A 135,163-nucleotide genomic window follows, 5' to 3' on the forward strand; every position below is an offset into this window, starting at 1 on the left:
CCAGCGCCTCGCTCCCTTCCTGCCCTGGCTCTCCCCTCCGGCACACCCCAGCTCTGCCCTGGGGAGCGGGGCTGGATTTTGACCCTCTTTTATAAAAAAAAAAAAAAAAAAAAAAGAAGGCGAGGAAGGAAGGGAGGGGATTTCAGGCTGTTGTTTCTGCTCGGGACACGGTTAACCCCGAGGAGCTGGGAGCGTGTGGAGGTGCTTTCTTCTGCAGGATGCTGAGCTCGCTGCGTGGGCTCTGGGCGAGGAACATCGCATCCCCCGCTGCTGCCAGCGCAGTCCCAAATCCTCCTTCCGCAGGGAGGAGGCAGTCCCCAAGGAAAGCAACCTTTGCTTGAGGTCCTGCGTGTAAAGAAGCCGTGGCTCGGGGTGAATCACGCCCGGGGAAGCAGATAGGCAGCAAATTTTTGTGCTTGGCTCCACCAGGCTGGTGTAACCCTCCCCAGCCCTCTCCCCAGGTACTTGTGGTATCCCGGAGCTGGCCAGGACACCCTCCGGTGGTCAGTCCGGCTTGACTATTAGCCAGAAGCCATTAGCATCTAATGGGAAAAAAACCTCAGGAACACGGCCTCAATAAACGTTGACATATTTGAGGTCAATATAATCCTTCGGAAAATTTGCCCAGGTAATTAAAGCCAGACAAGGAGCTGCCTGTCCCAGAAACATTTACTGACTTCGACCAAAGGCTGTAACATCAAGACGGGGACGTTTATAACCGATTTATACACGGTTACTTGGCCGCATCTGGTGCAGCCAAAAAAACTGTGGATTTTTTTCTCTTTTTAGGGGATTTGCACACCCTGGGGATCCCTGTGCCTGGGTGCGGGGCAGCGAGCTTGGCCGTGGGGTTTGCTCTAGCCTGCAGCCCCTGTCTCTGGGTGCTTGTGCGGGACACATGACATGGCCACACCGCAAAATTTGCTGTTTTTGTGTTTTCTTTCCCCTCGTTGTTGTAGGAATTAACGCCTGAGCACAACATGGCTGTGGGGATGTGGCGACTGTGGGGCGAGGAGCGGGCTCTGCGGCAGCTCCTGCTGCAACGCAGCCGCCTGCTTCCCGATTTCTGAACGTCTTCGTGTGGAAAAAAAAGGGAAGTTAGCCTTTAAAAAGGGGAAATAATTCTAATTTGCAAGGCGCAGGGGGCGGCGCGGCCTGGGCCCAGCAGGCCGGCCCGCTGGCAGCCAGACCCGTTGCCATGGCGACGCCGCCCCGCCCGGCCCGCGCCCCCCTCCCGCCCTCACCAAACATGGCCGCCGCGCCGCCCTCCCCTCCCCGCGCGCCTGCGCGGAGCCGGCGGGAGGGGGGACGGAGTGCGCGGGCGCTGCCCAATAGCCGCCGGCCCCTCCCCGGCGGAGTGGGCGGGGCGAGGCGGGCGGGGGGGCGGCGCGACCAATCGGCGCTCGGCGGGGGGGCGTGGCCAAGGGGGGTGTAGGGCGTGGCTGGCGCGGAGGGCGGCACTTGGGCGGAGGGCGGGGCAGGGGCCGGAGCCGGGCGCCCCCCGCTGCCGCCGCCGCCACCGCCACCACCGCCCGCGGCTCCGCGGCTGCCGCTGCCGCCGCCCTCCCGGCCTGGCCCGGCCCGGGGCTGCGCCCCCTTCCCCGGCCGCTTTCCCTGCAGGGCCCTGAGGCCCGGAGCCGCCCCCGCGCCGCTCTGATGTCGGCTCCGCTGAAGAAGGGCCCCGGGGGGCTGATCGGGCTGATGAAGGACGCCTTCCAGCCCCACCACCACCACCTCGGCCCCCACCAGCCCGGAGCCGTGGATAAGAAGATGGTGGAGAAGTGCTGGAAGCTGATGGACAAGGTGGGGCTGGGGGATGGGGTTTGGAGGGGGTTTGGGGGGGGTTTGGGGTTTGGGGAGGGGGGTTTGGGGTGGTTTATGGGGTTTAGGGGGGTGTTTAGGGGGGTGTTTTGGGGTTTGGGGGGGGAGTGGGGTCCCTAGGGCCGTGGGAAGCGATGCTGGGGGGCTAGGGGAGGTTTTGGGGTTGGGGGGAGGTTTTTGGGGGGTTGGGGTAAGGAGGAGGCAGGGTTTGGGGCGTGGGGGGGTTATAGGGTCGTGGGGAAAGGAAGGGAAAGGTTTTGGGGGTGGGGGGGGAGGGAGCAGGGAGGGTTTGGGGTGGGGGGGTGGGAGGAGGGTTGGGGGTGGTGGGTAAAGAGGGGTTTTTTTTTGGGGGGGTGTAGGGAAAGTTGAGGTGTTTTGGGGCGGGGGGATCGCCCTGTGATGTTCCCATGGGTAGAGGCTGGCTGTGGGCCGGCCCTGGGGGGGCTGCAGGTGAATTTTGGGGTGCCCCATGGGGGTGTCGGCCTGTGCTGGGAGCCTGCTTTGTCCCCTGAGCCCCCAGGGCTGGGGCCGGGCTCAGCACAGCTCCTGCTCCTTAAAAAACCCCAAAAGCCTCGGTGGGGGGCCCTGGTGCAGCCCTGCGAGGAGCTGGGGGCCGTCTGCCTGCCCTCCCCTCCCCTCCTCCGCTGTAAAATGCCAGGAAATGGCTGTTGTGGGGGCAGGACAGCGGGACTCGGGGCCTGATGGATCACAGAGCTACGGCCTGGGGAAGGGGCTTGTCGTAGGAAACCCCAGCGAGTGCTTGGTTTGTTTGGGATCCTGGCGTTATTTATGGAGCGACCCGGGGAACGAGCATCCAGAAAGGAGCAGAAATGTAAAAACCTTCTGTTTTCCCCTCTGGGAGCAGGGCTGGGGGCATCCCTCACCCCCTCACCCCCTCACCCCACACTTCTCAGCCCTCCTCTCTCGTCCCCGCGGTGTTTATGCATGCGGCGTCTGAAGCTCCTGCAGCAAACGCCGAGGAGAGCAGCGTAGATGACTTTCTTCAAGCCGTATTAAATGGTGTTCGTGCCAAGAAATCACTTGGTGTTGGCGGCCTCGCCACAAGGCACGGCTCGTAGCTGTGCTCCCGGTGAGCTCTGGTCACCTTTCCCAGCCTGAGGATGGAGCACGGGGGGTTTGGGGCAGCACCGGGGGGCTAACGTGGGGCAGGTGGCTTGGGGAAGAGCTCAGGAGCGGGTTTCTCTTGGCAATAAGCTCCCAGATGCGACTTGTAGGAATGCAGCTCTTCGTTCCTGCCTGGACGTGATGGATGTGGATGTCAGCCCCTGTTTGACTCCGTCAGCTGGGCCGCTCGGAGCAGGCGGCCTGCAAAAAGCTCCGAGTCCCCTGGTGTGGCTGGGGGAGGCGTTCACATCGCATCTGTGGAGCCACCGTGAAATCACCGCCAGAAAAGCCGAGCCAGGGCTGCCCGTGTGCGTGCCACGGGTCCAGGTAACCTCATCCCAGTGTGCACGCACCTCCCGGCTCTGCTGCTCGGACAGCTCCAGCTGACGGAGTCAAACACGGGTTGGCAGCCACATCAGGTGAGGTTTTGGTGAATTTGGGTTGTGTTGTGCGCGCTTAGAAGACGTTTGGGTCGGAAATTTGTTTAATAGTGCAGCAAATTGCTCGGCTTTTATGCAGTGGTTGTGGAAGGAGCGATGAGAGAGGATAAACGAGCGGAAGCTGTCGGAATTGGGTTGGCTTTTCGGGCCAATTAAGTGAAATTACAGGTGCAAATTGGAAAAAAAAAAAACAACCAAACAATAACCATTAGTAGCTGATGCTTGCCTTGCAGAGCCGTGAGCTGTATCTGTGCGTTCACGACCTGGTTCCTTGGTCTGCACGATGAGCTGCTGCCCGAGCACTCGTGCCTCTCTGCTTCAGGAGCTGCCTCCTGCATTTCTATGCGAGCTGATCCTCCTCCAGATGCTCCTCAGGATCCTCTCTGATGCATCCCTGTCCTTCAGACCCCTGCAGCTCAGCTTTTTGGTGGTGCTGAGCGCCTCTCCTGCCGTGGGACGTGCTAGGGTAGCACGGGCGGCCCTCTCCATCCCCACAGCAGGACGCTGAGCTGGGTGAGGGCGATGGATTTAGCTCTGCCACAGCAGCTCAGATGCCTGTGAGCCTGCAAACCCGCAGCAGTCACTTCCTTCTGGGCTCCAACCTGGTGGCCTACAGCTTGCTTCAGCTGCTTTTGGGTTGTTTTTATCATGCTGGCTCATCTTATCACAGTCTTCAGCAAATAAAGCGGTGCTCGGTGTCAGAAAACCGATGATGTATCGGCTGTTGAAACCAGTTCGGGTGTTTTTTTTTTTTAAGGGAAGGGCTGAAGCTGTGAATCAGCTCAGCAAATGTGACCCGGGCAGCCCACCAGAGCTCGGGGAGGGGTTTGAGGCACGGGTGGCGGTCACCAAACACCCAGGGAGAGGTGCAGGGGGTGTCACAGCCTCTGCTGTTCACGGCAGAAGGAGGTGAAACACGAGTTCAGCAGGGGATGGGGAAATTTTAGGTGGCTTCCCTTCTCCTGGTGGCTCCAGATGAGGTGGGATTTCCAGAGAACGTGGCTGTCGAGCTTTTTAGGGAAGAAATGAACTTGTCCGAACCATGGGAAGGATGGGGAAATGACAACCCCAAGTTGACTGGATTGTTTTCTTTGCTTCGAAAAATGAAAAATTGTTGAAGTCAGGCTTAGGGTTCTTACCAGGTCTTCTTCTTAGAGTCTTCTTGCTGGACTCGAGGAGCTTTGGACGCGCTTCTGGTATCTCTAAAAACCCCAAAGTCTCCATAAAGCCATGTTCCTGAGAGCACAAGGCAGAAACGAGGCCAGCTTGGCTGAGCTGAGACCGCTTAAAACCACGGGTTGCTTGTGCTTGCTGCTGTCACACCTAACGAAACGCGTGCTGGCTGCTCCGTTTCCTTCCCCATTGCTGCTCCCGGGGCTGGGGACACTTCTCGGGGCACTGTCACCCTGCTGCCAGCCCCAGACCAAGCAGCGGTTCCTGTGAAGGGGCCGTGTTTAACCCCTTATCTGAGCTGGTTTGGGGCAAGTCGGTCAATCGAGAAGCTCGTTTGGTAATAAAATCAACGCTGCTCAGGCCCTGCTGCAAGCTATTTTGGGTGTCCTCGCGGGTCACGGTGTGTGAAATGTTTGGTGGAGGCTTCGAGAGCTTTGCAGGACTCGCTTCTGCTGCGAGGAAACGATGAATTGCTCCCAAGGTTGGGCCCATTGCTGATTTTTGGGGTCTGCCCCTGCAGCTGGGGCTTTGGGGGCAGCAGCCAGCCCCGTTTCTGTTACAAAGCCTGCGAGCAGGGCTGGCATGCTTGCTTCATGTGGCTTCCTCGTCCCGAGCGCTTTGAAGCCTCCAAACCCAGCGTGTAACAACCAGCCTCGCTGCAAGAAGGGGTTTTGCTCTCCAAAATGCAGCTCGGCTGGGATCTGCCTGCCCCGTGTAGGGCCCTGGCCTCACGCAGGGGATGGATGTGTTGCTTGGGGTGGCTTTTCCAGGCGAGGACTTCCCTAAAGGGCAGTCTTTTTCTTTTTTTCTGCTCAATTTTTAGCAGCCCGCTGCCCTTCCCTTCTCTATCCCCTCTCGTAGGGGCACTGCTTTAATCAGATGCTGCCAAACCCCACGAGGTTGCTTATTGCACGAGCCCCGAATGACAGAGTGAAATGCTGAACTTCTCTTTTCGCACTAAATTACTTCATTTTCCAACACCCCTTAGGTTTTTAAGGGAAGTGGGCGTTTAAGCCTGCCCTGTAGGGAACCAGTCCCTTAAATTCCTCTTGAAGGTCTCTCTCGCTGTCTTTCATGGCAGGTAATAGAAAATTTTGGCAGTGGTGGATGGTGAAGAGGCTTCTTTTACCCTCCCCGGTCATAAACTTCGTACCCTAAGCTGTTGGTGTGTCCATCAAGGACCTACATTAAGTTCAGTTTGGATCTGGATTTGCCTGTGAGGCCTGAGCAGCAATATTCTTGTGATTTACACCCTAACTGCAGGATGCACGAGTGCCTAAAAATGCAGTTATTCTGTCAGTGAACCTAACAATTCTCTTTAGATGGTGAGGCTCTGGGTTGACGTATTCAGGTTCTTTGAGAATGTGATCTGCCTGCCTTAAAAAAAAAGGAGAACTTGGGGCTGGGAAGGAAGAGAAGTTAGATATTTAGCTGTGCGCCAAGAGCAGGCAGGGCATGGTCAGCCAATAGCCCTTTACCCTAATTATTTAACCAGAAGAGCTGTGAATATGCTATGTTTTTTTAAAAAAGGCACAAATTATTGTGAAGAATTCCCTTTTTCTATGAGATTTGTCTACTGGAAGCCAGGCTGATGCGGAACAGGGAACACAAGTTCTCAAGAGCTCAATTTTTTTCCGAGCTTTCCCCTACGGTGTCCATCATGCTGTGGCTCCCTTCTCATCCTTGCCCAGATTTCCTTTGCCTTCACCCTTCCCTGATGGCCGTAATTATCCCCAAAAAGCTCTTGTTCCTCGTGGTCCTTGCACTATTGAGGTGAAATTCTGCTCGGGGGTGTGCTCAGAGCCTGCGGCAGCAAGTCCTGGGCGCACCGGTGGTCGGCTACATCCGTGCCATTACAAACCCGATATGCTCCATGTTCTTGAATTTTGTTTTTTATGATGAGGTGGGGTGAAAAGCAGCCTCGTGAACCAGTTACCTGTGTGCTGGGGGTTTTGCTCTGTGGATTTGGTAGTGGTTGGATTCCCCATCTGGACTCGAGCACCCAACACAGCTTGTTGGGAGCGAGGGTTTTGGTGTGCCGCGTTCGTAAGTAACCACAAGCTGTCTTTAAGTGACCGATTGCTGCTTGATTTTTATTTTTTTATTAAAAATGAGTGTTCTGGATTAACCGCAGGTGGTGCGTTTGTGCCAGAACCCGAAGCTGGCGCTGAAGAACAGCCCGCCCTACATCCTCGACCTGCTGCCTGACACCTACCAGCACCTCCGCACCATCCTGTCGCGCTACGAGGGGAAGATGGAGACCCTGGGAGAAAACGAGTATTTTCGGGTCTTCATGGAGAACCTGATGAAGAAAACCAAGCAGACCATCAGCCTCTTCAAGGAAGGGAAGGAGCGGATGTACGAGGAGAACTCTCAGCCTAGGTAATGGGGAAATGGTTTCAGATATCTGCGGTGTGAATTCGCTTTGGGGAGATGGCTGCTGAACGGCGTCTTGTCTGCCCCTCAAAGCAGACCTGGGATGAATTTAAGGCTAAATGTGCAGTTTGAAGTAAATTAGACTTAGCTACGTTGGAATCAGAGTGTGGAGTAAGTGTTCAGAGCCTGTGTAGCCTTGGCTGTTGTCTGGTTCAGATGTGCTTGGTTCATGTGATCCATCAAGTGTGCTGTGGAAAGGTTTTGCACATATTTTTCATTCTCCATAGAGAATGCCTCATGAGAGAGGCTGGTAAGGTTCAGAATCACCTTTCTGGCCATTTTTGGAAGCAGAAGAATACTTTGTTATCTGTACCAAAGGAATCATCTTTAGGCTTCCTGGGATTTTTTTCCTTTTTCTAGGAACTGTTTCCAACAGAGAGGGAAGAAGTAAAAGAACCTCAATTTGTGGGAAGAAGGTGTTGAGCTAAAACCCCCAAACCTTCATACATTGAAAACTTGCTTTTTAAGGGTGCGAGCAGTCTTGCAAATGCTTTTTTTTTTCAGCAGTCATATCTTAAAGGTGAAGAGTGCTCACTGAAATGGGTGGGTGGAAAAGGAGACTGCAACTGTGTTTGGAAATAAGCTTCGCTTGGTTCAAAGTAGCGTGAATTTGATGAGCACTGCTCTGTGCTCAACTGCTTTCCTTCCTTTGGCTTTAAGGAAAGCAAAGCTCGGGTGACTTAGGAGAAGGGTAAAGCTCTGGGAAACGCCGATCCAGCATCCAACGTGTTTGCCTAAACTGCTGGCAGCCGGGTGTGATGGACAGAGATACAAAGCATGCGCCTGTAATTTTAAACTCCGTTCAGGGTTTTGCAGTAGGCATCGAATTAAGAAAAAAAAAAAAAGGAGAAAAAAAAAGTGAAAACAACCCAGTAGCTGAGCGTAATTGCCCTGGGGAGAGTATGTGGTTAACGCCCTGGCAACTACTTGCTTGAATTACTTCGGGGGGGAAGAAAAAAGAAGTGCTGGCACATGTTTCTGCTATAGCATTGAACTCCCTGTAGCTTGCTCTATAATGCTGAGCTCCAGCAGCCCGTGATAGTGGGTATGGAAGTCATTGGTGGTGCTGCCTTGTTTCTCACCGCCACCGTTCAAGAATGAATCAAGATTTTATGTATCTATATAAATATCTTTCTGCCTTGCTGCCTAGCGTCGCTTTGTGAGCGTGGACTTCCTCTTCGACTTCGTTTGAGGCAGGGTTTGGGAGTGGAAATGCAGCTCGTGGTGTGGTGTCGTTGCTCCTTTCACAAGAAGTTCAGTTCTCTGTACGAGGCCTTCAGGAACTGGCTTTGGCGTGATGTGCAAACGCAAGGGGTGGACGTGTGGGGCGGGTGGTTCTTTTTCCCCTTTTTGGGGAGAATGTGGTTTCTGTAGACACAGCCGGCTCCTCACGCATCTGTTGCAAGTTTGGGTGAGTTTGGGGGCGATGGTGCTAGGTGGAATTTTATTAATTATTACAGAAGATCATGGATATAACAAGGATGGGGGGAAGACCACATGAGCCTGCTCTGTTTTGGGGACGAGGCAATATTTAGTGGAAAACGATGGAGGGTTTTGTGCCTGCGCTCAGATCCAAGTGAGCTACAGCATGAAAAGCACTTTTTACTGGGAATGCATTGATTAAACCAATTAAAATTGATCTCTGGGGCTTCTGCTGGAACTGGGCATTCTATTGGATTGTCCTTTGAGATGGTGACAGCACAGATTGTCGCTTCAGACAATGATTTTACACTGCAACAGGTTGTTCCTGGAGTATTTCAAGGAGCAGTTATCACTTAGGATTTGTATATTGCTCCCATATAACGCAGGTGATGTTACTTTCTCAAACACTGACTGTTGCCTCCAGAAATAGGCTAAGAGGGTATGTGAAACCCTTGCCTGTGAGCTTTGTTCTGGTCAGCTGTGTGTGTGTTGTGGCCATAAATAAGGAACATCCGATGAGCAAGTGGTAAGTAGCCCTGTCAGTAAGTCCAACACCTCGCCTCCTGTCCCACGTTATTTCAGGGAGAAGCAAGGAGCAATATTTCAGGAGAGTTCAATCACCCTGGAAAAACTCCTTATTCACTTTGCAGTCAAAATAATTGGAAAAAAAGGAGGGTGGGGATCCAAACCAGTGAGCTTAAACGGGCTTCCCGTGGAGGATGCTTGCTGGCAGAGGTGGCAGGGGGGCTTTGGGGAATTTCTAACCGTGCTGTTTGTGAATAAACAGCTTACCAGGGAAGCGACTGTGGTGAGACGTATAAACATAAGCATGAAATCAGAATCACATCCCAGCTAGTCTCATTCCATCTTCCTTTGCTTTTAGCTCAGCCTGGGAATCACCAGTTAGTGTTTTGGCCCAGGAGCAGGGTGTCTCAGCCTTTGGTGCTGGTAACGACTCCGGTAACTTTCTCAATTCTCTAATTTCGTTGTAGAAAAGGAAGAAGTTAGGGTAGCCTGTGGATTTGAATCATATGCTGATTCAAGAGAGACCTCTGCACCGAGGATGACACTTCTGCTTCGGCTAGGAATCTGCTCATTACAGCACTTCCAGCATCAGGCTGCTTGCTTGCGTGGGCTCCTGGAGCCTGATGACTTGAAGTGCTATTCACTTGCTTCTTCTTAAATTTAATTAAAAGAAATGGTGCTCTAAGTGCACCTCTAGATTTAAAATGTTTATAATCAAGCAAAGAAGCTTGACAGATTTCCTCACCTTGTTAGGAGTTGAAGGAAAACTTGCTTTTTTTTTTTTGGCTTGTAAGAATGAATGAGTTCAAATATCCAAAGCGTGGGAGAAACTTTCTGGAAGATTGTCAGCAGCCCGTAGAGCAAACAAATATAACTTGAATCTGGTATTCATTGGAAATATACTCATGGCAGCCTGTGTGTGTGCTTATGTGTATATAAAAAATCTGTTTTGCTCTTGATCTTATGCGAGCTTACTGCTGATGTTAGTCTGCAGTGTTTTGAAAACATGCCTTTAAAAATCTAATTTGGTGTACTGAATGATCGCTTTTTCTTGACTTTCTGACATTTTTCCCGTTGTCCTTGAAGTTTCTTTCTTCCTGTCTTCCAGATTTAGCATTCAGTTTGTTTCCTGTTGTGTATGCTGTTGTTTTCCTCCCCCGGAGGTCTCTTGCTGTAGAGAAAACGCTCTATTTTGACGTTTGCATAACCAGTGTGCAAGCTGTGCAGGTGTTTGCTGCTAGCAAACACACCAGCCATTAAAAACGAGTGAGGTCTCCTTCAGCTGTAGGATCAGGTTTGTCTCAATCACTCGAGCATCCAGCTTTTATTTTTATTATTTCTCAATCTTGGTGCATTTCCTCTTCTCAGCGATTCTGCAGCGTGTGCCTCCACGGTGGGCAAAGGCAGAAGTGGAGCAGGGCTGCGGGGCACCGTGTCCTGTAGCTGCTTGTGCTGCCCTAAGAGCTTGCAATAGCTGCAAGATGTGTGTCATAGTGTCCAGTTTTTCGGCACACTGTGGTCTGTGTGTTTTGGGTAGGCTGTGTGGGAGTGTAAGATGGATGCTGGTTGGTGCCAGCTTAAGGCAGGCTTAATTTAAAGCCCAGGAGTACAAATAAGATTGCGTTTGCATGCTGAAAGTTTCAGGGTGTATTTGCAAGGAGCAGAGGCCTGGATGTGTTCCCCTCTGATGTTGAAACTAGAGCAGAGAGGCAGAGGTGCTGAGAGCAGGGCTCGAAGAGGCTCGTGTGAGCGCTCGCGGATGTGGGTGAGTCTTTGTTCCTTCAATTTCAGCCTTGTTGCTATCGTGGGGCTGTTAGAAGTGAATGCAGCTCTCCTGTGTAATACCTTAACAGTCGCTGTGCTGAAAGCAGCCTCCTGTTGTGGCTAACATCACCGTTAGCACCCCTTCCAACACCAGCAGCACTCGATGGCTTGATTTCTTTTCCTGGGACTGTGACAGCCTCGCTGGCTCTGCAGCCCTGCGGTTTTGATGTCCAGGCCTTCCCCAGAAACTGCTGTGAGCTTGCACGACCTCCTCCTGCGATTTTAGCAAAGGGAACCTGCCTGCTTGTTGTATCAGGAGAGCTCGACAGATGCTATTCAAATTCTGCTGTGGTTCACTTGCATTTCTATTTCAAAATTAACGCTGCTGAGGGTGCTTCTAAAGCCCTGCGTGCATTTCCTGACTAATTGAGTGCATGTGGTAACTTCTTGTTTCTGTTTATAGACCGAGTAGGCAAGCAGATATGATTCAACGTGGTGACTTCCGAGTAGAGCTTTTGTTTGGTGGGGGCACTGTGCTGTTCTGCAGAGCACTGACGGTTTGGGAGCTTGTTTTGGTTGCCCTGCTTGATGGCAGCGTGCCCTCGAAAACCAGACTGTAGGTTTGGGCATCTGGTAGGCCCAAATGATAACATCTGCAGGGCTGGGGATTGGAAGCAAGGGGTATTTCAGGAGTTAAGCCTTCTTAATATTCTGTTGTATGTTTGCCACGAGCCGAAGGTAAGTCATTCAGTCAATAGCAGGTTTTCTGGAGGAGCACAAACATTTCAGAAACTGTTGGCTTGGATTCTTTATGGGTTCACAGTGCTGCACGAGGCACGTGAGACTTGTCACTTTAAAATAAATAAAAAGCCACCCAGAGGTGACATTTGTAGCCTGTGTAGCTGAAGCAGTGCAGTAAAAGGAATTCTGTAAAGGACAGTTAACAGGTCTGCACCCAAAGGAGAAAGGTGCCCGAGCTTAGCCCTGAGTAGCTTGCTGGGCTGCCTACAGTGGTAAATGGGACTTCTGTGACCCCTCTAAATATTCTGAGTTTCTTGAGTTTACTTTATAAATAATAGTAACAAAAACTGGCTGAACATGCATATCTTTTTCCTGCAGTGTGCTAGTAGTGCCACTGACTGACAGTGCTGTGGCACTACTCTGACCATGCTCAACTTGCCTGAACTCTTGATTACAGTTTAATTTAGGGACTCGGTGGTTGTCCTTTTATTGTTTCTACTACAGAAAGCTTTTACTTGTCCAGATCCCTTCCTTGCAGAGAGGAGCTGCCATGTGTCAGTTTGCCCTACTACAGAAATTACTCACAGCAGCAGCTTCCTTGCAGCTTTGTACCTAGATTATTTACACTACGTGCGGCAGGGCAGGAAAATAACTTGCTGGGAGGAGACTGGGAGAGGAATCCTCTGCTCCTTCAGAGAGGATGAATCAGGGTGGAGAACCTCCTTTTCACCATGGAATCAGCTCTACCGAGGATGTTAACACAGCCTGTTACGAGGGAAAATTCAGAAGTTATTTTCTAAATAAGGTCAGCCCCTCGCGAGCGTTTCCATGTGAGAACGCGGTTATGTAAGCGGGAGGGTGGGGGTAGGTGAAAGGCTGAGGAGAAGTCATTACTCAGGATGTAGACTGGATGTTTAGGAAATAGCACGAGTTATTTTGCTCGTTCGGCTGGCATGCTTCGGGAACCAAACTGTTAACAAAATTCATGTATCCGCAGAGGAGAAAATGGGGTTAGGCAGGGAATGTCACAAGCCCTCTCCATGTAACGTGGAAATGCAGACGGTTTTGGGGAGCTAGGCTGTGTTTAGCTGTTGTCTTTCTGACAGCAGTCTTAAAGGGATGCTGGCTCAGCAGGATTTCGTATCCTTCTCTAGCTCCAGTATGAAGACTTTACTAATTCACACAGGAAAAAGCGACCAATATTTAATGCCTACTGGAAATGACCGTGCGTATCGCTGAAGGGGAAGGAAATGCATGAAGAATGACTTGGAAAAAAAATGCTGGAATTTAAAGAGAAAAAGTTGGAGAAGACTTGTGTTATGCCGTGAACTAGGGAAGCCCTCTGGGGGAGGTTAGTGCTCTGGGTGCATATTTTGGAGAGCTAACAGACACACTTCTGTCCAGCGAAAAAGATGTGACAGAATACGAAACTCAAGTGGTGCATGCGAGTCCTCCTTCTGTCACTTCCTCCTCATGCAGCTAGGACTTTTTTTTATTAACAAAACCCATCAGGGTGAAGTCTACATCTGCATTTAAATTAGAACATCTTAAAGAAAAGAACAGGCTCCAAAGCTGCCCACAAGAAAGGTTTCCTTGCCAAGCTCCAGCATATGAACACTAACTAACTGCTTATTACCCAAGAAGAAATTCATTATCATTTAAATGTTGTTGGAGAGTGGAATGTAAATTATTTCTCTTTAATTTGGCTTTCAATTGCTGGTTTAGGTGATAATTATGGAACTCAGATAAGACTTAGCATAATTGGTGTAAATTCATAGCCATTTTAGTTCTCTTTGCATCGAATTGGACCACTATCTTGAAAATCAGTTTATGGGGAAAGGTAACCTTCCAGATCACTGCACAATAAGGAAGTAAACTTCTTATTCCTGTCAGCTTCTTTGCTTTCAGAGCTTATAGACTTGGGGAGTTGTACAGAAGGCTAACTCTGCAGACTTGCTTTTGTGGCTGAGAGTCCAAGTGCATTGTTTAGCTGGTAGTAATTATTTTTTAAAGCGTGGATAGGTTTCTCAAAGCTGGCAAAAATCTGATTCTGCTTCTTGGCAACTGTGTGGTGTTTCTTGGGCTTGCGTGCCGAGGGCCAAGACAGCACTTTTTGGGGTTCCTTTGATGGGAAGGGGACCATGGTCATGGCCCTCAGTGCGTCATGGTGGGGCCTTCTGTGGTGTGAGCTGCTGGCAGTGCCTGGTCCCATCTAACAGCAGGGCTGTGCTGCCCCCTGGTACATGTCACCCACGTGCAGGGACGATGTCACTCGCTGCCACCCATGGAGGGGACACCGGGGTTACGAGTGGGGAGGTGGCAGCAGCTCTCGGCCATCTGCTGCGGGCCCGGTGGCTGCGGCCTGGGGAGCAGGCCTGCGCTGGAGCTGGCTGTTTGTGCTGGATTATTTGTGTCCTGAAATCCATTAGTTTTGGTGTTTGGACAGGATGTGGGTTGGGGTGGGATGCTGGAGCTCACAGGCTGCCTCCAAGGAGTCTCAGGCTGCGTTGTGACAACCGAGGCCGGAGCCCAAATGCCAAGTACGGAGCCTGCCCTGGGCTGGAGATGAGGGTTTGGGGCCTCCTCCTTCCCTTCGATTGTAGCACATAGCCCCAGAAATACACACTTCTATCTCCAGTCTGAAGAGCCCAGGTACAGATACATGACCAGGAGGTTTTGCTGTGTAGCCCCCGTTATCAGGTCAGCAAATGATGCTGATAGCTTGGTGCGAGGCTGCCCTTTGTCTTGTCGATCCTCAGGGCTCTTTCAAGACCCCACTAATCAGATGTGTTGAGCTCTTTAAAAACCACTAATCAGATCAAAGTAAGTATTTTCTTTTAAGTACTTTCCATAATACATAAATCCAGGAAAACATGGATTTTCTTTACCCTCCCAACGCTGACAGACATCTAGCTCGTTAAAAATGTAAAATAGTGTTTGTGCTTTATAGCTGCAACTGGTTCTGATGGGAATGCAAAGGCGTACTGCATGCAGAGAGCGCCTTTCAGTAGTCAACTATTGCATTTCTGGCAGTGAATATAACACGTAATTGTGTTTTAAAAGAAGGGGGAGGCTTCCCAGCAGCAGCAGCACGGGCTTGGAGCAGATGCTGAGCAGGTGAGGATCTGAGATGGCATTTTCAGGCACTCCTGACGAGGTTGTGCTGCCATCGTGCCTCCCGATGCCTCGAGCTGGGTGCTGCTGTGGGGTACATGGGGTGAGGGTGCCTCACCCCACAGCCCCTGTGTTGCTGGCCCTGCTGTGCAGTTTCAGGAGGCGAGGAGCCCTTCTGTGATCAGCAGCCCCGCGCCGCCCTGTGGGGTGGCTTCTGTTGAGCTAGCAATAGTTAAATGGAATTTCGTTCGCTTCCTGTCTTGCACGTTTTGTTGAAAGTAGTTCCGTTGTTGCTATTTTTAAAGCTGATTACTGTGCAGAGAGGACTCTGAAGCTGTCTGCGTTGTACAAGTCAGCTTGGGATCACCGCGAGCGTTTCGACTCGCTGCTGATGTGAGCAGGCTGGAGGCTCGTGTTAACATGAGGAGCGCACAGAAAACTTCTTGCTGGTGTGGTTGTCGGATATCAGATCCAGTTGTGCTTTCTGGAGCCAGGTGCAGCCACCTAGCTGCTCGCATTGAGGCTAACTGCTGCTGTCTGGTGCATAGCTGGTAGCATCTGAAAAGCATGTGTCGTGTGATAACCTCCTGCCTTTGTGGTTTCTGAAACGTGCCTTTTACTTGTTGGGGGCTTGTTAAAAAAGCCGACTTTTTTGAACTCAAATATGGAAGGTGGTTGCAGGAAAAAAATACCGGCTGTTTGCAGAACCCAAAAGCTGTGGTTTTTTGTTTGCTTCAAATTATTAAGGTCAGAAGCATATACTTCCAGATACCTGTATGGTACTGAGCCTGTTTCCTAAATGTCATCTGGTAACTGTGCAATTAATTATAGGATAACCCCAGAAGTGGGAGGAGATAAAGTTCCCTACCCTCTCTTCTGATGTCTTGCAGTAGTACTTAGTGGATGGCGTTCTGCAGGGCTGAGCACACGATAGGGGATTAGAAATTCCCCGGCTGTAATTCTGGTTTCCAGCACTGTCTGTGCTTCAGCTGCCTCACCTGTAAAATAACGTAAATAACCTGTTTGTTTGTTTTTTTTGCCTCTAGGAGACTTAATATGATCTCATATTGAGAAGAATGTCCAGGTCCTGAAGGAGGTTGTATCCATCAATAGTGTTGTTGATGTGGGATTTACAGAGAAGCAGGCATTAATTGCTCTGCTATTGAAATAATTACGGTGTGTTTGCAGCTCAGCGTGGGGTGCTACTGGGCCATGAGGCTGCAAGAAGTTTTGGATTCTGACTTTTTTTTTGGGGAAAATAGAAATTTTCAGCAGTAGCAAGGAATAGTACAGCGATCGGGGTGGTTTACCTCAGTCTGAGTAATCGTCTCACTTCCAAGGCAGTCAGCTGTCCTCCTTTTACCATCTAAATGTAGCGTTTCTGGGGAAAGGAAGTGGTGTAGCGGAGTTGTCCGAGGTGCAGCTCTTAATTCTGCGAAAACAAAAACAATTAGAAACTGCGTCATCATCGCTTTTAGGAGCCCTGACTTGGAGTCAATGAGTTAGTGTGAAGTTCTCAGATCCTCCCACATCCTCTCTAATGCTTTTTTTTTTTTTCCTTAATTTTCCATGAGACTGAATGAGCGTGCTTTGCATTTTTTGAAGAAATGCTCGTAGTCATTTTTCCGTGCACTGAGATTGCATTTCTTGCTGTGAGATCAACTTTGGGTCGTGCCCTTCTAAGCAGCCAAGCTTACATGTGAAGAGCCTTCACTTAAGTTTCGAGTAGGATGGTTTTACAGTAACTCAGGCGCTCTGATTTGAGTTTTGTACCCTCTTAGTTGTCAGAATTGACTTGTACATCAACTCCGTTGTATGGAATGGGGCATTTGGGGTTTAACCAAGGCAGCTGAGCGATGTTATTTGTTTCAGGGCCACGGAGGTGTGGCTGAGTTCAAGTCCTAGCTTTCCTTGAAGAATCTGCTGCCAGCAGCCGATCCCTAGGGGTGCTGAATGTTCTTAGTGCAGACCCCGTGTTCACAGGTTTGACTGAAGCCAGCAGGAGCGCAAATACACAATCAATTTGCCAACCTGCTCTTGAATAAGGAGTGTGCACTACAACTTCAAAACCAATGAAGCATTTTGTAGTTGGCTGTCTTCTTGCAGCTCCTCGTTCCTTCTGTACAGTGCTTTTTTGTAGCCTGCTTGCAGTGAAACAGCTCCACAGCCGTGGGGTGTGTGCCAAATCGTGGCACATGGCACGGTGCTGTGCCCAGCGATCGCCCGGTTGGGGTGGTCTCCTCCTCGCTGCGTGTGAAGAGCCCTGGGGAGGAGTTGAGAGGTGCTGGAAGGAAACAAAAGCTGTGGCTGGTGGTGGCACAAGTGGCAGTGCTGGCTTCCCGTGGCCTTGAGGTAAGGATGGTGTCGGAGTCCTGCTCCAGTTGGGTGACTTGGTCACTTGAAGCCGTTTAACTAATGGCCTCGCTGCTGGAGGTGCCAACGCTGTGATTCAAGCCGTCCATCTGCCAGTAGTGGCTTTGCAAGACTGAGCCCGTACGTAGAGCAAAGCTTTTGTCCAGGAAATGGGAAAAGAAAAATCAGCTCGGGGAGGAGCAGCAGTGAGGAGGGGTGAGTGCTGGAAGCACCCGGCTGGCTCCTGCCTTCACCAAGATGCATGGAGCATGGCCGGCCAGGAACATAACACCACAACCACAGCAGCAGAGGGAGGATGGAGAGCTGAGGAATGCATCTGTGCAGCCTGGGGAGCTGATGAAGAAGCGCTGGGCACCTCAAGACACAGCCTCGAGCCCGGTGTCAAGGCAGCACGGTGTTGAGGGCAGCTGTGACTGCACGGAGTGGAAAAACGGTTGGCTTTCCGAGCTTCCCCTCATGATGTGTGGTTGGTTCAGTACCTGACGAGGTGCTGAGAGCTCTGCGTGTGTGTCAAACGGCTCTCAGGGGAGCGTAGGAAATCCCACCCAAACCGTGGCTGCTGCTCTGTCACCAGACCGAAGCCCAGCCCCGAAACACGCCGCCCGTCCTTTGAAGCTGCTGCAGGTGCTGCCTCCGGCTTATTCGCAAGCAGCGAGGGGAGCAACTGCTGTGGCTTGTGGTCCCTGGGATGGTTGAACGGTGCCAAAAACGCTTGGCTGGTGGGTGTTTGAATCCCACCCACTGCCAGGGGGCTTCAGGTGCCCAGGGCAGCAGTTCCCAGCCTGTGGCTCAGCTCTGGGCACCAGTATTGGTGGGATTTGTGCTCCTGCTTGTTCAGCTCCAAGTTTGCCAAGGGGGCAACAAGTCTGTAAGAAACAGAGGGCTGCTGCTGGCTCAAAACACTTGGGAAGCTCTGGTCATTGAGCCACTCTTTGAAAATATTGCCATATTTTCTGGAAAATGCCTATTTCTGCATGCTGGAGCAACAAGGTGAGGACAGCTGCTGGTGGTACTGAGCACACAACAGCACGTCGTGACTGATGTGCCAATAACCACGGGTGTCTGTCAGTGCAGCCTGTAAATGTCACTGTAATTGCCAGCGTTTACTTGGTGTGTCTTCGTTAACAAACGTGTAACGTGGCTCGTTAAAATAAAGGAGTGCACTTGTTGAAATATTCTCTTAGCCCAGGTTTGGCAGCTGGGTGCTGTGTGAGCAAGCTGGCTCCTGGCACGGTGTTGTGCAACGTGTTCTCTGCTTCCCTGTTGTTATTTGGAGATGCAGCTTAGCATTTACACCAAGTGATGGTCACTTCTCAAGCTAAGAAGCTCACTCCTTTCAAGAAAATAAGCCACTTTTCACCTCCTGGAGCACTGCATCGCTGCCAGCCTGCCTAACTTAAAGGGTGCCAGGCCTGCTGGTGCTGTGCAAGGTGCTTGGCACGGCCCCTTTCCTGGCTGAGGCTGCACACACACTGCCCACCAACCCTTCACGGAGATGGTTCAGAACTTAATTCCTGCAAATTGCTTCACTGTTAGTGTAGGGAAGGCATTTTTGCTGTTAGCTCAAGCCTCCCCTTTCATAAACCGAGTAAAACCAACTTCCATCCCTCTTGCTGCCTGAGTTGTGAATGCATTCAATGACTCCAACCAGCCTGCTGTCGGCTTTTCCTCCCCCCACGGCCACAACCTGTCCTCTTCTCTGTCCTTTTCTCCAAGTGAGAGCTCTCAGAAGAGGGCTGGGGGAACGGGCTGTACGGCTGGGACCTCTGCTTTGCAATTTTTCTGTTTTTTTCTTAGCCAAATGCACTGTGGGGACAGAAGGGGACCCCAACAAATGGGAACCCAACCCCTGGGCTTCTCTCTGGGCCACGCTGGGCTGCGAGCTCACCATTAAATCATCTCCAAGGGGTCAGCTGGGGCTGTGCCTCCTCGCCTGAGCCTCCGTGGTGATTGCTGCTGGGAAGAGGAATACAAAACCTGGAGTTACTCAGCCCTGCAGCGCTGTGGGGTGCTGTGTGGCTGGGTTCCCCGGTCAGGGAGCAGCTGGGGTGCGGCTGTGCTCACGTGGGGAGCTGGCACCTCGCTGTCCTCATCCAGCTCCTTGGCTCGCGTGGTGTTTCCTACACACGGGACCTTATCTGCTGCTTTGATTTGTATTTAAATAAAGTTCCTTTAAGGGCAGCTGAGGGATTCCAGTGTCGATCCATAGGACAGGCTGATAAAGGACAGGCTGATGAAGCAGGACTGGAGCTGAGGTGCGCCAGGGCTCCCCGACAGCCCCTCTCCTGTTAGCTAACACAGCCTGGTGAGCAACAAAGAAAGCTTTTTGGGGGCGTTGGAGCCAAACAACCAAATCCTGTGGCTGCTTTCCAACACGTCGCGTGTCCGTGGGAGAGCTGCCGAGTGGAGCAGCCTCCAGGAGAGCGGCCGGGTGGTTTCGTGCTTTCACTCGGGGTCATTTTCGGCATCTGCTGGCGTTGGGCACGTGGGAGGTAACACAAAGCAGGATCCCTCACTGAGAAGCTGGCACCTTCTGCGAGCACTGAGCAGCTCGCGGTGCTGAGCCACAGCACAAAGCGCGCTGGAATAAGCGAGGGTGAGAGAGGGAAGCTGCTGGCAGAGGTGATTTATGCTTTTGAGTCCCGTGTGCCTTTTATAGGGCATGGAAAGCCTCCTCTGGGCTCTGTGGGCTGGGTCAAAGCGTGGAAAAAGGGCTCGCAGCACATGGGCACATATCACAGCGAGCAAAGTCGCCTCCGGGTGGGTTTAGGCTCCGTGGAAGCCTGGCGTGGAGCTGGGGGACCCGAGCCCAGGTGTCTGGGGGAAATAGCTGCAGAAAGGCCAGGAGCAGGTTGTGGGGTAGGTGTTGCAGCTGGGACGGCGTGTCTGGCACAAGGAGGATTGAAAAATGCCCAAGATGAAGCAATTTGGGACTGCTCCAAGCAGAACAGGAGGAACTGGTGAAAGAGAGGGGCTGGGGGCTGATTTGAGCTGCTAACACCCCTGGGCTCAGCACCCTGACCCCCAGCTTTTAGGGGAGGGTCATTACCCATTTGGAAGGAAACCCCAAGCGTTGGGACCTCCCCTTTTCTCTGAGTTTTGTTTCCTTTTGGCGGGGGGGAATTTGCCTTGGAAATAGCCTGGCTGCCTCAAAGAGGTCCTGCGAGGCAGCCGTGGTGGAAAATGCCCTAAGAAACGCCGCCCTTGCTGATCAGCTCCGTGTGCTGGATGGGTGCTGGGTGAACACCCGAAAAGCAGTCCCGGGTAGGACGGGGTTTTGGGGCTGAGCTGCTTCTGGAGATGCAGTGGGTGCTTATTCTGCCTATTTCGGTCACTTTTCTAAAAGAAACTTCTCTTTCTGTGATCCTCTGCAGGCGTAACCTGACCAAGTTGTCCCTGATATTCAGCCACATGCTGGCAGAGCTCAAAGGGATTTTCCCCAGCGGCCTCTTCCAAGGGGACACGTTCCGGATCACCAAGGCAGACGCTGCCGAGTTTTGGAGGAAAGCTTTTGGGGAGAAGTAAGTCTCCGGCTGTGCTCGACGTTACGGATGTGACACCTCTAAAAGTGGTGGTTGGTGACTCAGAAGAATCGTTATTGAGGTTAATCAGAGAAATTAATGCCGGGAGAGACCCATTAGGTCATTTGGTCCCCTCGCTCGGGTGGGGTACAGGATTGTTCCTGCTTTCTGTTTTCCACTTCTTTGTCCTGTCTTGTTTTCAATGTGCAAAGTGATCCGTCCTTCACTTTTCCTAGGACACTGTGGTACTGTCACGAGGTTCCCTGGCTTATTAAGCCTAAATGTTCCTCTCCTTAATTTAATTCCTTAACTTTTAAGGGAGCTCCACGAACTATGCAAAATAATCTGCTTTCTTCTTCCGAAGGCTACCGTGCCCCCACTATTAGCTGTCCTTTCGCTCAGCCACTCAATTAAATTCTTTCATCTTCCCTCCGATTAAGCTTTCCAATCACTTCGTCATCTTTCTTCAGGTTCCTCTGAACTTTTGTCTGTCTGCATAATGGCTCTGTTAAGGTAGAATGAAGGAGAAAGTTGAGAGCAACGTGTGTGTAGGTGCAGACTGTTGAAACGTCACTTTCAGTTTTTTGTACCCAATAAAACACTGACGGAATGAGCTTCAGAGGTGTCCCCAGCAGTGCTGGGGGGTTAAAGTTGATGGAATTGGGCACTGCTCTCCAGCTGAGGCATTCCACGTGCAGGGTTTAATTAGGAGCTGTCAGAACAAAAAGCAGCGAGATATTTACTCACGGGTACCACAGTTACCTGTAGCTAGGTGTGCTCACAACAGGTTTCTACTCTGATATTTTAAAAGAAAGGAAACACTCCTTTAAGCAGGAGCCTCTGTTTGGGTTTCTGGTTATCTTACTTCTCCAGTTAATCCCTGGTTAGAGAGTTGCAGCTTTTTTGTTTTAACTGTCTAGGGCTCTACTTTTTGCTGACTCCTTCTCTGCTTAACGGAACGCTCTGAAACTCTTTCCCAGTGGTAGTGCTGCGTACAGCCCGTGGTTCGTACAAACGCTGACGTGATAGCACTGCAGAAAAAGGGGAAGGAGAAAGCAGGGAGGGACGTCAGCTCCCAGAACCGTGTATACGCAGAGAAAGCTGGCTAACGTGTGCTGGGCTGTTGATTTCCCTCAGTGCCAAGAAGCCTTTTGCTCACATTATGGGAGTAAATCTCTTGGGGCTGATGTTGTTTTTCCTCTCTTCTGTTCCCGTGAGGCGTCTGCTCACAAATAAAGCTCACGAGGTGGGTACGTGGTGGTCCTCAGACACACAGCGTTTATAGCTGGCTTGCTTTTCCCCAGGACCATCGTTCCCTGGAAGAGTTTCCGTCAAGCCCTGCACGAGGTGCACCCGATCAGCTCGGGGCTGGAAGCCATGGCCCTGAAGTCCACGATCGACTTGACGTGCAACGACTACATCTCAGTGTTTGAGTTCGATATCTTCACGCGACTGTTTCAGGTAAGGACCGAGGAGTGCAGATCACTTGAAATGTACCTTAGTGCCTCAGGTCAGACTCTTTTCCCGAGATGAACCATATTTTGCACGTTAAAATGACATTACTTATGTTGTAAAGGACTTGGTCTTCTTGCCCCTCATCCTCTGGCCAGTTTTGGTCATAGTTAGAACCAGTAAAAGCGTTTGATACTTCTGGTTGAAGAAGAAAACGTCTAAATATAAATTGCAACTGCATGCAAGGCACATCCAGCATCCTCCCGTGAATCAGTTTTTCCTTTTCAAAGGTCACTTTTAGTCTGAAGTCCTGACACAACTTCTGTTAGCCAGGAAATGCGAAGCTGAGTTTATCAGTCTGCCTTTCCTCGCGCCCTTTTCTTTCGTGTTAGATTTCTTTTCCGTGGGGGGATGTTCAGGATGGAGCACGCGGAGCATGGAAATTTGTGCTTCCTCCCTTCTGAACTGACACAGCCAGGATGTCGCAGACGCATTTTGTGCTCTGCGTGCAAGAAGTGTTTGTGTTACAGCGGGGATATTAATAGTAGGTAAAACTGTAACCCATGGGCTGTAATAGTTCTGAGCTCTAAAACGCAGCTTTTGATGGTGCAACTGGGTATTTACAAGAACAAACACTTACTTCTTTGGCTCCGGCTTGCCTTTTCCCATGTGATAGGGTGGGTTGTAATTAAGATATGTCTAGATGAAAAATTCCCATGTTCGGTGTTGCAATGCATCTGATCTCATTCAGCACTTTTTCCAGCTCTGGTACATAAAGAGCGAGTTGAGAGCCGCTGTGATTTCCGAGAGATACGTACAAGCTTCCTGGGGAGAGCTAGCACCTTAGGCAAGTTGAGAAATTTGGAAAAACTGAGTGAAATTCGGACACGCAAACACTTCTCCGAATCGAAAGCTTTCAAACTGTTGTTACGACTTTTTAGGCATCATTTTTGGGAAAATTTAACTTGCGTGTGCTGCTTTATGTACTCAAACCTCAGCCTAAGCAGCAGTCCTTGCCACACCCAGGTGAGGTTAGGTGGCTGAGGAGTAGTCACGAGCATCTTACACACGGTGAAACTGAGACAGAGAGGGGAGATCACTTTCCTGAGGCCATGTAGGAAGTTTTTGTTAGGCATCCAACTAGTCATGGTTTCTGGTCCTGTGCATAATCTTAGGCGATTCCTGTCTCCATCACTGGCTCAGGGATGAGTAATTTTCTCTGCAGAAGCAGCACGTATTGGTAGCTCTTCTCAAGCTGTCTTTTTGTGACCTCAGTGACCTCTCCCGTGGCGTTTTTTAAAGGAATTTTGGTTAACTTCTGTCCTCGGTGATATTTTTATCGCTGATGAGAGAATTTCAAACCTTAAGGCTGGTGCAGGAAAACACGGGTTCTAGTTCCTCTACAGGATTTACAGTGGGATAAGAAACCTGATGCTTTAACTGACCCCTTTTATTAAGGAATATCGCGTGTGTTGCTGCCTCTTAGAAGCATGTGGCTAATACGTTTCTTTGTTCTCTCTACAGCCATGGTCCTCTTTGCTCAGGAACTGGAATAGCCTCGCGGTGACTCACCCTGGTTATATGGCATTCCTAACCTATGATGAGGTGAAAGCCCGGCTTCAGAAATTCATTCACAAACCTGGCAGGTTGGTGCTTGGCAGCAGTGGCCCTTTTGATGGCTCCCGATAACGTCGCGGATTACTCACTGGTGGAGGAATTATTGGGCTTGGGTTTGTCTTTGTCCTCCTTCCTCCTAAATTTTAACTAACCTGGGGGCTGGCCAGGACCCTGAACGAGGCGTGCACAAGAGTGCACCTCTAGTTCTGTGCTGCTTTTAAAAATGGAAACCTTGTGCAGTCTGTTGTTTTTTTCTTAAGTTAATTTGAAAGAAATGATTATGAGGATGCCGAGTTCTCTTGCTGTGGACCCTGGGTTTCGTTTCACACTGCGCCAGGTGCTTGGGTGCTTTTCTCACTTGGTGTCAGATTGCAAAGTTCTCCTTTGGTCTGCCTGGGGGTAGAGTGAGAAAAGCTGGTGTAAATCGTCCAGCTCTTCCTCCTAGTTTTTATTTGATGTCCTAAGATAACCAGACAAAGGCTGCCTACTTGACATCGAGTCGTTTCTGCCCGTTCCAGGCTGAACTGGAATTTCTTTGTGTTTTCAGTTACATTTTCCGGTTGAGCTGCACACGACTTGGTCAGTGGGCCATCGGCTACGTCACTGCAGATGGGAACATCCTTCAGACAATCCCCCACAACAAACCCCTTTTTCAAGCACTGATCGATGGCTTCAGGGAAGGCTTGTAAGTAGCTTATCAATAACAAGTTTTTGTCCTTTGGGTGTTTTTTTCCTGTGAGTTACCCATCTTAATGCTGTGGTAAGGCCTGAAAGTCAGTTGAATGGTAAAATGCGCCCACTGGGCTCATCACACGTTGTGTCCTCAGGAGAGGCAGCGTGTTGCAGAGGTCAAGCAATCACTGTTGACATCACCGAGCCCCCTTTTGGACATCTCTCAGCTCTTCCTTTTTATTTAGACCTTGATTCAGCAAAACACTTGAAGCAAGTGAATAGTCCCATTGATGTCAGTGGAATAATTCATATGCTTAACTGCTCTGGCACTCGAGAGTACTCAGCTATCATTTGCACTGGAGATCTCCATTGTCCTTTGCAGCAGCAGACGATGAGTGTGTGCCTGCCTTTCCCTTGTCATACATTCTTCTGCAGTGGGTTCCTTAACCTGTGCTACCACAGCTGCTATTACAGGCTCAGTTTTCTTACACTGGCTGTGCCAGTTTCACTGCAGGATGATTTAAGAATGGTAAACTAGGACCGTAACCTCATGTTTAAAATGACAATTGCTCCCAGGAAGGAAAATGAGTTTCCTTTTATTTTAAAGAATGGCATGTTTGGGTTTTGCCTGGTAGGAATATTCTTCCAAAACTTGCTTAGAACTCAGAATATCCTGAATTTCCTCCTCTTGGTTCTCACCCTCACTCTTATTTCCTGCTTACAGTTATTTATTTCCCGATGGCCGGAATCAGAATCCTGACTTGACTGGCTTGTGTGAGCCCACACCTCAGGACCACATTAAAGTTACGCAGGTGAGCAAAGCCTTCTATCCCATTTTGTCACGCTCCTTGTTCTGCAAAATATTCGTTCTTCTGTGCTCTTCACCGTGGCTGTGCCCTTGAACCCTGAGTTCCCAGGCTGTTCTTGGGAAACCTAAACAAAAATCTGGTATAACTTGAAGCCCGCTTTCTTCAGAGCTTGATGGATATATCCAGCACATAAAATCCCAGTGAAGTTTTTGCAGATTTCTGTTCTCTTTTGCAGTTTGTTCTTGTGTTGGGAATTCACTTTGTCCTGCACGTCTTCTGTTGGATTTCTTGTAGCTGTGATAACTCTTGCACGTCGTTGTACAGTATCAACACTGTCTGTCTGTCTTTCTCCAAGGAACAATATGAATTGTACTGCGAGATGGGCTCCACGTTCCAGCTGTGCAAAATCTGTGCTGAAAACGACAAGGACGTGAAGATTGAACCGTGCGGCCACCTGATGTGCACGTCCTGTCTGACTGCGTGGCAGGTGAGGCGTTGGCTCTTGTGTATCTGAGTGAGGCTAGTTGCTTTTTTACAGAAGCAGTATCTCCTCTTCCCCAAACTGTTGAGTTTCCTTCAGGTATGGAGGGGAGGGAGTGTAACTGTGGCCGTGGTTCAGAAATACCAATGCCAGCTTCACCTGCCTAGGGAGAAGGTGGGCAGATGCCTGATCTGAGTGCAGGAACAGGCAAGAAGTGCAAGGACTTGCTAAAAAGCTGTTCCTCTGCTCCAGACAGAAAATCCTCCATTTTTATAGCACAGATTGCCTTTCTCTTCCCCTCGGTTGAACGAAACCTGCCAAAAAGCAGGCTTAAAACTCTCTGTATACTACCCGTGTATTTAATCTCTGCATCTCAGGGGTGGTTGTAACAGCTCTCTCCTCTTCCCTGAAGGAATCAGAAGGCCAGGGCTGCCCTTTTTGCCGCTGTGAAATCAAAGGCACGGAACCGATTGTAGTAGACCCGTTTGACCCCAGAGGAGGAGGAGGATTGTCACGGCAAGGGGCAGAAGGAACTCCCTCACCCAACTATGATGATGACGACGACGACAGAGCTGATGATTCCCTCTTCATGATGAAAGAACTCGCTGGTACCAAAGTAAGGGCGCCTGCTGGTGTGCTAGATGTGGCAGCGTGTACAGAGACCGCGTGTTCTCCATCAGAGAGGATGTGGTCTTGGTGCTTTGTGCACACAAGGGTTGTCAGACCTTAAAACAGGAGGGATTTTAATCAATACGAGGAGGGTGAGGTAAATAGGGATTCAGGTTGGGTGCTGTCAGTGCAGCTCACGCTGTTCTGTGAAGCAGGAGCGAGCACACTTTGATCAGTTGTATGTTGCCTTGAAAGATTGGGTGTTTGTCAGCCCTTAGAAGGTTGAAAAGGCTGCCTGGGTCTATGGAAATGTGAGGTCTGGGTCTGTAACACTTCTCTGCGTGCTTAGCAGTGCTGCTTTTCACTTATTAGCCATACTTCACCCATATTAGCAAAAGCTCATCCATTTTCCCCAGCGATGAACGCAGCCAACCAGGTACAGCCTTCCCAAGGTCCTGGTGAGTAACTGGGTAGAGGGCAGGGTATTTTGCTGAGCGAGTCAGTTTGTCTGTCATCTTTTTATATTTATATAAATATAAGGTCTGATAACTCGCTGCCATTCGTGACAGGCATTCTTTAAGCCTCCCTGCACATTTTTTTTCTAAATAGGCTGCTTTTTCTGGCCACAAGGAATGCTCTGCGCTGGTTACCCTATGGTCAGATTTCTCTTTAGCTTCCACCCTGTGAAATACTGTAAGCTGGAGTCCTGGGGATTATTTTTGTGTACATAACTTGGGGAAGCAAAGCACAGCTTCCTTGCTGTGACATCCTGTTGTGGTTTGCAGTGGGCTAGCACGCCATTATTTGCTGGCAATCAGTGAGTTCAAACCTGTGCAAAGGTTTTCAGAGTTATGTAGTGCTCACCTTGCTTGTGAAACAAGCTTGATAAGAAGGAGAAGAGGCACGGTTCTGCTAGGTAGAAAAAGAGGGACAAAAATGGAGGTTTTGCTGCACACTGAGGATTGCTGCAACAGCCATGACACCAGTCAAGGTACTCTGCACAGCGGTGCCTGCAGTGGTGAGTAGGATTTGCAGCAGATCACGCCCTCTCGTGTCGGAAAGAAAGGCAGCTTGCTGCTGCTCTGGGCTTGGCAAGGCGGGTTTGTTACTCCAGCAAAACAGCTTGTCCTTTATTGTGCCACTAAGTGTGCAGTTGTGGTTTTGTGCCACGGTTAAGCCAGTTAGTGATGCTCAAGGCTTGCTGCGAGACAAACGCAGCTGTGCTGTGAAATTACCTTAGATTGCTGCTGTGTGGTTGGCATCAGTGCAGTCATTTGTTACCGGCAGTGATACTGGAGCCAGCACAACCCACTGAACTTGAAAGCCTCTCCAAGGAAGAGGAGTTCTGCTGGATTTTGTCATCCTTTGATTTTCTTGGTCTTTTTTTTTTCAGGTTGAGCGTCCTCCCTCTCCCTTCTCGGTAGCCCCGCAGGCCACCCTCCCTCCCGTGCCGCCACGACTGGATCTTCTGCAGCAGCGAGTGTCCAACCCGCCTGGGGCTTCCAGCCCTGGGACCTCCTCAAAGGTAAAACACGCTCCTTGCCCTGCCAGATGGTGGGGCAGCGGGGAAGGAGAGTGCTTGGGTAAATCCTCTGCGTTCTGTGTGACATCCCTGAAGGCAAACTAGCGATTTCTCTGACCTGCTGACTGATGAATAACTTGTGTAAACGATGCGCAGTTGAAGCTTTTTGAAACGATGAGTTTCCTTTATGTGGAATCCAATCCAATGATGCTCTGAGTTGTTTTGTGTGTTTTTTTTTTTTAATTCAAGAAGGACAATCAGAAGTGCTTAGTGCCTAGCTGTAGCTGCGCGTAATTACTGTGTTGTCTCCACAAGCTTGTAGGGAAGGTGTCCCTGGAGAGCTAACTTGGCATCACTCCACATCCGTTGAGATAATTTCTAGTGAAAAAACAGATGAAACAAAAACAGACCTCGCCCTCCTGCCACCCACCTCCCACCTTTCTGTGTTCCGTGGCCGGACTCCCTTTTGTTAAGCCCTGTTTTTGCATTCTTCTGCTTCCCAGGCTGCTCCTGGCACCCTCCACAAGGATAAGCCTCTGCCCATCCCACCCACGCTCCGCGACCTGCCACCGCCACCGCCTCCGGACAGACCCCACTCCATCGGGACCGAGGCTCGGCCTCAGAGACGGCCCCTGCCCTGCACTCCAGGGGACTGTCCTTCCAGGGACAAGCCCCCCCCCGTGCCCTCCACCCGCCAGGGGGATCCGTGGCCCTCCCGGCCGATCCCGAAAGCCCCCTCCTCAGCTCTCAGCCCCGGGGACCACTGGACCGGGAGGGAACTGTCGAACAGGCACTCGCTTCCCTTCTCCTTGCCCTCTCAGATGGATTCCAGGGCTGAGAGCCATCGGCTTGGGAGCACGCTCAGCCTGGACAACCAAGTGGTGAGTAGAGCTAATGGGGGTGAAGGTTGGTTTTAAGGAATTAGGTCTTCCAAGGTGCCCTGTTCTCATCTGCATCTGAGTAGGGCCTTCCTGTGCCAAGGGAGAGATGAAGAGAACCTGGTGAATGCCAGACAAGGGAGAGTAATGGGAGGACTTTGAGCAGTCATGAGCCACAATGTTATGATCAGTGTTCACCTTTGAATTTTGAAAAACTGAGAATGTTTTGCGTTAGGAGCTGTCCTGGTGAAAAAGTGCAATTTCCTCCTCTCAGGATTCAGTCCTGTGAAACATGCGCACAGAAACAGTGGTTACTTTAACTCAGTAAAATCTGAGTTAAATTTGTGGCTGTTCCTATTAATGAGGTGTAACTTAGTAGTCCAACATACTGTTCTCTAAGAGAAATCACAGGCAGTTTTGCTTCCCTTGATCCCTGTTGCCTACCTTTTCCTTTTAAAACCTCCAGCTTTCTGAATTTCTGAATTTTTGAAAATTGAAAGTGAGTACATTTTTAGCCAGATTGTCCAGGGAATTGACACTTTTGCAGTTGTCATTCTGTCTCTGTATATATGCTTGTCTGCATCCTTTTCCTCTTTTCCCTATTAACATTTTGGCCTTTTGGCCAATTTCAGCTGAATTTCGCAAAGTCATTAGAGTCTGAAAGATAAGAGATCCTGTGGCTCTTGTGTAAACAGGCAGTAGGCAACAGGAGAAAAACTGTGCTTGTGCTGTCAGTGAGGGAAAAGTATCAAAACTTGTGGGTTTCTAAGGTGTCAGTAAATGCTTTTGAATAAATGAAGGTGCTTTGTTCCCAAGAATTGGATGACTGGCTGACATCATCCCCAGGTGGATGACCAGCAAACAGTTTTGCAACTACACTGGTCGACCTGGTGTCTGTAATTCCTTGTTTGGCCTTTTTTCTTTCAGAGCTTGAACAGCGGTCCACCAGCAACCTCAGAGTGTGAGCACCCCAAAATTAAACCCTCCTCCTCTGCCAACGCTATCTACTCCTTAGCTGCCAGGTATGTTGTTCCCTACGAGGGTTGTTGTAGGTCTCTGTGCGTGCTGGTGCCAGGGACAGAATTTGGCATAACTCTGTCAAGCCTTAGTTTCAGTCTCTGATGGATTATTTATTCAAAGCACACAGCCTAGGTGAAAGCAGATGAAATCAGCAGCCTGAAGATTTGTGGATGGTGGCGATAGGAATCAGGCTACGGTTACCTTTAGCTCGTCTGTAAATTTAATTCTGAGTTGGTCTTTGTAAATGTGCCCTGTGAAGCAGGTGATGTGTGTGATACTGTCAGCTGCCTCTTCGTAATGACCTTGTGCCAGCTTGACCTTGCAGCTGGGCAGCTACAAGCCAGGTTATTTCTCTAGGCAGTATCAATATAGCACTGCTACCTCGGCTGTGGGTTTGAAAAGCCACTTTGATGCTAATTAGATTTCCAGTAAGTGTTTTTCTGGTGTTTATATCTTGTTTCTTCTGCCTCCAGACCACTGCCTGTACCAAAACTGCCTCCTGGGGAACAGTCTGAAAGCGACGAGGACACCGAATACATGTCGCCCTCCTCGCTGCCAGTGGTGCCTCCAGGTCCTGCTGTACAAAAACCAGAGATGAAGATGCCTTTGGAAATGACTCAGAGTTTGCGGTGAGACGCTGTTTGCATGTACTGTTCTTCCTCCTCGCAGCTCTGGGGAAGCACATTTGTTTACCAGGGTGGAGATTTCGCTTGCTGTGTTGGCTGAATTCCCCCAGTGATGCTCACCAGATCTAGACTAAGGCAGCGAACTGCAGATGAAACGTGGCTGCTGCTCTGCTGCAGAATCCTTACACAGTATTAAAAGGGCTAGATAACCTCCCCCTCCTTCTGCTGGTAACAGCAGCAGCCACCGAAATGCAAAATTCTGTGAAAAAGATTGTTTTCTGGTGGTGTCAGCTAAACCCTTCAGTGCTGAGCTGCTGTCTTGCAGCAGGCATCACTAGAGCACTTAGGGGAACAAATGCTCTCTCTCAGAACAAAGGCAGAACATTTTGAAGCAGGTACCTGTGGATAATCTCGGTGACAGGGGCTGGGTGATGGCTGCCCAGTGCTGCCTGTGTGAAGGGAGATGTGTGCTCTCTCCTGCAGAGCCCTGGAGTGCGACCAGCAGGCGGATGGCTGCATGTACGAAGCGATGTACAACATTCACTCCCAAGCAGTGCCCTCTGCTTTCGAGACCCTCAACGCTTCTGGTGAGTGGGTGTGCTAAGAAAAAACACACAAAAGTCACCAAATAAACCCGGGATGCAATGCGTTGGTCCCAGTGCCAGTTGGAAGAGCATTTTAGGGTAAATTAAATGTTTCTTGCTTTTGTTGGTGAAGTAGCTAGGATGTCTGCGGAAGCGTTTGTGTCTGCGCGCTGCAGGCTGCGTGTGGGGATGTTGGTGAGCAGCCTGGCTGGAATGTGCTGTAAAAATACCCAACAGTTGTTTAAAAAATTGCTGTTTTGAAGATTTTGTTTTCTGGGCTTCGCTGCTGTAAGCAGCTGCAGCAGCTGTCAGCCCACAGCTATGGTAAGAAATTTTTATCTAGCGCTACTTTCTGGAAAGAGCTTCCACTGAACGTGGGGTTTTGGCAGCAGAGCCTCGTTCTGTGTCCTGTCAGTGCTTTTATGGACTGCAGAGGAGCAGAGGCTGCCTGGAGAGACGGATCTCTGTTCAGTCCCAGAGCTCAGACTGTGTCTCTTCCTCTAGATGAAGGGGATCTGGCTGCAGCCACTGCCAGCAATGGCCCCGAAGAATCAGAAAATGAAGAAGATGGCTACGATATCCCCAAACCACCACTACCAGTTGCTATTGCTCGTCGCACACTGTCTGATATCTCCAACGCCACGCCTGCCTTCAGCCGAATGTCTTTGGAGAATGACCCCGTGACAGGTTAGAGAACAGCTGTGCTCTGGGTGCTGTAGCGTGCACTGGTGGCTTGAAACTTGTGTCACTGACTCAGGATTTTGTGGGTAGGCTGTAAAATCAGATTTGCAAGGCTGAATTACACCGATCCTTATTTGTTCAGCTTGCTTTGCAACTTGTAATGCGTTTCCTTACTCCCTTAAATCCCAGAGCTAGTACATCACATTTAAATCACAGTTAGCAAAGCCTTTTCCCAGCTTTAAGGTTGCTCCTTAAGGCATCACGTCACACGGGGCACAGGATATAGCTTGTGCCATGAAAAAGAACTTGAGAATATTGCAGCTTCTCTCTGCTCAAGCTGAAGATGGGTGGCTGGCCGTGCACTCTTTGTGTCTCAGAGGCTTGGGTGCAGCTGTTGCCAGCAGATGGCACAAGTGGCCCGTGTGGTGCTTTGGGTTTCCTTCAGCAAGGACACGGCGGCTCAGCAAGGTCAGCTTTTCATCCCCGGGGAGCAGGGGACATCTTGTCCTCCTGGCTGGGTGATGCTGTCCAGGGGAATCCCAAAGCCTTGTCTCTCCAAAAGCCTTTCCAACCAACACTTGGCTTCTTCCCTACAACCGTTCAGGGGCACCAGAGGAAGCTCTGAAACTTCCTGGTGGGGGCTTTAGGATTCAGCACGTCGCAACCTCCGGCCGTTTGCCAAGCGAGAGGGGCGAGTCTCTCGTTCCTTCTGGAGGCTGGCAGCAGGCAGAGCCTCCTGCACCCAGGCCTGCTTGTCCCACGGAGTCTTCTGCTCACCTGCTTCACCAGTTCCCTCTTCCAAAGTTTTCTCTTCTTCAGCTCAGAGAATTTATCAGCTCAAAGAGATTTGTCAGCTTTTGCCGCTCCTCCCTGCCCTGCTCTGCGACCGTGTCTGTAGAATATGGGATGAGGGAGGGCAGAGGGAGCTCACATCCTGCTCCCAGATGAACTACGGGGCTTAATCATTGACCCCTCTTTGTTTATACAACCCTGAAATTACAGTGCTTTTGTCCTGCGTTGTAGGGTATGGAGGTCTGCTAACGAAAGATGCTGAGGAAATGCTGAAATGCTGATTGTTACTGCCCTGGGAAGCTGCTGCAGCTTTCTGAAACATTGGCTACTGGTCGCTGCCGAAGCCTGGCTAGGAAGGGATGCGTTTGGGCGGATTTGTGTTCTCACACACGTTGCCCTACAATTTAGTTTCTTAATCATTTACCAAAAGAGCTGAGCTGCTGGCTGCCCTTTCAAATGGACCTGTGGTCTCTGAAATTTGAGCCGGTTCAGGCTGAAGCAGCCATTTCAAAAGACACTTTGGGGGAGAGGAGTGGGCAGTCCTTTCTCTCAAACGTACAAAAAGCTTTTTATGTGTCAGGAGCTTGTTCTGTGACGATCAGGGAGACGAGCTGCGTTGTGGCTGCTGAGGAAGCCTCCATGAATTTGGGTCCTGAGGAGCCTTCCCCGGCGTCGTGCTCTCGGTGAAGTTTTTCAGGAAGGCCCCAGGATGACTGCTGCTGTTCTGAACGGGGCTGCGGTGCCAGTCTTAGGGATTGTTTGGACATTCCTAGGATGTGTGTGTTGTACACCACCGGTTCAGCAGTTAGAAAACTCTGCCTGGAGTACCTCGAGGAGGTTTTTCCAGCAGACAAAAATAGCTCGCTTTAAGGTGGTGTCAAAGATTCAGGCAGAGAAGTTCCCTGTCATCTGCAAAGCAGGAAAAAACATTTTCTGCAGGGATATGGGAGGTGAGGACTCCAAATTATCAGAGATTGGATTAATGCTGTAAATAATGCATTTTCTTTACAAGCCACTAATTAAATCCCTGCGGTGTTTGGTGTCCTGCTTGCGATTTTTGGCTGCTCTTCTTGTTCCCCAGGAGGTGAGGGTGGGCTCCCGCAGGAGCTCGTGTGTGGGTCTGAGATATAACTCGGTTTTTGGAGAGCTTGTGGCGGAGGAGCTGTGACTAATCCATTCCTTTTCGTGCGGGTGCTGATCAGCACCGTGCTGTGGGAGGATGGGGCTGAGTCGAGATGGTGCCACGGGTCGTGGTGGCACGGCCGAGTGCCAGTCATCAGTCTGATGTCAGTCCTGCTCCCTTCCGAGCAAGAGTCCCTGCCTTTCCTTGAAGCGACGCGTTTCTTTCTCCTTCCAGGTTTCTCGGATGGCTCTCAAGTTCCCGAAAGGCCGCCCAAGCCGCTGCCACGGAGAATCAATTCAGAGCGAAAAGCCGGGAGCTGCCAGCCGGGCGGAGCCAGCAGCGGGAGCAGCGCGTCGCTGCAGCTCTCCAGCGAGATCGAGAACCTCATGAACCAGGGCTACTCATATCAGGACATCCAGAAAGCGCTGCTCATTGCACATAACAATATCGAAATGGCCAAGAATATTCTCCGGGAGTTCGTTTCCATCTCCTCCCCTGCTCACGTGGCCACATAGCACATCACCTCCGACGCCTGCAACTTCTGCGGACCGGCTGCCCCGGGCGGCCGCGCACCCAAGGGGAAGGGGGTTCCTTTAGAGACTGCGTGCGGAGCTCAGCCCTGCCTCTTCCCGAATCAGTTATCAGGTTTTTGTGGTTCCAGATTTCAAAGCAGTGGGAGGAAATGGAAGCGGAGCGGTGTTTTTCTACAGTGTGCGTCTTGGAGTCCTTCTCCCCCCGCCTCTTGGCTGTGAGAGAACGGATTTGGGGTGCTGGTAGAGAGAGGTGGTGCCACGAGGGACCCCAGAACCGATGCCCTGGAGGCCGGGGGGAGTGTTTTGTGCTGTGAATTCCAAGTGAATGCTCTGAGAAACCGGGTCAGTGTGGTGTGTCCTGTGGTTCATGGTACTAGGTTTGGACCTGCTCGCTGCTCGGGCTTTTCGGAGCGGCCGAGCGGTCGCGGTCTGCTGGGAACAAGCAGGAGACCTTGGGAGAAACCTTCTGATTGCTTCCCGTTAGCTGTGGCGTCCCCCTCCTCCCTGTAACAATGACAGCATTTATTGCTCACCATTTAGGTCATCCCTTTGCTCCTGGAGCCGGCGTGCCTGGCTTCTGCGGGGCGCTTTGCTCGTGGCCGCGCCGGGCGTTGGATTTCTGTCGGCCGTGGCCTCTCCCCTGCAGCCTCGGATTCCAGGCTGCTAGAAGTGCTGCAAGCCCCGCGTGTCTTTGAGGGGTGGGAGAGGGAGGGAAGAATCCGAGGGAGAGCAAAGAGCTGGCTGCTGCTTCTCCTTTTCTTTCTTTTTTTTTTTTTTATTTTTTTAGCCTCGAGCGTTTGGTGCTGCAGCGCTGGGGCTCGGTGGCAGCCCTGCTGACCTCTCCTCCTCCCGGCACGCTGCACCTGCTGAACGTGGACGCGCTGCTTGCTGTGCCTGAACTGCGTGGTGGCCGTCGCAGCCTCGTGGCCCCCTCACACCAGAATCTCCTCTTTCCATTCCCGTTTCTCCGAGGAGTCCCCAGAGCTCGTGTCCGGGCGGAGCTGGGGCGCTTTGTGTTCGGAGAACAATCCCAGGGCTCGGAGAGGCAGGGCTCAGCTGCTCCTCGCACAAAACCTGAGCAGCTCCTGAGCTCCCCAAATAATAGGCTTGACGCGAGAGCAGCATGGTGCCTTTGGGGGAGCCTTGCAGTTGGGCAGGGACACGCAGCTCCCGGCCTGACAGACGGACAGCCAGCCCTCTGGGTACACGGCGAGGCTGCCAGCCTTTCAGAGCACGTCCTGCAATTATTTGCATCCCTCCAAGGGATTTTCCTTTAAAAAAAAAAAAAAAAACAGGAGCTGGGCCCAGATTTCGGGGAAGCAGCTCGCGGCTGGCGAGGAAATAAAGCCTGAAATGTTTGTGGGGTGTGCAGTAGGGGGGTTTCTCTAAACCTGCAGCTTTATAAATGGATGCAGGGGGGGGTCCAGGCGGTTGAAAAGCAGGAGCTGGCCCCTCGCTCCCCTCCTGTCCGTAACAAAACGCTCCCTGAAGCTGTAAGGGGATCCCTGCAGTGCAGCTCTCGCTGTTGCTATTTTAGGGCCGGGGCTGAAACGTGCGAGCTGGGGAGATCTCTGCCCATCCATCGAGGCAGGTTTTGGGACGCAGCCCTGCCGGTCCTTCCCCTCTCTTCCGTGCTCTCCCCGGCGCTGCCACCAGCCCCGTGTTGCTTTTGGAGCCGCTTCAGCGCCGCCTTTGCTGCGTAAACTCAGCCCGAGTGAGTGCAAGGGTGGCGTGAGACCGGGGCTGCTGCTGCCAGGGCTGTGGGAGAGCCAAATCCGGCAGCTAAAGCCTCAACTCGTGTCCTGCACAGCCCGTGAGCCCGCAGCAGCGATGCCCTGACCCCTCTCTGCGCCGTCCCCGTGGGTCTTAGCGACGAGGGAGCGCGGTTTTCGTGGCATGTATCACTGGCTGCCCTGCATGTCTCCTTTCTGTGCGCTGTTTCTCAGACTGATTTCAGCAGCCGAAGCCTTGGCTTTGCCTCCTCGACCTGGGAGCGTTTTGCTTGCCCCGCTGGCGTGCAGCGGGCTCTGCCCAGGCACTGTACAGCGTATTTTCCTTCCTGTTTTCCTTCCCGAAAGGTGAGCCTGATGCGATTTTTCTCTTTTCTTTCCCCCCCCTTCCACCTCCTCGCTCTTTATTCTGAAAGAGGTAACTTGATAACGCGACTTCAGAAAAGCAGAAGCCAAACGTCTCGTGCCTTTCCTGCCAAAAGGAGGAGCCCGAGCAGCCAGCTCCAAAAGGTGAAGGGGCAGGAGAGCCGGGCTGCTCTCACTCCTGCTGTGTCCCTGTTTTTTTTGTTTTTTTTTTTCAGCATTTCAGCTGCCGAGGTTTCCTCCTCAGCCTGGTGCCCGCAGTGTTTTGTCGGGGCTGGTGCCGAGGACAGGAGAGCTGTGGGACAGGATTGCTTTTGCTTGGAACAAAATGCGCTCTGCTCTTTACCAAAACCGCCGTTTTTCTCCCCACCTGCCATGCCAGGGCGCGAAGCAAGCAGCAAACCCTCGGGGAGGAGCTGGGGCACCTGGCAGCCACCTCGCTCGGGGTTTTGGTGTTTTAGGGTGCCCGGAGCCACCCCGATAGAGTGGGATCTGCAGCGAGACATATCCCGAGGGGCAGGTGGCTGCGGATTTGCTTCCCTGCACGCCCCTCGCTGCGCCCTGCCTCGGGGACACGTCGCCTCCTGCACTAGGCTGATCCCCTTACTGTAGCTATCCCTTGAGGCAGGGCCATCACTGTAAATTTATTATTATTTTTTTTTAATTATTATTATTATTATTTTATTATTTTATTATTTTTTTTTTTTTCAGTCGAGCAAGAAAAAAATGCAACTCCCAGGGCGCTTTTCCCGAAGGTGCCGCGTTAAAAAAAAGTGAGTTGGGGAATAAAGGACACGTGGGGTTTTTTTTTTTTTTAAAGCTCCTGCTGGAAATCTTTTTTGGGAATTTCTGGTGGGGGAGGAGCGGTCGTTCTTTCTCTCGAAAACACCAATTTGTATGATGTCAGTGTTAAAAATGTGGAGATTTTCACGAACTATTTTAAAGAAAAAAAAATATAATAGTGTCATTAATATAAAATATAATAGCAGTATTTAATCCTTTCAGATCTGTAAAGAATAAGGAAAAACAGAAGGTAAATATTCTTACAGAGAGTAGCTGAGCTTTAAGGTTCACTTGGTTTAAAGTCCTCGGTTTGTTTGCAAGTGCATTGTTAATGTTTAGAGGTTATACTAATGTTATTTATTAATTGTTTCCATCCTTGTATGCTGCCCACTAAGAGCTTCTTTGGGATTTCCTTCACCTGTGTCAGTCAAAAGAAAACGAAACAAAGTTTTATTTTTCAATAAAATTCCCTTTGTCGTAGCAGAGCGGCTGCCTGCTGGTGGTTCTGTGAGCCCAATTTGGGGCGTTCGGTCCGTCCCCTGCGCCCCTTACACACCTCACTGACACCCAACCTGCTTCCAGACAATGACCCGATCCTAATTAAGGTCAGGGATGCTCACAAAATGGGAGCGGGGAAAGTTTAAGAGTGCAACACGCTGCTGGAGCCAACCAAGAGATGAGACGAGCCCAAAGAAACCATTAAATGACGAGGCTCTCGTTAAGAAGTTCGTTACCAAACATTAACAGGGGCCCGAATTGGGGCTGCAGTGCCTATAGGGTGCCCAGTAGGTCCCGAAACCCAAATCCTGCTCTGCAGAAGCCCGTTAGCCTCCATCTGCCCCTCCGAAACAGCTCCAAAAGCCTTACAATTACTGCCTCTCATTTACAGGAGATAGAAAATAATTAATAAACTAATCCCCGACATTCTATATATGGGGTCTATAAGGAGTTCAAGGCTACTTCCACATCCATAACACACCCCCAGTGCTCTGGTGATGGGTACACGACCCCTTCAGCTCCCCCATGACCCCTGCTGGGGCTGGGAGCCTATGGGGGGGGGTTTGGGGTCCCTGTTGGCCCTGACCGTGGGCCCTAGGGGCTGATGGAGGTTGTGGGGTCAGGCAGGGGCTGCCTGGGCGTGGGTGCTGATGCTGGATAATGGGGCATGTATGGGGTCCGTGGGCACGCAGGGGGCTACGGGGAGGGCAGGAGGGGTCTGGGGGGTTGATTGAGGCCAAGTGGGCGCAAAGCAAGGTGGCTCTAGGGTCAAACGAGGTTAATTGGGGTCAAGTGAGGACACGGGGGGGTCATCTGAGGTCAATTGGACTCAAGAGTATGGCTTGAGAGGTCAAATGAGGTTAATTGGGGTCAATTGAGGACACGGGGGTCAAATGAGGACAAGTGGACTCAAAAGAAAATGGCCCCAGAGGTCAAATGAGGTTAATTGGGGTCAACTGAGGACAGGGGGGTCAATTGAGGACACGGGGGTCAAATGGGGACAAGTGGACTCAAAAGAAAATGGCCCCAGAGGTCAAATGAGGTTAATTGGGGTCAACTGAGGACAGGGGGGTCAATTGAGGACACGGGGGTCAAATGGGGACAAGTGGACGCAAGAAAGTGGCTCCAGAGGTCAAATGAGGTTAATTGGGGTCAAATGAGGACACAGGGGTCAAATGAGGACACGGGGGTCATCTCAGGTCAAGGGGACTCAAAAGACAATGGCTCGAGAGGTCAAATGAGGTTAATTGGGGTCAAATGAGGACACGGGGTCAATCGAGGTCCAGTGGACGCCGAGGGTGTGCCCCGGGAAGCCAGGCCAGGCTCATTGGGGTTGGGCTGCACTGGGTCCCAGTTGGGGCTGGCTGTACTGGGTGGTACTGGAGGCACTTGAGGCCGTCTCTGCTGGCTCCAGGTGAGTGAAACGACCCCAAAAGCCCCACGGGGGTCCCATGGGGGCTGCGGCATGGTCCCCCCAACCCCTTATGGCCACAGGAACCCCGCTGGGGGGCTCCATCCCCCATCCACTGCTACCCCCCAGTGGCCTCCCCCCAGGTCAGTATGGGGACAGCCCCATTGCATCCCCGTCCCCCTTCCTCACCCCCACTCTTCTCCATGAGCACGTCCCCCAGTGGGGTGGGATGTCCTGGGGGGGGCAGCGGTCCTGGCCAGGTCCCCTCCCAGCTCCGGGTGCACCCCAACCCCCCGGGCAGGGCAGTGCGAGAGGCACTATTTATTACTAATTAGTTATTATTATTATTTATTACCCTTTATTACCATTATTACCTTTTATTTATTATTTTTTATTTATTATTATCCATTATTCCCTATTAAAATGGCTCAGGACCTCTCACTAGGAAATTCCCCCCTGCTACCTGCAGAAGCTGAGGGATGAACACCAGCCACAAGCCCTCAGGCTCCTTTAGGGGAATTATCCCTTAATAGCCCAGATCCTCTGTATTAGCAATAAAACGATCGATAATTATCAATAAAATGATCTCTTTTGGTTTCTTACCCAACAGCTTCGATTATTGGGGGCTGTTAAATCCCGTTACCACACTCCCTTTTAGCATCCAGTCACCACTACTACACTGATGTATTGCAATCTAATAGGGTTATCAATTAGAAGCCTCATTAATTAATAATAGAGCTACCTGTTAGCAATTATTGGGGGCTGGTAGCTATTAACACCATTTCTAATTAGCAGCCCTGTACGGAGTTACCTGATAGCATCCCTAGCAGGCATCGCTCCATCACCTATTAGGATTTGACCAGGATTTCCTCTTAATTCCTATCAGGAATATCCTGTTAATTCCTAACAGGACCTCTCATTAGCTGCCACTAATTGCCTATTAACACTGATTAGCACCCGTCCTGGGGCTGTGAAAGGGGAAGGGAGCGAAGCGTCACCACCGGACTCACGCCCAGCCTTTGACCTCGGTACTTTATTTTCACATATATATATATATAAAAAAAAAACAAACAAACTGGCAAATATCAGACAAAACTCCCGGAAATGTACACACAACCCAACAAAAATATATATAACCCAAAGCTTCTGCTTCCACGACGCAGCTCACGAGCGGGGCCGAGCCGAAGGGGAAGGGGCTGGGGGGCAGCAGGGGAAGGCTGGGGACGGGGTTTTCCCTCCCCGGAGGGGGCAGGAGGTGTCAGTGAAGCAAGAAATAAACCAGTTTCCCCTGGGGCTGATAAATGTTTAGCAAAAAAAAAAAGAAAAAAGAGAGAAATCCAACCCTGAGACATCGCCGGCTGGCCCTGACCTGACATTCCTCGGGTTCACGTTTTAAGCACGGCCCAGCGGTGCCAGCAGCTGTGCGGCCTCCCTAAAAACAACTCAATTCGTCCTCCCCCTCGGCAGCAAACCTTCAAACGGGAGGATTTCAGGACCTGCAGCCCCCAGGGAGCCCAGAGCCCCGGCCCTGCCCTCGCAGCCCCTCGGGGGGCTCCCTGCCCGCAGCACCCCGGGGACTCAGCACCGAGGCCGGGGGGGGGGGGGGGCTCAGAGGGAAAACCCCAAAAGCCCCAGCGCTTCTCCCCTCTGCCCCCCAAACCCCAAACCCGTGAGGTGCCAGCACCGCCCTGCTGCGAAAAAGCGAAGAATCCCGCCAGCTTTTCTGAGCGAATTTGGGGAGAAAAGGCGTCAAAAAAAAAAAAACAAAAAACCTTGCCGCGCGCGGCGCAATTTCCTGAATGAAGCCTCGGCTCCTTCCCTCGGGCAGCTCAGAGGGGGAATTTCTTTCGAGTATTGCTGTCGGCTTCCCCGGAGCAGAAAGCAAGCCCGGCTCCGCCGCTGCCAAGCCGCGGTTGAGGTATCGGAGGGGGGGTCCCGGGGGTGCCCCCGTGGGGTTTCGCCGCCGGCCGCGCTCCCCGGGGGCTGGAGCAGGGGTGGGAGAAGGCAATCGGAGAGCAGGGAAGGGTCGAGGGGAGAAAGCACTTGGGAGATCCCCTGGTTAGTTCCTCAGATCGATGTATTTCTCGCTCTTGAAGAGAAAAGAGGGGGGAAAAAATAAAATTAGGGGGGAGAATAAGGGTAAAAGAAGGGTCCTCGGCTGCTGGGACAGGCGGCGGCGGTGTGGGGCAGCAGGACTGGGGCTGAATAAATCTGCTCAGCAGGACGAGGAGGAGCAGAAAGCCCAGCCCTGGAGCCCGGGACCAGCTCCTGCAGCCCCCCCGGTGGCTCTCAGCCCCGTGAGCCCCACCTCATCCTGCACCGGGAGCTCGGGCTCGGCGATGCTCTGCCCCCCTCGGCGCCTCCCCGTCCCCCTCCCCGAGCGATGCCGATGGCTTTAGGGTGCCCATGCAGGCTGCGGAGCGCTGGGCGAGGAGAGAAGCGTTACCTCGGGCACCCCCTGGGCTCCTCGGCTCCGCTCCCAGCCCTGCCCGACGCCCCCGTGGCCGGCGGGGCCACCAGGTCCTACCTGGTCAGCGGCGGGTCCCCTCTCGCCGTTGGCGCCCTGCAGGAGCCCGGCCTCTTCGGCGAGTTTATCTGACTTAACTTCAACTACATTCTTGTCTTTACGTGCCTCTGGCTTTGTGCTAGGGGAGGGAGGTGACAGCTTTGAGACCGTGCTTGCGCCACCCAAGAGGGCACCTGGCTGGGGGAAGGGGGAGTGGGGCCAGCCGAGCCCCCAAATTCCATCCCGGGGGGGATGCTCGGGGGCAGAGGGTGCCCAGGGGCTGAGGATTTGGCTCTGGGAAGCTCTGGGCTGCCCGGCTCTCCCTGCCAGGGGTCCCTGGGCTGCTCTGCGGGGCTGCTCCTCTCCTCCCTGCGTGGACGGGCTGAGCCCTGCGCACCCCGGGGGCTGCGGGGAAGCTGGAAGTGAGACCCCCACCCCGTGCCCCCGGGTGCCTCCCGCCGGCGTGATGGGATGGGAAGCAGGAGCAGGGAGGCAGCAGGAGAAGTGGGATGCAGGAGAAATAATGGGATGCAGGAGAAATAATGGGATGCAGGAGAAACGGGCAGCCCCTGGGGGCTCCCCGGGGGCGGCGGCAGTGCTTACATGTCCTGCTTGCCGGCTCGGCCACAGGAGATTTTGCCTTTCTTGTGCAGGAAGTAGATGACGGAGCCCAGCACGGCCACCAGCAGGATGCAGACGATGATGGCCACGATGATCACGCCTTTGCTCTCCGAGGTCTTCCCATCTGGGCCAGACACGGGGAGCTCACCGCGCTGCCCGCCCCGGCACCCTCCATCCAGCCTCTCCTCAGCGGGGCAGGCTCCCAAAATACCAAAGCAATCCGAGGGAGGGGGAGCAGCAGGGGGGTTGGGGGCTCACCCAGCAGCTGGATGTGCTTCTCGCTGACCCCCAGCGCGTTGGACACCCGGCACATGGCCCCTGCCCGCAGCAGCTCGTGGCTCACGCGCACCGTCAGGTTGCTGGCGACGTGCTGGTTCTCCACGTACTCGTGGGTCTGCGGGGAGCAGCGCAGGGCTCAGCACCCCGGGGATGGCGACAGCCGAAATTCAGCCCCCCCCCCGCCCGGCTCTCACCGTCCCGTTGATGCTCCAGCGCACGGAGGGCCGGGGGAAGGCGATGGCCTTGCAGGTGAGGTTCACCACCTCGTCCTGCCGCACGTAGAGCGGGGAGCTGATGGCCACGATGCGCGGTTTCCCTGCGGGGATGGCACGAAAAAACCCCTTTGGCTCCCCACGGGGGGGAAACAAAGGGCTGAGGCTGGCGGTGCGGGGCTCCCCCCGGGGTTATTCCTTACCCTGAACGGCCACGGCCACCTGCTTGCTGCGCTCCAGCCCCGGCACGCTGCGAGCCACCGCCCGGCAGCTGAAATTGCTGGAGGTTTCGAAGGTGAGGTTCCTCAGGAAGAGCTGGTTCCCCTCCGCCACCTTCCTGCCCTGTTTGGGGAGGGATGATCCATGGTGCTGAGCCCCCAACCTGCCCCTTAGGACCTCCCAAAGCGAGGCGAGGAGGCGGAGAGGGGAAAATCCTCCCCTCCAAGGAGCCCGGGCGCCGCTCACCTTCTCGTCCCTCCACTGGAAGTCCAGGTCCACGGGGCTGTGAGCGCTGCAGCTCAGCCTCACGCTGTCCCCTTCGTGCAGGGGCGAGGAGGGCTCCATCTGCACCCGCACCCCTTCGATGTCTGGGGGGGACACGGAGAGCAGGGCAGCGGGAGCAGGGGGACCGGGGCACCCCACCGCCACGGCTCCGCGCCCCCCCTGTCCCCCCGTCCCCCCCTGGGGCCTTACAGTTGACGACGAGCTCCACCTCCTTCTCCATCTGCGTCATGTCGTCCAGGTCCAGGATCTGGCAGCGGTACAGCCCGCTGCTGCTCTTGTTGACGCCCTGCAGGCTCAGCACCCCGCTGCTGGTGTCGGCCAGGGAGGAGACGTCCTGCCAGTCCTCGGGCTGCGGGCAGGGCAGCGCTCAGCCCTCAGCCCCGTGCTCCCGAGGGGCTTGAGACGAGGCACAGGCAAGCCAGGAGCTGCCTCCAGGAGCCCGGACCTCCTCCCGCCCCCAAACGCCTCACCGATTTCTTGTAGAAGCTGAAGACGGGCGCCGGGTTGCCGTCGGCCTCGCACACCAGCTTCACGTCGTCCCCCTCCTTCACCAGCGCGGCGGTGGGCACGATGTGCAGCTCCACGTGCTGCGTGGGGTCTGGGGCACGAGGGAGCGGGCAGGGTGGGTGCTGGCGTCCCCCCTCCGTCCCTAAACCCGGCCCCGGGCCCCTCACTCACAGAAGACGGTGACGTTGACCCGCCGGGAAGCCTTGGAGAGCCGCTGGCCCCGCAGCCAGTAGTGCACGGCGCAGTGGAACAGGGAGCTGCGGTCCTCGCGGGTGACCACGGCCAAAAGGCTGCTGCTCACCGTGTACAGCCCGCTCGACTTGCGGGTCAGCGTGGCCAGGAACTTCACCTCTGCAGGGGACGCGTCTGCTGTTCCCAGCCCGCGGGGAGGGCTCTTTCGGGTGGCCCCAAACCCCCCGGACCCTCCCTGCTGGGGCAGGATGAGGTCCCCGTCCCCGTCCCCAGCCCTCACTCACTGTTCTCCTCGGCCTGCAGCTGCTCCCCGTTCTTGTACCAGGTGATGTTGGCGGGTGGGAAGCTGTTCTCGCTCACGCACTGGGCGATCTGCGGCGGCACAGAGCGCCTTGGGCACGGCACGGCCCCCCGGGGACCCCCGCGGGGAGCGGGGAGAGGGGAGCCCGGCACGGCGGGGGGCTCTGGGGGGCTCCGGGGGGGCCCCTCCTCACCTTCAGGGCGCTGGGGCTGTGCGCGGGGATGCCGGCCGAGCTGGCCTCGATCTCAGGGGTCTCGGGGACCTCTGGAAGAAGCCCCCGACGCGAGGTGTCAGGAGCGAGGGGGGCGGGATGCGCCCCCTCCCCGCGCCCCCCCAGCACTCACTGTAGACGTGGAGCTCGGTGCGGTTCTCGCCCGCGCCCTGGCTGCCCGCCCCGACCCGGCACACGAAGGTCCTGGCGTCCTGCGGGGTCACCTTGCTGATGGCCAGGGCCATGTCCTCGCCCACCGACAGCCGCCCCTTGTAGCTCGTCTCCTCCTCCAGCACCTCGCCGCCCGCCACGCGCAGCAGCTTCACCGGGCTGCCACGATCCACCTGGGGGGACGAGGGGACAAGGACGGGCTGATGGGGAGCCCCGGGGACAGCCAGCACCCTCCCAGCCCCCCGGCACTCACGTAGAACCAGTCGATGAAGCTGTAGGAGCCGTTCCCAGGGATGGAGAAGCCGCACTCGATCCTGGCCGTGGACTCAATCTCCGCTTCCACCACCTCCGCCATGGAGACCTGCACAGCGCCGGCTGCACCTGGGGGCAGGGACGTCCTGCTCACACCACCACAGCCCCGAGACCACCCCGGGACCCCCGGTTATGTCCCCAGCCCAGAACAGGACGCCCAGCTCCCTCCCGAGGGCGGCCCCTCTGCCTGCTGAGCCCCGCGGGCGCTGCCTGCCCGCGGCACGGGTGGCACCGGGACCTGCAGGGCAGTAATGGAGCTCCTGGCCACGCTCCAGGGCGGCTCCAGGAGGTAATGGCTATCGATCCCAGGCGGGGAGAGGGCTCAGCAGATGCCCTGCCTCGAGGCTGGGGTCTGAGCACCACCTGGGCATGGTGCAGAGAAGGGCTGCGTCATGCCACGGCCGGGAGCGCCGCCGCCTCCACGCTGGCGCTGCGGGCGCTGGATGAAAGGGGGCTGCACGCCCCACAGCGAGCCCCACAGCGAGGGGACGGTGCCAGGGAGCCCATTAAGGGGTCCGGCAGCCCAGCACCTGCACCCAGCCCAGGTTTGGGAGCTGGGGCCCAGAGGGCTGCAGGAAGGCAGCTGTGTCAACAGCTCGCTGATAGCCGCGCCGCTATCAGCTGCTCAGCCTCGCCAGCGAGGGAACTTCAAAGGGCAGCGCCCTGCCTGCGAAATGCTCTTTATGTGAAGTGGGTACGCGGTGGCACAGCCCCGACACACAGCCAGGAGCCCTTTTGCCACGGCAGAGGTGCTGCCTCACATCACCAGCCCCACCGGGGCACCCCAAAAGCCAGCCCCTGGCCCCCGGCTCTCCGCGCGCCCGGTGCACCAAGAGGGACGAGAAGCAAAGCGGGGCAGGAATGGAGGAGGCATTAAAAAACAGGTGAAAGCCCCAAAGATAAGCAGGCAGCGGTGTCAGGAAACTGGACCAGGCACACGGGAAAGGATAACTTCGCACCGGAGGCACCTGGGCACGACACCAGCCACCCCCGGCCCCGCGCGCACCGGGGGCGCACCCCAGCCGCTGCCGCTGCCCCCCGCCGTTCCCAAACCCCCAGCAGGGTCCCGGGCAGGGCCACCCCCGGGAGATGGGAGCTGCTGAAGCGCTGGGAGCGGGAGCCCTCGAGCCCTCGTCCTGGCGGCAAAAGCAGCAGAAGCATGAGCTCAGAGCTGGGGAATGGCTGGCATCCGCGGCTGGCACCAGGCACCCTCCTACCCGGCCGCTGCCCTTGAGGAGGCGGACACGGGGGCTGCAGCCCCCTCTCCGCTCCCCCCAAAAGGGCTCGCCGGCCCTTTTGGCAGCACCCAGCGACACCCCGAGTGCTGCTGGAAGCAGAGGGGGGGACGCAAGCGCCCCTCATGCAGCCCCTGGGCACGACCCGCAGCCCGGAGCGAGGGGAGGCTGGGTTTTGGGGACACGGTGACGCACCCACGCACCCCGCTACGGTCCCTTTGGGGCCACCGGGGCAGGGCTGGGAGCTTCCAACCCCGTTATGGAGCAGCCCGAGCGCGGCACCCAGCGCCTGGCACAGCTCCAGCGGGGGACCCGGGGCGAGATCCGGAGAGGGAGCGAGAGGGGAAGGGAGGAGAGCCCCTCGCGCCTTTCCATCTGGCTGGCGGACAGCCGGCCGGCAGCCAGGGCTCCGCGAGAACAAAGCTTTGCTTTTAGAGCCGGGGAAAAGGGGTGGGGAGCAGCACGGCCCCTCACGGCCCCTCCGCCAGCCTCCCGCGGAGCCGAGGTGTGCGAGGAGAAGCCTGGCTGCGGCGCGGGGTCGTGTGTTTGTGTGTGTGTGTGTGTCCCCTCCGACCCTGGAGCGGAGCGGCCACAAAAAAAAAAGGGGGCACCGCAGAGGGATGGGGCTGCACCAGGGGTGCTGGAGGTGTCCCAGGTTTTTCCGGGTGCCTCTCGGGGAAAGCAGCTGCAGGAGAGCCTCGGCGGGCTGGGGCTGGGGACAAAGCTCTGCTGTGGCACCCCGTGTCCCCCAAAAAGCCCCCCCCTAAGCCGTGCGCAGCCGAAGAAGCAAAGCTCGCAGCCCCCAGCCCTGCAGCCAGGTGGGAACACCCCAAAAACAGCCCCGCAGGAGGGGCCGCGGTGGCACCAGCAGCTCCAGGCTGAGCTCCCTGCCCCGGGGGGGGCACACGGGGAGCCCCCCAGCTTGCCCAGGGAGGGTTTGGCTGCAGCCCCTCGTGCTTCCCCGGCACCGCAGGGCAGGGAGCAGCACCGGGACCCGTCCCTGGGGCTTGGCGAGGGGCAGGAAGCGCACCCCCCCCTTACCCACGGTGGGGGGGGGGGGTGGAAAACGGGCTGGAAAGAAGGATAAAAAAAGAAAGAGCGTGAAAAGCCAAGAGAAACACAGCGCCCGGGGGGGGGGAAAAACTCCTTAGAAGGCGAGGGGTGGATGGATGCTGCCCCAAAAACCTGACCGCCGCACCCAAAACGCACGTGGGGGCTCCCCAGCACCCTGCCCCACGGACCCTGGCCACAGCAGCCTGGCTACTGCCAGCCCCCTGCTGCTAGCCACTGGGCTGGCAGCCCTGGGGGGCCAGCAGGGAGCACCCCTTTTTCTTCTTTTTTGGGGGGGGGCTGCAAAGGGACCCCCAAAGTGGCACCAGCTCCATGCCCAGAGGCTGAAGCGGAGCCTGGGGGCGTGCAGGGCTGGGAAAGGGGGGTCTGGGGGGGTTATTGGGGGGCTGCTCCCCCCCTCAGGCCGCCCCCCCCCCCATGATTTGGGCACCCCTGGCCCCTACCGGGCGGTGCCCCAAGGGCGTCAGCTCCGGGACGGGATGGGGACAAAGGGGGGGGACACGGGGAGGGGGTCGTGGGGCGGGGGGGGGGATCGGGAGGGGTTCGGGGGGGTCGTGGGCTCAGCAGGGAGCGCCCCAAAGCGCCTTCAGCCCCCCCCCGGGTGCTGAACGAGGCTGGGCACGGGGCGCAGCAGCTCCACGGACACAGCAGGGGGAGGGTCCCCGTGTGCCCCCCCCTTACCTAGGGACACCTGGGGGTCCAGCAGCACCCCATAGGACCCCCCAGCGACCCCCCAACCCCACCCCGTCCCCAAAAAACCCTCCCGCACCCCTCAGCGGCTGCGCGCCCCCGGGCGCCGCAGGTGCTGCGCTCCCCGCGGGCGGCCCCAAAACGCCCCTTTCTCTCCCCAAAAAAAAGCACCGCCCCCCCCCCACAAAAAAAAAAAAGAAAAAACCCAACAACTCACCGCAGCAGAGCAAGAGGCAGCACCCCCAGCCCCAACCCCAACCCCAGCCCCAGGAGGGGCCCCCCCGGCGCCCCCCAGCCATCGCCCTCCGCCGCCGCCTGCCCGCGACTGCTCAGGACCCGCGGGCTGACGTCAGGAGGAGGAGGAGGAGGAGGAGCGGGGGAGGAGGAAGGCTCCGGACCTGCCCCCCCCCCCTCAACCCCTCACCCCCCCCCGGCGGCTGCCGCCCACCCCGCAGGGCGCAGCCCCGACCCCGGTCCCCCCCCAACCTCTCCAAGGCGCGCTCGGGGCGCAGCCCCCCGGGGGTGGGCAGGGGGCGCTCCGGGAGGGGGCTGGGGGGCTGGGGGGGTGGGGGGGGGACACGGTGGGGCTGGGGGGGGGCCGGTCCCGGTGCATTCCTGCCCGGCCCCGCCTGCCCGGGCTTGCTGCGGTGGCTGCGAGCCGCCAGCCAGGCGCTGGAGGTGGGAACTTTGGGGGGGGGGGGGTGAGGGGGGGGTTTAGAGGGGCGGGGTGGGTTTGGGGAATGCTGTTTGGGTGGGGGGGGCACCCTACAGGAGAAGGGACCCCCCCCCCCAATTCACCTCGCTCCGCCCCAAATACCCCGCTCCATGCCCAAGCGCACAAATTTGGGGCGGCCGAGCCCCCCCCCACACCTTGAAAAGTGGCAAAGTGGGGGGCGCGCCCCCCCCCCCTAAATCCTCCCCCCGGGGTGCCGTGCACCCACCTGCAGCCCCCTCCCCACCGCAGGGACCCCCCCAGGCTGCAGCCCGAGCCCCCCCTGCAACTTCTTTTGGGAGGGGGTGGAAAAAAAGGGGGGTGGGGGATGCCTGGAGGGGTCCGGGGGGGGTCAAAAGGGGTCGGTGCCCCCCCATCTTGCCCCCAGTCCCCTGCCGCAGCCTGGCCCTGCCTCAGTTTCCCCCTCGGCTTCTCCTACAGCTCGGGACCCCCCCCTCCAAAAAAAAAAAAAAGGGGCTGCACCTCTCAGGTACACCCTAACCCCCCCGTGGGGTCAGGCTGGGGGTGTCCCCAGGGCAGGGGCATCATTTTGGGGACCCCCCCCCAGCACCTCCGTTTAGGCTCCCTCGGTGCCATCCCCTGACCCTTCCCGTGCCCCCCCCCTCCAAGCCTTGGCTCCGTGCCGTGCCCCCCCCCCCAACACCACTTTCCAAGCCGAATGGACCTGATGATTCATCGGAAATGATTAAATTTTATTTATTAAATTTCTCCCCCCCCCCCCCCACCCCCCCCTTGGCGAAATGGGTTGCTTAAAATGGCAACGAGAAGGGAACAAGTGCAGGGCGCTGCCCCTATGGCTACACCAAAGGGGGGGGGGGAATTTTGCAACCGGGGACCCCCAACCCTGGGCACGCCGATGTTTCCCCCCCCCTCATGTGCACGACGCAGGGATTGGGGTACCCATCGCCCAAACCCCAAAAATCTCCCCCCCCCCCAGGGCCCAGGGGTGCCGCGTTCCCAGGAGAAAGAAGCGCCCAGCAGGGCAAACAAAGAGGCCGGAGAGCCGGCTGGCACGCTGCTGGAGCAGCTCGTTCTCGTTGCAAAAATAAAGAGAAACGTCCCCAAAAAAACCTCCAAAAACCTCCGCAGGACATTCCCAGCCCTCGGCCCCTGGGAGCAAACAGCCCCGGTGACCGCCGCGGGCCTGGGGAGCTTCTGCTCCGCGGAGATCCTTTTGCTTCCAAAAAAATAATAATAAAAAAAAGCTCTTTTAAATTTAAATTTTTCTAAGCTTTAAGCTTTTTCTAATTTAATTTTTTATTTTTATTTTTCTCACACCAAACTCACGCTTCTGGGGAAAAACCTTCAAAGATTTCCCGGCCGCTGTGAACCCCCCCCCCCCGGCACCCGGTGGGCTCGGGCTCTCGGCGGGGAGCGGCCGCTGTCATCTGCCCCAAATCCTGCCTCATTTTGAGCCTGATTATTTATTTTTTTGGGGCCGAAAGGCCTCGGCTCCAACCCTTCTCCCCGCTGGGCAAACAAACAGCGCCGAGCAGGCAGCGCCGCCGGGGCGGGGAGGTCGGGGTGTGTGGGGTGCGAGCCCGACCCCGTGGCCTCTTGTGGTGCTGGGGGGGGGGCTCCGAGCACCTCAGGGGGCTCAGGAGGGGTTTTGGGGTGCGTGGGGGGCTCCGGGTGCCGGCTGCGTCCCCATGAGCTTGGCCCCGGGGATGGAGGGTGATAAGGGTGAGGAGGGTGCTGGGCGCACTGGGTGACGCGCTGCCGGCTGGCACGGCTCGGGGTGGGACCCAAAATAATAACTAGGAACCCAAAATAATAAAAGGAACCCAAAATAATAAAAGGAACCCAAAATTTCGGCTGGGAACCAGCTGCCGCGGCCGTCCCAGGGCTGTTCCTCTTCACACAACACCCCCAGGGCTGAGAGGGGTCCCTGCTGGAACAGCCGGGATTTGGCTCAACACCACTCAGGGAGGTTTGGGGACGTTTTTGGGGTGGAAGACGAAAGAGGGACGAGCACCAGGTGGCGGGGGGGGGCTGCACCCCGTCTCCATCCCCCTACAGGACCCTATTTGGTGTCCCCATGCCCTGGCCCAGGAAAATGTCGCCTCTGTTTGTGCCTCCCCGCTCCTTCCTCCGTCCCCGGAGGAAGGAAGGACGTGAGCGGCCTGGGGGGGCAGGACGGGGACATCTGGATTTGTGTGCACCAAGGGGGGGCTCGGCGGATGCCGAAACCCCAAAAAGGAGAGCGGGGCAGCCCCAGGGATGGTTATGGGGCACGGAGCAATCCCCGGACACCCCGCTTTGGGGGGGGGGGGTGAGGCAGACGGACGAGGACAGCTGGGGGGAAACCTTACCCGGTTTTGGGGTAGGGGCCCCAATGTCCTAGGGGCAGGTGCAGCCGTGTGGGGCGTGATTTTGGCCACGTCCTGCCCTAATTCTCGCTCCCATGTGTGTAAAACCCCGGCCCTCCCAACCCCAAACGCGCACGCAGGGCGGTGAGGGGAAGGATTTGGGGCTATTTTTGTAAGCCGGCCTTTTCCTTCGGAGGATGCTGAGTTCATCTTCCCCTCCTTGTCATCGTCGTCGGCCTTCGGCCTTCGTCCGGACGGAAAAAGGCCCCATTGTCTCCCAGCCAGATGGGCCGGGGCCTGGGCACCCGCCCCAACAATGGGGTGGATTTATAGGGCCGGGGTTTGCGTCCTCAGCCCCGTGCTGACACCGCAGACCCCAAAGGAATGGGGGCCCCGGGGCGCTCATCCTGCCCCACTTGCCCCGAATCTGAGAGGCGAGGACGGGGATAAAAGTCCCGAGGGGGGAACCCTGAGAGATTTTGGGGTCTCTTCCATAGGGTTTTGTGCTGCTCGGGGGTCCCCGAGGCGCCGGGGAAGGCGCCAGGCCGGCAGCACCCATGGGAGCTGTAGGGCCGGGCAGGGATTTCTCCTCGCAGGACGTTCCCATGGACGGGGATTTGGCTTTCCCAGGGCCGCCTGGACGGGATCCAGTGGGATGGGGCCACCCATGGGGGGGGGGCAGCACCCTAAGGAGGGTCCCAAATGCCCGGCTGGGGTTGGGATTGGGATTGGGATTTAGGGGCACGGTGCCAGCAGCCCCCACACCCCAGCTCCACCCTTCCTACAGCGCCCAGGGTCCCGTGGAGGAGGTGGGGGCCAAGGGGGGGTCCCCGGCCCCATTTCCCCCCTCGGCAGCTGCCCCAAAACCCTTTTAGCTCCCTGTTTTCCCCCTCCAGACCTGCCAGAGGGGTCCCTGGAACCCCATTTTGAGCAAATCTGGTGTTTCCACGTGAAAAAAAAGTAAGAATTTGGGTATTTCCGACCCCCTGCACCCTCCCCAGGGGGCTGCTTGGGCCCCCAGGGAAATGGGGAGGGGGCCGCAGGTGTATGGGGTTTATGGGGTTTGTGGGGTCCGTCCCACAGCGGGGCATGAATGGGGCCCGCCCGGCCCCTCCGCTCAGCCCTTTTTATTTTTTATTTTTTTCTATTTTTTTTCTTTTTTTTTTTTTTTTTTGGCCGGGCCCTCGGGAACCCAAACATTACCATAAATGCTCAAAGCCGCTCGGCCCCGTCACGTGGGGCTCCGCACACACCCCGCTCTGGGGCTGCGGGCTGCCTTTTGGGGCCGGCACCCCCAAAAACCAACCGGGCTGGGAGCGGACAGACCCCCGTGGGGATGGACGGGCGGACGGGGGCTCTGCCACCCCAGCCAGCTCCGGGGCCTTGGGGTGTGATTGGCTTTGGGGTCGTGGGATTCCGTTCCTACAAAGCCCTGGGGCTGCGGGCTGGGGGCTGCCAGGCTCGTTGCCACCACCAGGGCTTGGGGACACGGCGGGTGCCCAGCCCAGGGGATGGCGGTGAGGGTGGGATCCGCTCCGTGCTGCACAAAGCAGAGCCCCACAGCTTTAGGGTGGCTTTGGGAGCCCCATAAGGGACCCCTGGAGCGGTGCTGCCATGGCCGGCCCCGGCCCCACCAGCGGGTGGCAGGGCTGAGACCGCCGCACTCATCACACCCATGGGTGGCCCCATCGCCTGCCCGCCTTAACCGCCGTTGCCCCTTTAAAACGGGCGGTACCCAACCGCCGCCGCCATCCAATCGTAGCCTCCCCGCCTCGCCGCGTCGCACGAACCGCCCAATGGCAGGCGAGCCGAGCCCCCAACCTCCTCTCCCATTGGCCGGCAGCCGCGACAAGATGGCGGCGCCCAGCAGCGGGGGGCCCGGCGGCGGCGATAGCGGGGCGGGCGACAAGATGGCGGCGCCCATAGGCGGGCGACCCGGCTGCGGCGGCGGCGGCGGCGGCTCCGACGACAAGATGGCGGCGCCCAGGCGCGGGGGGCGCGCCGGCGGCGCGTACAACAAGATGGCGGCGGGCGCCCCCCGCTGAGGCGGGGCCCTTAGCAACCATGGCGCTGCTGCTGCTGCTGCGCGGCCTGCGCCTGGCCCTGGACGTGCTGCTGCTGCTGCTCGACCTCAACTTCTTCCTCGTCTCCTCGCTGCTCGCCGCGCTGCTGTGGCTACTGAATACCATCGCCAGCTTGCCCACAGCCTGCTGGCACGGGCTGATGTGGGCAGCGGGCGGCGCGCTCCAGGCGGTTGTGGGGATGCTGAGGGGCTGCTGGGCAGCCATGGAGGGGACGAAGGCTTTGGGGCAGCTGGTGGTGCTGCGGGGCAAGGAGGCGCTGAGGCAGAGCCTGGCGGGGCTGCTGGGCTCGGGGCAGGCGGCGTGGAGGCAGGCGTGCGACGGGGTGGCCATCGCGGGCAGCCTGCTGGCTTATCTCCTCAACAGCGCGCTCAACGTGGGGCTGCTGGGCGCCCAGAGCCTCGGCGCCCTCCTGCCCGCCCTGTGGGACGCGGCGCTCAGCCCCGCGCTGCGCCTCGCCGAGCTGCTGGCCGCCTGCCTGGCGCACGTCTCCAGCAGCGCCGTCGCCCTCTCCATCCTCTTGTGGGCTCCCTGCCGCCTGGCCTGCGAGACGCTGGCTTCCCTGGCCGAGCTGCTCATCGGGGTGTTTTTCGTCAATGTGTACGGATTGGGGCTGCTGCTGGTTATTATCGGCGTTGGGGCTGTTCTTGTGAACCCCGGGGTGCTGTGGGTGTTGGTGGGGCACATTCGGGTGCTGCCCGCCTGCCGCCGCCTGCAGCGGGAGGCGTGGAGGCTGTGGCAGCTGGCGGTGCTGGCGCTGGGCATGGCCCTCACCTCGCAGGCTTGGCGCAGGATGGTGGAATGGAGCCTGCAGGTCACCGACTGGAGCCGAGGAGGGAGAACCAGGCACCAGGACAGTGAGAGGCGAAGAGATGTACCCCCGCCGAGACCGGCGGCGCCGGGGAGATTGGTGCTGGCCGTGGCGGGGCAGGAGGAGCAGCCGGACACGCAGCGGGTCCCGCAGGCACGGCCGGCGTTGGGGAGAAGCTCTGCGGCAGGGCAGCGGCTGCAGAACCCCAGGGAAGAGCCCGGCAGCTCCCGGGGGAAAGCTCCGAGGAGAGAGCAGCTGAACGTGGCAGCTGGGGACGGGGCGCCCGATGACGACCCCTGGGTGCTGCTGAAAGAGCAAGAGGAACGGAAGAAATGCGTCATCTGCCAGGACCAGACAAAGACGGTGCTGCTCCTGCCCTGCAGGCACCTGTGCCTGTGCCAGGAGTGCACAGAAGTCCTCCTGCAGCAGGCCGTCTACCAGCGCAACTGCCCGCTGTGCCGCCAGATGATCCTCCAGACGCTCAACGTCTACTTGTGAACGTCTCCTTGCTTCTCCCAGGAGGTCGGGGCTGCCCCCAGCAGTTCCCAAAGAACTCGGGGTGGCTTGAAAGAGGCTGCCGGGGGTGTCTGTCACAGCCACGTTTGGGACGTGACTGGGTTGTAGCTCTCGCTAGCAAGCGCGCGAGGTGATCACCGCAGCAAGCCGAGGGAGGGTTTTATTTTTTTTTGTTGTTGTTGACAACTTTTTGCTGTTTCAGGGCCCGTTGCCTGAGCCTGCAGCGGTCCCAGACCCAAAGCAGAGCACGGAAAGATGCTCGGCTCCCTCCTAGCCAAAGCTGAAAGGGTGAAGGCTCAGCCCTCCTGGGAAGCGCTGGGTCTAGTGCAAGGCAAGGGAGGTTTTGTTGTTGTTCTTCTTCTTTTTTTTTTTTTTCTTAGTGAGATTTGGCCAAAAAACTACCTGGCAGACTGCATTTACAGCTCGTTCTTCCTTCTGCCACGTAAACGCAGCAGCTCCCAGCGCAGGGCACAACGCACACCCCTCCTGCAAGGCTCCAGGCAGGCACTCTCCAGCTCTCCTGGGGGTGACTTCGGGAGGGAAGGGGACTCCCCAAATCCTCGGGGAGCCCCCCGAGACATTCCAGCACCAGGCACACGTGTGGGGAGCGGTACCAGGACCACAGCGAGGGTTGCGCTCCTCTTCTGTCTTGCCGCCTGGCCGAAATGCAAAAACGCAGCTGGTTTTGTTACAGGGGGGCCCAAAAAGCCTCACGGGGCCCTGCACACCTCGCTGGGGAGGGCTGAGGTGCCTCGCAGCCCCCAAGGACGCCTCGTGCTGAAGAGTTTTTCCTTTCCCAGCCGCTCGCCTGGGCTCAGCCACGCGCCGGAGCCAATTTTGGCTGGAGCCAGCTTGGAAGGAGCCTCGACTCCTCGACTGCGAGCCAGGAGCCTGAGGGCGGCTGGCGTGGCCCGCGCCATTCTGCTCCCAACTAATCGATTTTGGTGATTTTTAGCCAAAACGGAGGCAGCAGAGGGGCCGGGCTGGGAGGCGCCTCTGCACTGCAAACCTGAGCTGTGGCGGGGAGCAGCTCCCTGGACACATCCTCATCATTTTGGGGCATGCAGAGCTCCCTGCCCTCCCCAGGCACACAGCACCCAGCAGAACTTCGGGGCCAGCCAGCTTTTGGGGTGCAGCATCTCCTCCGGGAGCTTTGGGACGAAGGACACCTTCCCAGGACTGCAGTTTCTCCCTGCAAACTTGATTTATTGTTATTGTTATATTTTTTTTTTTGTAATGCCAGCAGCCACGCTTGTTCTTTTCGGGCCTGTTTGTAAGAAGAGAGAAAGCTTTCGCCTTACGTTTACCTGTTTGCACTACGAGCTAGATACCGAGCGGATTAAAGTCTCCTTCACCACAAACTGCCTCATTTTTGGGAAGGGTTTCCCTGTTGGGGGGGCTCTAAATTCCTCATGGGCTTTGGGGACGCCCATTCCTGACCCCACAGGCTCAGGAGCGCGGCCCGGCCAGGTTCTGGCTGCGTGGGGATGGCACCGGGGGACACCGAGGCACCCCCAGCCTGTCCTTGGGATGCTGGGGATGCCCCCAGCACCCCCAAAACTGGAGATTAAAGGCTCTGCGGCCGTGCTGCCGAGCGAGGACGGGCTGTGAAGGACACGGCTCTCCCCCGGGAGCCGTCCCGCACGCACTTGGCTCGCTCACAACCCGAGCCACCAGCAATTACCGGAGGGAAATGCAGCCACCGGGCGGCCGCAGCGTCCGGACACTGCCCTGGCACGGGGCCTGGCTGCACGGTGCCATCCGGGGCACAAAATTGGTTTTTTTTTGGGGGGTTTGGAGCTCATCCGGGAGCCTCACAGCCGGAGTTTAAGCCCATCGGGGCTGGGGGAGCATTCACGGGCACAGATGGGGGGGGGAGGCTGACAGCTTGCTGGCAAGGAAGCCCCCCAGGCTTCGGGAAAATCCCCGAGACCCCTTTGTGTGCCCAGCTGCAGCCCCCCGGCCCTAATGAGCTGCAGCAGGGCTCGGGGACAGCGGGGAGCTGGCAGGGATAAAGGCTCCGGGCCGGTGGGGAGGGAGCAGGTGATGATCAGCAGCAGGACCACGGGGGGGCTTTGGGCTGCTCCCCGGCACCAGCTTGGCTCCCTCGTTATCGGGGGAGCGGAGCAGGATCCCAGCCAGCTGCATCGGGGATGGGGATGTGGGTAGAGGCCTCCTGCAGCCCTTTTGGGGCCACCTGAGGCCGGGGGAGGTGGTATCGGCCCTCCCCGAGCTGTTTTCTCACCAGGACACCAGGTTCTCCCGCTGGGGTTGATGAAGAGGCCGGGCTCTGCTCTTCTGGGGTCCGTGCTCGTGGTCCTGTGGCCTTGTTTTGGGATCCTGCGCTCCTCACCCCCTTCGACCTGCTGGCACCCGCACAGCGGGGTGGCTCCGGGTCCCAAAAGCACCAGACAGAGCCTGGATTCGTGACGAATGCTGACAGTGGCTGCCCCATCCCAACACGGCTGCAGCCCCTTGGAGGGGCCCCGAGCCCCCAAACCCTCCCTATTTGCCCCCACCCCGCTGTTTGGGGGCTCCTCCTGCCCCCACGGGTGCCCATTTCCCAGCACAGCCGCAGGACCCCGGTGCAGGCAGCCCCATACCTGCGTGCTGCAGGCCCCCCCCCCAGCCCTGCTTTGTCCCTACGGCCCCAAATCCCCCCCAAACACCCCACTGGCCCACCCCATTGAGGTTTAGCCCCCCGTTTTCCCAGCTTGGAGCCCTCCTTACCCGCTCCCAGGAGGCCCCTTCGCCGTCGGGGGCATTTCTCCTCCCCGGGGAGGATTCGGGATGGGGTCTCTGCGGGGTCTCGGGGTCTCCTTTTGGCTTCTTCCTCGCACAGCCCTATCAGGCTGAGATTTGGGGGATTCCTGCTGGCTCCTGGCCCCCCCCATTGCTGCAGGAGCTGCTCAGCACCTGCTGGGGACCCTGCCCTTGGCGCGCCACCGAGCTGCTCCGGGAAGAGCTGCCAGCACTTTGTTGTATTTTATTTTTTTCCTCCTATTTATTTTTAAATAAACATTTCTGCACAAACCGCTGCCTCTGCCAGCTGCCCTGCAGGCCCTGCCTGTTCAGCCCGGTGCTTTTATAGGGTTTGCCCTGGCCAAAGGGGTGGTGGGACCCCCCCCCCACCCCACAAGCCGGGGCTCAGCTGGGACCGGGGCTCTGCCCCCTCCTTGCTCGGGGTGCTCGTTAGGAGCTGCCAGGAATTAGGGCCTGCTGTGGCTCCCCTCCCCTAATCCCAATCCTTTCCTAATCCCCCTCCCCAGGCGGCAGCAGCCACCCTCCTGTTCCTCTTGGGGGGGGTCTCCGGGGGTCCCTCCCCGACCCCACAAAGCTCCCAGCAGGTCCAGAGCCTCTCCAGAAGCTGCCGTGCTCAGCGTGGTGCTGGGCGCTCCCCCCAAGATGTTATGGGGCCCAGAGGATGCTCCCAGCCCCCCCCCACCCCACAACCTCCCCTGGCCTGGTCCCAAGGAAAGTCCTCTCCCTCCCAGTTCCGCCCGGCGAGCTGCCCTGTTTATCCCCGAGCGGCTCCGCTGACAAAAAAAGGCCGATTTCAACCCAAACACACGCTTCCGCCGCGACCCAATCCTGCTCCGGGGCTGGACGGGGAGCTGTAGGGCCTTCAGCCCCGGCCCCAGAGCCCCTATGGGGTGGGGACACCCCGGGGGTGCGACCCCCAGGTGGGACGCGGAGCGAGGTGCCCCCGACCCCAAATCCCATCTCTGTAGGGCCGTGGGTTTGCTCGTCCCGCTGGCTGAAGGAGGCGCCCCCCCTATCCAGAAGCCCCCTCCCTGGCTCGCCCCAAATCCCCACGGGACCAATTTGGGGCCGGAATGAGGAAGCCCTTTGCTCCCCCGGCTAAAAATAGGGTCCCCTCCCGGCGCCGGGTCACCGCGCTCCCACTCCATCCCGACCTATGGGGGGGTCCACAACGAGCCCCCCGAGGCACCGGGGGCAGGGTGGGCTTCTCCCCCGACCTACGGGCAGCCGGGACCGGAGGGGGGGGCTGCTTGGGAAATGCCCTCCCCCCCCAAAATGCCCTCCCGGCCCCTCCCCAAAACCAGGGCAAGGGCGCACGGAGGGAGCGCAGGGCGCAAAGCGGCGCCGCTGCCTCCACCTAGCGGCTCCCCGCCGGCTCTGCGCCCCCCCCGCGCCCCCTGGCAGGGGCTGCAGCCCCCCGGGAGGGCGTCCCGAGCCCCCCCCAGCCAGCCCCAGAGGCAGGGATGCAGCAGGCACAGGTAGGGGGGAGGACCCTTTTATTGCGGTGGCCGGAGAAGGGCAGGGGAAAGGGGTCACGGGCAGGGGTTTGGGGTCACGGGCGGGGGTCTGGGGTCACGGGCGGGGGTCTGGGGTCACGGGCAGGGGTCTGGGGTCACGGGCAGGGGGCCCCTCACCGTGCCAGCGGCCAGGCAGCCCAGGCTCGCCCCGCACGCAGGGAGCTGAGCCCAACCCCGGGGGTGCCGCGTGCCGGGGGGGGCGATGGCAGGAAGCTCAGGGCACGCCGATATTTGATTTTTACAGCTCCTTCATCCCGCCCTGGAGCTGGGGAGGGAGAGGAAAACGCTGAAATCCCGCGCTGTGCAACCAGGGGCCGCATCCTGCCCCCTTCCAGGCACCACAGCGGAGCAGGGGGAGGACGCCGAGCCCCCCACCTCCTCTCCAACCAACCCCTGCCACCTCCCCGCGCCGTGCCCGAGCAGGGGAAGGGGCGCGCACCCCCCGTGTCCCCGTCCCCGTCCCCGGGCTCAGGCGAAGACGGCGGAGCTGTGCCAGTAGGAGTAGACGAGGAAGCCGGTGAAGGTGCTGTCCGTCTTGACGCTGGCGTAGAAGCCGCTGTAGTCCCCGACTCCCACCTGCACCCACACCTCGTCCTCGGGCTCCAGGCGGACCAGGGCGCCCCCGGAGAGCGAGGTGGGCTTGGGCCAGCCCCCGTAGTACTGGAAGAAGGAGGCGACCGACTGCCCGTTCTTCATCAGGTCGAACTGCAGGCTGGCGCGGTAGACGGTGGCGTGGACGGCGAAGTAGTAGAGGCCGGGCACCTCGCAGGTGAACTTGCCCGTGGCCGGGTCGTAGTGGCCCTGCTCGTTGGCCAGCACCACGTCGAAGCGGATGGGCTGCTCGGCCGGCGGGGGGCTGCGAGCCTCCGAGCGCTTGGCGCTGAAGGCCGAGCGGGGGGGCACGGCGCACTCGCCCTGCGCCCCCTTCTCGCCGTGCACGCCGTCCACGCCGGGGCTGCCCGGCTCCCCGCGGGGCCCCGGAGCTCCTGGGGGGAAAGGGATGGGGACGGTGTCGCTTCAGGTGCTGGGACAGATCCCCTAAATTCCCCCCCCGCCCCAAGTGCTTTGGGGTTGGGTGGGTATGGGGTGGTGGGCGTGTGGTTCAGGGCTCTGTGGTGTGGGCTTGCTGGGGAGACCCCCCTGAGAGTGGGAGAACCCCCCCCAAAGAGCCAAGGGATGGACGAGGCACCCACATTTGGGATTCCCAAAGAGGGAGGTGGAAGGGAGGGATGGGGACGGGGGAAACGGGGCAGTGCCAGCGTGGGGAGCAGGACACCGGAGGGGGTGGTGGTGGCACGAAAGGGGCGCTTTTGGGGGGATTTTCTCCCCGTTTGGCAAAGTAGAGTGGGCTCCCCTTTATGGGATTTCTCCTTCCTTACCAGGTGGGCCCATCTCGCCCTTCTCCCCCGGCAGCCCCACGGCCCCGTCCCGGCCGTCTCGGCCGTCTCTGCCCGGCAGCCCCTGACCCCCGTGCAGCCCCGGGGTGCCCGGGATGCCCGGCTGCCCCGAGCACAGCCTGGGGATCTTGTTGTCTTCCAGCTGCACCGAGCTGCCCACGAGGAGGAGGAGGAGGAGGAGGAGGAGGAGGAAGAGGAGGAGCAGCTTCATCTCGTCCGCCGTGGGGGGGCTGCAGGGGGGCAGAGAAACATAACAGCTCCGCACACCCCGGCGCGCAGGGCTCGAGACGGGCAGCCAACCACCACCCTGCAGCTGCCCCCCCCTTTTTTTTTTATTTTTTTCCCCTTTTTTTGCCTTTTTGGCAAGTGCTCGGGGCCGGCTGCACCTGCCGCAGCATCCCCGTTGCCCACCCCCGAGCCAAAAATCTTTGGGGGGGCGCCGCGGGCAGCGGGTGGCACGGGGAGGGGACCCCGAGGGGACACCCGCAGGAGGTGCCGGCTGCGTGTAGGGGCTCGGAGGGGCTGTGCCAGCTCTGAGCCTGGTTTTGGGGTGCTGTAGGAGGAAGATGAGGGCTCGGGCCGTGCGTGGTGGGGCGGCAGCTCGGGGAACTCGAGGAGATCGGGGAACTCGAGGAGCTCGGGGCTGCGGCGCGGCCCTGCCCTTGGCAGCATCCCCGCGGCTCCGCTCGGCTCCCGGCTGGCTCCCCGTGGCACGGCCGGCTGGGGCTGCAGCATCCCAAGTTTTATGGGGCCGTTTCGGGACCACCCTACAGCCGGGACCACCCTGAGGGCCGGGACCACCCCGCTGCCCCCAGCCCTCTCGGCTACCGGCGCAGCGTTGGCCCCTCTCTCCCCGTGGCCTTGCTTCTCGTCCCCCTGCTGAACGGGGAGGAAAAAGAAGGAGGAAAGGGGCTTCTCCTCCACCCCGCTGCCGCAGCCGGGACCCCAATAGGGTCCCCACTCACCGCTCCTGCGCTGCGGCGGGGCCAGGCTGCGGGCTCTTCCCCAGCTCCTCGCTCTGACGAAGGCCCTCGGAGAGGCAGCCTCTCCCCCCCTCTCTCCTCCCCACGTCTCTCTCCTCCCAAACTCCAAAGGAAATCGCCACGGGCCCCGGGAGCCAAAAGCTACAAGACAAGGGGAAAAAAAAAAAAAAAAAGAGAAAAAAAAAAAAAAGAAAAATAATCCCCACCGTGTGGGAAGCGCGGTTGAGCAGGGGGAAGGGAGAGGAGGAGCGGGGCGAAAATCACCCTGCTGGGGGCAGATGGAGGGAGGAAAAGGGGAGGAAGGGAAAAAAAAGGGAAAACCCCGGCTCCGGGGTTTTGGGGACATGGGGACCCTCAATTTGGGGGGCATTAACCCTTCCCCTGCCGGGCTAGCAGCTGTCGGAGAGGCTGGGCAGAGCCTGGAGATGCTGAGACCCCCATGGGGGCAGCTCCAACCCCCGGGCACGGCCCCCCCACCATAAATCTTCCCCCGTAGCGAGGCTGGGGAGGGGCAGCCCCTCTCCAGGGACTCAGTCCTGGGGGAAATCCCACGGCACCGGGGCGCTGAGCCCTAAGAGGATGCCCTGGCCCCGGGGCAAGACACGACAGGAGTTGGAAGAAGGGGAGAGGAAGGTTTGGGGCAGGAGGGCTCGCGCTGGGGGGCTCAGGGCTGGAAGCACTCCACGGGGTCGCTGGAGTCGGGCAGGATGTTGCAGTTGATGGGCCAGAGGATGCCGAGGAGCCCCAGGGACTGCTGGCAGCGCAGCTCGGCCGCCAGGCAGACGGCACGGCAGGGCTGCAGGACGCCTCCGTCCGGGGTGCATTTGGGCACGAAGAGGCTGCAGATGAGGAGCCGGAGGTGCTGGTAGCAGGCCAGCTCCATCAGCGTCTGCGGGACGGCGCTGGGTGAGCTTGGCACGGGGTGGGCGAGCTTGGCACGGGGTGGCCGAGCCGCCCCCAGCCCCCCCGGCTCACCTGGTAGTCCTGCAGCACCTCGGCGGCCCCCTCCTGGTCCGGGATGGCCAGCCAGATGTTGGGGAAGGAGGTGGCGTTGTAGCCCAGCCCCAAGCACATCTCCACCTCCACGGGCTCGCAGACGGAGCCTGCCGCGGGGAGAGGTGCTGCGCTTCTGGCACCGGCACCGGCACAGGGGGCACCGCTTTCCGGGGGATCCCCTGGGGGTGGGTTTAGGGGGAAAAGGGGTGAAATCCCTCCAGATGGGGCTCACCAAAGGCCGGGTAGGAGACCCCGGTGCAGTTGAGCTCGTCGGTGCCGTCGGGGCAGTCGTGCCAGCCGTCACACACCGACTCCAGTGCCCGGCACTCGCCGTTGCCGCAGGAGAACTCGGCGGGGCTGCAGGTCTCTGCGGGGCGGGAGGACGGGGGGGGGGGGGACACAAGGGGACGGTTTTGCTCAGCCTCGGCCTCGAACCCCGCCGGGGACGGGCTGCACAGCCCCGCCACCTACTCTCCGTGGCGTTGCGGGCTTGGTAGGTGGCGAAGAAGCCGTCGTCTGCCACTCCTTCATCCGCCACGAACAGCACGGTCATGACGTGGCGCGAGGAGGTGAGGGCGGGTGGCAGCTGGTGGCCGCAGAACCTGCGGGGCCACGGGGGCAAAGGATGGGGTCAGACGGGCAACGGGGCCATACGGGATGCCCCAAAAGCCTGTCCTTGAGCAGCACGTCCTCACCAGCCCTCGGTTTCCCCGGCTGAGCCGCGGGAGCTGGATTTGGGGAGGGGTGTGTGTGGGGGGGTACCTGCCCATCAGGCTGGCGGCCCCGGTGCCGGCGCTGTCGTGGACCTCCACGAAGTCGAAGCTGCAGTCGTCGTGCGGCTCCAGGCTGAAGTTGTGGAAGCGCAGGTCCACCACGTGGCCCAGGGGCACCGAGATCTGCCACAGGCACAGCTACCGGGGCGGGGGGGGGACAGGGACACAGCCGGGGACACCGTCAAGCCGGGCAGGGGCACCCGCCGACCCCTCAGATGGGAGGAAGCCTTCCTCCCCGCCCGCCCTCCTCCTCCTCCTCCTCCTAGCACCCCTCGGCTCACCTGCTGGTGCGGGTAGGGCTGGGGATGGCTGGGGGTGGAGAAATGCCCCTCCAGGGCCGTCAGCGGGCCCCCGCACTCTGGGGACACACACACCATGGGGCTGTACCCCCAGCCCCTTCCCTTACGCCCCGTTTCTCCCCCCCGTCCCCCCTCCCCGGGCCCACCTTTGTGCTTCAGGCTGCAGTTGGCCTCGTCGCTGCGGTCCTCGCAGTCGTGGAAGCCGTCGCAGACGAAGCCCAGGCGGATGCAGAGCCCCCGATCACACAAATGCTCGTCCCAGGCGCAGCTCTCTGCGGGGGACCAGGGCTGGTGGCCGTGCTCTGCGCGCCCCCTGCCCCAAATCCCCTGTTTCTGGGGAGGTTTTGGGGGTGTTCCAACCCGCGGGGGGTGCTCACTCTCATCGGGGGCCACGGCACGGTAGCGGGCGCTGAAGCCCGGGGCACCCACGCTGCCGTCGGAGACGAAGGTGACGCGCAGGAGGTTGGAGTTGGTGTTGAAGGTGGGGGGCACCACGTTGCCGCAGAACCTGGGGGGACCGTCCCGCAGCGTCCCCTTTCTCCCCCACCCCAAAAGTTGTTGGGGGACGGGGGGGGTGCCGAATCCTTCCCGGATCCTACCTGGCGGTGCCTCCCCGAGCCGGGGCTGGCTCCGCGGCGCCGTCCCCGTGCTCCTCGTGGAGCTCCAGGCGGTCGAAGAGGCAGGACGCCGTGCCCTCCACGCTGAACGCCTCCATCCGCAGCTGGATGGCGAGCCCGGCGGCCACCTCGATGCGCCAGACGCAGAGCGCGTGGGGCGGGTAGGGGCCGGGGTGGTTGGGGGAGCTGAAGGAGCCCTCGGGACCCCGCAGGGTGCCACCGCAGGCTGCAAGGGGGACAGGGGGCACCCGGTGAGCCGGCACCTCAGGGTGACGCCGTGCCGGGGTGTGTGGGACTTACCCGGGGCTGGCGGCGTGCTGGCTGCGGGAGGCTGGCTCCAGGTGGGGGTGGAGGTGGTTTTTGGGGCCGGGGGAGGTGTCGGGGTGGGTGTTGAGGTGCTGGTGGTGGTGCCACGGGCGGGCAGGGCGGCGGCGGGGGAGCTGGGGGGCCGCGGGGACGTCAGCTCTGTGCGCGGGGCGAGGAGAGGCTGCGGTGTGGGGAGGGGGCTCGGGAAGCCCACCCGGCCCCACGTGTCGGGTCCCTCCCCGCTCCTGCACGCAGGGATCCCCCTTTTTGGGGAGGTTTGGAGCAGGACGGGTGTCCTCGCCGTGCCCCGAGTCCCCCCCCAGGAGCCATCTCCGTGTCCCCATCCCCACGGACACGTCGCGGCGCCCCCAGCCCCGCACTCACGGTGGACGACGATGGCCAGCAGGAGGGCGATGAGGAAGAGGAGGACGGCGCTCATCAGGGCCACGCAGAGCCAGGTGAACCTACAGTCGGCCCGGTACCTTCCACCCTCCTGGCCCCACAGCTGCCGGCCTGCGGGAGGGCGAGGACAGCGGGCAGAGCACGGTGCCACCGTGCCCCCACCCCGCCACCCCCTCCCCAGCTGGCTGATCCCAGCCTTTTGTCCCCTTTAGGACCCTTTTGCCCCCCCTGAGACCCTTTTGTGCCCCCCGGGACCCCCGGGCAGCCCCACAGCCCGGCGGGGAGCTCCCCGTGGGCGCGCGTACAAACCCCAGGCGGGTACCGAGGCCATCCTGGGGGGACGCGGGGCTGACCCCATCCTTGTCTGGGGACGTTCCCGGGGGCTCCTCGCCCTCGAAGACGGGGTTGCAGAACTCGGTCTGGGCGAAAAGACGAGGGACGGGAGAGGGACGGCGCTGTGGGGACCCGCAGAGACTGTGGGGGACCCGTGGGGCAGCTCCCCAAACCCGGCCCTACCTTGCTGTGCTCCAGAGCCTCGGGGCAAAGCGTGATCTCGGTGAAATCCTTCATGGCACCAGGCGCTTCCCAGCACGCTTAAAATCCTCCCCGCTGTGCCACGGCCACCCCTGGTGCCCCCCGCACCTCTCCGCCCGTCCCCATGGCAGCCGGCACGAGCTGCGCCCCGCGGAGACCCCAAAACTTGTGGAGACCCCAAAAGTTTGCGCGGAGAGCCCCGGGCGGCCCCAGCCCCGTCCCCTCCGCCAGCCCCTTCCCCCTGCCCCGTTAATCCAGCTCAGCTGAGGATGCCGAGGTCAGGCCCTGGCACGGAGATCCTAGCACCTTAAAGGGGAACGTGTGCTCCCTCCAGAGCTGCGAGCCCACCCCACAGCTCGGGGAGCCTCTTTTGGGGTTCCCAAAGGGGCCGCTCGGTTTTCCCGGTGCCTCCAGGTGTCCCCAAAGGGGCTGCGATGGGGAGCTGGGGCTGAGCACGTCCCTCCTGGCCCCACATCTCCCCATGCTGGGTGTCCAAGCCCCGCTGCCTGCATCCCCACTGCCCCTTAATGCCCCATGCCAGCCCCGTGCCTGAGCCAGGCAGAAAGAGGGCTTTGTTTAGGGTTTTTTGGGGCAGAGCGCGGCTGCTGGAGGACCAGAAGAGGAAGAAAAGCTCCCTTGGATGCAGGAGAGGGCCCTGCCGTGGCCACCACCTCCCCTTTTGTCCCTGTGGGGTGGCAGCTCGTGGGTTCTCCTCCTCCTGCCTCGGTTTCCCTGCTGCCCCCACAGCCCCCGTCCCTCTCCGGCCAGGCACACGACGCTTCCAGCTACCCATTTATTCCTGCACGAAGTCTCCCTGGTACGAGACACATCCTGCCCATCTTGCTTACACAGTAAACGAGCCACCTGCCGAGCAGCAGCGCTGCCCCAGCCCGGGGACCTCGGGCAGGGCGGGATGGGGAGGAGAATAAATTAGAGAAAAAAAGGCTAAAAAAGGCCACTGGCGATCGCTAGCCGGAGGACGGAGCAGCGGGGCCAGAGGGGGGGGAAACGAGCATCCCCAAGGGGGGCTCCTGGTTTCGGGGGGAGCTCCCCGGTTGCAGACAGTCCCAGGGAGCCGCTGTCCCCCCCCCCCTTATGGGGACGGGCACCCCCGTGCCACCCCCCGGATGGTTTAAGGCACCGGCGTATGAGGAGGCAGGTGGACACCCGCCCGCAGCACCCCCGGCTGCGAAAAGAAGTCCGGAGAAATTCCTCCCTCGGGTCCATCGGTCGGGATCTGGGCTTGTGAAGGTGTCCGGAGGGCTGCAAGTCCTTGGCCAGGAGGTTTGGGGCAGCTGAGGGATCCTCGGGGTTGGGCGAGCGGCGCCCGGGGGGCACCGCGGGTCCCCCCAGCGCCGGGTGCTCCCTGCGGCCCCACGCCCGCCGAGTCCCTCTCTCGGTGTTTTTTATTACACAGCAAAAAAAAAAAAAAAAAACCAAAAAAACGAAAAAAAAGAGAAAAAAAATCTACCCCAAGGTAAAAACCAACCATCGGGGGGGTGCTGGAGCTGCCTGGGTCCTGCCCTCAGCCCGCAGCTGGGGGGGTTTGCGCCCGGCTGCCTCCTGCTGTGGCCCCTCCGTGCCGCCAAGCTGCACCCAAAGGGGGGTTTGGGGGGCAAAAAGCCGAAATCCTGGGGGGGTTTCCAGCTCCGTGGGGGGGTGTCCAGCTCCGGGGGGGTGTCCAGCTCCAGGGGGGGGTGTCCAGCTCTGTGGGGGGGTGCCCGGGGAGGCTACATGCGGGAGGCCGGGCTGGCCAGCTCGTAGAAGAGCAGGTAGGCATCGCTGCTGCGCACGTGGCTGGAGGACATCGGGGTGACACTGCGGGGACAGGAGGGGTGCGGTGAGCAGCGGGGGGGTCCCACAGAGTGCTCCCTTCCCCCTCGTCGTCCCCCAGCCTCCAGGGCCTCACCGGGAGTCGTTGAAGCTGTGCCACTCTCCGGAGACGGGGCTCTTGCAGTAGGCGGTGTAGTGGCCCCCCATGGTGGTGCCCGAGTGGTTGGAGACGGCGTAGAGGTTGTAAACGGCGTGGTCTGCGGGCGGCCAGGGCGGTGCTCAGCGGGATAAACCCCCTAAAGGGGTCTGCAGCCCCCACCCCAAACCTCTGCCCCCTCCCAGGACCCCCCCCCCGGGCACGGCCCCGGCACTCACTGCAGCTCTGCGCGGCGAATTCCCGCAGGTCCAGGTCCTTCAGCTGGAAGTTGACGAAGGTGGTGAGCTTGCTGGCTCGGATCCGCGCCTCCGAGAAGCGCTTCAGGTCTGGGGGGGAGCACGTTAAGGAAGCGGGGACCCCCCCCAAAAAAAAAAAAAAAAACACACAAAAAAAAAACCCAGCTCCCTCCGCCAGCACCCGCGGCGCAAAGGATACGGAGCACCAGGATCTTGGGGAACTTCTGGATGCTGAATTTCTTCGTGCACCTCGTCCTGGCCTTGCAGCGGCAGCAGGTCTGCGAGCAGCAAACGATGCAGACGGTGGGGTGAGGGCTCAGCCTGCTCCCCAAAATCCCCCCCCCTTGTGCCCCCAACCCCACGCCCCGTACCGGTTTCTCGTCCCCATCCAGGACGTCCTCTTTGGTGAAGAGCCGCAGGCAGTCCATGAGCGTCACCTCGCCGTAGCCTTTCTGCGGGAGCAGGGAGAGCTCAGGGGCAGGGAATGCAGGGCGAGGGGTTTTTTTTGGGGGGGCAGCGGGGACCCCTCACCTTGGGGATGGGCAGGGAGAGGTCCCAGAAGGGGTCGAAGGCTGTGGAGCAGTAGCCGCACTCGCTGCAGGTCAGGGAACTCTTCAGCTGGCCGACGAAGAGGTCTGGGGGCGATAGGATGAAGGGTGGGGTGGAGAGGGGTGGGATGGAGAAGGATGGGGTGGAGAAGGACGGGATGAAGGATGGGGTGAAGAGGGATGGGATGGGATAAAGCAGGACGGGATGAAAGAAGGATGAGACCCCTCGTCCCCCCCCCATCCCCTCCCACCTCTCCCCAGCGCCCCGCTCACCGCTGACCCTGCTGTCCTCCCTCTCCTGGTACCTCCTCCACATCTGGCGGCTCTTCTCGTCGTCGCTGCGAGGCGGAGAGGCAGAATGGTGCTGGGTGCCGCTGCCCACCCCCTCTTTGGGGCAGCCCCGTGGCCCCCCCCTGCCCCGTCCCCAACTCACGGGAGGTGGTCCAGGGTGTCGGCGCTGGCCCGCGGCCGCACCAGCACGCGGTTCACCTCCCCGTGCAGCCCGTCGAGGAGGAACCTCAGGAACTCCTGGGCGTCCTGCTGGCTGCGAGACAGGGGGCAGAGGAGGTGAGGGGCTGACTGGGGGGGCTCGGTACCCTCTCCCCACGCCCCCCCCCCCCCCCCCCCCGAGCCAAACGGCCCCTACTTGTAGCCGACGAAGCGGGGGGCGTATCGCTGGATCTGCGTCTTGAACTCGGAGGGGCTGACGCTCTCGTTGGGGGACGAGGTCCAGAGCAGCTGGATCAGCTTGGCGAATTCTGCGGGCGGAGACGTGGCTCAGGGGGACGGGGACGGGTGTCCCCTGGCTGTCCCCGTCCCCTTTGTAGCCCCCCCCTCAAAGCCTCGGGGTGTTTTGGGGGGGGGGGGGTGCCGTTACCTGCCATGAGCGCGGTGCGCATGCGGCTGTTGTTGTTGAGGTCCCGCAGGTAGAGGTTCTGCAGGCAGTAATCCCGCAGCTCCCTGGTGTTGCTCAGGCACTGCAGGATGGAGTTCATGAAGCACTGGGGGAGGAAAAAAAAATAAAAAAAAATAAAAAAATAAAATAAAAAAAAATAAACCATGGCAACGGGAGGCAGGAGGGAGGCGGGCGGCGATGTGGGGGGGACACCCGGGGAGGGTGGGCAGAGGATGGGGACGAGGCAGGACGGAGAGTGGGGACCCCTCTGTCCTCCAGCACCACCGGGAGCAGGGTGGGGAGCTCCTGGAGGGGGAATATGGGTCTGGGGGGGCGAGGGAAGGGCCGGGGTGCCCCACACCCCCCAGCTGTGCCCGCAGAAGGCCGCGGTGCCAGCAGGGAGCCCCGCAAGCACTCACCGTGTTGCCCAGGTTGCGCAGGCCGGTCAGCCCCTGCACCGCCTTGGAGCTCTGTGGAGAGAGGGAGCAGGGCTGGGACGAGCCAACCGCGGGGGCCACCAGCCCACGGGGCCACCAGCCCCAACGGGGGGCAGCCCCCCAGGTGGGCACGGAGCGGGGCTAGCACCGCGGCTGCTCCTGGCGCAGGCTGTGTGCAGGACGGTGGCTGAGGACCCGTCCTGGTGCTCAGCTCCCTGTCCTGGGATGCCTCCAGGGCTCAAAGTCCCCCTGGCTACCCCGTGCCCTGGGCTACGAGCCAGGCTGGCCACCCCCTGCCTCCTTTGTGCCCTGGGAAGCTGGGGGTGGCATTGCCCCACGGTGCCCCACGGTGCCCTAGGGTGCCCAAGGGTGGCCCACGGTGTCTCACCCCCCCGGGACACCCCATACCAGCACCCCACAGATTTGGGCACGGCTCTTTTATGGGATTAAATCCCAGCAGGGCGCTGCAGGGCGCACCCCCCGGGTGGGTGCCGGGGCAGCCCTGCTCCTGGTGCCCCCCCCCCGGCTCCTGCAGGTTGCCGCGGGTCCTCCCTGCTCCCGGGAGCGAGGAGGGGGAAGGAGGAGGAGAGGAGGGGGCCCCGCAGCTCTGAAATAGCAGCAGCTGGTGCGTGTGTGGGAGGTGCTGAGCACCCAGCCCTGACAGCAGCCCAAAATAACCCAGATACAGTTACACGTGCGCCTTCGCCGCGGTGCGGTGCGGGCATCACCCACCGCAGGGCCAGCGGGCACCCAGGTGCCTTCCGCGGGCACACGCGGCTCTGCGGGGCAGCCCCGTGCCCCGGCGGGGTGCTGACCCCGTGTCCTGCACCCTAAATCCCCACGGAGGTGCCTGGGCAGCTCCTGTCCCTGTTCTGGGATGGGCAGGGCGGCGGGCAGGGTGGCAGCAGCTCCTGGTGGCTTCCCCAGAAGGGATCGGGGTGCTGGGGTGGGCGCAGACCCCATGCCCACCGCCTGGCCCCGCAGGGCACGGAGCAGCCCCAGCCCACCCCCGGCTCTGATTCCACCTCCTGCTTGTTATTTTTTTGTTGTTTTTTCGTTTTTTTTTTTTTCCCCTCCCCTGGGTGACTCAACTCCAGCTAATCCCCCTCGCCCGGCCGGGGTGTTATCTAGGACACGGCGCTGCTCGGAGGCGGCGGAGGAGAGCTGGCTCACGCGGCGGCGGCTGGGGACTCCCCGAGGCTGCACTGCGGGAGGGGGGGGACAGGGGACAGGGGATGGGGACAGGGCACAGCGACCGGGCACTCGCCCTCCATCCACGTGCCGAGCACCCAGCGGGGCAGCGGGACGGCCGGGGCAGCTGGGCTTACATAAAAGCCCCGATCCTGCCCCCTCCCCGCCCCCTGATGTCTCCGTGGACCCACCGTGGGCTGCGTGGCTCTGGGGACAGCCAGGCTCGCCCCGGTGACACCGCCACGGCACCGCTGTGGCCACCAGCAGCCTCCTTGCACCGGCCAGCGCGGGGCACGCCACTTGGCCAAGGTCACTGCAGGGGCAGGGCTGGCACAGGGACCCCGGGCACGTGCTGTCACCTCCCCTCCTGCCCCCTGCTCGGGGCAGCGCCGGGAGCTGCCGGGTCCCCCCCCGGTGCTTCCAGCACCCGGTGGCACCCATGGGTGCCAGCCCCGCGCCCCCCGTCCTGCAGCGAGGGGCACCCCGAGGGGCAGCCGGGGGGGGACCCGAGCTCCACGGGGAGCGCAGGGGTCGCCCCCTCCCGTGCCCCCCAGGCTCCGAGCTCGTACCTTGGTCTTGTTGAGGACGAGCCCGACGAAGGTGGAGACCAGCAGGGACCCCGGCATGGAGGCGCGGGGGCGCAGCTCCTTGTGAAGGTCGGGGAGCGCGGGGGGCTCCTCGGGCAGCGTCACCGTGTACGAGTCCCTCATGGCTCCCCTCCCGGCTGCTGGGAGACGGCGAGGGGCTGCTGCTGCCGGGGGGGACCCCGGCGACCCCCTCTCCTGGGGCCGGCCAAGGTCGGGGGCAGGGGGTCAGGCGGGCGGCCTTGCCGGAGCAGCGCCGTGGCCGCGCGGTTGCGGTGCCGGAGCCGGTGCCGGTGCCGGCTCTCGGGGCTGACGGCACCTGAGCAGAGCTCTGACATCAAATGGGTGGAGAGGCGGCAGCGGCAGCGGCAGCAGCAGCAGGGCTCCGTGACGGCCAGCCCCCGCCGCACCGCGTGGTACAGCGAGCCGGAGAGCCAAGGGGGCCCGCGAGGGGCGGCCGTGCCCGCTGGCCACGCGCTCGCCGTGCCCAGACCACCGGGGAGGACGCGGGGAGCAGCCCCCCGCCCCCTGCCCTACAGCTCCCGGGATCCATCCTGCCACTGCTGTGGGGCTGCATGGGGTCGGTGCCACGCAGCAGAGCCCCCTCCTGTGCCCCCCAGCTGATGGGGAGCAGCCCCAAGGTGCCCGTGCCCGGAGCGGGGCTGCGGGGCTGTCTGAGTAGGATTTGGGGTTGTAGGGACAGTTTTAGGCTCCCCGCGGTGCTGCTTTGGGAACAGCAGGCAGTGCGTAGCCTCCCGCTTTGGGGGGCTGCTTTAGGGCCGGGCTCGGAGGTATTTCACTGCTTCCCCTCACCAAAGGCAACCCCCCGTGGGGCGGAGACCCCCCCGCTGGGATCGGAGCGGGGGGAAACTGAGGCACGGTGCGGGCAGGGCTCCAGCCATGCCCCTGCAGCAAGGGCAGGTGCGGAGGCTGGCAGGGAGCCCAGCTCTCCTGCGTCCTCGTCCTGCGCCTGCCTCCGCTTCACCCCGCTGACCGCAGCCGGCCCAGCGCCCGCTGCGTGCGCCCGGGTGTCCTGGAGGGGGAAATTTCCACGGGCAGGGAGCGCGGCCGGGCTGCTGCGGGGCTGGAGGGAGCCCCCCAGCCTCACCGGGACGGAGGCACCGAGCGGGGGCTGCTTTTCCCCGGGGCCACCCCTGCAGCCAGCGGTGCTCCAAGCGCCGCGGGTGCGCGTTCGGCACAGCCGGCGGAGGGGCTGGAAGCAGGGGAAGGGAGAGAGAAGGGAGGCGGGGGGGGGGGGGGAGGAGGGAAGGAGACTATTTTTGGCACCAGCAGAAATATCTGAGGAGGCATCTTGCAGCGTTATTCATCTGCAGGGCCGGGGCTTTTTGCATCACAACAGGATGCTCGCCGTAATCCTCGCTTGCGGGGAGAGATTTGTGCACCCCCCCCCGTGGTGTGCGCGCTGTGCACACACAGGGATGCAATGTGTGCACCCCACGGGGCTTACGCTGGTGCTGTGGGGGCCCCACAACTTGTAGGGCGCTGCTCAGGCCCTGGGGACGTGGCACAGCACCCCAGGGTGCTGCACGAGCCAGGCTCTGCTCCTGCCCTGCAGCCCAGCGCGATTTGGGGGCAGGATCGGGCCCCGGGCGCTGTGTGGGTGCTGGCACAGAGCTCCCCGGGGATGGGATGTGCCGGCTGAGCTGGCCCCACAGCAAGAGGGGTGCTGTTTGGCCACGTCCCGTGCCGAAAATCGTGCCCTGGTGACTTCAAGAGGACCTGGGAGCGCGGTGCCCTCCAGCTGGAGCGCCGTGTGGGCTCCTGGGGCAAGCTGCAGCCACGGAGCGAAGGAGCCAGCGAGCTGTCCCCTGCTGTCCCCTCTCCAGCGGTGACCTTCTGCCACGGGCAGAGGTTGCCACGGGTCTGGCTGGCACCGTGAAGGCAGGACCAGGGCTGGCCACGAGCCAGCACCGTCAGCAGCCCGGGATGGGGCTGCGGAGAGCTGCCGGCGTTCCCGTGGGTGGCTCTGGCCTCCCGACCCCGTGTCCACGCAGGGCGGTTAATGGGGTGGCACAGCTCCGGTCCCACCCTTCCCAGCCCCGTGCACCTCCCCGTGCCCTGCAGGATGGGAAACTGAGGCACGAGGGCACCCTCTTGTCCCAGCTGCGGGTTCCTCCGCTTGGCTTCCCGCAGTGCCAAGGCAGGAGGTGGCCGGGAGCAGGCACGGGGCCAGCCCCTGCCATGCCCTGGCTCCGGCAGGGTCGGGGGCTGCTGGTGCTGCCCCCGGGGCCGGGTAATGGGGCAGAACTGATGGCAGTGCCGGGGCTGCGACGCGGCCTCGTTTCCGGCACCGTGCATGCCCGCGGGCACCTGCAGCCCGTTTTACGACCGGTACGTTCGCTTCCCAGCTTGGGAACGGGGGGAAAAATGCCCAGGAATGGAAAATTGCAGGGGTGAGCATTAAAGCACCGGGGAAACCTAAACCAGCGTCACTGATCCGGCCTCTGAGCCTGCCCCGGACCTCCCCAGCACCCTGTGCCGGCCGCCTTTGGCACCCCTTGGGACCCAAAGCAGGGCACTGGCAGGGGGCTGCAGCAGCAGAGGGGGGTTAAGATAAGGGAGAGCACGGCCACGAGGCTGCGCAGCACCAGCTGCAGCTCCTGCTGGCCTCTCCTCCCTGCCCCACACCTCGCTGTGCCCCCCCAGCCCCTCCAGTGCTCCTGGCTGCCCGTGGCAGCCCTGCTCGCCCCTCAACTTCTCCGTCCCATGGCAGGGGCGAGGCCTTGAGGATGCTCCACAACCTTTTTCGCGGCCCCGTGGGTACGTGGGGGCTTGGGTGGGAAGGGGCAGAGCCCCCCCATCCTGCTGGTGGGGAGCAGAAGGGGACCCCCAGCCCTCACCCTCCCTGCTCGGTGGGACGGAGCTGCTGGGAAGCAGCGGGCGGGTCAGACCCTGCTCGGGGGGACACCGACCTTCAGCGTGGGGTGGAAAGGGAACGGGAGACAGCGCGGGCACAGCCCGATGGCTCCGTGGAAGGGAAGCCAAGTGGAAAATTACCGGGCTGCTGCCGTGCGCTCCTGAGCAGGGCTGCGTGCGTGGTGCCCGCTCCCAGCCTGGGACGAGGCTCCGGGGATGGAGCAGCGCCGATTTGGGGCTGGGACCCCGAGCGCCACCAGCACGTGTGATGGAGCAGCCACTGCTGCCAACGGTGGCCCTTGGAGCCTCTGGGGACGGGGAGCAGGCAGAGCTGGGCACCTCCAGCTGCTTGGGGACACGGCACCAGCACGGTGCGCACACGTGGCGGCACGGAGACCCCACCGACCCCACCGACGGAGACCCCAAAAGGGAGCGCACTGTTTCCTTCAGCCCCCCAAGCTCAGCACGAACCCACACAGCACACGGGACCCCACCAGCCCCGTCCCGTCCCCCCCCCACGGCGCACCACCTACCAGGGGTTCAGGGGCAGAGGTGCCGCCGTAGCCATCGCTCCTCTCGCAGGGCTGGCTGGCGCCGCGGGTGCCGGCTGAGGACAGGGCAGCTTGGGAGGGTCCGGGGGGGCTGCAGGGGAAGCTGCAGTGGCTGCTCTTCCTCTCGCAGCTCTCCAGGTAGTCACGGACGTAGTCGGAGTGTGCGGCGGCCTGGTACAGACCCTGCAGGGCGCCGAGCTCCTGGCGGCCCCGCGCCCCGGGGCTGGAGGCGTAGGCGCTCTCCGAGGCACGCAGCCCCGAAAACTCCTGCACCAGGTCCGAGTGGCTGATGGATTTGCGACGGCTGAGGGGCGCCGAGCTGGGCAGGTAGCCCGAGGGGCTGCCGGGGGTCCCCGTGAAGGTGTAGCATGAGCCCCCGCTCAGCCCCACGCCGGGCGGCCGGGACTGGGTGCGGAGGTAAGCGGGGCTCAGGCGGATGCCGGAGTCGGGGTAGAGGGGCAGGCGGCCGCTGTCGTAGGCGCTGGTGGGGGACAGCCCCGAGTGGTGGTAGCGGGGGGAGGGCAGGTAGCTGGCTTTGAAGCCGATTTTGTCGCTGTCGGCGTAGGCCGTGGTCAGGGTGGAGCCGTAGGAGGTGTAGGAGCTGTAGCCGCCGGGCACCCTGCCGTAGGTGGCCTCGGCATAGCGCGACGAGTCGACGTAGCGCTTCAGCGTGGAGGAGAGCTGGGACATGCTGCAGGCTGGGGCTCAGCGGGCTGGGCTGGAGGCATCGGCTGCAGGAGAAGAGCCCGGGCTCAGCTTCGAGGGGCCGCAGCCCGCGCGCATGGGGTGCCCGCCGCCGGCACCCAGCGGAGAGAGCCTGAGGGGGGCGAGCGGGGAACAGCGGGGACCCAGGGGACGTCATCGCGGGGTGGGCACGGCTCCTGCCAGCCCTCCTGGAGAGCTTGGGGCATCAGGGCACTGCTGGCAGTGCCACCCGGGTGCCTGTGGGCACCTGGCACCACAGGAGGGAGCCCTGGGGCTCTGCTGGGCACGGACGGAGGCGATGGGCACCCGTGGGGACAGCAGCGTCACCTCTGCCCTAGCCTTGGCCACGCTGCCCCACGGCTGTCAGCACACAGGGCCTGGCTCTCCGTGCCTGCCCCCCAGGGGCTGCCTGGTGCCAGGGAGCTGCTGAAGACCTTGCAGCAGCCACAAGCCACCCAGAGGTGCTGGGGGCTGTGGGGACAGCCAGGGATCACAGGGACGGAGGCACCTGGAGGAAAAGGGGAGCCAGCCCCGGAGCCGGGACAGGGCAGCCAGCCACCTGCACCAGCTTAAGCAGGGGATTGAAGCCAGAGAAAAACTTGCTCACGGGCTGAGGGCTGGTCCCATACCTGTCCTGGGGCCGTGCTCGCTCCCCTGGGTGCCTGGTGTCCCTTCCCTGTGTGGCCAGCAGCTCACGGCTCCGAGAGTCCCCGGTCACCCAGGAGATGACCCCGGCTCCGAGGCTTTTCCCAGCCCCGCCAGGGCGGGCGCTGGCCCCGCTCCAAAGCAGTGCAAGAGGTGCCGGGGATGGAAACAGAGCCCAGCCCTCAAAAAGTGGGGTGCAGCCGGGCTCGGGGACGGGGACCAGAGCCCGGCCACCGCAGGATCCTCCCTGCCTGGCCCCGAGCTGCTGCTGCCGTGGCCGGGGAGCAGCACGGAGGAAACTATTTACAAGCAAGAGCAAGCCGGAGCGCACAGACCTGTTTGGGAGCCGAGGCCGAGGGCTGAATAATGCGCTCGCAGGCAAAGGAGCCACCAAACACCCGGCTCTCCCCCACCCCGCCGCAGCCGCCCTCCCCCTCCAGCACCGGGAGGACCCCGGAGCTGCTCGGCCAGGCAGGAGCTGATGCGCACCGAGGGGGTTTGCTATGGGATGTGGGGCCCGGCAAAGGGTCCCCGTCCCCATGGGTATTGGGGTGAGGGTGCTGGAGCCCTGTGGCTCCAACGGGTGCCTTCTGGCAGCGGGACAGGTCCCCGCGGGGCACAGCGTGGCCTGGGGATGTGGGGAGCCGGTGGAGGGATTTGGGGTTTGGGAAGGGGAACCTGCCCTGGGCACAGCAGGGACCCCGTTGGCATCACGGGAGGGGAGATCTTACCATGTAGGGCCGCCGTGTCAGCTGGGAGCACCCGTGCTGTGCCGTCCCCGTGTCACATCACAGCGGACCCCAGGGCTGGAGGAGAGCGGAGCGTGCCATGAGCCCGGGGAGCCGAGGAGGTGTGAGAAATCCCCGGTTCCTCCCATCGCTTCCTGGGCCCCTCCCTGCCCGTAATAACGCTGAGCTTCTTCCCTGCTGCCTGGGCGAAGCCCTGGGGCCGGCACGGCTGAGTCAGGCCTCCTGCACCCTCAGCATCCTCCCCGGGGAAGCTGAGGCACAGGAATGTCCGGTCCGCGGCCGCGTGCCCGGGAGCCAGGAGCCAACCCCAAGGGGACCCGAGATCCCGTTCCTGGGGAGCTCATCCCAACGGGAGCCTCAATTCGGGATGGCCACAGGTCTCCTGGAGAGCCAACCCTTCACCCCGGAGGCTTGAGGGAGGCGGGGAGCGCTGCCGTCCTCTCCTAAATTCCCGGTGCCGGTGGCCCCGGTGGCCGCTGTCCCCCCCGGGGTGGCCGCGGAGCCCCAGGGCAGGCTCAGCTTACACGGCCCTGGCTCCGTGCAGGGAGCTGTGGCACAGCTGCTTCTCGCTTACGCAGGTTTGGAGCCGTGGCCCCGTGCCCTGAGACACAATGTCCCAGCCCGGGGGTTACTCACGAGCTCCCAGCCCTCTGCGGCAACCGGGGGCCCCTGCGTGGAGCGAGGACACCCCAGGGCTGAGGGGCTGCGGGTGCTGAGCCCCTCCGGGATGTCCCCAACCAGGGGTTTCCCTTTCCTAATCCTGAGAACGCTCCCAGCTCAGTGCACGTGTGCCGGGCGGGCGTCACCGCCGCTGACGCATCCCCACCTGGCTGCAAAACCTGCTGCTCGCCGCTCCCGGGCCAGCCCCCCAGGCAGCAAAACCCCAACCCCACGGGGAGCCCTGACGTCGGGCTCGACGCCTGTTATTGCTTTGAGGTCTGCGGGTGGGGGAAAAAAAAAAAAAGAAGGGACCCCGGGGAGGTGAGCGGGACGCGGCTCTGCCCACCCCGGGCACTGGGAGGTGCTGGGTGTGCTGCGGGTTTGCCATGGGATCCCGCTCCCCGGGGACAGCGAGAGCGCAAAGGTCTCCCCTATAGCTTCACCCAGCTGAAGGGAGAGTGAGGAGGGGGTTTTAGGGGCTCTCCCTGGCACCTCGCAGCCCTCTCCCCATAGGATTGTCCCCTCATGGCCCTTCCACTCACCGGTGTGCTCGGCGGGGCGTGCGCTCAGGGCTGCGGTGCTCATGGGGCGACGCCGAGCCGGGGGAGCCGCTGCTGACACCTCGGGGTGCTCCCCTGGGGCCGGAGCAGAGCGAGGGGGTTTTTTGGGGTGCCGACGGCAGGGTCAGGCCCCCCCCCTGGGGCTGGGCTCCTCCAGCCGGGTTGGGAGCGGGCGCAGCGGCCGTGCCGGAGGGCTGGGGGGGCCGCGTGAAAACGCCACGGCAGAAATTGAGGGCTCAGGTTACCGGGTGGATAAATATAGAGCCTTTATCTGACCTCGCAGGGCGCCCGAATGCGCCTCTCACATTCCAGCCTCCCCGAGGCTTAAAGGGGACGTGAGCCCCAGGGCGCCCCACGGCAAGGGGAGGCTGGAGAGGCACGGAGGAGGCCTGAGGGTAAGCGTGGGGAGAGAGGGGGTTTGGGAAGGTCGTGGAGGTCCAGGAGGGGAGGTGGTCTGCGTTTTGCTCCCTGATGGGAAAAGCCACGGGGAGAAGAAGCCCCCCCTGGCCTGCAGCAGAGCAGGAGCGGGGTGGGAGCACCCTCTGCCCCTCGTGGGGACACTGGGGGACACGGGGGGACGCCAGGGCGCAACCCCCAGCTCCGCTCCCTGACGCCTGACCCGCCCAGGGCGGCTCGGCCTCGCGGTGAGCCGGCACCTCGGTGGCCGTGACTCAGCCAGCACCTGCCGACGATAATTAGGCGGGCTGCAATTAGGCTGGCATTTGCCTCCTGCCCGGCTCCGGCCCCGAAACAGGGAGGGCCACGTGAGGCTGGCGTCCGCGCCTGGGTGTGACTCCGGGAGGCTGCCGCGGGGTCATCAGCGGCGTGAGGGGCGGCGGTGGCACGGCCCCGATCCCAAACCCACCCCACAGATTCTGTGGTTCTTGGGGCAGCACCGGGATCCAGCACGTGGCTGCTTCAGGAGCTGCCAGAGCCCTTGGCATCCCCAGGGGCATCACACGGGCGCACGCAACACGCACGTCAGCAGGCACGGGGGAAGGACCCTGGCACAGCTCCGGGACGCGCCCGCACGCCCGGCCCCGCTCACGCACGCTCCTTGCCCGTGGGATGCCAGGGCTGGGGCTGCCTCCACGGGCACGGCCCCACCAGGACGTGCAGGGCACGAGGGGGACGGGGGCAGGATGGGGACGGGGTGCCGGAGGTGCCCGGTGGTACCTACCCCGCTTCGCCCCTCTCCCGGCTCCGCAGGCGACCCCAGCCCTGAGCTCACAATGGGGTCGTTGGGATGGAATGGGGACGTATGGGGACACGGGGCTGTGCCCCAAGGGGCAGGACGGGGTCACCTCTTGCTTCTCCACGCAAGGCTGGGGCTGCCGAGGAGGTGCTGAGCCCCCCGTTGCCTCCCACCCCACCCCACACACACACACGGGCGGCCACGGCTCCAACACACGACCTAGGCTTTTATTGTGCAGACGGAGGAAAACTCCCGGAGGACAGGTGTTTTTGTTCTTCTTCTTGTTGCTTTTCGTAGGGTTGGCTTTTCTTTCTTTTTTTTTCTTCTTTTTTTTTTTTTTTTATTTTTCTCCTTTGAACAGAATCTCTTTTTACGACAAGCTGTGGAAACAACTACAAATGTTCACCAAAAAAAAAAAAAATATAAATGAGACCGGAGGATGCGTCCGCGCGGTCGGCTGGGCTCTGCCCTGCCCCGCTGCTCCCCGGGGAGCTCCAAACCAGCCCGGGGAACGGGGTGAGCCAAACCTCCGCCGTGCACGGCCTCGGCAGCACTAGACAGCAAGAAGCAAGCAGGCAGCGAGAGGGGCAGGGATGGGCAGGACGGGGCAGCGGGGTTGGGGGCAGCTCGCGGCGAGGAAGCGGGGAGCAGCTGCTGGGAAGGGCTCTCAGCCGTCGTGGCACAGCCTGGGGAGCTCAGCAGGGCTCGGGTTGACCCCACAGACCCAGGTGGTCCCATCACTGCCTCCCCCAGCCCCCTGCCCGCTCCTGGGCTGGGGTGCGCGGGGCCAGCCTCGTGGCTTCTCCTGGTCCGAAGGCTCCTGAGGTCCTGTGGGGCATGGGGACAAGGCTGGGGCTGTGCTCGGGGTCCCTCTCTCCACTCTCGCTGACCCCTGGGAACATCCTTCTTGAGGCGGTGGCCAAGGGCTGGGCTTGCCTTCGCCCCCTTTTTCCTCACTTCGATAGAGAGAAGGGAGCGGGGAGGCAGGGGGGGACACACGGAGCTCCTCCCTGCGCCATGGGGGGGCTGGAGAAAGAGGGGGGCGCGTGCCACGGGGAAGGACGGGGACCCCCCGGACGTCCCCATGGAGCTTGGGCGGGGGAGTGGCGGTCCCCTGGGGGAGCCCCCTCCCCACCTGGGGGCACGGGGCGCTGGCCGGGCTGCGGCTAGCTCGGAGAGGCTCCGCGGGCCTCCGCTGCGGGCGCTGGCGGCACTTCTCTCGTCACAGCTAAGGACTGGTCCCCCGGGGAGGACCAGGGGGGTACCCGGGCTCGGGCAGCCCCAGGGCACCAGGCGGTGTCTGGGGGCCTCGCTTCCAACCCGGCTGCAACAAAGAGAAACCACCAAGTCACCCCGCTGGCACGTGGCCTCCTCCCCGTCTCCTCCCAGCACCGGGACCCATCCCCGCGCTCTCCCGTCCCCTCCCTTACCTGCTCGTCCGGCTGTCTTTCCCCAGCTGAGAACAGGCCAAGGAAAAATATAAAAATAATAAAAAAAAATGAAAGAAAAGGGGTGGGAGAAGCGGGCTGAGGCTCCGGTGCCCCAGCAAAACCAGCACAAGGGGAGGGTGTGATGGGAGAAGCGACGCTGCCTAGCGGAGCCACCATGCTTCGGAGCGGGGCGTGCGCGCGCGCGTGCCGGCGGGTCTCAGCACAGGACGGTGGCTAGCGTTAGATATACGGCTACACAGATAACATAGAGAGAGGTTTCGTTGCTTCCAAATCTGCTCTTTCCGAGGGCTGCGCTCTGGCGGGGGAGGCGGGTTGGCTGGGGTGCTCCGTGGGGGGCGCGGGGTGGTTTGTTTTGTTGTTGTTGTGGTTTTTTTCTTTTTATCCTTTCACAGGGACACGAAGTCCACGGCTTGCAGGAGAGGCAGGGAAAGGAGGAGCAGCAGGAGCCACGAAGTGTTCTGGATCAAGAGGCTGAAGCCGGCGCATTTCTCCAGTTTGTCTGCCGGGATGGGGAACGGGGAGAGAAGAGATGAAACCCCACGGGAGCAGGGGTCGGGGCGGCTGGGACCCCGGCACAGCAACGCAGCGAGCCCAGCCTGCCCCACTGCCCGTTCCCACCTTGTGCCTGTGGAGCAGGGAGGCTTTTGGGGATGCAGAGACCCCGAGGAACACCAAACCCTGCCTGTGCCAGAGAGCAGGGGCGAGGGGGCGGGCAGCAGGACATGGATGTGGCTCGGGGAGTCTTTGGGGACACCACAGGGGCTGGGGCTTTTTTGCCTGTCCCTGCCAAACCGAGGGGCGGGGGAGAAGGAAGGGGCTGAAGAGGAGCTGGAGGCCGGGCACCGCTGCCCCTCTCACCTTTGATGACGGTGATGTTCTTTATCTGGTTGCCGGTGTAGTCGTTGGTGGCCTTGAGCTCGCACATGTAGACCCCCTCGTCGCTGGTGGTGAAGCTCTGCAGGTAGAGGCACACCAGGTTCTTGTGCATGGTGACGTTGGCGCGGCTCCGGTAGACGTTCTCGGAGACGCTGATGGTGCTGTGGATGACGTGCTTCCTGTTGTCCTTGGTGATGCTGAACTCGTAGGTCAGCGGGTTGCTGGTTTTGTTCTCGTAGCGGCAGTCCACCCGCAGGCTCTGGCCCAGCAGGCAGGCGCTCAGGTCCTTGATCATCTGGCACTGGGCGGCCTGGAGCACTGGGACAAGGGGTGGGACATGGGGGGGGGGGGCACGGTGAGCAGCGGGGACACCCGAGCAGCCTCCCGGCCCCGTGGGTGCCGCAGCCCACCCCGACCCAGAGCCCTACCTGTCAGGATGACAGCGATGCCGACGGTGGGGTTCATCTTTCCGCTGCTCAGGTGCCCGGGGGGAGGCTGCCGGCGAGAGACGAGCCTGGGGAGGGGGAGAGAAGCGATCAGCGAGGCCCCCACCGTGGCACAGACGATGCTCTGCAGCTGGCTGCACGGGGAAGGGATGGGGATTGAGCACTGCGTGCCCACCAGCATCACCTTCCCGCGTCCTTAGGCGGTGCCAGCCACGCTCTTTTCCCTCCCTGGATCCCCCTGGTGCCCAAACCTTTGTGTTCTGCCCCCAAAATCTCCCCGCCCGAGGGGCGGGCAGCAGAAAGCAGGATGCGCCCCGGTGCCCGCCCGGCACGCTGCCAGGTGAGGGACCCTTCGTGCGGGTGCCAGCCTGGCCCCCCCGCGGGTGAGCTCAGCAGAGATGACTCACTGCGATGCGGTGAGGGAAAGGGGCCAAGAGCCTCCAGGAGGGAGAGGCAGCAGCCGGACAGGGAGCTGAGACTGCCAAAGGATGGCACCGGGTCCCCAGGGACCGAGCGGAGCCCGCCCGGACACGGGCTTGGGAAGGTTTTGGGGTGGGAGCGTCCAGCTACTGGGTCCCTGGCCCCTCACCCACCCTCCTGAGGGCGAGGGGCTCGTGGATGTGCCGTCCAAACCCCAGCCCTGCCGGCGGTCTGATGCGGCCGAAAGGAATCAATTAAAGGCTTGCAGCCCGGCCAAGCAACCGCACGGGGAATCCAGCCGCAGACATGCGGAGAGGAGGGAGGAGAGGGGGGGGCGAGAAGCAGAGCAGAACCCGGGGCTCAAGGACGCGCCGAGCGCCCCGCAGTCGCTCCTCCTGGGTGGGGGCTGCGGCCAGCACCGAGAGGGGGAGCTCAGCTGCCACCCCTTTGGGTCCCCAGGGGGGCAGGGGGGAGCGCAGACCCGCCCCACCGTGCCCCATCGCAGCTTGGCTCAGCATCCAGGGAAGAGCTGGGAAGTGCCTGTACCGCAGCCAGCTGAATTTTACTTTTTTTTTAGCATTTTTTTGGGTCTTTCACATAATATTCAAAGGGGGAAATGCCAAGACCATGTGCTCATTCCATAGTTGTGAAAGACCTCTATATCTGCAACCCCAAACCCAGGCCAAGCAGAAAAACTCCCTTCTGCATGGTCTTGATAACCAAGGGGTTGCAAAGGGGGACAAAGGTGTGACAGAGGAGACCGTGTCCCCTCCGGGACCCTCCGAGCTGGCCCTGGCCCCTCGATTTACCCTTTCCCAGCTCAGATTTGCTCCTCCTTGAGCATCCCGGGACTCTGCCCAGGTTGCAGCCGCAAACGCAGCGCAGATGAGCTCCCCGAGAGGAGGGCTGCCTCCCACCCATGTGCAAAAGCACGCAGATCTTCCAGGTTTAGGGTCTGCGAGCCTTTTGCCCCCCTGCACCCCCTTCTTCCCCCCAGCAGGAGCTGAGCCAGCCGGGTAACCCCAGGGGCTGTGCACGGGGATGGGGCTCACAAGGGCGGTGGCACCGGGGGGTAGGGGACACCCCTGTGGGGTCGCAGAAGGGGCTCTGGGAATGGTGAAGGTGGGGACACGGGAGGAAAAATGGGGATGCGGGAAACCCTGAGCCCCAAAAACCTGAGAGCGAAAGTGGGGCTGCGAGGAGGAGGGCGGCGGGGGGGGGGTGCCTGGGCTTGGTGCAGGAGCTGCCGCCCTTGCAGGGATGCGGGTGGGTGCGTGGGTGCGCGCAGGCGTGCCCGCGGAGGAATGCCGCAATCCCGACGGCTTGGGGGGAAAGGAGAAGGAGGGGGGGGCACCAGCATCGCTGCGAAAACCCCAGAGCATCCCCTGCATCGCCCCCCGACCCCTTGAATCTCCCCGACCCCCCCCTGCGTCGCTCCCCAAATCCCTGCAGCGCTGCGCCCAAGGCGCGCACGGGGACCGGCGCTGGGTACCCCCGGGGGGGGGGGCTGCATCCCTCCCGCTTACTGGTGATGCTGGTGGGACTGGGGATGCTGGGGATGCCGGTGCCTACCTGGGGGGCCCCGCTGCCGCCTCCCGGCGCTGCTGCCCGCTGCTGCCCGCGGCTCCCGGCGGGGCTGGGGGCGGTGCGGAGCTCCCCGCAGTTTGGGAAGGGCCGGCCGGGCGGCCCCAGCAAATCAGGGCCGGGCGGCGTCACCGAGGCTCAGCCCCCAGCCCTGCGGTGATTTTTTTTTTTGGGGGGAGGGTGCGGGGGGGTCCCTGATTCTGGCAGCCTGGCCTCAAACCTACACCCTCGCCCCCCGCCCCTCAGCATCCCGGCTGCGGGTTTGGGGTGCTGGGGGTGCAGGGAGACCCCCTCGGTGGGGGATTTTGCAGGCTGGGGGTTTGGGGCACATCCCCATCGCCATGGGAACCGCGTTTGGCAGAAGAGCCGCCGCCCCCCCCTGCAATGTGGGGGTGCTTGGCCTGGGCTGGGGAACAGCAGAGCTCCCCCACCCCAAATATGTAGGAATCGGGGTCCCTGCAGCAGCTCTCCTCCCTGCAGGGGATGCAGTGGGGGCACTTTGTGATGCCCCCGGGCACCCACCCCCCTCGTGTTTTAGCCCCACAGCTGGTGGGGCAAATAAAGACTCATCCCATGCAGCACCCCATGGATAAGCAGAGCTGCTTCTGCACAAGGAAAATGTCTTTGGACCCAGAAAGCATCCCTGCAAAATGCCTCTGCCCTGCTCTTGGAGGTGACAGCAGCACGAGGGGCTGCTTGCCCTGAGTTTTTGGGGTCCGAAGCACCCCAGGAAGGAGCAGGGCACGCGGGGTGGCCTGCCCCATCCTCACCTCCTCCCACTCCCCCTGGTCAGGCTCTGCAAAAAGGGCTGGCAGGGTGAAAGTTGAGATGAAAAGTCATATTCTGCCCCAGCAGAACCTGATCCCAGGTGACATCCGAGTGCTGATTTTTTGCAAGCTGGCTGTGCTGGGGGGTTTTTGCTCATCCCACAAAACCTTGCCACCAGCTGCTTGGTCACAAAGCAGGCTGCAGGCACGCTGCCCCAAAGGGGTCCCAGACTTCCCCAGGTGCTGCCAGCAGCAGAGTGGAGACCTGGCCCTGGATGTCGGGGCAAGGGGGTACTGAAGGGAGCCAGACCAGGGGTCTGCACACATGAATGTGATGACCCTGATGAGCTGGGATGGTACAGACCGATGGAGGGGGCTCAGAGGGCTGCTTTTGGAGACACGCAGTTGCTCAGGCACCCTTTGCAAGGGAAATCAGCTGCCTTTAAATCTCTGGCTGGCGGCAGTGCTGTGAAGGCAGGCATGATTGTGCAGTTTCTGGGCAGCGCTGGCAGGAATCATCCTGCCGAGGTGCTTGCAGAAGGCTCCTTGCAGAGGTTCTCCAGCTGGACGGTCCCTTCGCTGCAGAGAGCAGCCTGGATGCCATCCATAAAGCGGAGAAAATGAGTCCCCAAGTCACACCTAAATGCAGGGGCGTCTTATAGAATAAAGCTAAAGGAATGAATGGGGTGAAGAGGAGAAAATTTAATAACTACAGGCAGAGAGGGAGCAGGAAGAGAGGCAGACAGGCAGAGGCAGCCCAGCAGCACAGGCAGACACCAGGCATGGAGCAGAGGCACCGAGGAGCACCATGACTCGGGTGTCTGGCGCTGCTGCAGCAATTAAAAGCTGGCCTTGCCCCAAAAATGTCCGGCTGCAGGAGGTGCCCTTCCCGCAGGAAGGTGGGTGCTCAGCCTACCCAAGGGGAGCAGAAAGCCTCTCTCCCTCCTGGTCACAGAATCGCAGAATTTCTAGGTTGGAAGAGACCTCAAGATCATTGAGTCCAACCTTTGACCTAACGCTAACAGTCCCCACTAAACCATATCCCTAAAATCCCTGGTGAGGGATTATGGCACAGCAGCACTCCATGGGGCTGGATGAGCTGCCCCAGCAGCAGCCCCTAGCATCCCCACCAGGGTAATTAGAGCTGGGGAGTGGATGGATGGAAGGGTGCGGGGGGGCATCTGAGAACCAGCACCAGCAAATCTGGCAGCACAGATGGAAAAAAATGACCTCCATGGCAGCAGAGCTGGAGAGGACAGCAAAGGATGCGTGGTTCTTCCTGCAAAACCCAGGCCCTCCCCTCCCCGTCTTTGAGGGACAAAGGGAGGCTGCAGAAGAGCTTTGCCCTTGATTGTAGAGACAGCAGAGCCCCCGGGAGCCCGGTAAAGCCCCGTGGATGTTATATGGAGCACGGCCCAGATACGAAGCCCCTGGGCTTTGTGGTGCCTCTGCACAGAGCAGGGGTGGAGGAGACTGCGCTCCCCCCTCCCTGTGTGCAGCACAGCCACAGAAACAGGGCGGGCAGGGCTCCTGCTGCAGCACAGGCTTGGGGACACCACGCTCAGCACCCCCCAGCCACACAACGTGCCCCAGCACGGGGATGCTGTGCCCCTCCTGCTCGTCGTGGTGGCACCAGCACCCCCTGCCAGCGTGGTTAACCACACCACTGCCACCTTGCAAGGCAAAAGAGACTTCATATGGATGCTGGCTGATCACACACCACCTCCTTCTCCATTTTCAGCACTGCAATGAGAACGTGCACCCACCAGCATCATCACCAGGACCTGGGGACCCCTGTTGCAGATGAGGAAAGCTTCCTGCCACCATCTCCCCAGGCATTCCCTCAGCAGAGCTGTCAAAGGCCGGGATGCGGTGGCACCTGCTCATAAAATATTGTCTATAAAATTAAGCAGCTGCAAGCCTGACTTCAACCAGAACTGCTGCTGGAGACCTGCAGGTCAGGGCCAGCATCAGCACCATCCATCTGAGGACTCACTGACTCCTGCACTTCTCACCCAATCCTGCACATAGCTAATGATTATCATAGAGTGCTGATTATTAACCATTTGGCCTGATCTGCAGAGGGTCAAGGTGACTAAAAATCCTAGATAATAGTAAAGCCATGCTGATTACCAAGATTTCTGTATAATAAGCTATACTGGTGGCTAGAAACTGTGCAACTGTAACCTATACTGACTGCTAAAGATAGCAGATAATCTAAAATGTGTATGTGGAGAGAGAACTCGGAGTGGGAAAAGCTGCTGCTTTGGAGGGTGAAGCTCCCTTCCTTCCTGCTGGACCCCTCGTGCAGTGCCACCTCCCCGCAATTAGGGGCTGCAATCAAGGGGAGCACCCTCAGGATGAGGCCAGATTGTGCAAACTCATCAGGCCCGGAGCAGCAGCTGCTGCCTGGAGCAGCTTCAGACCCCTTTGTCTGGGGGGGAACTGAGCTGTGGGGGAATGAGGAGGCTCCTCAGGACCTGCAGGGAAGGTGCCAGGCAGGGAAATGTGCTCAGAGCTTCTGCCCCCATCCCCGGCCTAGCTTTCTCCTCTCTGTCCCAAAAGAGATGAATAATGCAAGCTGCAGGAACACAGAAATGGCTTCCCTGCACTTTCTCCTCCTACCTGCGGGGCCTTCAGGAGTGGAAACTGCTTACGAGCATTGCTTATTTATGAAGAACCATCAGCCAGGAGGTTAACTCTCACCACGCAGAGAGGCCCAGCTGCTGGAAGCAGTTCCCTGCAGGAATTTGGGTCCCCCGAGCTCCAGGCCAGCCGGGAAGCTCCTCACCCTGGGAGGAGAAGGATTAAATAAGGCCAGGAGGGTTTGTCCAGCTCAGGGGCAGAGCTCGGTTTCTCCCCGAGGCTGGGGGGCTGGCAGGAGAGGGGGGAACCCGCACAGAGCTTCCCTTTAGCTGCCAGCCAGCTGCTCCCCAAGCTCGGGGTTGTGTCATCGGCTGCGGCGCTTGCTCAGCTCCCCCATTGTTATCGGGGACAATGGGAGCGTGTACCCGGGCTGAGCCAGGAGATCCCCCTGCTCCCAGGCCCCACACAGCCCCCTGGGGACACTGCAGTGACAGGGGACATCACAGCCTGCCCAGTGCCCCATGGGCTCTCCTCCAAGGCACGCAGTGAGCCCGGCTCTGCCTTCGTCCCTGCAGCCACATCTGGCCCCACAGCCAGACTCCTGCTGCATGTCGTCACTCAGCCATCCCTCCCCGTCCATAAAAACAAATTATCAGGAGCAGAGGGAGATTTCCAAGCGCTTCCCAGGGAGCTTTTGCCCATTGTTGTCTGTGTCTGGGACTGGAAGGCCTTGTAGCAGCACTGGGAGGCTGGTTCCTCTCCCCATCCCTTCTGCAGCCTCCTCCAGGGGCAGGAACTGGGTCACTTCATGTCTGTGTGCACAGGCATCGACACAGAAAAACATCCTGAAGAAATGGCCTGTTTTTTTTTTTTTTTTTTCCATCCAGTCCAGCTGTGATTTGAAATACAGGTCTAGGAGATGAATTACCACTACAGTCAGCAAAGTGAGAGTCACTGAGCTACTGCAAACAAGAACCCAAGGCCATGGGTAAAAAAATCAAAGAGAAAAACCATGTTGGTAGCAGTGGAGGAGTTACCAGGTGCCCACTGAGAAGTGATGCTGGTGCAGGTGCTCTTCAATGTACTCCCTGAAGTCCTACAATAAGCACCAAGGAGGCAGCTCTGAGGCCCTCCAGCAAACACGATCCCACTCACTTGATTTATGTTGCAGCCCAGAAGATCATTTCCAACAGCAGCACAACATCAAGAGCCTGAAAACACTGCTGTCTGCAGCTACACCACCCTCCTGCCACTCCAGACAGCGCAAGCCTCTCGCCCCACAGCACACCAGCTCCCCTGGAGACCTCCCCAGGCCTCTCTGCACCCCTGGGACACCAAGGACAGGCGCTTCCAGGAGGCCAAAGTGGCTCAGAAATGGGGATCCTGCCAGGGGACAGCGATGCTCCACCATGCAGTGCTGGCCAGGGGCAGCTCAGCCTCCCCAGCTCATCCCAAAACCCAAAGGAGTGAAAAGAGGTGCAAGATGTGACTTATTTGGCCCAGGTGAGGGCTAGCTGTGCATCTCGGTGGTAAAGAATAAATGTGTCCATATCTGCTTTCTTACCATAGGGATGATGATAGGGAAGGTGCTGGAAACCCCCATGATGTGATAAAACTGTCCTCAGTAATCCTCAGGAACCATCACTTGGACATTTTCTGTACTGAAGGAACTCAGCTCTCTGGAGCCATATTACCGACAGCAAGCAGCTTTGGAGGAAGTTCAGCTGGAGATTTAGAACAAACCCATTCATACAAAGCTGTTAGTAACCCTACACTTAGAAAATTAACTCCAAGATGAACTTGGAATTCTTCAAAAAAAACATCAGTAAACTATATTTTCTGTTGTCAAATCTGAGCATCTGCATTGAGGTCACGCATAAGGTGACATCAAAATCTTAACTTGAAAAAAATCACCCAACCACCACCACTGACCTAGGAAGATGAACCTTAAAGACAGTTCTCATTTGCATGCTGAAAAGACCAACTCCCCACCACAATCTCATTGCCTTTCCGAGCTGTTGCTGCTTTACATGATGCGTGGGTAATTGAACAAGCTGAGGCACTCATTCCTAGCACTTGTATGAAGTTTGGCCAAGCAGCACAACACGCAAGGAGAAACAGACCAGCGCCCTTCTCGCTCTGAGGACTTCATCTGGGGCAGCAGCACAGCTGGCAGTCACTGCCTGCTCAGTAACCACAAGCACCAAAACAGCTGAAAATAAGGACAAGGCAGGACCCCATGGAGAAGGGAACCGGAGACTGAACTAGATGGGACTAGAATTGAACTAGACCCACGAGCAGGGCAAGCAGTGCTGTCCTCGCTGCAGGAGCTGCTCCTGGCACAATCCCACCTCAGCATCACGAGAGATATCAGTTTACTCACTTAACTGACAGCAAAACACTTTGCCAGGAGTTTCCCATCAGAGCTGTCATTCTCACAAAACACTAGTGTTTTTTTTTTCCCCCCAAACCCTTCCTATTTTCCAGGGCTGGGCAGGGACAGCAGATGCTGGGGCAAACTTGGCTGCTCTTTTCAGAGGCTGCTCTCTGGTGCTGACAGCTGACAAACAGAGCAGCCACTCGCTGTACAGCTCCGTGCCATTACTGGAAATAAACAAGTAAAGGTAATACACGAAGATTAAATCTCCGCAATTTCTTAAAAGCCTTTATTGGGAGAAGTAAATGCTCCCAAATATTTGTTTACCAGAAGAAATCTCTCCACGGAGCTTCAGCTACTTAGCTGATCGTGTTCAGAGTCAGAAGCTCCTTGCCACTTGGCACAGCATTTATTCCTAATGGAGTTTGGGATCCTGCCAGTTAGCACTTGATTACAATTAACTTACTCCACTCTTTTAAGATAATTTAATTGGTTTATTAATCTGTGTATTGCTCCTAACAGCTTAACAATTTACTCCACGCTATATGCGCAGCTTTGTATTTGTGTGTAACCAAACCTCCTGGGAAGGGGCTGTGGCACTGCCATCGCTGCTGTCCCTCACTCACCTTCCTAAGGTTCATCCAAGCTCTTCTCAAAGAGCTGCTTTGGCCCCAGAAATGCTGCTGTGCCACCCCAAGGATGCACAACCCCACGGACACCCCATCACTTCGCTGCCTGCTGACCTGTGCCAGTATTTTGGCAGGTAGAAGCTCTCAGAGCCATTTACAAATCAGCATCGGATCAAACGCAAGCTCCCAAGTGTAACACCACATCATCTGCGAAGCACTTTAAAATAAAGGGTCCCATTTTCTGTGCAAATCCTCTGCTACAGCTGGTGCAGGAGCTCCCTCTCCTCCCAGTCCCAGGCCAGGCAGGGAGCAGAGGACACCAGGACACCTGCCGGCTGTCACAGAGCTCCACCCCACGGTGACAACACCACACCAAATCATGCCATCAAACATACCATTTTTTTTTCTCTGAACTAACAGCTTTTGAGAGGAATCCACCCCAAACATCACCCCTGCTCCCTCTAAGTTACCTCAGCTTTTCCCACCAAGGATGTAACCTCTCCCCTCCTCTAGCTTACCTCTATTTTTCCTCATTTTTTAAAAAAAGTTTGTCCTTTTAAATTACCTCAGCTCTTCCTTATAGCATGTCACCTCTGCCCTCATTACCTCAGAGCTCCCCTCCATAACATTCACTCTGCACCCTATATATTACCCCAGATTCCTCCCCCCAAGCACAAATTTCACCTTTATTCCCTCTAAATTAGCCTTTCACCTCTACCAACCTCACCTTGCCTCATCTAATTTACATCACACTTTCCCTCAAAACCCCCAAAACCCCAGAATCTCCCCCAAATTCACAGCTGGTGTGCCCCCAATCCTCCCCCCTGTCATGGCCTCACGCTGCACCCAAGGGTGCCTGAGCCCCCCCCAAGCCCACAGGGTGGCAGTGCCACTGCTTTACCCACCCTCGGGGGATGGAGGCACCCCATCCCACCCTACTGGGAGCCCCATGGGGCAAAATGGCACCCCACAGTCCCCCCCAGGCACCCCAAGGCCTCCCTCAGGGCCCAGCTTGAGACCAGAGGTCCAGGCCTCTCCTTTAATTCCCCTCCTGACAAAAAATAAGCATTATCTGCTCCGAAGTGATTTCCCCGAGTTTCAAACCACCCACGCCCACTTCAGATGATTTTGACGCAAAAGCCTCCGCTTTAATCTTTTCCACATTTGTGCCGCTGCTTTCCCAGAACAAACGCTTCCACAGCACGATCCCCCTGCCAGGAACGGCTCCAAAGGGAGCGTGCTGCTTCGTGCAGGAATGAGTGGCTGGAAATAACCATAAGAGTTAAGGAAATAAGGCTGTTCCCTATGCATTTTTGGACCTTTAAGAAAATATTTTAGGCTTTTTTTTTTTAAATTCTCCGATCCTTCCACCTGTACAGAGGTTCTCATTTAATGGAAAATACCCATTTTCCTGCTAAAGAAGCCCTTGACCAATTACAACCTTATAAATAACCCTCCCAGGGATGTGACCTGCTACCACAACCATTTTAAGGGCAGGGGACAGCCACCAGAGCTGAACCCCACCAACCTCCAGCCCACACAGGCACCAGGACTTTGGATATCACTACATGCAACACCCTGGGCTCATTCAAACAGAAGGGGGAAAAAATGTACACAATGAGACCATACCTTGAACATTGAGGTGGCATTTGTGTTCCTGCTATTCTATCACATCCTTCTGGGCACAAAAGGGAGAAAAAAGGATCACACTGAGGCTTTGAAAAGGGGAGGATCAATGGTAGGCAGAGGGCAGGATTTCCATGCAGCTGCAGGCTGAGGTGCTCAGATGCCTGGAGCTCTCAACTACAGGGACTGAAAACTCAGGTTTACAGTGCCAATGAGCTTAAAAATGAACTCCAGACAAGGCTAAATAGGACCTCCCGAGCTCACTCAGGAATCTTCCCGCACTAAACCATGGCATTTTGAGTTGAGCTGATGTTGGGAGGGCTGCAATCTTGCGCCCAGACCTTGGTGCCTGCTGCCTGGCTGGAGATGCTGTGCCAACAGCAGCCCATTCTGCTGATTCAGGTGCACTCCAGTATTTTAGCTTAAAAGGAAGAAGCTTCGCCCCAGCAGGTTACACCAGTTTGGCTATCATCTCTCCTCCTGCAGCTGACACAGCCAGCACAAACAGCATCACGCTTGCCAGCAGACGGGAGGAACATCTCATGGTGTGCTGCTCTGTGCCGCCAGCACCACTCAGCAGTGCTCTTTCCGGGCTTTTATTACATTATTACATTGCTATTGCATTACGTTTTATTACATTACTTGCTGGACACACCATGTCTGCATCTCCCCAGCCTTCACCAGCTCCCCCACAGGTCTTTGGGGATAGGAAGAAGCAAGGGGACTCTGCAGCTCCCTGCAGGACCACCCAGCCCCACCAGCACTGCAGCTAGGAGCTGAGAGCTAGAGAACCTGAACAAACACCCTTCCTACCCTGGGTCACTAGAAAATTAAAATACAGCCTTATTTATAAGCTCACAACCCCAAAACATACATCAAGACTCTTACCACTTAAAACATTTAGCCCCAGCCAAATACCTGCTGCCCTCTGAAGCTGTAATCCTGAAGACAGCAGGGACCCTTACAGCACCTCTCAGCTCCCTGCACCAGGCTGCAGCACAAGCAGAAACCTCCCCATGGCTCCTGGGAAGCTTTTTATAGGGACACAGCTCCTTCCTGGGGCCAGGAACAATTATGGGCAGCACCTGGGGGGCAACTAACAGAGCACAGGTGCAGCCCAGCCTGGTTTCTTGAGCAAACCCATTAACTCTCACATTTTTTTTCCTGTCCTGGAGCTGTATTCTGAACAAAGTATTTTAGACCCTTTACATGGAAAAGCCTTGTTACTGTAAAGTGCGTGAACAGAAAGTCATTGCTGTTTTGTAGTGGTCTCCCTGGTGCTTTTTGAAAAGATGACTTAGAAAGAAAGCCCATTTTTCTGCCCTTCCTGTGCAAAGAAAAACATGGGGAGAAAAAAAAATAAAAAATGCATACTCTTTCTTCTCCTTACACCAGGATTTGTACTTTTCATTGCTTTGAAATTCCTGGATACAAAGTACTGGCCAGTCTGATTGCCAAAATATTCTCCTTCATCACTAAAACTGAGTCTTCTGAAATATCCCATGTCCTGAAATAATCTTATAAATCATGAGATTATAGGAAAAATCCCAGAAATTGCTATTTAAGTTCATATGCTGGCTTAGAAACCTTTTAAACAAGCATATTTCTTGGATTTTAGTTGCAAGGATCAAATCAATCATGACAGGTTCTTTACTATGCAAGCAGCTGAGGGTGTTCGTAATGAGCCAGTCAAAACATAACGTGCCATTTTTCCACAGAATAGGTTTTTTCAATGTTATGAATCTCTGTTTTGAATAGAGTCAGATTTCAGTCAAAAAGAGTGCTGGGCAAGAGATTCTGACAGTGATGTTTAGCAGCATGACCCAGGCTAGGGGAAGTAGCAGAGCAAACATATTCCTTAAAATACACGTCAGTGGAATCTGTGGCTGTCACCTAGGGGAAATATGTTTGGTATTTTATTCCTAAGGTTCCTTTTCTTGCTTGCTATTTCTTAACTTGAAGTACTTCTAGGTATTTCAGCAAGCTACTGGCATCCAAAGGGAAAAGGGAAGGTTCTGTTGGTGGAAATTGGAGGCAGAGACAGGTGAAATGATAAAGGTAGGGCAGGAACTGGATGAAAAATACACACTGTCAGAAGAAAGCACTGCAGCTATAATCACACACAACACAGACACAGGTGAAAGCTCTGCTTACAAACATACACTTAACAAAAAGGGGATTTATTAAGCGTCACAGAGTAATCGGCTATTTACAACAACAGCAGTAAATAAATGCTAGGAACCAAGCCACATCCTCTTTTAATGCATCAGTTCCTGCCTGTGCTGGGAGACCAGGGCAACGTTGCTGAAAATACATTATAAATAATCGCAAAAAGTTCCATTCACACAAAGCAAAGTGGTGTAAATATAAATTAATTGTGAAGTCCCCATTTATCCTCCTTCTACAAAGCACCGACTTGGATGCAGATCCTGTTTTCCTCCCTTCCCCTTATACCACATTAATGGCTTTTGCAGCGGAGAAGCCTGAGGAAATTCACAACGAAACAAGCTGAAAGAAGTCAGGAAGAGTTTTAATAGGGGAAGGGGAAGAGAAGAGCTCCTTGACCTGTGCAGGTGTGTGTGGGCTCAGCCTCTCTGCATGCATTTCATGGCTTTCCAGGGCAGGGTGACCTGGGAGGGTAAGAGCGGAGTAGGGCTGCTGGGCATCTTTCCCTAGAGCTTTTTAGGGAGGCCAAGGTGCTACAGCTCTCCCAGTAGTCAAGCTGTATGGTACAAGGTCAGCTTGTGTGGGAAGCAGCCCCCTGTAGCATCATTATTTGCAGCCCTTCTGCTCCGTGCGGTGAGCAGCAGGCAGCAGCCATCCCGCCTGGCAGCACCAGAGGGTAGCATTGCCCTTCGCTTGGGGACCTGGCACTGCTTCTTGCACTGCTGTCAGCCTCGCTGGGCTTGGAACAGGCTGAGTCCTCAGGTCCTGTGGTGGCCTGGTCTCCTGGGAGAAGAAAGGCGTTGTAGAAAGCAGCATTCCTATGTTCGCCTTATGGGATGCAGTTTGTTTTATTTGATGTCCCTAGCAAGGCAGCTGGCATCCGACCAGGAGCTCTCCTGGATCATCTTTCCGAGTCCAACGTGCCCTTTTCCTGCAGGTATGGACCTGGCTGGGGAGGAGCAGGACCCTGCCCTGGCTGTAGCCCTCCGAGCTGCGTGGTGTGCCCTGCCTGGCCAAGCCACTTGGTCCTCTAAAATCTTTTCAAGCCTCTTGTTAAACACGGCCACTTCTGGTCTCGATTGCCTAAAGGTGTTTTCCCGTCTCCCTTCTAGCCCAGCTCCTTGGCACCGTTTACAACTCAGAAATAACTGCAAGCAGTGGAAAGTTTCCTTGTTTGCAAAATAAAGAAAATAGCACTTCCCTGCCTGGGGTGCGTGGGGACCTTGCCTGCCTTGTTTCATCCTGGAGTTCTTCTGAGCAGGTTATAAAGCCTCGCACTGCAAGCTCTGTGATGTTGACAGACCTTTCGGTGCAGCTGCTGTAATACCAATACTCTGCCAGCTGAAACACCATGCATCTCCTGGGATGGGATCAGGAGCAGGGATGCCAATTTTCAGCTACTGGCAGGCTTGTGTGTACTTCACAGAAACCTTTATCTTGCTAAGGATGCCAAGACCTTTCCGTATCTCTTTGCTGGGAGGGGTGAGAATTCAACATGAGTAAGCAAACCAATTCCAGTCTTGCCAAAACTCCTGTGCTGCTCCCAGCCTCTGGTTACCCACAGCAAGCACTGCTCTGCTATGGGGTAGCGACAGCCACCTGCTGCATGGTTTTCTACCCAAACAGAGCTTGGGATCCTGCTGTGAGCAGCGGTGATGGAAGGCAGGGCAGAGCTTGGCAAGCGTTGGGCACACCATTTCCCATGCAGTTTGGGATGTAGCGGTCCACCTGCAGCTACCTGGCTGGAGTAGGGTCAGGGCAGTGTGGGAATATCACAGGTTTTGGAGGTCGCAGAGCAACACAGGCCAGTGACTTGGGGGCCAAACCCTGCAGGGTCTGCAACGTCAGCTCAGCTCTAGGTAGGGGCAAAAACCTAAAACTTTTTGTGGGGTGGGGCAAGGAGGAGCTGACTTTTCTCTAGAGGGTTGTTTTGGGATGGTGAGGGCTGCAGTATTGGGATGGTGAGGGCTCTCTGCTCCCCGTGCCCCCTGCCTGGCACGCTTTCTTCTGCAGCCTTTGGTTCTTCCTTATCGTAAATCCTGTAGGATTTAACTTCTAGCTACTGATCCTTTTGACAGTAATGGACCATTAACTAACTAGACATAAAATTGAAAGTGTAAATCCCTCTCCCTTGGGGAATTAGAAAGCAGGTTTAGGATGCAGGCCATGAAATACAAGAGTCCATTGTAATCACAAACGAGGCCAGATTAACTCTGCCTGCCCAGCATCCCCAGATCTGTGCCAGCTGATGAAGAAGAAAGCAAAAGCTGAGGCTAGTGTTGCAGAATCATTTGCATCTGCCAGGGAAAAGCCTCCAGCCTTAACGTCTGAGCTGATTTATCCCATTGTCAGGGTCTTCCCTGTGAGACAGTGAGGGATGCTAAGGAATTTTCTCCAGAGCCTGGTGCTGCCTCTGATCCCAGGCTTGGTGCATCTCCCATTTTGGGACAGAGAGAGAAGGGAAGAGCTGATGAGCATTTCTTGTGTCAAGAGGGGAAAGCACAAAGTGCTTTTGCCCCAGGGGAACCCTTCCCCTGGGGTCCCTGTAATGTGCCAGGGCTCCGCTGTGCCTCTGGCAGGGAGTTTGCTGCTGACTCTTCTCTAGACCTTGAGAGCAGTGCCCACTGATTAAAAAAAAATAATTACCTTCCTCTTACCGGACTGACTTTCAAGGTCTCACAGGCCCTTAATCAAGCATCTTCCTTAAAAGAGGTTTTGATTGAATTGCTGGAAGGCTTCATTAGAGCCTGGATCACCAGGTCAGAGGGGGAAGAGTCCAGAGACCTGGCTGGGCTCTGCTTGTGCTGCAAACTTACCTCGGGAATAAGTGACCGAGTCAGAGAAAAGAGGGGGAAACAGGTTAAAAAGTGGTCTAGCTACCCAGAAATTAAATGCCTTCAGCTGGTGCTTGAGGGTTGGTTGCACGGGACTTGTTTGTAGGCACACGGAGGGCTGTTCCCGAGGATTCGCCACCTCCTGCAAAGCACCACGAAGCGCCTCTGGTGATGGCTGCACGCTGTGCGTGGCCCCAAAAAGTGAAGTAACCGGTGGCTGCTGGTCCCTGCACGCTCTCCTCCCTCAGGCTGCGTGCCGCTGTCCGTGCCATTCCTCGTGCCAGCAGCACAAGAGCAACTGGGAAAAGTGTCTGGAATTTATCACCCGTGGCAGGAGCTTTTGTCTGCAATGAAAAACATTTTCCCCCCTCCCCTCTTCTAGTGCTTTCCCCCTTCCCTCCTCTCATTGTTATTATTATTATTAAGAAGCTTAATGCCATATGTCTTGCTGTTTCATAAATAACCCCTGTAATCAAGCAGTGCTGGGTAAATGGGCAGTCCAGCTTGTGCAATTTGTTTGACAAAATGAATCCAGAAGAATATGAGTCTGTGGAGGAAAGACAAATAGAGCAGCTCGGATAAATGTGTTAACCAAGAGAAAAATGGCTTGGCAGAGTGGTCGATGCTATATTTATCCATGCAAATGGAGTCCGGGGCTAATTTATTAAAAATAGAGCACAGAGCTAACCAGAACGGTCGGCGTCTCCTAGGAGGGGTGGTGAAAAATGTGGTGCAAATGGGGCTGGGGCTGGTGATGTCTGGCTGTACCCCGGGGAGGTGGGCAGTGGGGTTTTTTTGGGGACGGATGGACACAGCAGGGCTGGCCTGCAGGTTTCTGCTGTCTGTTGGCAGCGCACGTAGCCCTGGATTGCTCTAGCATACCTGGAGACAGTGCTGCGAGGAGCCGACAAAGGAAAAAAAAAATAAAGAAAAAATTAAAAAATCACAAAATCAATGTGTTCAGCGGGTGCTTGTTGACTCTTTGATCTTCTGGTGGTTCTTTTTTTTTCATGCCTTTCTTCTGAATCTCTGAAAGTGGATATTAGATTTTTGTTCAGCATCGGGCCTTTCCTGGCCTTGCTGGTGCATTTTAATTCCTTGCTGGGAAAACTGGGCTCCCGACTCCCTGTGCTGGGATTCTTGAGGTGTACAAAGGTCCGAGGGGACCCTCACTCCCTGCAGCTGTGAGCTTTGGATGTTTCCTGCTGGAGCAAGGTGCTGGGAGCCAGGAGGGGCATGCTGGTGGCAGCCTGGGCTGAGCAAATATTTCCAGGCCTGCAGGATGCTCTGAGGGCTGCAGCGGGGGGAACGCAGCAGGCTCAGCCCTCGAGCACCCTGAGAGCTCGTGGGGAGGTTTTGCCTGGTTTTCTCCAGGGCTTGGTGCAATCTCTTCCTCTGTCTGCTCCACGGGAAGCGTGCCCAAGCTTTTCTTTTATTCCCCCTTTCCAGCCAGAGCAGGGAGCAGGGTGAGGCCAGGCTAAATTGTGCTTAAGCTGCAGGCTCCTGGGGCCCCCTGACAAGCCCCCAGCTGCCACCTGCTGCAAGGAGGAGTACCTTGGGCTGCTTTTTGCTTCCTTCCCAGGCAATTTTTCCATGTCCCCTGGGCAGGAGGAGTCCCCGGGCGCACCCTGCGTCTCCTGCACGCAGCGGTGCTGCTGCCGCACGCCGATGGCCATTGCAAAAACCAGCAGGGGCAGGAAAAGCCGGGGTCCTGCCCCTTCATCAGAGCTGCCTGCCCTCTCTGCGGCCTGCAATCCTCAGCCTGGGAGGTGCTGCAGGAGGAGAGAAATCCCAGCCCAAACCCTTCCCTCCGCCACCAGGCGGCACCGCGGCTCTGCCGGCGCCGGGGCTGGGAGCCGCTCCCTGCAGCTCCCTCTTGCAGGCTTCTCCCTCGGCCGTGTCACCTGGAAAGCCGACTTTTTAATAAAAAAAACACCGTGTTTTTTTAGGTGGGGTGTGCGTGAGGATGTGTTCCTGCCTCCTTGCCTCCTTGCTGCCCTCTGAGCACCAGCGCTGCCTTCGCTCTGACACAGCCAGCTCGAAGGGGAGCCGCTGGGATGACGTGCCCAGGGATGCTGGGCAGAAAAAGCCGAGGATCTGGCTCCTGCAAGCTTTGTAAGCTGTGCCAGAGGGAGAAGAGGCATTGCTGCAGTGTGGGCAGCTCGGTGCCCGGCTGTGTGCCCACTGGTGTGATAGCAGAGGAGTCGCCTCTTGCTCCGGCTCCCTCCGAGGTTGGCTCCCCACCCTCCAGGTCCTTCTCCCCGGCCCTGGTGTGTATGAGTATCCTTTTTTTTTTAAGTGGCGAGCTGAATATTTTAAACAAACACTGCTTAACATCTATAATTTATGGGCACGGCTTCAGAGGAGGAGATCAGTCGCTGCGTGGTGCCGAGGGTGGCTCTCCGTCTGCAGCAGCCTCCCTCTGCTGCTGTTCGCAGTCACCTGGCGAGGCGGAAGGGATGAGCCTGGGGCAGCACCCAGAAAATTCCCAGCTTGGAAGGAAGAGAAGCCTCCTGTCTGTCTCCTCTGGCTGGCAGGAGCATCTCTGAGCCCTCTCCCGAGCACCTGCCCCCGGGAGCTGCACCAGGACCAGGCGTTGAGCTCAAAGGCACTGCTGGCCAGGGCAGATGCAGTGCTGGTCCCTGTCCCCTCTGAGCCCCAGCTGGTTCCCCAAGCTGCATGTGGGAGGGTCCTGGGCTTGTTCTTTAATGGGAGTGGAGAGACTTTTGCTTCAATTAATTAATTTGCTGCTCTTCCCCATTTTCAGGACCATCTTTTATTCATGGCCAAGTGGCGCAGACGCCGCTGCTTCTGCCTTCTCAGGATGCTGGCATTAATATTTCATCCTGGAGCCTGCTCGTGCTGAAGAGAGCTCGTGTCCCACGTACCTGCCTCTTCCCATTGATCTCGTGCTCCCCTCCTCCAGCCCCATGCTGCCTGTCCCTGTCAATTCGCCACCTTACGGCCTCTCCCCAGCTCGTGTTCCCAATTAAATGCGGTGAGTTTAGGCTCGGGGCAGAGGGTGCCCTGGCTGCTGCTGCAATAAGGGGTCCTGGGAGCGCCTTGTTTCGATATAAATCAGTGGGGAAGGGGAATGATCCTTATTCTCCTACCCCCTCCTGTTAGAACAGGGAAAACAGGACCTGTGTTTCAGCTGCTCAGGGCTTTGGCTGCGACCCAGAAGGAGAGCAGGAGAAAACCCTGCCTGTACCTGTTAGGGGAGCAGCAGAAGTGATGAAAAGAAGCTCTCCTCCTGTTTTTCCACCTCTCCCCTGGCTCCTGTGCACACACCTCAGGCATTTCTCAGCTCTGCAGGGTCCCCAGGCCAGCAGCAGCCCGTGCCTGCAGCAAGGCTCTTGCCCCAAACACGGGCAGGTCACGGTGCAGCCGCTTGGAGTGGCCCTTCATCTGCTGAACAGCAGCTCCAAAAAGCTCTTTGGATAAAAATACTGCGAAGTTCCTGAGCAGGGAGCAGGCAGAAGCCTTTTTGTTCAGGCAGGTAGCACAAAGAAGCAACTCCTTGCTGGGTCTAGGTGCTCCTGGTTCTTTCTAGGGCTTCGTTATTTGATTGTTTTCTTCTCCACCAGGAGTTTTGAGGATTATGCTGACTTCAGAGGGCCCGACAGCTCGTTCCTTGGTTGCCCTCTTCAGGACCAACCTATCCAATGCACATCGCGTTCGGGGCTCTCAGCGGCGCACTGATCTCAGGCTGTTGCACTCGAGGAGGCAGATTAATTATAGTTCAATTTGTTCCAGTTCAGCTCGAGCTTCCAGGGGTGCTTCTCATGTCAGAGCGAGCTGGGGACGGGGGAGGACGTGCTTCTCCTCCTTCCCACCTTGGAGAGGAGGGCAGGGTGGCCAAGGAGGTCTCCAGGGATGCCCAAGCTGCCTTTGCACAGGGGGGAGGCTGGTTTGGAGCTGTTCAAGCTTGTGAAGAGTTGATTTTGCTCCCAAGTGGAAAGGGTTTGGGATGGAGAGGGCTGGGAAGGTGCAGCAAGGTGTCATCGGCACTGGGGTTGGGGCCATGTGGTGTGGGATGTGGGGTGAAGCCTCCCTGCCCCACACTGGTGGCTTGGAGCACTTGTCCTGGCAGGGGGAGGCTTTGCAGCTCCCGTGGGATGGGAGGAGGAATAAATGGAGAGGGGAGCTGGGAAGAACTGGTCTGTGAGGGTGAGTTGTGTCAGGGAGCGTGTGCCCGGGAGCGTGCGCTCGTCCGTGTGCACGGGGCTGTGCTCAATTAAGGGAACGCGACGGCAGGCTGCAGGATGTGGAGGCTGCGAGTGGCAGAATCTCCACAGCCTCATTAAGCCCTCATGTCCAAATTAAATGTCAGATTTGCATATCGGTTCTGTGTTTTCAGGCCCATTATGCGGCAGCCGGGAGGGGTGGGAGTGCCGTGGGGATCCGGCTCCCGTGGCCGCCTGCTGCAAGGACGCGGCGAGCGCAGCGCCCAGCGGCAGCAGGAGGAGCTGGGGCTGCTGAGCCTGCCCTCCTCTCTGCTGTGTTCCAAAGCAATTTGCTAATTTACTAAGAGGGCAGGGACCCTGAGCTGTTGGCCCATCCATGCTTTATTTTACAGCCGGGGAAACCGAGGCACGGGGCCAGGAGGTGGTGGGTTCACCTGGCACCGTCCTGGGGGCACAGAAGGGGCAGCGCTGCCTGGGCTCTGCCTGCGGAGCTTCACCACCTCCAGGAAGCCCTTTACAACTCCCCCCAGGCTGGATTCCAGGAAAATCTTCTTTTAATCCAGATTTAATTACCTTTAAAGACAAACAAAGCTCTTCCTTGCCCCTGGGGAAGCTCAGCCAGCAGGGTAGCTTCAGGTATTGGTCCGAAGCCAGGCTGCTGAGCCCTGAATTGCAGAGGAATTTCCCTTGTCGATGGAGGCAGGAAAATTTGTCAAGGGAAGGAAACCAGCAGCACTCTGAGCTGGTGAGAGGCACCTGGGAGGGAGGTTTATGGGGTTAGCAGGGCTGGCTGCAGGGGCTTCTGTCCTGCAAGGCAGCAGGAGCAGGGAGTGATTGGAGAGCATCATTTTAGGGGGAGGGTGAGACAAGGCTTCTTCCTCCAGGAAAAGGAGTCTCAGCCACCTGGGTCCGTGTTGTGTGCTGCCACGGAGTCCTGCTGGGACCTGCCGGAGTCCCACGGGCTGTGAGGGGTCAGTGGCTGGGAGGAGACGGCGAGCAAGAAGGGGAAAACGATGTCCCCATTGCTCTGCAGTCCTGCACCTGCTGCCCTGCACATCTGCGGAGCACGTCACATCCTTCACGGGCCAGATGCTGAAAGATGCTGAACATCCTCGGAAGGTCAAACTCGGATGGCAGAAAGCCCTTCTGGCTGGCTCCGAGACGCGGGAGTGACAGCGCCTGCACGACAGGAGACGCCTGGGAGGCAGAGGAGCTCCCGAGTCAGTCTTCTCCAGAGAAGGGTTTGCTGATGGAGGGATGAGTTTTCACCAGCTCTGCAGCTGGTGGCAGTTTCTGCACTGCACGCAAGAAGCATCTTGTGTGTCTGGCACATCAGTCCCTGCAGGGCAGCGCAGGGAACCAAGGCTCTGCTTCCTCGCTGGGGCTTGGTGCCTGTGGACTTTATCCAAGCCGGCTTTGCACCAGTTCCCCAGCAAGGGAAGAGGCCCAGCACCAGGAAGGCTCAGGGCTGGGGGACCTGAAGCATCCCCTCTGGGCACCTTCCCACCTCAAACCTCCCTATAAGCACGGGTGGGGATTGCAGCCCCCCAGTTCCCTGCCTCCCAGCAGGCTGCCAGGCAGGCACGGACATCGTGCCGCCAGGGGAACTGCTCCAGATTTACCCCCTCGTAAAAAGAAAGGACGTGGCTTTATTAAACCCCATTGTGAGTCCTGGGAGGCGTGAAGTGATGGAGGATGGGGATAAAACTCTGCGGTCTGCCACGGGCTCCCGGTAGGACCGTAAAGCAGTTGTATGATTCCTCCTGGTCCCAGTTCTCCTATCCATAAAACCCAGGGAGCCTCCTGCCTGGGCTAGGAGGAATGCAGGCCTTTCGGGGCTGAGGCAGAGCATCACAACGTTCAGAGAGAGGAGTTCACCATGGGTTTGTTCTGCCACTACCCCTCTGCCCTGTATCCGTGGGCAAATCCTCAGGATCTGCTTTACCCCTGCACCCGCTGCCCTTCTGCAAACACGGTGCCGCGTCCCTCTCCCCATAGATGGTGAAGCATCCTCCCTCCCGTTTAAGGCTCTGAGCTCCTTGGCTACCTAAAAATAAGCAGAGAGGTCGGGTGGAAAGGACACGGCAGCAGAAGGCTCGCTCAGCCTCTGCTTTTTGTCATTACAGGGGTGGTGCAGGCAAATCCTTGGCTCCTCGGGCTCCCCGGGGGCAGCTCTTAGCGCTGCTCGCCCAGCTCTGCTCCGCCTGCCGTGCTCGTATAATCCAGAGTCCTAAAACTGCTGACAAGTCCGTAGAGCAGAATGGGGATGATATGCAACATTAACATTAAAAACGGGCCAAACTTACCTAGCTGTCTTCATTAGGCAGCCGTGTTTTATTTGTGCGTTTTACTGCCTAATAAATAATCCTGCAGGTGAGTTAGTTAAGCTGCCCCCAGGAGCAGAAGAGGCAGTTGTGCATGGCCACGGGGGGGGGGGGATTCTGCCACAAATCAGCGTCTGGGAACAGCAGAATTGGTGCAAAATAGGGACAGAAAACTTATAAAAGCGAGCGGCACTGAACCTCAGCACAAAACTCACAGAGCAGTCCCAGCCTGAGCCAGCACCGAGCAGGATTCAGCAAGAGGAGCACATTCAGAGCTGGGAGCCTCCCTCGCAGCCCTTCCTGCTCCTAGGGTTTGTTTCTGATCTTTTCTGCCCGACTTCTGGCTCCTGGAAGGGGCCTGGGAAAGCTCCTTGCCTGCCTGGCATGCCTGCTGCAGGACCACGGGTACGGCAGCGACCCAGCCCTTCTGCTTCTGCAGCTGGCAGGCAGTGCCAGGAAAGCTCCTCGGTGCTAACGAGGGAAAATGAAGTATAACTCGGTAAGGTCAGGTATTCTCGGATTGTCAGCTGCCTTGTAAAAAAAATAATAAAAAAATCCCTCTGCTTTAATGAAACTGGAGTTGTTTGCAGAAAACCCTTTGATAAATAAGTTGATTTTTTCTTTTTTTTTCACAAGGAGCCTGATAAGAAATGTATTTGTGGGAAAGAATGAAAGGCGGGGGTGAATCATCCCATTTCGGCATTTCCAAAATGGAAAAAAATAAAAGTGCCACTTTACATTAAAAGGCACCGTTTTGCTTAGAAATGGTAGCTAACCGCAATTACCAAAAAGATCAGAAAGGCTGAGCTTGGATGGGTCTGGGTAGCGAAAGAGCCCTTGTCCTTCTCCCGTTCCAGGAGCTCAGACCGAGCTCAGCTGAATGAACTTCATCCTTTTAATACAAAGCAGGTCTTTTTCCAATCCACCCTCAGACTTTTAAATACTGTTTACCGCAAGCCCGGCGCTGCGAGCAGGCACATTAGGCATTTTGCGCATTACACCAGATAATGGGTTGAAAAATAAACAGGATGGAAACGGGGCCCTCGGCTCTCAGGCACCCAGGGATCTGGTCCCCAGTGGGGTGGAGACCTCTCCTGCCATGTGGGGCACTGCTCTGCTCAGGGGTGATTTTGGGTAGGGGCAGAGCATCCCTGTGGGATGCCAGAGCAGTCGGGCTGGGGGCACGGGCAGGGGACGGCCACGGAGCACCAGCTCTGGATGCAGATGTTGGCAACAATGCAGATTTTCTTTTTGGCTGTAGGCTTGCTGTTCAGATCCCTCCGTGCTCCTCATCTCCCTGGGGAGGAGGGAGAAAAGCAGCCCCTGTGCCGCATCGAGGGGTGCTGCAGGCAGGTTGGGAGCCCACGGCTCGAGCCCTCCTGGGGATGCAGCGGGGAGCACCCACGCTGTTCCACGTGTGTGTCTCTGTGTGCTTCACCCTAGCCTAAAAAAATAAATAAAAATAAATCCTTTCTTGGCTGGTTTTGGCTGGTCAGGGCACGAGGGAGCTCCTGCTTTGCTGCACGGCCTTGTCGTGGAAGTCGTGCCACCCCGTGCCTCCGGAGGGGCACAGCACAAGCAACTGTGCTCGTCCCCAGCTGTGCTTGTAAGGGGGTGGCACTCGCTTGTATAATGTCCTATTCTTCTGGGATTTAATTAGCTGTGGTTTATTCGCTCGGCAGAGGCAAATGAGGTTTTAATTTTTTTGTCTACGGTTGCGAGGTGGTTTTTGTTCATCACACCAGGAGCTCTCGGAGGCCTCCCACATCAGAAGCTGCCTCCAAAAGGATGGAAAGGGTTGGAGAAAACAGGGCTGATAGTCCAGAGGTGGCTTTAATACAGTCAGGGGTTATTTTTCCCAAACATGTGGTACTGGAGTGTGCCCCTCTTATTTCTGGGAGATGTCCTGGGTGCAGAACAGTGGCAGTGGGTGACTTAGTGACTTGTCCTTGGCAATGGTGCTGAAAAGACGCAAGATTTCCAGGCTCACACATCCTGGTGGGAGCCCGCAGAGACCCCTCAGAGCTCAGCAGAGGTGCTGAAAGCAGGGAGGGAGATGGAAATCGGGCACTTGGCTTCATCCAGCCTGGAAAGCAGGCAGCCCTGAGGGAAGGAGCTTGGAAAAGCCCATCCAGCCACCGGGCTCAGTGCCTGGGCTCCAGGATCCCCTCATGTGCAGCCAGAATGCTGGAAACACAGGTGCTAGGTGCAGAAATTAAAAGCCTCGTGGGCCCTTCAATGCAAGAGGGCTCGGGGATCCCAGGGGTGCTGGGGCTCCTGCAACATCGCAGCCAGAGGGCTCCGTGCTCGTGGAACCGTGCTTTATGCGAGCGCTCCCAGACTGGGTTCTGGCTGGAAAAAAAATGATTCGTTTTGTAAGAATTGCCACTGAACATTGGAGAAAAAGTCATGAGAAATGACCAGGATATAAACTCCTGAGACTGCTGAGGGAAATTTTTGTTTATTTGTTTGCTTTAGGAAAAAGAAAAAATCAAAGAGAAAAGCATTAAGGAAGCTAAGGGGCTGAGAGGAGAGAAAAAAAAATGCAATTTTCTCTTTAAAGCTCGTTCTGATTTTAAAGTGACACAAGGAAAAATATAAATGGTTCTAGAAAACTTCACCAAAAAGAGAGGAATGAGAAAATAACTCCGATGAAGGGCAGTATATTGAGGATCATATCTGCCTTCACCCCTTGTAAAACAATATTGGTGATTCCAGTTATTTATTGCCATGTCAGCTACATAATATTAAGAAAATAAAAAATTAGAATTTACCCTGGGAGTAGACAAGTGGCCGAGGGAATGAGACCACCCTTGGGCAGCAAACCTGAATGCAGAAGCGATGAGGGGAGCAGGAGGCTGGGAAGCCCAGCAGGTGGATGGGGAGACGTGGGGCTTATTTCTGCCTTTTGTTCTGGGGCATCAAGCATCTGGGGCCAGGGCTGTGCCACGGAGAAAGCTCCAACCTGCGGGGTCCCCGCTGGGGATGCTCTCCCGAGGGTCACAATCCTGCTCCCCGCAGTGAGGTTTGGGGCAGCTGGAGGTGGCAGGAGCACAAGGAAGAAGAAAATTGCACAACAGGCGATGGGGAAAGAGGAACCTGCTGGAAGAGGGCTGGGATCCTTCAGACAGCCCCACCACTTACAGGCACTGATGAGCAAGAGTGAGAAGTGCTGGAAAGCCACCACGGCTCTGCAGTGAGCCTGTTGTCTGCTCTTCCTCCTCCCAGCCCGTGGACTGAGTGTTCAGTCTCATCCAACCCAGCCCACAAATCATCTTGTCCCTGGTTTTTGTCTCCTCTTCACGCAGTTGGTATTTGTCATTAACACATTTTATTAGTCTTTGTTCCCCTCCCCCAGTAAAAAAAAGAAGAAGAAAAAAAAAAAGCTTAATAAAATGCCAGAACACACACCGAGCAGGAGAACAAATTGTGAACGCGTTCATTAAACAAATACACTTCTCCTCCAGTCTTTGGATGGAAATTAATTACCCTCCTGGAACTGCAACCTGGAGGTATGCGGTGGCTGGGTCCGGATCCTTTTGGAGGGGTCAGAGCTGTTCCCATCCAGCTGGGGCATTTCCATCCCCAAGGCTGGGAGGTGGCAGAGCCCAGCAGGGATGTGAGAAGGGCCAAAAAAGAGCTGATGGGGGCGGCTTCATTGGCAAGGAGCTTGTGGCTTGTGGCTAGCTCACGTTCCTTTCCCCTTCATGCCTCCCACTGCTGGGGATGTAGGAGGACGGGATTCCTCCTTGCCCTATAAATAAAGGGTGAGACCCCGTGCAGGAGGTTTGCATCCCCTCTGTGCCACGCCGGTGCCTGCAGCGCCGCAGGGAGCTGCTCCAGCAGTGCCTGCAGGACACGGACGTGCTCTCCCCTGTGCCTGGGGTGCATTACTAGTCCACAGGCATGCCATAATGAACCCTTTAGCTGGGAGCAGGGAGAGGGAGAAGGAGAGAGAATGAACGAGCGAGGAAAGGGAGAATGACTGCGGGTTCAGTTAGTTAATAAAGGAATCGCGGAAAGCAAGGTGAAGAGACAGTGGTAATTTTATGCACTGCCAGTCAGGCCCATTTGTCCTGGGAGCAGCTCCAATTTCTCTCTGAGCTGTTCCTTTTCTTTAGAAATGGAGCTGTGAAAGGGGAAAAAGGAAGAAGAAAAAAAAAAAAACAAAACTGATTAAAATCAGCACCCAAACTGACAAGGAAAAAAAAGCCATTTTAATCTCTGCATCCATAGATACCTCTTCTCCCGAATACGTGAAACAAAGGGGAATTTAGAATACTGCCCAGGCAAACAGAACAAAAGCTGCAGTGCTCTGACTTTGGTGGTGGGCTCGTCATATCCCAGTCCTAACCCCAACACGAGGCCAAATTTCCTCTGTGCAGCTCTTAATTCCTGCCCATTTACACCTCTAGCCGCTCTGCTCGCTCACTCCCCATCCATTCCCAGCCATTTAAGCCTCCCTAAAAGCCCTAATTAGCACCGTAATTTTTGTGCCTCGTGTCTACACCCCGTTCAAGCCTTCTCCCCGCTGCTAGATATTGCTGATGTGGGGCTGGCCCTGAGCAGGATCAGCTCCCTCCCCGCCTGCCGTGCCTCTGCTGCTTCCCAAAAACCCTCCGAGCAGGCACGTGAGCTTCGAGGGCTGAGCCGTTTGTGGTGGTGTTGCGTGGAGCTTTAATTTCTGATTGAGGGTTTGCGTTTCTGATTGAGGGGAAGAGAAAGTCTTTGGGGACGGCAGCTCGGGAGGGCGTTCCCCATGTTTAAAAGCAGGCGGGGAGCCTCCTGCGGTGAAAATAGTGGTTATGTTGTAAGATCCCAGGTGGGGACACAAACAGCGGAGCGCACACGTATTAAATTCCGACTGAGTGTGGCTTGGAAGGGGACAAGACAGTTTTGCAGCAGCCCCCGGTGGGTGGATGTGTTTGCCTATCAATTTTACTTTGCTAGGAGCCATCTTCTGCGAGCAACCACTGCTGGGTCCTGAGCAGCTAATGCACGCCCAGGTCACCCTTTGCCCTGGGCAGAGCTGCTCTGATCACTGTGGCAGTGGCGTGGTGCGAGGATGAGTGGGATCGAGTGCAAGAAACACCATTTAGCATCCGCATGCTGATGCAGACTGCACATGTAGGGGCATTTCTGCTGCAGGAATTCTCCGCTTTACCCCCTTGCTCTGCTTTACCCCATCCCTCTGCTCTGCCCCATCCTCTCCATCCACAGCCTGGGCAAGGGAAGGCGAAGGCATGGTCAGAGCAGACGTCAGCTGAGGCAGCACGTGCGAGCTCGCAGGGCTGCTAGAGAAGCTTTCAGGGCTTGTCTCCAAGGGAACACTCTGAAAGGTTCAGGAGCAAAGCAGCGCCTTGCTTAACAAGGATTAAATCTGGTGGGGCTGCCCCTAAGCAAAGGGGCTTGCACAGAAGGCTGGGAGCACTCCTGTGTCTGTTTAACCTCTTTTAACTTTCCTGCCTTTGCCCCTTTCACCGAATAAGCACAATCCCCCATGTCTTGATGACTCGAGGGCAAAAAGTTGTGTGGTTTTTGTTTGTTTGCTCTTTTATTTTTTCTTTTTTAAAGGAGGCACTGATAGCATGTGCCCTTCCTGAAGGTGCACAGGGGATATAAACCCCTCATGAGGAAGCCAAGCGTTGTTTTTTGGGTGGAAAGGCTTAGGAAATGAAGGAAGCAGCTGTTACACAGGAGGATGCTGTGGGTGTTAACGTTAGGAGCAGCGTTGGGCTCGCAGAGATAAATAAGGTTTGTGGGATGCAGGTCAAGCTTGAGAGGACTCCAGTTCCCCCCTGCCCTGCTCCTTTGCTGCTGGTGGTCTTCTGGAGCCGGGGCTGCAGGGCAGCACCGTTCAGCCCTGCCCCAGCTGATGTGATAACATTGCAGGGGATTATCGAGCGGCTGCACCTGGCTTAGAGAGCTCCACGAAGCCACGCCAGTGCAACAAGGGAAGGCAAAGCACTGGTGGTTTATGAAATTAAAAAGTTCATGGGTGCCAAATCCATGTGCTAGAGAGGAACCGAGAGATGGAAGAAGTCTCAGCAACGTTTTATCAGGAGGTAGGGCGAGGAGATTGGAGTTGAAAGCGCTGTAGTGCCTGATTTGCTATCTCTCCTCTGCACCTTGGCTGCTACTCCTGCCTTTAGGGGTTTGTTAGCCACCTTGGGTGAGAAATTTTTTATACGTATTCAGTGGTTTCTGCTTGCAGAGACCTTAGTATGCACGAGGCAGAAAAGCTGTCTGCAGAGATCAGATCAAGTGTCCCTTGTTCCCTGCTACCGACAAAAACAGGGAGGAGAGGAAAAAGGACAAAACACTGTGACGGGGGCTTCAGGCTGGTGTAGGAGAAGCTTGAAAGCTGAAGGTGAAGCTGCTCGGGGGTGCTCCTAGGGCTGGGAGGGCCAGGCCCAGCAGCGTTGCCAGAGGATGAAGCTGCAGCGCACCTCGAGCTGACCCCTGGAGGAGCTGTCACAGCCTCTCTGCTCTCCGCACACTGCCCAAACAGTGGCTGCCCATGAAAAAACAAAACAAAACAAAACAAACAAACAAACAAACAAACAAAAACAGTTTTTAAAGAGCAGAAGTGGCTCCTTGGGAGATCTGCTTCTCTGTGAACCCCATGGAGGGGAGCAGAGTCTCCTACCTCCCCGTAAAACATCTTTTTGGAGGTGGATGCTAAAGATCTCCTGTGGATCAGCTGCAGCCAGGTCCCAGAGCTTCCCCCTAAGCCTGCTACTCTTACAAACAGAGCTGGCATTTGCATTGTAAATGTTATTGGGTTGAACAGTTGCTGTTTGGAGGAGGCTGGGGTCGGTCTCCTGAAATACAGGACCTTGCTGTTGCTGAAAGGAGAGAAAACGCTTGGACAGCCCTCTTCGTGCAATGCTGGTGCTTAGGAGGCTCTTTGGGGTGAAAGAGGGCTTCCTTGGGCAGCTCTGCAGTTAACAGAGAAGGAAGACAGTGAGCCAAGCATGTCCATGTAATGGGGTGCCCGTGGTTGGTCTGGGTGTGCCAGCAGGTTGGAGAGCTGGCCCAGAGCTCAGCCAGCTTCAGTGCAGAAATGGCTGAGGAGGTCAAAGGCCTTAAATGATGCTGCAGAGAGGCTGAGGTTTCGCCTCCTTTATTATAAGGACAAGGCAGCGTGCTGGTTTTACCCTGGGAGGTTTCAGAATCTGCCTCCTCTCCACGTGCCCTCGAAGGAAAAATCTCCACGTACCACTGCAGCCTTCAGTGGGCACCGGGGTGTTGTTGGTGCTGGTAGGGAGAGGGATGTGGGTCCCGTCCCGTGGATGCTGGTGCTGCCTGGAGATGCTTAGCAATAGCATCACGACTCGCTGGCAGTGGCACAACAGGAAATTGGAGTAGTAAAATATTTCCCTCCTCGCTGCGTCCCATTTACATGTTTATAATGGAGGTTTTTAAGCCCCTAATGAGAAGGAATGCTCATTGCGGGGAGATGATTAAAGCAGAGACAGCCGTGATTGCAGACAATAACAAAGGGATGTTAATTACATCAGAGGAAGCAGGAGGGCAGTGCAGCCGGAGCGGTGATGTTCCCTGCCCTGTGACAGGGGCTGACCTTGTCCCCTGGCCGTGCACAGATGTGCTCACCCACAGACTCCAGACCTCAGCAAAAAGCACCGAGCTGCAGCTCTGGGCAGATAGGAACAAAGCAAAGGAAAAAAGCCCCAAATAAACAAAAATCCATCTCCTCCCAGCTGCAGCCTGCAATAGGAGGGAGCTGGCCTCTGCCTGTCCGTGCAGGAATTATTCAGAGCAAGAGCAAAGATGCTCAGGGGAGGCACAGAGAGGGGAAGGTCCCAGCTCGCCTCATGGGCTGAGCTCCCAGCCACGTCTCCAGGGCCAGGTATAAGGGGTGCAGGTTAACAAGCTGCTGCTGGGAGCATCTAAATCAGAGCCAGCCTCTGGAGCTGTGCAGGGGATGCTGTGGTTGTGTCTTCCCTGGCAGCCGAGTTCTCTCCAGATGCAGATTTCGGCTGCCTTGTTGGTGGAGCGATGCCCAAGGGAGCCCTCTCCTCGGATGGAAGTCTCCATCTGCCTTCCCGTGGGAGTACAGGGCACCGTGCTGTTTCAGAAGAGGTGTTTGAGACGTGCACTTGGTGACAGTCAGAAGAGAGACAGAGAGCAAGGGATACAGGGAGGAGCATGCTCATATTTCAGAATAGCCAAAAATAGCAGGGAAGAGAGTGCATTTTTGGAAAGAAGCATGAATGAGTGAGAGAGCCAATGAAAGAGGTCTTTAGCAATTGCAGAGCCTAATTTAAGCGGAATAATCCAGATATTTTTTTCTCTTTAAATAAATAAATCAGCAGAGCCCAAAGTGTTTGAGTTAGTCCCAGTCAAAGCCTCGGCATCAAACTTTCATCTAGTCTTGACGGAGCAATTAAAGGGAGGGATGCAGGCTCTGAAATGCAGCCCAAAGGAGCAGGCTGAATATTTAATACGGTTCCCGGCTTTGAAAGTCTCAACAAACCAGCGGAATGGGGAAGCCGATGACAGCTTTATCTTGATAAGAAAAGGGAGGGAAAGACCCGGGCAGCACGTGTTGTGCAGAGGAAGGGGAAGGCTGGGGGTGTGAGGGACGAGGGGGATGCACAAGGCAGGCCTTGCTGAGCAAAAGGGAACCAGGTAGGATGGAAAGGGCAGCTTGGACCAGTGTCCTTGTGCTGTCCAAGGGCTCCTTCCTTAAAACTGGAAGGGGAGAAGGAAAACGTCAGCCCTGGTGAGGCAGGCTGGCTTCTCACAGCCGCCACCGCAGGGCAACGGCCAGAGCAGGGGGAAATTTAATCAGTGTGGCTTCTCGCACGCCTCGGTTCTCAGCATTCAAGCCTGGCTTGGCCTGGTCCCTGTGAAAGCAATTAAACCTGCCAACGTGGGGCAGTCAGAGGCTCCGGCAGCAGTAATCCTCCCTCATTCATGCCTGATTTACACTGCTCCTTTGCATCAGCGCAAATTGTAGCACCAGTGCGAAATAATGAAGGACCAGCCAAGGAAGGCTGTACCAGGCCGCGGTGATGCTGTCTGCAGCACATCAGCCATGCAGAGGATCTTCCCCTCGAGACCGAGGGGAGAAATGTAGCCCCTCGTCCTCGCAGGGAAAGAAACTGGGTGGGAAATAGGCAGCACCTTTCCAGGCTGCCTCAGATGCTGCAGTAATGTAATAGATAAGGACCCCCCGGGGCAGATCTGTCCCATTTTTGTTGGTTTTGACTCGCTGTGGCCAACGAGGTTGCCTTCCCTGCAGGAGCACGGTGCAAGCAGCTCGGCCCCGTGCAGAAAGGAGCTCTGGGGCCAGCTGTGCCCTGTGTTTTGGTGCCTGCTCCCATCCCGGCGAGGGTTTTGCTTTACAAATATCATCCTGTTCTGCTGGTGGGATGCCTTCCTGCCCCGCTCCAGCTGCATCCCCTCCATGGGATGGGTGGGCGCTGGGCTCTGACCTACCATGGGGTGCCAGGAATATCTCTGGCCACTCGCAGCATGCCCAGGGCTCTTTGAGCCGGCTCCCCTAGTGCCAAAGGGATCCCAGGAGGGCTCTGGGCTGCTTCCCACTGCTGAGAGCAACCTCTTGGGCTGCAGCCTTTGCTCAGCAGCGTCTGTCTGGGAGGAGAAGGGGAGAGCTGGTGAGTTAGCATGCAGGCTAGCTCAGCTGCCAGAGCTACAGCAACTCATTAAAGGGATTAGCCACCATCCCTGACTGGATTTAGGATGGTGGCTGTTGTTATCATTGAGTAATCCTGTCTTCAATCCTCTCTAGTGGCTTGGGAAAGACGGAAAAGGAAGGGTGGGAGGGAAGGAGGAGCAGGAAGGAGCGGTGTGGGTGAATTGAGGGAAGTGCTGGGGGCAAGGAAGGAGTCCTCCCCGAGAGGGGACGGTTCCCTGGATGTAAGGGACAGGCTGGGATCTGGAGGGGAGCTGGGAGAGGGTCAGGGTGCTCAGCTCCTGCGCAGGATGGAGATGCTGGTGCAGGACCCGCTCCGATAAAGGACAGGGCTCACAGCCACCCCAGTTAGGCTGCTGGAAGGGGACCGTGCTGTGACGGGGAGGCTGAACGCTGATCAGCTCTGACACAGTCACTTATAACCTTTTCATTAGGAAATTATGTTTAATAGAAATTGTTCTGACACCTCTCAGCAGCGGTTTCTCCTGCCTCATTACAGCCTGGCGTGGCGGGGAGGGAGGGGAGGTACACGGGAAGGTGTCTGCTCAGACAGCTCCTGTTTGGTGGCAATATTTACACTAATCAGGCTGCGGTGTGAAGTGACTGGAGAACAGGAGGGTGGCGGCGGGGGTGGAAGGAGAAGGAACACAAAGGAAAAATGCTAGAGAGAGGCTGCCTGTACCCAGGGGGGGAGATGAGGCAACATCAGCCCAGTGTGAGCAGGGGGACAGGAGCTGCTGCTGAGTGCCCCCCTGAGCATCCCTGGCCCCAGCTCACCTCCCTGCTCGCCTCTGCTTCTTCCATCCACATTTCTCTCTGCTCATCCACCCACAACACCCACCCGCCCCTTGCTTACCTGCTCACCTGTCTTCTACCTTGTCTTCCCATCCCTCTGTCTCAACACCCATCCACCCACGCACTGAGGATGTCTATTTGGTTCTGAATTAGAACCCCATGTTCCTCTTGCCCCTGGAATAGGACTCTTTGAAAGAAATATTTTTTTGGGGCCAGCTGCAATATTTCTTTTCAATTGTTTCTTGAAAAGAAAATAGTGTAAAAGTCGTGTGCTGCCAGGGCAGGTCTAGAATGAAAAATAAAGGCATTCCTTTCTAGGTGCCGAAGCTGTTTCTGTTTTACCAAAAGGTTTTTCCTGACTTTTTAAATCAAAATTTCTATCCCAGTGGATGTAAGGGTGTTGGAGAAAAAGCAACGGAGCAAGCATGTGAAATGTCTCCATGTCCTCATCTGCAGCCTAGTATCAAAGGGCAAAGGCAAAGCTGGGTGTGAAGGACACGTGTGGGGACTGTCCAGCCTGAGGGCCACACAGGACAGCACACGGCAGGCCTATTAATTTTATATGTTGTATATTTGAAAATAGATATTTTCATTAATATTCACCAAAAGCTCAGGTTGGCTATGCTTACTCTTCACCCCATGATGGTGACATCTCCCCCAGCCCCACCACCTTTTCTGGGGGCTGCCTTGAGCACCTCAGCCAGCAGCAGGTGAGTTGGCTCCTGGGTTTGTTCCTCCTGGTGTGGCCGTGCAATCTGGTGAAGAACACGGCCAGCTGAGCCTCTTGTCCTCAAATCCCCACTGCAATACATGGCACAGAGCAGAGCACGTCGTCTCTTCTGCCTCCACGTCTGCAGGATGGAAGGGAATGCCACGTGTGGGAGCACAAGGAATAACAGTTATTTGCACAGCTCTTTGAGATCCTTGCAGGAAAACCCCGGAGAGATGTAAAGTATTATTATAAGGGCTGTAAGTTCTCTTCAGGCAGTTAAAGGGATAATAAATTAATTGCCCGGGAGATCTGGTAGTTTAAGTTCTGAGCAGAATATGGTGAAAACGTAGGGCTGCTGGAGACCGGGAGCTTAGGGGATGATATGGAGCAGGAGGGTGGCACAGCTTGGGGTGTCTGGTCCTGGGTTAAAGCCAGGGGGATGGAAGGAGAGCCCATGAAGGGTCAGGGTGTGTGTCTTTGGGACAGGCTGGGCAGTGTGCCACCCTGGGGGCTGGCTCTGTTCCCTCCCCAAGGCAGGGGAAAGGTGCACGGAGAGCCAGGAGCAGCAGCACAGGACATGGCTGAGAACAGGGTCAGCAACTTTTCCCTAGGCAGGGAGCACCTGGAGAAGCCTTTTCAGGTTTTCCGTTCCCTTTCTATCCAAAGGGGACAAACAGGAGCTCTTTGACTTTTTGGTGCTTAACGCAGCACTTTCACAAAGGCACAAGATGATTCTGGAGCTTGAGGAAGTGCTGCTCTCCTGGAAACCTGTTAATATTTAATCGCTTTGTAGTGAAATAGTTGGGCCTAACTTCTTATTTGAGTTCCTCTGGCTTCCCCCTACAATCACCAGGCCATTCTTATGCCTCTTTTATCAGATTAACAAGGTGTTTAGTACCTGCTATTTTCTCCCCATGAAGGTTTTTATCCCTTCTAGTCAAGCCGCTTCTCAATCTGTGGTTGATAAACTAAACGGATTGAGCTCTTGGAGTCTCTCCCCAGGGAGGGATGGATCAGCTCCTCACCCACCTGTGGTTTTGGCCAGGGAAGGTGGCTCTGCTCCCCAGTCCTGCTGTGGCTCCTCGTCCTCATATGTGAAGCTGGAGCAAGCTGAGCTTCCTGAGCAGTCCAGGTCTTCCTGAGCGATCTGCCCCTCAAGATTGCTGCGTATCTCTGCTCAGATCTTTGGGCTTCCTGCGAATTTCATCAGTATTAATTTAATTTTTCATATCAAGATTATTGAGGAAAATTGAGCCCAAGCCTGGAAATGTGTTAGAAGCACTGCTTGTGCCTCCCTCGTGCCGTGGTTCTCTGCCGACAGCCCATTTCCTAGGAGCTGCCAGAGAGCTGATTGTTAATCCATTTACCACGTGCTCCGCTGATATCGCATAGTGCTAATTTTTTAATCAGAAGGTTGTGAGATACAAAGTCAAACCTCTTACAACAGCCTAAATATATTACGTCTTTGCAGTTACCCTTATCAACCAAACTTGTAATCTCATCAAGGAACGAAATCAGATTTGTCTGACAAGCCCTATTTTCCATAAAACCGTGTTGACTGATGTTAATTATATTCCCCTCCTTTAATTCTTTATCTATTGGATCATATATCAACTTCTGACTACTTTGCCAGGGACAGATGTTGACTGGCCTAGATTCTCGCTCAGTTTCGTGACAGTTGTGAAAGACAGGCACCACGTCTCCGCTTTTCCCACTCGTCTGTGACTTCTATTTTCACGTTGCAGGATAGGAGGAGCTCTGGTGTGCAGGAGAGCAGGGCTCAGGGAGAAGAGGCAGCAGCTGCTGTGTGCAAGTGCAGGAGGTGGGAAGCAAATCCCTGCTTTGGCTGTTTGCTGTCGATGTCTCTTTGCCTTTTTTACATGATACCTGGTGTTTTATCCACGTGCTTGCAACGGAGTGCAGCTGCAGGGCTGATCTGGAAAGGTCCAGTCCCAGAAGCAGTGAAAGGAAAGCTCAGGGAACTGATGCAGGACCACGTTCAGCTGCAGTTTGTGTGGCATGGGGTGGCCCTGCCTGTCCCCCTCCAGCAGCAGAAGGCAGTGAGACAGGCAATCAAATGAGGAGTTTGGTGTTTGGGGATTTGCTTTTGACTCTGGAACTGAACAAAGAGCTTTTCCCTTCTGGGCTGCAGCTTGTTTTTCCTATTCCCACATAGCTGGATGTTTCTGGATCTCCTTGTAGCAACCCTAGAGATGCTTGTTCATGCCCTGAGACCAGATTTATCAGCTACCAGGCTCCTTCCCACGGAATGCACACCAGAAAAGTCCTTCAGGAAGGGTCTTTTTGTTTCAGGACATGGCCAAGTGCTGTTGGACTGCCCCGGAGCAGTGTCCACAACCACCCCACAGCACCACGGGCACGGAGGCGTGCTCAGCCCTTGGAGCTCGCTGCCTCAAGATCCCAAGTGAGGAGCAGGGCTGGCTGCTTCTGGAGGTGCTGAGCGCTTCCACTGGTGCTGGATCTTCCTGTGTCACCCACTGCCCATCCATCCCCATCCTACATTTACATGAGGACGACCTGGGGGCTGCATGAAGGAGCTGGTATCACACCCTGACTGCTCAGATCCAGCACCAGACCCTGCTCCTGAGCGCCTCCAGGCATCACAAGCCATCAGCTGCCTCCTCCTGCCAGGCAGAGGTGGATTTTTTTATTTTTTTTTTTACCTCTCCTGATAAGAACTAACCCAGCGTTTTACAACTGTATATCTGAAATTAGTAGCAGCTTAATCTCCCTCTGCTGGATCACTCAGAGGTGTAATTGTGCAGGGAAAAAAAGGGTATTAAAATGCACAACACTCTCCTGTACTTTTTCATGTTAAATCCCTTCTTCCTTCTATTCTTCTTTTAATTTTACAAGAGGGTTTTTTACTTTTTTTTTTTCCCCCTTCTCCCTGCATGCATGTGTCTGTGTGTTTTTCATAAAGAGAATGAGCTGGGCACACAGAGAGAATAATTTCAATTTCTACATAAATCTCAGAAATGAATACTTAAATTCAAGCAAAAAATACATTCTTACACCTTTAATTTCCTCTCTATGAAGTATAATGAAAAAGCCTGATTATTTTTAATTCTTCCCTTTAATAATTCAGCAGCAGAGTGATTTAAAGCTGGGGACGATAATTACCTTTTCACTTCCCTGGTAAATGGAGTTTTAATAGAAATGGAAGCTCAAATGCTGGAATTAATTCAAACAGGTCAGCATCAGGTCATCCATAGCATCTTCTGTATAAATCATTTATCTGTAAAATGGCCTGCTTCTCAGTTTCACAGGAATCCCTACCCAGAGGCTACATTTAAAAAGGAGACGCAATGTTTATATCTTGTAAAGCACGGGGGGAGGGAGGGGGGTGCAATCCACATCATCTCGGAAGGATTTTTTTTAATGCAAATTAAACTGCTAGTTGAAGGAGAGGAGAGCAGAGGCTTGTCTAGATTAGGGAAATTCAGTTGTAGCTACAATGATCATTTACTGCGGAGGCTTACGCAGATCCCATTATCGGAGCAGTTTGTGCTCCTCACTCTTTTTATCTCCACCTTACACCTGCTGCTCCCAGTTTAGGGGTGAGGGTGGGAGGTAAACAGCAGCATCCAGAGAAATTTGCAGATGAGACCAGACCCCAAAGGGGGAGCAGGCTCTGATCACTGCCCCACGCAGCCACCAAGGCTTGGAAGGGGAAAAACCCAGCCCTTTGGCTCAGCCTCACGTGGAGCTGTGTTGTGCAGCCAGAAAAAAAAGATATGAGGTTTAGGCAAAGCCCGTCCTGCCCTGAGGATGGTGACCCCCTGTGTGGGTGCACCACCTTTTCTGGCATGGGGGGAAAGGGGAAGGCTCCGAGGGATGCTCCAAGCCTCCTGGGGATCACACTGAGGTCTTATCCTGAACTGCCCTGAGTGCCAACGGGGGTCCCCAGGCAGGGGGAAAGCTGAGCGCCCCTGAAGTGGAAGGGGGTGGGCCAGAAACTCCATTTTGGCTGGAATCAGGCAAAGCAACCGGGGGTTAAATTTTTCATGAGAGCAAAACATAAGCCGCCTGGTCTCTAATTAAGCGCTGGGACGGCGGAACTTTAAAGCACTCCAGCTCTGATTCGCCACAAGTGCGTGGTAATGATTTCTTTGCAAATGTCAAGCAGTTTTGTTTCTATTTCCTTTCATAAATAATTGGTGCCGAGCTGGTGGCAACACCAGCATCCAGCTGGCAGCAGGAGAACTCGTGATCCGCTCCCAGCACCGGGCACACGCCGGGGCTGGTGCAGCATCCCCGAGGTGGGGGCAGGAGTGCTGCTCCCTAAAGACCAGAATTGGGGAAAAAGCTGTTCTCTGCTGGCTGGAAGCGTGCTTTCTTGCCGATAATGTAGGGTGCAAGAAGACACTGCATTTTTTTTTTTTGTGTTTTCCTATTTTGTCAGGTTTGTTTCTGTTTTCCCCATCACCCCATCCAGCCGGTTGGGTTCATGGCAAGGAGCTGGCTGCGAGGACAGGGGATGGCAAAGGGCATGGGCTCTCACATGGGTGTGGGTACAAGTGCACGTGCCCAGCCGTGCTGCTCTGCCTCCCCTTCTTCCTCCTGCTCTTCCTCCTCCTCTTCCTCCGCAGGTAAGCACACACTGCCTGGATGCTCTGCCCTTGCTGGAGCTCCAGCACTTGCCGCCCGCTCTCTCTGCCAGTTAGCCTCACGCTAACACTTCTCTACCCTAACACTTCTCTATCCATTACCACTTACAGCTGCCTATCGTACGCCATTGCCTGGGGAACTCAAGCAAATGATTGCATTGCTGGAATCTCGAGCGCTGTCGGTAAATACCAATACAGCTCCCAGACTTAGGCAATGACCCAGTCAGTCATCAAGTCAACGAGTTTAAACTGATGTCTTCTTTTGGGGGTCCTGCTTAAAATGCTTATAAAAACGTTCAATGCAACTTGCAGCTCCCTGTTTAGACTGGCAGACCCTCTAATCAGATGTGAACTAATGCCCTTTTCCTTTCCCTCCTCCTGGTGGTATTACAGATGAGAAGGGCATTCCATTAAATAATAAATAAAAGCGTTTCAGAAATGTAAAAGAGCTTCGGAAATCAGATCTCCTGGCAGACAGGAATCACACCCTTATGGCAAGGGCGAAATTAGCCTGTTGTCTTTCAAAGGAATGCCTGGAGTTTTTCAGATTCCTCGGACCTGTCTGGCCTTGGAAGGCAGATGCTCAAACCCTGCATTTGCCTGCTTCTTGCTGTGTTCCTTGTTTAGCCCCAGAAATATCCAAAGTGACCGTGCTGCCTGCCTGAAGAGGGAAGGAAGAAAATAAGTCCGACAAAACGGGAGCTGGGTTGTTTGCTTAAGGCACGTTAGAGCAGTGTGTGCGTGGCCTCCTGCCCCAGCTGCAGGGCAGTGCCACGGCCGATATCCGCACCCTGCTCCCGCGTGTCAAATCCCTCACTGGGGCCACTGGGGACAGAAACTTGCGTTGTGCATCTCACAGCCCCGCTGCCTGGCTCGTGCACAGCACCTGATGCAGTTTGATGGGAATGAGCTGCAGCGGTGCACGGGGACACCCCGAGCAGCAGGGACATTTCCCAGAGCCTTTCTCCTTGTTCCTGAGCAACGCTGCTCTCTGAAACCCCGCTGGTCACCTTGCTCCAGCAGGGCAGCCTGCAGCCTCCTTGCACAAGCAGCCCCTTCCCCTCTCCTGCTGCAGTAATGATGTTTACCAAGCCCACACTCCTGCATTTTTCAGGACCCTGCTCTTCAGAGGCAGCGCAGCCTGCTAATCACACAGCACCAAGCCATGGCTTCTGCTCCCTGCTACAGCTGGTGATTACCCTCCTTCCCCTGCAGCAAGCTCTGACAACTGCCCTGCCTTTAATTGGCAGGTGCTCTGATTAAGTGCTGGAAGATGCCTGGCCTCTGAGCAGCAGAGGGGAGGAAACGGGGCTGTGGTTTATGACTGGACCCGTCCAGCAGTGGTGCTACCCATCCCCTGAAAATAAATCCCATTTTTCCCCTTCCTGTCTGCCTACAGCAGCTGAGCAGGGGGTGGTGGCTGTGATTTAGAGCAAAGCCCCCATCTGACCACCATGAAGTCCCCCAGCTCCAGGCTTCCCATACAGTGGCAGACATTCATCAGGAACCTTAAACCCAACCCAAAGCACTTTTCCCAGTGCTTGCCCTGTGCCAAGAGCCACCCAGGGTGCCAGGAGTGCTACTCTGGGTATGGGTAGGAAAAGGGGATGCTGTGTCCTCGGGGTATTGCAGGGGAAGCCTGGGACTGGGGGACTTCATGGTGTGAAGGAAGAGGGGAGGAAGTCTGGCTTAATTGGAAAGCTCCAGGGAGAGCAGCCAGGACTGGTCTGGCTGTGTCCAAATCTCCTGTAGACATGTGGGGAGTGGAGGATGAAGGAATGTGTGGAGCTCAGAGAGAAACACGTCAGCTTTCCCTATCCTTTGCTAGAGAGCTGCCCTTCACCTTTCACTTCTGTGGTGGTTTGTGGCTATTTGGGAACTCCGGATAAGAAGAAATAGGTGTCACACTGTGGAAACATGGTGAAACCCCAAAAGCTTGGTTCTCTCTCCCAGTTCTCGTCATCCCATCCCTGCTCTGCATGGTGTGTGCTGTCAAGGGGATCCTACACCATCCCTTCACCTCTCCCTTCCTCCCCTGCAATGAACACATGCCCTCCAGACACAGAAGCTGCAGAGAGCGCTAATTTATAAGAACTGAATAATTCAGGGGGCTTCCATGCCCTGTTCCTTCTCTGTTGGTCTCCCCTGGGAAAATCCACCAGCCTACCCACACACACGGGGACGGGAGAGTGGGAGACCCTCCTGGGAGACATATCCCTTGCACGTGCTCCTTCCTCATTGCATACCCATCCCTCTAGGTCTTTTTTCGTCTTTATATGCACAGCCGTCTCCCTGCCGTCCCTCTCCATACTTTTCTCACTGCTCTGCGCACCCCTCAGCCATCCTCTGCTCCGCCACCACAATATCCCCGGGTCTCCCTCAAGAGCACTCCGTTTCTGCAGGAGAAGGGACCTGGGAATTTGGCTTTAATATTTCATAAGCTTCCTTCTAAAATGTAAAGCATATTTACGTTATTTGCATCAACCAGAAGGAAAACAAATGCCTTTGCCTTGCAAGCAGATCTTAACCTGCTGTCCATTTTTTTTCCAGGGCTGAGCATAAATAACACAATTTATTCAAAAGAACCCTTTCTCCCATTTACATTTATATTGAATAATTTAAAACACCTTTCTCCGTTTCCATAAATTCCTCCTTCTAGGATGGGGGAACCTGTCCAGGTCTAAGGAACGTGCTTCAAAGCAGAAGCTCTAATTGCACAAGCACACGGATGCTCACAGCTCTGTGTTTGTTCTCTGTGATGTGCTGACCATCGTGGGGAAAGAAAGAGGGGGCAGTGGAGGTCCTGGAGGTAAGGGGTGGTGAGCCCAGGAACGAAGATGGAGGTTGGATCATTCTGGGGCTGAGATTTGCTCGAGGATGCTGAACGTCAGGGTGAAGCAAACTGAGCCCTCGGGTTTTGCAAGTAGGTGGTCGTACCCTGTGCACCCCTTTGGGAAGGAGGGAAGGGTTTGGGTCCTGGGTGGAAAGGGACACTGTACCAAAACTCACCTGACTCTTTCTGTTCCTTCCTCTTCTGCCTGCATCTGAAGAAGGCGTACGAAGGGCTGCATCACAGCCCCCTGCACTGATATAAGAGCACAGCAGAACAAAGCCAGGCTCTGCAGTCCTGATGCTAGTGAAAGCTTGAAGGTTTCAGCCTGCAGAGCATGAGGGCTGAGCTCCCCCAGCAGCATCCAGGGAGGCAGATCTTCAGCCGGTGTCAATCTGTGATAATCAGTGAGTTGATTTAAACCCACTGAATACCACTTTCCCACTTTCATTTCCTCTCTCCCTGGACAGGTTTAGGCTCTTTGTCTCTTATCTCTTTCTAATCATTTATATTTTCATCACTGTCTCTTCCTCAGGGTTTCTTTGGCAGCATTCTCTTAAGTTTAGTCTGTTTGCTAGACACAGAGTTAATGTTATTATTCTATACTGGCTTCCAGACACATTGTCCATCACTTAGGCATGACGGGGAAGTGAGCCAAAAATGAATCAAGCTATCACACCCCAATGGATCTCTTGGAAACACGAGCAGGAGCAGTCAGAGAGGAAATTCTATGGTAAATCTCAGCACAGGAGTGGGATTCCAGATTAATTAGTGGTAGAGAAGGGCTGGAAGTTTGCATAACATCTAGTGGCCTCATCTAGCATCTGTCCCTATCACTCTCTAGGCTCCAGGTCCTCTTCCTAGCAGAGAGCATGATTCAATCCTTATCCAGTGCCTTGGCCAACTAATTATGTTTTTCATTTATTTTTATTATTATTATATTTTTTTTTCCAGGAGATTAGGTTTGATTTTTGGTTTTCTCTAATCTCTGCTAATCTCAGCCTGTTGGACCTCTCCATGTAGCAGATGCCGGGTTGATTGCAGTGTGTAGCTCATCCCCAGCTGTAGTGCAGGAGACGCATCTCCTGTGGCTGGAAAATCTCCTGAATTTACCTTTGCTAAGTGGTAATTGCTAATTTGTTGAGGGGAAGCCAGGGAAGCTGAGGAGGGCTCTTGAAGCAGACAAAAGGGGTGTGGTAATCAGTCCTGCAGGAGCCACAGCTCCTCTGTGGCAGGAACCTGCAGGTTTTAGACTTGCAAATTGTTTTACAGTACGTTAGGAGATGGGGTATGGGTGCTGGAGAGTGCCAGCTTGTAGATTCCCCAGCACAAGTGAGAGGAAGAAAAGTTGCAGAAGAGAGAGAAATTGCAGGCAATTTGCTTGTCCTGTGGGTATAACTTCGGAAAGCACTAACAAGAACCACAGGTAATTTATGGAGAGGCCTGGGGAACTCTGCTGGGAGGAAGGAAGAGCCTGACAGAGCACTGGAGAGGAGAAAGAGGACCCCAGATCGGAGTCCTTAACTCATCATTCATAAGGAGAAATTTAGCTCCAGGCTCCGGGATGGTTTGTACATAAATCCACTTGACCACATCACAGAGAGATGGGAGCTGGTTGTGTTGGGCTGTCCCGAGGGAGAATCCAAACAAATTGCAGGGATGCTGTCCTCAAATTGGTGTAAATCAGGAGCCATTCAGCTGAAGCCCAAGGCGCTCATCAAGTATTTGGGTAAATCTACTTTTAATCTGGTGTTCACTCTGTTAGAAACAGAAACCTAATTTCAGCTTGCAATAAAACTAGAGAAAGCTGCTGGCAAATCAAAGCTGATAGAGTAACAAAAGTGTTCGTCTTTTAATTGAAAGTGGAATAAATCCACCTGCATATAATACTTCCCCAGAACATTCCTCCTCAAAGATAGCTTCCTTTTCTTTCCTCAGTCATTACTAAAATTTCAAGGCTAGAGATTAATTGTAATGGTAATATTACCATTTATTTTAGTGCTAGCTGTACAGGGAGAATAAATCTAGCTTGAAAATAAATTGTGATTACTGTGTCCACACTTAAAAGCTGGTGATACTGCCCCTCTATTAATGAAATATTATTGACTAATTCTATTGAATTTGTCAAAAAGCTTCCTTTGCAGCTTCCACTTCACTAAAGCACAGATCTGGGAAATTAAACAAGAGTTCAACTCCTGGCACCTACCGAACTGTTACAACAGAAAAGAAAATGATGAGCACCCTTTCCTTTCTCCCCTTTAACCTAGAATAGCTTGTTCCCATTTTCCTTTCTTTTGTCTCACTGATTTCTCTGAAATCCAAGAGCCAGCAGGTGCCTCCTGGTAGTGTTTTATGTTTAAGGGCAGAGATACCCATTTAATTAACTCCATAATTGTATGGTAACTGCTGGCCTTCTGATTGCACAGTAAGCAGCCGATAGATTAAGACAGTAATTTCATGGTTATTTCTGCCTTTCCCAAACGCTGGTCTCTGGGGAACAAATTCAGATGTCCCTTATGAAGGTTATAATTAGGCAAAACCTCTCACTCAGGCCAGGGAGAGATCAGAGCCCCCTGGGGCAGCCTCTCTGCATGCGACTATTGACCCAGTGCTGATGGCATGGCAAAGGGAGCTGGAGCTTCCCACTCAGGGCTCAGCGGTGACACACTCAGCAGAGAGGATCCCTGCCTCTTACAGCTAGAGATACGAGCAGCTGGGCTGGGGAAACAGATGGAGATGGTGAGGAAGGGGTTGATTTATTCACCAGGTGCTTTGTGTCAGGATTGGTGTCCCCTGACTTCTTCTGTGATGCACAGGGAAGGACAAAGACCTCCCCAGGACCACCCAGCCCACCTGCGAGTCTCAGCAATCGTTGCAGGAGATGGGGATGCTGCGTGGAGTGCATGGGGCACGAGGGTGCCTGGTGCTCATGCAAAGAGTGGGGCTGGAGGGAAGCTGGGATAAAACCCCTACAGCACATCTGAGCCGAGGGAAAGAAAACATCGCCTCTTTGCTCCCCTTCTGAGCGCCTCTCTTGCCTCTTGCAGCTTGTGTAAGTGCCTGGCCGCTGTGCCCTTGGATGGAACAATTTCCATTTGAAGCCATTCTCGTAACTGCGCAGACATTTCCCACGAGCTGCTGGCACCCGAAGTGAGGCTGCAGCTCCGTGATGCAATGACCAAACCCTGCACGGCCGCGGAACATCAAACTCTTGGCTCTGTTAACTTGGCTCCTCAGCACTGGCGTTAGACTTGTGATGTCCACCCACCAGGCTGCCCGTTAGACCAGGTAAATTGTGGTAGTAAACGACAATAAGTGATTCCTTCCTCCTCTCCTGGGTCTCCCAGTCCACCTCACCTGGTGTTTCCGAGCTGAGAGGTGAGCCAGGAATGACAAAATCACAGGGAATTCCTAATCTCTCTTGACTTTGAGGCTAGACTGTGGTCCTTTGATGCCAACACAAGCCCTCCCTCCATTTGACAAGACTGTGTCAGGACTTCTAAAGGAATATCACAGAAGATGCCGTGTAGGAACAGACTGAGAAATCAGAAATGCTGCTCTTAGTGAGCTTTGGCTGAACCTAGAGCAAACCCAGTGGAAGATCCAGGGCTGAGATTCTCTTTTGGTTTCCGCTGGATCTTCATCTCCAGTCGTGAGAACATCTGGGAGCAATATGGTACCAATGGCAGTTGCTACAGAGCTTGATGTGTTGGAAATCCTGCTTGGGAACCAAAATCAAATCTTCATTCTGGGTACATTTCCCAAAGACCAAAATTGTGATATCCCTTCAAGCACCAAACGGGGGCCCATTAGAGTGCTTGTGTTTGAACATTTGAAGCAATTATTCATGTTCACCCAGCTCCGAAGAGCTACCAAACGCCATGTGTTTTTCCTCAGTGTTAATAAAAACCTAAATGATTCTTCATTAAGAAGCCCATTAAGATGACTGCGGTTTCCTCGAAGCTCATTAGAGGATATTCTCCCCACTAAATTATCACACTAGAGTTTTGTAGAAATCTGAGGAAGGATGCCCTATTGTGATTAATTCATGATAAATTTTTGCTCCCTTGCTTGCAGTCTGCTCTCTGGGCTCTGTTTTGGGTTGCAGGGAGGATGAAAGCGATGCTTCAGCGTGGGAGCGATGTCCCAGAGGTGTTCCTGCCATCTGTCTGTGCAGGGCTTCCCCTCCTCTTCCAACAGGAGCCTCCATCAGGACCTCTCCACAAATAATTCCTGTTCTCCTGACCTTCAAAGCCCCGTGGAGGCCTGGTGGTGGAGATGGCCAGGAGGAAGCTGCCGTGTCCTGACCCGTTCCTCCATCCCTGGAGGTGACCGATCCACCTCTCACCCATGGGCGATCCCATGCAAGGAGCTTGTGGGGTCGAAGCAATGGTTTTAAGCTCTGCCTGTGCTGCTAAATCCACGCAGGATCCACGTGTGTCCTCCCCATTTCGTTTCCTCCTCAGCCTGGTGGTAAACTGGAGGAGCTGGGGCCTGCCGAAGTGTGGGAACGCGGGCTGCTTTAACAGAATGGAGCCGCTCTAATCTCCCACCGAGTATTAAAATCTCATTTTATGGTACATTATACACTTGGCCTTTAGAACAATCGGTGACCATAAATGGTGTTTGCGTCCCGAAGCCAAATCTGGGGAAAGAACAAGAGATAATCCGTCTGGCTGGAGAGGATGGAGCGGGGAGGGCTAGCGCCGCGCAATTATTTATGTCCATTCAGAGGCAGAGGGAAATTAAGTGCATTAACTGGGCTGCCAGGCCCTCCTCAGAATGGGGCTTTAAATGATATTGATGTGGTGCTAATAGGAGCACAGTTTGTCTTTTGTGCATTACAGCTCCGGGCTCCGAACTGGCACTTGGAGAGCAGCGTCAGGCTTGCTCCGGCTCTTTAGGGGGATTTGTTTCTGGGGATTTGGGGTTTTTAAAAAGCTGCAGAGCCGCCCTGCCCCAACGAGCCTCTGAGAGGTGTTTGGGGTACCCAGAGGAGGCTCCCACCCAGCCAAACCCTACAGGGCATCCCCTTCAGTGTGCCACCGTCAGCAGCTTTCACTCAGGCTTCATCCACCAGCTCAGGATCAGGCTCCTTAAATCAGGATTTTGCCTGAAGAAGGGACCTGAATGCATCCCCCGTCTGAGGATGACCTCTCTCAAGCCATGGACCGGTCAAGCAGAATATCTCATTTATAAGGAAAAGTCCAGCTTTAGGACCAGCTCTAAGCACTTGTGACAATCCCTGGAGTTATCACAAGCAGGGCTAGATTATTGCAGAAATCTGGGTGTTGCCTGGATGGCTCTCTCCTCTGGCCAGAGAACAGTTCCCTGCACCCCAGGGTGCTGTCGGGGCTGTTGTCAGCCCCTGGGGGTGTGCAGGTCTGGTGCTGGCCCCATGGCTGGGGCTCTGCACTGGCTGTTCCCAGTTATGGGGCCAGCTCGGGGCAGTCCATCCCTCCCTGGGCAGCCCTGTGCTTTCCCTTCTCTGTCTGACTTGCTGCTCGCAATTGACAACAGGTGCTGCTGGAATTCATCCCTGAGTCTAACAGCGATAATAAAGGGCTGTGCAGGGTATTTGAGGGAAGTCCACGGGCAGCATACAAATGAAGGTGGCCTGTGCCCAGCCAGGTACTAGGGGAAAGTTTCTGAGGGAGCTGTGCAAAGAACCCATGGTTCCTTCCTGGCTGCTGGGATTCTCTTGGCAATTCCATCTATCCCACCCAATTTTATTATTTCTAAGGTCTCAATCGCTTCTTGTGCTCACGGAGGGCAGTATTTCTTCCTCAAGTGCTGAGATATCACCCCACTTACTTTTAAGGGATGCTGCTATCTGAGTCCAGGTTGTATTTCATCCTAAAGTGCTTCCTTAACTGCTTCTTTTTGTGCAGAGCTTGGCCTTGAACCTTTGGCGAAGGCCTCAGGGGTCATTAAAAGTAACTGGGCAGTGAGCAGGCACAAGTAAATGCTGCACGAGTGGGAATGGCAGGGGAATTCAGATTCAGGAGGAGGGGAGCACAGAGCTCAAGCTGGGTTTCTGTGGCAGAAAGCTGTTCCCTGGCATGGGCTGTACACCACTTGCACATTCCTGATCTCTCTGTCCACTCTGACTGTGTGTGCACCCTTGTAAGGCTGCCTAGGAAATCCCTCCCACCCACAACTAAAAGTTCCTCAGACGTTGCCTCTTCCTTTCGGCTTTAATCTCCTCCAGAATCAGCAATTAAATCAATAGCCTACACGATTATCTGCTGTCATCTTGGGAGGAAAATGCGCAGGGTTTGAAGGCAAATGCTGTTTATTCATTCCGTTCCTCCTGCAGCTCCGGCAGGAGCGCCGAGCTTGGCACGGAGCGAGCGGAGGGAGGGCAGCGCCGTGATTTGTTGGCGTGATGTGACAGGCAATTTTCAGATCTGGATCAGAAAAGTTGCACCGAAAGTTTTCGAGGTGGCTGCGTTCGGGTTTAGCTTTGGGGGAGAAGAGCGTTATTTTTACTTTCAGAGAAAAGACATGAGCTTTCAATGTGCCACGGAAGGTTTTGATGATTCGGTTCTGTTATTGGAGCATCAGCTGAAGCTGGCTGAGCCCAGAGCCCTCCCCAAAGGATGTGCTGATAAACATGCAGAGGAACCAGGGCAATTAACCAATAAGGAGCCAATCAAGGTGATGGATGTATGCAATACTTTTATTTTCTAGTTCACTTCCTTCTGATCTAAGGGTGCAGGGACACCATTCAGGCCAGCTGAGTGATGCTGGACCAGTTTCAGAGGAGTTACTGGTCCACATCTGGGTACTGGGCACATCAATGCAGCGAGCGTGTGCATGGGGCAGTTCTCAGCAGCTGTTCCTTGAGGGAAAGCCTTCTCCTGATGTCCTGGAGAAAGCACAAATGGCCAAGATGATCCGATGGCAACCCAGAAAGCCAGGCAGGAGCCAGCCAGACCAGCTGGGCATGTGCTGCACGTGCTTTTTCTCTTTCTCCCTCTTCATGAGCTGAGATAATTATTTCTGTGTGTTGCGGTTCTAAAGCGAGCATCCCTGATCCTGGCTCTGCCTCTTATCATGAGGCAGCTGCAAAATTGCTTTCAAATTGTTTTACAATTGGGTTTTGCTTGTGAACCTCTCGACTGAGCGAGGCAAAGCTGACATGAGAAAAGGGTTGGGGAAGATGGGAGCAGACAGGAGGCCGAGCGGCCGAGGCCAGGGAGGACGAGATGGAAGGAAGGAAGAAAGATGAAAGATGCTGCTTGCAGCAGGACCCTGTGAGTCAGAGCAGAAGGGATGTGATTCTGCACCTCTCGGAGCCAGAAGCAGCCTGAGTGCCCCGAGCACCGCTGCTGCTGCCCTGCGTTCATACAGAGTACACGCAGGGCCTGGCATGCAGTCAGAGAGGCTGCGAGGTAGCACAGCAAGGCCAATATCTAACACCTGCACACACACCGTGGTTAAAACAACCACTGGGACAAACCCGGAGCCCATTCAGCCTGCTGTCAGGTCTCCAGCAGCAATAGGAAAAGGGGAGCTGCAGCCCCCGTGCGAGCCGGAGAGGTGCCCGGTGAGAAATGGAAGCCTCCAGGTGAAACCCAGGCCTCTGAGAAGGAAAAAGCAATTTTTCTCCTCACTGCACCTGACCACATCCACCTCCCCCATCAGATGCCGGGCCAAAGTTAGCACTGCTGCCAAGGTTTTTCCTTTCAGGGCCATAAAGATAAAATACCATCGGATCCAGCAGTCCCGGTAGCAGCGACTTTGTTTAAGTAACTTCATAATGAGTCCCAGTTCTTCTCCCAACAGATGCCTTTGGTATAATATCCTGGAGTAGCAACGGAATAAAATAAATCTGCTTTTACAAACTCATAAACACATAGAAGGAAACGTAAACCAATTTCTGGTCTAGTTGAGGTGCGCTGAGACTTCACGGAGTGGCACAAAGCTCGAGTGGAGGCTGAAATTGCTCTTGAGCCGGTGAGTCCCTCTCTCCTCTCTCTCTGCCAACAGAGATGCTGCTCTTAACCCTTTGAAGGCTGTCTATGTAATTTTTGGGGGGTCTCTCTCCATGCACACATGCACTGTGATGTTGCTGTGCTGCAGGGGAGGTGGGAGAGATGTGCCTGGAAGTGCCCGGGTCTGATTTTGGGGATGCAGCCCCTGGGGACCCGCTCTGGTCACTCTGCTCTGTTCCTGAGCACCACCAAGACACGTTCTCATCAGCAGCCTGTCTTCGCAGGAAACAAATGCCCGTCCACCGTGTAATTAACCCAGTTAACAGAGACATTGATGCATGCTAACTCCAAGAAACCGGCTTATTATCATCACTGCTAATTAGCCATGGGAAAACAGACATGGGTTGCGTGTTTAAGGAGGAGGGGAAGAAGAAGTGGAAACCTGTTGAAACTGATTTTCCCCTTTCTTTTACAGCGCTAGCAGCAGAGCTGGGCTCTCCTCCAGCATCGGGCACCCTCCCCGTGCCTGCTCCATGGGTGAAAAAGTGCAGATTTTGGTGCCTGTCCCTTCCAGAGCTTGCTGCACCGCACGTGCTGCCCAACCCAGCAGCCCCACGCCCAGCACGCATCCAGCTCGCACTGCACAGCCCGTTGCTCTCCAAGGAAGCTCGCTCTGGAGTTTGCTGCCGCATTTAGTATTCGGAGAGGAGCCCAACTCGCTGATTGTGCTGATGGGATATGAAAGGCAGGATAGAGTTTTACTGCAGAGCAGTTGACCTTGCTCCAGAGATATTACCGATACACAGCTGCTATTCAACATTTCAAAACACTGTAGTCATTATGTGAATCTGTCTGCTAAGAGAAGCAATTAGACTTCAGAGCATTACGATCCACCATTTCAAACAAAAGCTGCACACACAGGTGGGCAGGGGGGCTCCCTCCCCATCCCAGCTGCTGGGGGCAGGCGGGTGCTGGCGTGGAAGACCCAGCAAGGCAGGGGACACAGACCCTGCCCTGCTTGAAACCGTGAGAGGATGAGGTGGCAGCACGCCCAGCTGGATGGATGTCCTCTGATACAGATGAGGGGCTGCTTGGCTGTGTGTTTGGGATGGCAGAGGGATGCTTCGAGATGGAACCTGGCCCGTGCAGGGCTTTTGCCTGGCCTTTGATCCCTTTAAACTCTTCTAGCACCATTAAGCACACTCACTGCTTGAGCCAGGGGGGCAGGATGGAAACCCTGGGGTCCTCACCAGGTTTAACAGATCTGTGCCCGATGTTGTTCATTCCAAGGCTCCCCTTTCAAACCCTGCTGCCAGAACCCAGCCAGAGCCTGTTGGATGAGGAAGATGAAGAGGACCCAGCTAGAGGAACCACAGACAGGGGACCTATTTCACTCAGACCCAGCACACACCAGAGCACCCAGACACGTCAGAGCTGCTGCCAGAGGCTCGCTCGCACTCATCCTGCGGGGAGGAACCGGGCACAAACCACGTCTGCAGCTGGGATGTGGGCACCCAAAGTGCCAGGGGGCAGAGGGAGAGCCTCCCCCTGAGCCCAGAGGCTCCCCTAGGGCTGCAGCAGCACAGGATACCTGGGGCGAGGCGGGGATGACAGGGAAGGTTTTGTGCTTACTACTGAGCCCTAATTATGCTGAAGGCCCGTATCACCGATTACACTTGTTCTGCTTGTACAGCACAGGGCTGGTGGCTTGTTTAACAATGCACGGCGCATTGTTCTCGCTCCAGCCCTTAAAGCCACAAAATTGATATTGCTTTTCCATGGGCAGAGAGATAAGGCGCGTTTAGTACACTGTCAGGGCCACGATACCATCGCCACACGGGGAAATTAAAAATCTTGACATGGCAACAAAGCCTCTCACCCCTCCGCAGCACATCGCGGGGCAGCGCTGCGTTCCCAGCAGGAATAGCAAAGAGGAGAGTGAGTGAGAAGACATCCTGAGGCAGTGAGAGAAAACAGCAGCAGCTCGTGCTGGGGAAGCTGGCCTTGCACCTGAGTCTGTTCCCAGAACTTTAAGCTCAGCCTTTAATACAAAAAACACCTTTTTTTTTTTTTTCTCTTGCTGTGCCAGCTCTCTGCAATAATCTCTGGGCACACAGCAAAAAGCCCGTGTTTGCATGGCAGCGGGTGCTGCGGTCAGGAGCGAGGGGTGGTTAAGAAGGGGTGAGAGACCTGGAAGGAGAATGGTGAGCATGAGATTGCCTCTGACAGGCAGAGGCGGTGGCAATTATTTTTTTTTTTTTTCCCTGAGATGAGATGCATTTTGGTCCTTCAGTGAAAAGCGCTGATTTGTCGCAACAGAACTATTTGGGTCTGGAGGCATTCATGATGAATTTCCTGGGCTGGAAAAACACAGTTTGAAAATTATCATGGCACCCCGGTCTCGGGTTATGCAGACACAAAGTCTGGCTGGGAGAGTCTCAGCTGAAATGGACCATTCCCCTCGAAGGTTAAACTTGCGTGCTTTAAAGAAAAAACCCGAAGCTCGAAATTGAAATGGAGCAATCTAAAACTATCGCAGTAAAGTGTGGAGTGACCCGATCTAAACTGCACCTCAATTGGTCATCTGGGGAAAATTGGCACTACTTTGGCTTCCTATCTCAATTTCTGATGGATTTCTGTCTGTAAGAAAAATCTTTTCCCCCGCTTTTCTCCCCAAAGGACCTGGGGGCTCCGGGGGTGGCTGTGCCAGGCTGGGCATCGTCTCCACGTGCTGCCTTCCTCCCTGCCCCGAGCAAAACCCATCCTTGCAGCACCATGGTGCTGGCTGCTGGTGGGAGCAGGAGGAGCCCCGCACCACGCACGTGGTTTTGTTGGAGCCAGGTGGCTCCAGGAGACTCAATACGAGGCTCAATACGAGGCGAATTAATGCAGTTTTAATTAAACTTACTTTTCTGCTTGTGTGGGCCTGGGGGAGATAAAGTGTTCAGAATCAAAACTGAAGATTTTTTAGGACCTGTGGGCCTTTCTCCTGCTCTCTCACTTCTCTCCCCGCTCTCCGTTGCTTCCTCATGTCATTCTGCTGCAGCAGCCCGGTGCTCCCGAGCAGGACATCTCAGCAGAGGCATGTGGAGCCAGGCAGGAGACTCCTGGAGGGCAGCGGAGAGCTGCTGATTGCATGAGGGAAGAGCAGAAAGAGCAAAAAGAGCAAAAAGAGGAGCCCCAGTGTGAGGGTATGGGCACACGGGGTGTGGGATCACTGCCAGCTCGACACGAAGCAGGGCCACAGGGCGAGGGATGACCTGAAGGTGGAACAAAATCACAGAGTCACAGAATCACAGAATGGTTCAGGTTGGAAGGGACCTCAAAGATCATCTAATCCCCACCTGCCACCTCCCACCAGACCAGGTTGCTCAACAGAAATAGAGGGGCAGGAGCAGAAGACATTAGCAGAGCCCAAAAGAAACTAGCACGGGCTTCATCCAAATATTTCCATCCTAAAACAAATAACATTTGTTGTCTGAGACTCCTGGCTCCCCTCCTCGAAGGCTTTCCCCTCCCTGCCGCTATCCTGTTAATGAAGTTGATAATGAGCCGAGCAAATCCTGCTGGATAAGGAGCTAATCAGGAGGCTGGAGCAGTGGAGCAGGGTTCATTTTTGCAAATCCAGAGATCTCTTTGCCGAGAAACCCCAGAGCACGGGGGCTGGGAGGGCAGTGTAAGGCAAGTCCAGGTGCTGCAGCGCTTTGGGGGCACAAGGCAAAAAGGAGGGGGTGCTTCAAAGGGAAATAAGCACAGGGAGAAACTGGTGCACGGAGGCATCAAATCCAGCTGCTGGGAGTTTTGGGACGTGTTGTCCTGCTCTGGGAAAGTCCCGCTGTGGTCTGGCTGGGACCCATGGGGCTTGAGAGTGGGTTTGTGCCCCCGTGAGCCCCCCGCCTGCTCTGCAGCCTGAGGGGGAAGGAGGCTGAGCCCAGCCCTGGCCAAGCCAAGAAGGCTCAGAGAAGGACAAGCTGGGAAAGAGCCTGCAGGGGAATGTGATCTCCCAGCAGATGTGTTCTTTTTTTTTGTGGAAAGAGCAAATGAATGCCTAAAATGAAGGTCTGAGGGCTAATGAGACCGTGTGGCTTGTCTGCATATACAAACATTAAATTCTTGCTTTTGTAAAGGGCAGGAATGGCATTCACTTGAGTCTGACCAAACTTCACCAACTCTCATCTGAAAAACACATTTTGTCATCTAATGATAGCCTTCACCCCAAAGAAAACAGCAAAGCAAAAGGGTGGACCAGCCACAGGGTAATCCCCAGAGCCAACCTAAATACTCTGCCTTGAACATAAAGAAGTTTTGAGTTGACCCAATGGGGAAATAAACAATTTTTCTGGCTCGTCACCAGAATATTGGCTTTCTCAGGTTCCTTAACTGAACCAGACCAGGCTGGTGTTGATGTCCTCTAGCTGGTATGGTCTGGGTGTGCAGGGGGAGGCTGAAGCAGGGACCCCTGCCCCTGGTTCTGGGGCTGTGCCATGCCCCGTGCTCTGCCTTCCCCTCCCCAACCCTCCCCTTCCTCCTCCAGATGAGGAGCAAATTCCAGAGCCTCTGCTTTATGCCAGTAACGACTCTCTGGAGCATTCCCATTTTCATAGATTTACTGGCTTAATGCTTTGTTAGGATGATAAAAGCTAGTTAATTACCCCGTATGAAAGCCTGCCTCCCCACCTGCCTTCCTCACCCCCCCACCCCCAGCCTCCCCATGGCTATATATTTATCTTTTGTTGGTTCATTTGATTTGGAGCTGAATAAATTGGAAAAGCTGGAGTGATTCATGTACTGTGGATTGCATATTGATCTGGCACACTTCCCTCCTTCCAGTCCCCATCCGTCACGCCGATCAATGGCTCCTTCTGGCTGGGCATCTGCGCTCACGGTGCCAGGGGAGGAGGGGAGGACCGGGGGGGATTTCTGTCTGCTGCACGGCCCCAGCCCAACCCCTGCTCTTTTGCCCCCGTTTTGCCATAAATTTGAACGCTGAGGACTTGTGGAGGAGGGATGGATCTGCTATATTCACGTCTCCCAGGTAGCTGGCCCACCTTGTCCTGAAACGCTGCACCAGAGGCAGCGTCACACAGCTTCGGTCGTGGTTTGGGGCATGGATCAGGCAGTGTTGCAGATGCTCTAGGGTTTGTGCAGTATGCAATCCCATTTCTGCAGCACTTTTAGGGATTCCTTGGCTGATAACGGAGCATTCAATGCCTCTGTCTCCATAGTGATGTCTTAACCTTTACCTTAATCTCCTGATTTCTCTCTTGAGCTAGCCATGCCTGAAAATATTCACCAGAACAGCTTAAAAATACAAGTTTCCTACTGCACCAGGTACAACTAAATAAGATTTCCCCTTGCTTGAGATGGGAAGGCACATCCTCCTGACTCGGTGAGTACCTGTATCTCTAGGCTCAAAAAGGGATTTCGTGATCGAAACAGAGGCTGGGGCCCAACCCCGTGCTCTCAGTTTTGGATTTCTGTGGCCAGGCTGTGCTCCAGCTGCCTTAGGGCCAAGGAACTGGAGAAGTGGTGGAGGAGGAGAGGTGCTGAGAGCTGCTGGAGCATGCACTTGCCCAGCTGCAGTTGTTATTCGGGGGGTATAGGGGATGCTGGTAGAGGCTGGATGAAAACTGCCTTTGACTCCAAAGGTTCAGATTTTCCTGGCAGGAGGCAAGGTGAGCGCAGGGAGATTTTCGGATTGAAAGAGAGGAGGCTCAAACACAGCACAGGCAAGGGGAGGATGAGGAGCTGCAAAAGGGGCAGGGACCTCTCAGAGCAAAGGGAAAAAAACAGGGGCAGAGACAAAGCAGCAAAAGCTTCCACATGTCAGAAGTTGGGGAGTGAAGCAATGTGTTGTTTTGTGGGCTACTAGAGAAATATTTCCTCCTACGTGGAAGAGCAGAAGGTTTTCCACTGAGACGGGGTGCTATCAAAGCAATATTGCTTTGCACCAGCCCAGCATCTTCCAGCAGAGCTCATAAAGCATTGCTCTGAGGTACAGCTCCATCATCTTCCTCAGCCACAGGGTCAGCCAGCATCTCCATGG

At 56.7% G+C, this 135,163-nt stretch overlaps 7 protein-coding genes across 15 annotated transcripts; 2 read left to right on the forward strand and 5 right to left on the reverse strand.

Annotated features, from left to right (window-relative positions):
• Positions 1-1,521: 1,521 nt before the first annotated feature.
• On the forward strand, positions 1,522-37,191 carry CBL (Cbl proto-oncogene). Of its 3 annotated transcripts, none has more exons than XR_014619126.1 (17): positions 1,522-1,803; positions 6,694-6,941; positions 20,309-20,455; positions 21,760-21,916; positions 23,432-23,553; positions 24,072-24,209; positions 24,921-25,008; positions 25,361-25,492; positions 25,899-26,102; positions 27,489-27,620; positions 28,121-28,498; positions 29,423-29,517; positions 29,989-30,144; positions 30,625-30,728; positions 31,230-31,412; positions 33,556-35,568; positions 35,665-37,191. XR_014619126.1 is itself a non-coding variant. In XM_084301577.1 (16 exons), exons 1-16 carry the CDS (start codon positions 1,657-1,659, stop codon positions 33,834-33,836), a joined length of 2,712 nt encoding a protein of 903 aa, XP_084157703.1. In that variant the 5' UTR covers positions 1,522-1,656; the 3' UTR covers positions 33,837-37,191. The 3 variants fall into 3 exon arrangements, 1 of the variants encoding a protein (XP_084157703.1); XR_014619127.1 differs by having other exon boundaries at positions 33,556-34,196; positions 34,642-37,191; XM_084301577.1 differs by having other exon boundaries at positions 33,556-37,191.
• Positions 37,192-39,654: 2,463 nt separating this feature from the next.
• MCAM (melanoma cell adhesion molecule) lies at positions 39,655-47,750 on the reverse strand (the record flags this gene model as incomplete). 2 transcript variants are annotated; one of them, XM_084301678.1, is made up of 15 exons in its annotated part: positions 39,655-40,728; positions 41,167-41,284; positions 41,749-41,890; positions 42,025-42,160; positions 42,240-42,361; positions 42,461-42,599; positions 42,723-42,844; positions 42,951-43,110; positions 43,232-43,359; positions 43,440-43,619; positions 43,745-43,832; positions 43,955-44,025; positions 44,106-44,316; positions 44,397-44,524; positions 47,669-47,750. In XM_084301678.1, 15 exons carry the CDS (start codon positions 47,748-47,750, stop codon positions 40,699-40,701), a joined length of 1,857 nt encoding a protein of 618 aa, XP_084157804.1. In that variant the 3' UTR covers positions 39,655-40,698. The 2 variants fall into 2 exon arrangements, with proteins under 2 accessions (XP_084157804.1, XP_084157805.1); XM_084301679.1 differs by lacking the exon at positions 41,167-41,284.
• A 4,190-nt stretch (positions 47,751-51,940) lies between these two features.
• On the forward strand, positions 51,941-56,383 carry RNF26 (ring finger protein 26). Its single transcript, XM_084301680.1, has one exon. It carries the CDS (start codon positions 52,558-52,560, stop codon positions 53,881-53,883), a length of 1,326 nt encoding a protein of 441 aa, XP_084157806.1. The 5' UTR covers positions 51,941-52,557; the 3' UTR covers positions 53,884-56,383.
• Positions 56,384-58,143: 1,760 nt separating this feature from the next.
• Positions 58,144-60,678, reverse strand: C1QTNF5 (C1q and TNF related 5). Its single transcript, XM_084301511.1, has 3 exons — positions 60,544-60,678; positions 59,561-59,808; positions 58,144-59,167 (listed from the first exon to the last, which is right to left on the reverse strand). The coding sequence occupies exons 2-3, from the start codon at positions 59,787-59,789 to the stop codon at positions 58,650-58,652; spliced, it is 747 nt and encodes a 248-aa protein (XP_084157637.1). The 5' UTR covers positions 59,790-59,808; positions 60,544-60,678; the 3' UTR covers positions 58,144-58,649.
• Positions 60,679-60,709: 31 nt separating this feature from the next.
• On the reverse strand, positions 60,710-65,960 carry MFRP (membrane frizzled-related protein). Of its 2 annotated transcripts, none has more exons than XM_084301506.1 (13): positions 64,471-65,960; positions 64,277-64,373; positions 63,937-64,065; positions 63,547-63,711; positions 63,229-63,472; positions 63,007-63,137; positions 62,776-62,901; positions 62,612-62,688; positions 62,320-62,468; positions 62,029-62,159; positions 61,790-61,924; positions 61,537-61,664; positions 60,710-61,400 (listed from the first exon to the last, which is right to left on the reverse strand). In XM_084301506.1, the coding sequence occupies exons 1-13, from the start codon at positions 64,522-64,524 to the stop codon at positions 61,092-61,094; spliced, it is 1,875 nt and encodes a 624-aa protein (XP_084157632.1). In that variant the 5' UTR covers positions 64,525-65,960; the 3' UTR covers positions 60,710-61,091. The 2 variants fall into 2 exon arrangements, with proteins under 2 accessions (XP_084157632.1, XP_084157633.1); XM_084301507.1 differs by having other exon boundaries at positions 61,093-61,450.
• A 123-nt stretch (positions 65,961-66,083) lies between these two features.
• On the reverse strand, positions 66,084-77,228 carry USP2 (ubiquitin specific peptidase 2). Of its 3 annotated transcripts, XM_084301508.1 has the most exons (14): positions 77,039-77,228; positions 75,819-75,893; positions 73,720-74,468; positions 68,517-68,567; positions 68,080-68,203; positions 67,849-67,960; positions 67,636-67,746; positions 67,476-67,540; positions 67,186-67,289; positions 67,026-67,106; positions 66,854-66,932; positions 66,637-66,744; positions 66,398-66,518; positions 66,084-66,306 (listed from the first exon to the last, which is right to left on the reverse strand). In XM_084301508.1, exons 3-14 carry the CDS (start codon positions 74,425-74,427, stop codon positions 66,219-66,221), a joined length of 1,752 nt encoding a protein of 583 aa, XP_084157634.1. In that variant the 5' UTR covers positions 74,428-74,468; positions 75,819-75,893; positions 77,039-77,228; the 3' UTR covers positions 66,084-66,218. The 3 variants fall into 3 exon arrangements, with proteins under 3 accessions (XP_084157634.1, XP_084157635.1, XP_084157636.1); XM_084301509.1 differs by lacking the exons at positions 75,819-75,893; positions 77,039-77,228 and adding an exon at positions 75,072-75,219; XM_084301510.1 differs by lacking the exons at positions 73,720-74,468; positions 75,819-75,893; positions 77,039-77,228 and adding an exon at positions 70,295-70,573.
• Positions 77,229-77,461: 233 nt separating this feature from the next.
• THY1 (Thy-1 cell surface antigen) lies at positions 77,462-86,117 on the reverse strand. Of its 3 annotated transcripts, none has more exons than XM_084301514.1 (4): positions 81,276-86,117; positions 81,007-81,092; positions 80,561-80,896; positions 77,462-80,201 (listed from the first exon to the last, which is right to left on the reverse strand). In XM_084301514.1, exons 2-4 carry the CDS (start codon positions 81,041-81,043, stop codon positions 80,089-80,091), a joined length of 486 nt encoding a protein of 161 aa, XP_084157640.1. In that variant the 5' UTR covers positions 81,044-81,092; positions 81,276-86,117; the 3' UTR covers positions 77,462-80,088. The 3 variants fall into 3 exon arrangements, with proteins under 3 accessions (XP_084157640.1, XP_084157639.1, XP_084157638.1); XM_084301513.1 differs by having other exon boundaries at positions 83,017-86,114; XM_084301512.1 differs by having other exon boundaries at positions 81,007-86,116.
• Positions 86,118-135,163: the final 49,046 nt, after the last annotated feature.

The sequence above is a fragment of the Netta rufina genome (genome assembly GCF_964035555.1).
Source record: "Netta rufina genome assembly, chromosome: 25".
NCBI classification, from domain to species: domain Eukaryota; kingdom Metazoa; phylum Chordata; class Aves; order Anseriformes; family Anatidae; genus Netta; species Netta rufina.

Excerpts from the sequence above, each read along its gene's own strand:
- THY1 (XM_084301512.1), bottom strand. The coding sequence starts at position 81,205 with ATGCTGGTGGGCACGCAGTGCTCAATCCCCATCCCTTCCCCGTGCAGC. Across the intron at positions 80,897-81,006 it reads CATCGCTGTCATCCTGACAG|TGCTCCAGGCCGCCCAGTGC; the intron begins GTAGGGCTCTGG and ends CCCTTGTCCCAG. Across the intron at positions 80,202-80,560 it reads GAACATCACCGTCATCAAAG|ACAAACTGGAGAAATGCGCC; the intron begins GTGAGAGGGGCA and ends CCATCCCGGCAG.
- CBL (XM_084301577.1), top strand. The coding sequence starts at position 1,657 with ATGTCGGCTCCGCTGAAGAAGGGCCCCGGGGGGCTGATCGGGCTGATG. Across the intron at positions 23,554-24,071 it reads TTCATTCACAAACCTGGCAG|TTACATTTTCCGGTTGAGCT; the intron begins GTTGGTGCTTGG and ends TTGTGTTTTCAG. Across the intron at positions 28,499-29,422 it reads TCAGCCTGGACAACCAAGTG|AGCTTGAACAGCGGTCCACC; the intron begins GTGAGTAGAGCT and ends TTTTTCTTTCAG.
- C1QTNF5 (XM_084301511.1), bottom strand. The coding sequence starts at position 59,789 with ATGAAGCTGCTCCTCCTCTTCCTCCTCCTCCTCCTCCTCCTCCTCCTC. Across the intron at positions 59,168-59,560 it reads GGGCGAGATGGGCCCACCTG|GAGCTCCGGGGCCCCGCGGG; the intron begins GTAAGGAAGGAG and ends CTTTCCCCCCAG.
- USP2 (XM_084301508.1), bottom strand. The coding sequence starts at position 74,427 with ATGTCCCAGCTCTCCTCCACGCTGAAGCGCTACGTCGACTCGTCGCGC. Across the intron at positions 68,568-73,719 it reads CCTCTGCCCCTGAACCCCTG|AGCTCCAAGGCGGTGCAGGG; the intron begins GTAGGTGGTGCG and ends CTCTCTCCACAG. Across the intron at positions 66,933-67,025 it reads TGGATGGGGACGAGAAACCG|ACCTGCTGCCGCTGCAAGGC; the intron begins GTACGGGGCGTG and ends TGCTGCTCGCAG.
- MFRP (XM_084301506.1), bottom strand. The coding sequence starts at position 64,524 with ATGAAGGATTTCACCGAGATCACGCTTTGCCCCGAGGCTCTGGAGCAC. Across the intron at positions 63,712-63,936 it reads GCTGGCCATCGTCGTCCACC|AGCTGACGTCCCCGCGGCCC; the intron begins GTGAGTGCGGGG and ends CCCCGCGCACAG. Across the intron at positions 61,401-61,536 it reads AGGTGCTGCAGGACTACCAG|CCTCTTCGTGCCCAAATGCA; the intron begins GTGAGCCGGGGG and ends CCTCATCTGCAG.
- RNF26 (XM_084301680.1), top strand. The coding sequence starts at position 52,558 with ATGGCGCTGCTGCTGCTGCTGCGCGGCCTGCGCCTGGCCCTGGACGTG.